Source organism: Salmo salar, chromosome 08 (genome assembly GCF_965601325.2).
Source record: "Salmo salar chromosome 08, fSalSal1, whole genome shotgun sequence".
In the NCBI taxonomy this organism is placed as follows: domain Eukaryota; kingdom Metazoa; phylum Chordata; class Actinopteri; order Salmoniformes; family Salmonidae; genus Salmo; species Salmo salar.
This window is the reverse complement of record NC_138298.1, coordinates 17,059,303-17,197,711: the sequence shown is the minus strand read 5'-3', so window position 1 is coordinate 17,197,711 and position 138,409 is coordinate 17,059,303. Positions and strand designations below refer to the sequence as shown.

Genomic DNA, 138,409 nt, shown 5'->3' with positions numbered 1-138,409 from the left:
AGGTCAGGGCTCTGTGCAGGCCAGTCAAGTTCTTCCACACTGAACTCAACAAACCATTTCTGTATGGACCTTGCTTTGTGCACGGGAGCATTGTCATGCTGAAACAAGAAAGGGCCTTCCTCAAACTGTTGCCACAAAGTTGGAAGCACAGAATCGTCTAGAATGTCATTGTATGCTGTAGCGTTAAGATTTCCCTTCACTGGAACTAAGGGGCCTAACCCGAACCATGAAAAACAGCACCAGACCATTATTCCTCCTCCACCAAACTTTACAGTTGGCACAATGCATTGGGCAGGTAACGTTCTCTTGGCATCCACCAAACCCAGATTTGTCCAATGGACTGCCAGATGATGAGGTGTGATTCATCACTCCAGAGAACACGTTTCCACTGCTCCAGCGTCCAATGGCTTTGAACTTTACACCACTCCAGCCGACGCTTGGCATAGCGCATGGTGATCTTAAGCTTGAGTGCGGCTGCTTGGCCACGGAAACCCATTTCATCGAGCTCCTGACGAACAGTTCTTGTGCTAACGTTGCTTCCAGAGGCAGTTTGTTACTCGGTAGTGAGTGTTGCAACCGAGGACAGACAATTTTTATGCGCTACTCACTTCAGCACTCGACAGTCCTGTTCTGTGAGTTTGTGGGGCCTACCACTTAGCGGCTGAGCAGTTGTTGCTCCTAGACGTTTCCACTTAACAATAACAGCACTTACAGTTGACCAGGGCAGCACTAGCAGGGCAGACATTTTTCGAACTGACTTGTTGGAGAGCTTGCATCCTATGACGGTGCCACGTTAAAAGTCACTGAGCTCTTCAGTAAGGACATTCTACTGCCAATGTTTCGCTATGGAGATTGCATGGCTGTGTGCTCAATTTTATACACCTGTCAGCAACCGGTGTGGCTGATATAGCCGAAGGGGTGTCGACGTACTTTTGTATATATAGTGTAACATGCAGACAATATTTAACATTGGGCTCACCTCAGTGATATTGTGTGGTCCTATGCTGCTCAGCTGGTTCCTCTGTGGATTCAGGAGTAGGAGTAGTCTGGTTGACCTCCATGACCATGGTCCCCTCAGGGTTCCTGGGGCTGGGGCCACTGGGCTGTCCTGCTCCTGGCTCAGAGTACCTACCGGTATTTCACCAGAGCCTGAAGACTAATTCCCATGGAAATACTGATGGTGATGCGTTAGACACTGGCGGTGATGATCTGTCTTGTTTTTACACTACAGAGATGGACCCTGGCAACATATCCTTGGGTTTAGAGAACCAGACTGATCTGTCTAGAGGGGACTGGAACCAGTACAGTAGTAGTGTATACTCTGAAGGGTGCCTAGATAAGAAAGGGGAGGTTATAGAAGTAGATGAAGTGAGTGTGAAAGTGGAGGGCGACGCTCCTCTTACATGGAATGCAGACGAGACTCAGTTAGGAGAAGGACACTCACAAGGCAGAGATTTCTTAGATTACAGGGAAAGCTTAGAGACTAATCCAAATGTCTCGAGCCTCTCCCCTTTACACACGCTCAGTGATCGTGCCCCAGTGTCCACGTCGAAGGGGCCTTCCGATTCACACGGCCGCGTCCTTTTCAATCAGGTATTGAACTCAAATGACAGGGCTAGAGCCCAGGCTCAGGGAAGGGGAGCAACATCAGGCAATAGTAAAGATAAACGGTTCCTCTGCATGTTCTGTAACAAAGGCTTCAGCTGCCTCCAGAAGGTGGAGATCCACCAGAGGGTCCACACAGGTGTGAAACCCTTCAGCTGTACCCAATGTGATATGCGCTTCGCTGAGGCTGGCAGCCTGAAGAGGCACCAGAGGGTCCACACAGGGGAGAAACCCTACAGCTGTACCCAGTGTCACATGCGCTTCACCCAGGCTGGCAGCCTGAAGAGGCACCTGAAGGTCCACATGGGAGAAAGGCTGTTCGCCTGAGGTTCTCAGAGAGGAGCTACCTCAGGATACCCTAGCAGAAAAACTATTCCACTTCATAGCTTATTACGTTTAGATCAAACCCTTCATTGTAGTGAGCAGAAAAGATCCACAGATGCATTTTGAATAACGAGAGTAAAAGATTTCATTGTTGAATATTCCTGGGTAGAATATTGTATCCAGACATTGTGTGATATACACTGAGTGTACAAAACATTAAGAACGCATTGCTAATATCGAGTTGCACCCTCCCTTTTGCCTTCAAAACAACCTCAATTAGTCGGACATGGACTCGAAAGCGTTCTACAGGGATGCTGGCCCATGTTGACTCCAATGCTTCCCACAGTAATCAAGTTGGCTGTATGTCCTTTAGGTGGTGGACCATTCTTGATACTCACAGATAACTGTTGAGTGTGAAAAACACAGCAGCGTAGCAGTTCTTGACACAAACCGGTGCGCCTGGCACCTACTACCATACCTCCTTCAAAGGCACTTACATCTTTTGTCTTTCCCATTTACCCTCTGAATGGCACACATACACAATCCATGTCTCAATTGTCTCCAGGCTTAAACATCCTTCTTTAACCTGTCTCCTCCCCTTCATATACAGTGATTGAAGTGGATTTAACAGCTGACATCAATAAGACAGCTTTCACCTGGTCAGTCTGTCATGGAATGAGCAGGTGTTCTAAATATTTTGTACACTCAGTGTATAAAGAACATAAGCCTAAAAAGTCTGTTACGTATTGTATGTGTACTGTGTAGGCTATATGATGTTCACAAATGCCTATTTCATTACATCCATTGAACTGCTTTCCCAATACATTTTTAATGAAGAAATGAATACAATTTATCAAGTTCATGCAGGTTTTTAGTTGAGACGTGTATATGTGGTTTTCATATGGTGTATTTAACACTTATGTTTAATGAACATAAAATGATATTTTTCTAAGACGATCATTGAGACTCTTTAGTATAAATCACTGATTTCTGATTTCACCCTATTCTGCATAAACAGAACTTTATAACCAATATACACTTGCTAAATATACCCACACACTAACAAACACTTACTGTAACACGTCAAAATAGTTTTGTCATGTTTGTCTGACTTTTAACTTATCGTAGCTGACTTATTTTTACCCACATCATCATCATTTATGTCCACCATGATGGGTTTAACAACAATTAAGTAATTCTGTAACTACAGTATAGGACTCAAATGTAGTGGGGATGGGTAAACACTCCAGGGCCATACTTGCAAAAATTTGAAAAAGGTTCAGATTTATTTTTTTGTCACTGATCTACAGTGGAATTATGTTTTTACAAATTAATTAAGAAAAGCTGAAATGTCTTGAATCGGTAAGTATTCAAACCCTTTGTTATGGCAAGTAACAGTTCAGGAGTACAAATTTGTTTAACTCACATAATAAGTTGCATGGACTCACTCTGTGTGCAATAATTGTGTTTTAACATGATTTTTTGCATGACTACCTCAGTTGAGCAGTGAGTTTCAAACACAGATTCAACCACAAAGACCAGGGAGGTTTTCCAATTCATCACAAAGAAGGGTACCTATTGGTAGATTAAATGAAAAAAAGCAGACATTGAATATCCCTTTCAAAATGGTGACGTTATTATATAATTACACTTTGGAAAGTGTATCAATACACTCAGTCACTACAAAGATACAGGCGTCCTTCCTAACTCAGTTTCCGGAGTGGAAGGAAACCGCTCAGGGATTTCACCATGAGGCCAATGGTGACTTTAAACCAGTTACAGAGTGTAATGGCTGTGATAGGAGCAAACTATGCATGGTCAACAACATTGCAGTTACTCCACAATACTTACCTAATTCACCAAGTGAAAAGGAGGAGTCCTGTACAGAATAAGGCACTAAAGTAATACTGCAAAAATTGTGGCAAAGCAATTCACTTTTTCTCCTGAATACAAAGTGTTATGTTTAGGGCAAATCCAACAGGAAACATCACTCTCCATATTTTCAAGCATAGTGGTGGCTGCATCATGTTATGGGTTTGCTTGTAATCGTTAAGGACTGAGGAGTTTTTCAGCATAAAAAAAGAAACAGAATAGAGCTAAGCACAGGTAAAATCCTAGAGGAAAACCTGGTTCAGTCTACTTTCCACCAGACACTGGGAGATTAATTTACCTTTCAGCTGCACAATAACTTAAAACACAAGACCAAATCTACACTGGAGTTGCTTTTTTTTCTCCATTTAACCTATATTTAACTAGAAAAGTCAGTTAAGAACAAATTCTTATTTACAATAATGGGACTCACAATCACTGCCGGATGTGATACAGCCTGCTTACCAAGAAGACAGTGAATGTTCTTGAGTGACCGAGTTACAGGTTTTCAAGCAGATTTAAGTTGAAACTATGGCGAGGCCTGAAAATGGTTGTCTAGCAATGATCAACAAACAATTTGACAGAGCTTAAAGAATAATGGGCAAGTGTTGCACAATCCAGGTGTGGAAAGCTCTAGAGACTTAACCAGAAAGACTGATCCACTTGTCATGAATGGACGCCAGGACCTACCAGAAGGAGCAACGGTTGGTATTGTAAATCAATATGATTGCAATGGTTTAGACCTCCAAATGTAATTCACTGTTCACTTCATGCCTGACTACCCATCCACATCGCTCAGGTAGGTTTAGTCTGACCTGTTCAAACTTCAACATAGTATCTGTTTGTGTGTGAGATATCACCTATTCTAACTGACTTTGGTAATAGAACAGTGACTATGTTTGTATGGGTTCACAGATACAATGTAGAAAAATAGTAAAAATAAAGAAAAACAATGGAATGAGTAGGTGTGTCCAAACTTCTGACTGGTACTGTATTTCATTACACTATAAGTCATCTTAATACATTCTCGTTCCGCTACTGGACGGAGAGCATAGATGGAGGAGAGGGTAGAGTCTCGTCAGAGATCGCATTTATTTTGTGAAGTTACAAAATATGACAATTTCATTCAGGACAGGAGAAACATTGTTTCAGTTTATAATAAAACATGTGGTTACTTACTTTTTCCTTCACTTGTTTCTATAACTTTCCAGCAAGTCAAGCTATATTACTAGCTAGCTAGCTAAAAGCTAGGCTATATTGTAGCTAGTGACCTTCAACCCTAATAATTATCACAACAAACTAAGGCAGGAGGCAACAGTCAATGTATAATTGGCTTAACAGCCAACGCGTATTATTTTTTTTTAAATACTACTAAAATAGTACTCACTTAAACCCATCTTCGAAAACCCCATATTTTCATCTGTGTTTTGGTAACTTCCGATTCTTCGACGGACTCTGGCCGGACTAAAGAAGACTGCACAGTTTGGAAAAATTCAAACGGACCCTTCACTTGCAGGGGGACGTTGCGATCCGCTCTGTGAATGACATCCAACGCAAGGTAATGGAGTGCTTGTGAATGAGGCATAATGCCTCGCTCACACAGGTTATTATTGTACTGTACATTTGACATAGTCTTCACAATCCACGAGACGCATCACATCAAAAAGAATCACACATTAGCAACTTCTTCGGTGGTTTACTACAAGTTGAAACAAATGTATGCGACATACTGCATGCAGTGTCATGCACAGCATCCTAGTCCAGCAGATGAGTTGCCACAAGAAAAGGGTAACCAGTGAAGAACAAACACCATTGTAAATACAACCTATATGTATGTTTATTTTTTTCCCCTTTTGTACTATTTTCACATCATTACAACACTGTATGTAGACATATGACATTTGAAATGTCTTTATTCTTTTGGAACTTCTGTGAGTAATGTTTACTGTTAATAAGTATTGTTTATTTCACTTTTGTTTATTATATACTTCACTTTCTTTGGCAATGTTAACATATGTTTCCCATGCCAATAAAGCCCTTATATTGACATTTAAATTGAATTGAGTTGCACCAGTGCGGATTGCCTCCCAATGAAATGAATAGACTTCTGCCTGAAAGCATACAGTTTGACGCAACCGGTGTGTACACGGCTTTACACCGTGTAGCACCCACCTGAGTGATGCTACTCAAGAGCAGCCACACAAAGGTCAGAATAGTTTATCACACTTCAGTTGCCACTTCTACGAGCCAACGCAGTCCCCTCTCCTCTTTTCCCCTCAAGCCAACTAACTGATTTGAATCATCAAAATGATCAGATTATGATTTTTTTTTTAATTAATAAAAAGAAAACAGGAAGTCAATTGAAACAATTCCATTACAAAAAACAACAACTAATTATTACAAATATAAAAAAATTGTACAGAAGGGATCAACCTCTGGCTGCTATTATGGCACCATGGCGACAAAAATCTCCCATGGCTGTAGCAAACATTGCCACTCAATAATTGACTTACTCAGCCACACAAGTCACACACTCAAAGTTGGCTGTATTTATACTGATGTAGTCACTGTGTATATCAATGCAACAACAACCAAAATATGCTAAAGTCACGTCCCTCTTAACTGTTTCTCAATAGAGCTCACAACACAAGCTCATCTGGGTTATTCTGATGAAACTGGCACTTGACAAAAAAGAAATTATATATATATATATATACAGTACCAGTCAAAAGTTTGGACACGCCTACTCATTCTAGGGTTTTCTTTATTTTTACTATTTTCTACATTGTATAATAACAGTGAAGACATCAAACCTATGAAATAACACATGGAATCATGTAATAACCAAAAAAAGTGTTAAACAAATCAAAATACATTTTATATTTGAGATTCTTCAAAGCAGCCACCCTTTGCCTTGATGACAGCTTTGCTGGGAAATGGCTCATTTATTGTGTTTGGTTTCATCATTTTAAGAACGAAAATTGAATATAAACAATTTTTCTCGTTTATGGTTTCAAAATTGTGCGTCGAGTAACAGACAACAAAATGTATCCCATTTTTGGTTTCGTTCATACCCAGAAGTACACGTTAGTTATTCACAGTGCATAGGGGGTTTGTTTACAGTCTGGGTTGATCTGCACTGTCGGCAGCACATAGAAAGGATTAGACCTTTGTGTGACAGGAAGTTAAAAATAGTAATGTTAGCTAAGATGCTGAATTTACCATGAAATTAGCATGCAAATATAATGAAATCAACAACTGAAATTGGCTTGCACTAGGTGGCTAGCTAGCTAATGTTAATGCTTGCAAGCTAGTAAGCTGGCTAACGTCTGGCTATAGTCATGTTAGCAAGAAGTAGCTAGTAGAAGTAAGTTAGTCCCTCAACCTGCTAAGATGAAGCTGCCCAGCCAGAGGATACTTGATGCAGAAAGGTGACATTTCTCCATTACATTCTGTAGCTAACTTAGTTAGTATGGCATCTGAGCAGATCATCATGAACTTCATCCATAGTTTGCCTCAATTGGTGTCCACATCAGGCTATTTACTTGTTACCTATTTGTTAGACTGTGTCCCTTTCACAGAATTTGAATGATCCCTCCACTGTCACATGCTCTCTCTGTTTGTTTACAGGATACATTTAAGGGAAGTTGCTTTGCAGTTGACACCAATCCCACGCTGCCAAACAACAACTACTTCATCCCCCTCATCCTAAACTTTTCTAACTCTTGTTCAAGTTCTCTTTGATTAAATCGGATTGATTAGATGTTTCATTTGCAAGTGTGTTTTTTTATTGAAAGTTGCGGGTTGGCTCTTCTATGGAGTTAAACGTTTCAAAGGCTAACTTGAGCATGAAGTCCATTTTCCAGTTAGTTTTGGCTCAGAGTAAAACACCTCAATCCCTGTCCTAATTTCAACAAATTCAACAAACCTTTACATGGAGTAATAGCTGATACATTGGTCTGTCAAAATCTACATTTCAAATGTTGTTAATATTAAGTCAAATATTTGCTTGTTTAGTCGCAAACTGAAATTAAGCGAACTTTTAGAATTTTAGCTACCAGGAAATGGTGAAGCATTTTCTGCATAGTCCATCTTTAAGACAACATTTATCAAAACCTGGCCCTGTAGCCACAAAGGGTCTCAAGAGTAGAAGTGCTCATCGAGAGGATCAGGTCCCCATCATAGACTTATTCATTATGATCTAAAAGGCTAAACTGACCCTAGATCATCACTCCTACTCTGAGATGCTTTGTGCATACGGGCCCTGACCTAATACACTACATGACCACTACATGCTCGTTGAACATCTCATTCCAAAATCATGGGCATTAATACGGAGTTGGTCCCCCCTTTGCTGCTATAACAGCCTCCACTCTTCTGGGAAGGCTTTCCACTAGATGTTGGAACATTGCTGCAGGGACTTGCTTCCATTCAGTCACAAGAGCGTTAGTGAGGTCGGGGACAAGCATTTCGCTACACCCACAATAACATCTGCTAAACACGTGTGTGACAAATACAATTTTGACTGATGTTGGACGATTAGGCCTGGCTCGCAGTCGGCATTCCAATTGATCCCAAAGGTGTTCGACAGGGTTGAGGTCAGGGCTCTGTGCAGGCCAGTCAAGTTCTTCCACACTGAACTCAACAAACCATTTCTGTATGGACCTTGCTTTGTGCACGGGAGCATTGTCATGCTGAAACAAGAAAGGGCCTTCCTCAAACTGTTGCCACAAAGTTGGAAGCACAGAATCGTCTAGAATGTCATTGTATGCTGTAGCGTTAAGATTTCCCTTCACTGGAACTAAGGGGCCTAACCCGAACCATGAAAAACAGCACCAGACCATTATTCCTCCTCCACCAAACTTTACAGTTGGCACAATGCATTGGGCAGGTAACGTTCTCTTGGCATCCACCAAACCCAGATTTGTCCAATGGACTGCCAGATGATGAGGTGTGATTCATCACTCCAGAGAACACGTTTCCACTGCTCCAGCGTCCAATGGCTTTGAACTTTACACCACTCCAGCCGACGCTTGGCATAGCGCATGGTGATCTTAAGCTTGAGTGCGGCTGCTTGGCCACGGAAACCCATTTCATCGAGCTCCTGACGAACAGTTCTTGTGCTAACGTTGCTTCCAGAGGCAGTTTGTTACTCGGTAGTGAGTGTTGCAACCGAGGACAGACAATTTTTATGCGCTACTCACTTCAGCACTCGACTGTCCTGTTCTGTGAGTTTGTGGGGCCTACCACTTAGCGGCTGAGCAGTTGTTGCTCCTAGACGTTTCCACTTAACAATAACAGCACTTACAGTTGACCAGGGCAGCACTAGCAGGGCAGACATTTTTCGAACTGACTTGTTGGAGAGCTTGCATCCTATGACGGTGCCACGTTAAAAGTCACTGAGCTCTTCAGTAAGGACATTCTACTGCCAATGTTTCGCTATGGAGATTGCATGGCTGTGTGCTCAATTTTATACACCTGTCAGCAACCGGTGTGGCTGATATAGCCGAAGGGGTGTCGACGTACTTTTGTATATATAGTGTAACATGCAGACAATATTTAACATTGGGCTCACCTCAGTGATATTGTGTGGTCCTATGCTGCTCAGCTGGTTCCTCTGTGGATTCAGGAGTAGGAGTAGTCTGGTTGACCTCCATGACCATGGTCCCCTCAGGGTTCCTGGGGCTGGGGCCACTGGGCTGTCCTGCTCCTGGCTCAGAGTACCTACCGGTATTTCACCAGAGCCTGAAGACTAATTCCCATGGAAATACTGATGGTGATGCGTTAGACACTGGCGGTGATGATCTGTCTTGTTTTTACACTACAGAGATGGACCCTGGCAACATATCCTTGGGTTTAGAGAACCAGACTGATCTGTCTAGAGGGGACTGGAACCAGTACAGTAGTAGTGTATACTCTGAAGGGTGCCTAGATAAGAAAGGGGAGGTTATAGAGGTAGATGAAGTGAGTGTGAAAGTGGAGGGCGACGCTCCTCTTACATGGAATGCAGACGAGACTCACTTAGGAGAAGGACACTCACAAGGCAGAGATTTCTTAGATTACAGGGAAAGCTTAGAGACTAATCCAAATGTCTCGAGCCTCTCCCCTTTACACACGCTCAGTGATCGTGCCCCAGTGTCCACGTCGAAGGGGCCTTCCGATTCACACGGCCGCGTCCTTTTCAATCAGGTATTGAACTCAAATGACAGGGCTAGAGCCCAGGCTCAGGGAAGGGGAGCAACATCAGGCAATAGTAAAGATAAACGGTTCCTCTGCATGTTCTGTAACAAAGGCTTCAGCTGCCTCCAGAAGGTGGAGATCCACCAGAGGGTCCACACAGGTGTGAAACCCTTCAGCTGTACCCAATGTGATATGCGCTTCGCTGAGGCTGGCAGCCTGAAGAGGCACCAGAGGGTCCACACAGGGGAGAAACCCTACAGCTGTACCCAGTGTCACATGCGCTTCACCCAGGCTGGCAGCCTGAAGAGGCACCTGAAGGTCCACATGGGAGAAAGGCTGTTCGCCTGAGGTTCTCAGAGAGGAGCTACCTCAGGATACCCTAGCAGAAAAACTATTCCACTTCATAGCTTATTACGTTTAGATCAAACCCTTCATTGTAGTGAGCAGAAAAGATCCACAGATGCATTTTGAATAACGAGAGTAAAAGATTTCATTGTTGAATATTCCTGGGTAGAATATTGTATCCAGACATTGTGTGATATACACTGAGTGTACAAAACATTAAGAACGCATTGCTAATATCGAGTTGCACCCTCCCTTTTGCCTTCAAAACAACCTCAATTAGTCGGACATGGACTCGAAAGCGTTCTACAGGGATGCTGGCCCATGTTGACTCCAATGCTTCCCACAGTAATCAAGTTGGCTGTATGTCCTTTAGGTGGTGGACCATTCTTGATACTCACAGATAACTGTTGAGTGTGAAAAACACAGCAGCGTAGCAGTTCTTGACACAAACCGGTGCGCCTGGCACCTACTACCATACCTCCTTCAAAGGCACTTACATCTTTTGTCTTTCCCATTTACCCTCTGAATGGCACACATACACAATCCATGTCTCAATTGTCTCCAGGCTTAAACATCCTTCTTTAACCTGTCTCCTCCCCTTCATATACAGTGATTGAAGTGGATTTAACAGCTGACATCAATAAGACAGCTTTCACCTGGTCAGTCTGTCATGGAATGAGCAGGTGTTCTAAATATTTTGTACACTCAGTGTATAAAGAACATAAGCCTAAAAAGTCTGTTACGTATTGTATGTGTACTGTGTAGGCTATATGATGTTCACAAATGCCTATTTCATTACATCCATTGAACTGCTTTCCCAATACATTTTTAATGAAGAAATGAATACAATTTATCAAGTTCATGCAGGTTTTTAGTTGAGACGTGTATATGTGGTTTTCATATGGTGTATTTAACACTTATGTTTAATGAACATAAAATGATATTTTTCTAAGACGATCATTGAGACTCTTTAGTATAAATCACTGATTTCTGATTTCACCCTATTCTGCATAAACAGAACTTTATAACCAATATACACTTGCTAAATATACCCACACACTAACAAACACTTACTGTAACACGTCAAAATAGTTTTGTCATGTTTGTCTGACTTTTGACTTATCGTAGCTGACTTATTTTTACCCACATCATCATCATTTATGTCCACCATGATGGGTTTAACAACAATTAAGTAATTCTGTAACTACAGTATAGGACTCAAATGTAGTGGGGATGGGTAAACACTCCAGGGCCATACTTGCAAAAATTTGAAAAAGGTTCAGATTTATTTTTTTGTCACTGATCTACAGTGGAATTATGTTTTTACAAATTAATTAAGAAAAGCTGAAATGTCTTGAATCGGTAAGTATTCAAACCCTTTGTTATGGCAAGTAACAGTTCAGGAGTACAAATTTGTTTAACTCACATAATAAGTTGCATGGACTCACTCTGTGTGCAATAATTGTGTTTTAACATGATTTTTTGCATGACTACCTCAGTTGAGCAGTGAGTTTCAAACACAGATTCAACCACAAAGACCAGGGAGGTTTTCCAATTCATCACAAAGAAGGGTACCTATTGGTAGATTAAATGAAAAAAAGCAGACATTGAATATCCCTTTCAAAATGGTGACGTTATTATATAATTACACTTTGGAAAGTGTATCAATACACTCAGTCACTACAAAGATACAGGCGTCCTTCCTAACTCAGTTTCCGGAGTGGAAGGAAACCGCTCAGGGATTTCACCATGAGGCCAATGGTGACTTTAAACCAGTTACAGAGTGTAATGGCTGTGATAGGAGCAAACTATGCATGGTCAACAACATTGCAGTTACTCCACAATACTTACCTAATTCACCAAGTGAAAAGGAGGAGTCCTGTACAGAATAAGGCACTAAAGTAATACTGCAAAAATTGTGGCAAAGCAATTCACTTTTTCTCCTGAATACAAAGGGTTATGTTTAGGGCAAATCCAACAGGAAACATCACTCTCCATATTTTCAAGCATAGTGGTGGCTGCATCATGTTATGGGTTTGCTTGTAATCGTTAAGGACTGAGGAGTTTTTCAGCATAAAAAAAGAAACAGAATAGAGCTAAGCACAGGTAAAATCCTAGAGGAAAACCTGGTTCAGTCTACTTTCCACCAGACACTGGGAGATTAATTTACCTTTCAGCTGCACAATAACTTAAAACACAAGACCAAATCTACACTGGAGTTGCTTTTTTTTCTCCATTTAACCTATATTTAACTAGAAAAGTCAGTTAAGAACAAATTCTTATTTACAATAATGGGACTCACAATCACTGCCGGATGTGATACAGCCTGCTTACCAAGAAGACAGTGAATGTTCTTGAGTGACCGAGTTACAGGTTTTCAAGCAGATTTAAGTTGAAACTATGGCGAGGCCTGAAAATGGTTGTCTAGCAATGATCAACAAACAATTTGACAGAGCTTAAAGAATAATGGGCAAGTGTTGCACAATCCAGGTGTGGAAAGCTCTAGAGACTTAACCAGAAAGACTGATCCACTTGTCATGAATGGACGCCAGGACCTACCAGAAGGAGCAACGGTTGGTATTGTAAATCAATATGATTGCAATGGTTTAGACCTCCAAATGTAATTCACTGTTCACTTCATGCCTGACTACCCATCCACATCGCTCAGGTAGGTTTAGTCTGACCTGTTCAAACTTCAACATAGTATCTGTTTGTGTGTGAGATATCACCTATTCTAACTGACTTTGGTAATAGAACAGTGACTATGTTTGTATGGGTTCACAGATACAATGTAGAAAAATAGTAAAAATAAAGAAAAACAATGGAATGAGTAGGTGTGTCCAAACTTCTGACTGGTACTGTATTTCATTACACTATAAGTCATCTTAATACATTCTCGTTCCGCTACTGGACGGAGAGCATAGATGGAGGAGAGGGTAGAGTCTCGTCAGAGATCGCATTTATTTTGTGAAGTTACAAAATATGACAATTTCATTCAGGACAGGAGAAACATTGTTTCAGTTTATAATAAAACATGTGGTTACTTACTTTTTCCTTCACTTGTTTCTATAACTTTCCAGCAAGTCAAGCTATATTACTAGCTAGCTAGCTAAAAGCTAGGCTATATTGTAGCTAGTGACCTTCAACCCTAATAATTATCACAACAAACTAAGGCAGGAGGCAACAGTCAATGTATAATTGGCTTAACAGCCAACGCGTATTATTTTTTTTCAAATACTACTAAAATAGTACTCACTTAAACCCATCTTCGAAAACCCCATATTTTCATCTGTGTTTTGGTAACTTCCGATTCTTCGACGGACTCTGGCCGGACTAAAGAAGACTGCACAGTTTGGAAAAATTCAAACGGACCCTTCACTTGCAGGGGGACGTTGCGATCCGCTCTGTGAATGACATCCAACGCAAGGTAATGGAGTGCTTGTGAATGAGGCATAATGCCTCGCTCACACAGGTTATTATTGTACTGTACATTTGACATAGTCTTCACAATCCACGAGACGCATCACATCAAAAAGAATCACACATTAGCAACTTCTTCGGTGGTTTACTACAAGTTGAAACAAATGTATGCGACATACTGCATGCAGTGTCATGCACAGCATCCTAGTCCAGCAGATGAGTTGCCACAAGAAAAGGGTAACCAGTGAAGAACAAACACCATTGTAAATACAACCTATATGTATGTTTATTTTTTTCCCCTTTTGTACTATTTTCACATCATTACAACACTGTATGTAGACATATGACATTTGAAATGTCTTTATTCTTTTGGAACTTCTGTGAGTAATGTTTACTGTTAATAAGTATTGTTTATTTCACTTTTGTTTATTATCTACTTCACTTTCTTTGGCAATGTTAACATATGTTTCCCATGCCAATAAAGCCCTTATATTGACATTTAAATTGAATTGAGTTGCACCAGTGCGGATTGCCTCCCAATGAAATGAATAGACTTCTGCCTGAAAGCATACAGTTTGACGCAACCGGTGTGTACACGGCTTTACACCGTGTAGCACCCACCTGAGTGTTGCTACTCAAGAGCAGCCACACAAAGGTCAGAATAGTTTATCACACTTCAGTTGCCACTTCTACGAGCCAACGCAGTCCCCTCTCCTCTTTTCCCCTCAAGCCAACTAACTGATTTGAATCATCAAAATGATCAGATTATGATTTTTTTTTAAATTAATAAAAAGAAAACAGGAAGTCAATTGAAACAATTCCATTACAAAAAACAACAACTAATTATTACAAATATAAAAAAATTGTACAGAAGGGATCAACCTCTGGCTGCTATTATGGCACCATGGCGACAAAAATCTCCCATGGCTGTAGCAAACATTGCCACTCAATAATTGACTTACTCAGCCACACAAGTCACACACTCAAAGTTGGCTGTATTTATACTGATGTAGTCACTGTGTATATCAATGCAACAACAACCAAAATATGCTAAAGTCACGTCCCTCTTAACTGTTTCTCAATAGAGCTCACAACACAAGCTCATCTGGGTTATTCTGATGAAACTGGCACTTGACAAAAAAGAAATTATATATATATATATATACAGTACCAGTCAAAAGTTTGGACACGCCTACTCATTCTAGGGTTTTCTTTATTTTTACTATTTTCTACATTGTATAATAACAGTGAAGACATCAAACCTATGAAATAACACATGGAATCATGTAATAACCAAAAAAAGTGTTAAACAAATCAAAATACATTTTATATTTGAGATTCTTCAAAGTAGCCACCCTTTGCCTTGATGACAGCTTTGCTGGGAAATGGCTCATTTATTGTGTTTGGTTTCATCATTTTAAGAACGAAAATTGAATATAAACAATTTTTCTCGTTTATGGTTTCAAAATTGTGCGTCGAGTAACAGACAACAAAATGTATCCCATTTTTTGTTTCGTTCATACCCAGAAGTACACGTTAGTTATTCACAGTGCATAGGGGGTTTGTTTACAGTCTGGGTTGATCTGCACTGTCGGCAGCACATAGAAAGGATTAGACCTTTGTGTGACAGGAAGTTAAAAATAGTAATGTTAGCTAAGATGCTGAATTTACCATGAAATTAGCATGCAAATATAATGAAATCAACAACTGAAATTGGCTTGCACTAGGTGGCTAGCTAGCTAATGTTAATGCTTGCAAGCTAGTAAGCTGGCTAACGTCTGGCTATAGTCATGTTAGCAAGAAGTAGCTAGTAGAAGTAAGTTAGTCCCTCAACCTGCTAAGATGAAGCTGCCCAGCCAGAGGATACTTGATGCAGAAAGGTGACATTTCTCCATTACATTCTGTAGCTAACTTAGTTAGTATGGCACAGTATGGCATCTGAGCAGATCATCATGAACTTCATCCATAGTTTGCCTCAATTGGTGTCCACATCAGGCTATTTACTTGTTACCTATTTGTTAGACTGTGTCCCTTTCACAGAATTTGAATGATCCCTCCACTGTCACATGCTCTCTCTGTTTGTTTACAGGATACATTAAGGGAAGTTGCTTTGCAGTTGACACCAATCCCACGCTGCCAAACAACAACTACTTCATCCCCCTCATCCTAAACTTTTCTAACTCTTGTTCAAGTTCTCTTTGATTAAATCGGATTGATTAGATGTTTCATTTGCAAGTGTGTTTTTTTATTGAAAGTTGCGGGTTGGCTCTTCTATGGAGTTAAACGTTTCAAAGGCTAACTTGAGCATGAAGTCCATTTTCCAGTTAGTTTTGGCTCAGAGTAAAACACCTCAATCCCTGTCCTAATTTCAACAAATTCAACAAACCTTTACATGGAGTAATAGCTGATACATTGGTCTGTCAAAATCTACATTTCAAATGTTGTTAATATTAAGTCAAATATTTGCTTGTTTAGTCGCAAACTGAAATTAAGCGAACTTTTAGAATTTTAGCTACCAGGAAATGGTGAAGCATTTTCTGCATAGTCCATCTTTAAGACAACATTTATCAAAACCTGGCCCTGTAGCCACAAAGGGTCTCAAGAGTAGAAGTGCTCATCGAGAGGATCAGGTCCCCATCATAGACTTATTCATTATGATCTAAAAGGCTAAACTGACCCTAGATCATCACTCCTACTCTGAGATGCTTTGTGGATACGGGCCCTGACCTAATACACTACATGACCACTACATGCTCGTTGAACATCTCATTCCAAAATCATGGGCATTAATACGGAGTTGGTCCCCCCTTTGCTGCTATAACAGCCTCCACTCTTCTGGGAAGGCTTTCCACTAGATGTTGGAACATTGCTGCAGGGACTTGCTTCCATTCAGTCACAAGAGCGTTAGTGAGGTCGGGGACAAGCATTTCGCTACACCCACAATAACATCTGCTAAACACGTGTATGTGACAAATACAATTTTGACTGATGTTGGACGATTAGGCCTGGCTCGCAGTCGGCATTCCAATTGATCCCAAAGGTGTTCGACAGGGTTGAGGTCAGGGCTCTGTGCAGGCCAGTCAAGTTCTTCCACACTGAACTCAACAAACCATTTCTGTATGGACCTTGCTTTGTGCACGGGAGCATTGTCATGCTGAAACAAGAAAGGGCCTTCCTCAAACTGTTGCCACAAAGTTGGAAGCACAGAATCGTCTAGAATGTCATTGTATGCTGTAGCGTTAAGATTTCCCTTCACTGGAACTAAGGGGCCTAACCCGAACCATGAAAAACAGCACCAGACCATTATTCCTCCTCCACCAAACTTTACAGTTGGCACAATGCATTGGGCAGGTAACGTTCTCTTGGCATCCACCAAACCCAGATTTGTCCAATGGACTGCCAGATGATGAGGTGTGATTCATCACTCCAGAGAACACGTTTCCACTGCTCCAGCGTCCAATGGCTTTGAACTTTACACCACTCCAGCCGACGCTTGGCATAGCGCATGGTGATCTTAAGCTTGAGTGCGGCTGCTTGGCCACGGAAACCCATTTCATCGAGCTCCTGACGAACAGTTCTTGTGCTAACGTTGCTTCCAGAGGCAGTTTGTTACTCGGTAGTGAGTGTTGCAACCGAGGACAGACAATTTTTATGCGCTACTCACTTCAGCACTCGACAGTCCTGTTCTGTGAGTTTGTGGGGCCTACCACTTAGTGGCTGAGCAGTTGTTGCTCCTAGACGTTTCCACTTAACAATAACAGCACTTACAGTTGACCAGGGCAGCACTAGCAGGGCAGACATTTTTCGAACTGACTTGTTGGAGAGCTTGCATCCTATGACGGTGCCACGTTAAAAGTCACTGAGCTCTTCAGTAAGGACATTCTACTGCCAATGTTTCGCTATGGAGATTGCATGGCTGTGTGCTCAATTTTATACACCTGTCAGCAACCGGTGTGGCTGATATAGCCGAAGGGGTGTCGACGTACTTTTGTATATATAGTGTAACATGCAGACAATATTTAACATTGGGCTCACCTCAGTGATATTGTGTGGTCCTATGCTGCTCAGCTGGTTCCTCTGTGGGTTCAGGAGTAGGAGTAGTCTGGTTGACCTCCATGACCATGGTCCCCTCAGGGTTCCCCAGACCCTCCTTACACCCCTACTCCTATTCCTGGAAGAGAGAGGTGATACAGATTACACTGACATACACTCCCTCAGGTATGTACACACATTAAACATGGAGTGTTTACCCATCCCCACTACATTTGAGTCCTATACTGTAGTTACAGAATGACTTCATTATTGTTAAACCCATCATGGTGGACACATATGATGTTGTGAGTGTGCTCCTAATCTCAGCTCGTTACCTGTATAAAAGACACCTGGGAGCCAGAAATCTTTATGATTGAGAGGGGGTCAAATACTTATTTAAAATACCTCATTAAAATGCAAATCAATTTATAACATTTTTGACGTGTTTTTTTCTGGATATTTTTGTTGTTATTCTGTCTCTCACTGTTCAAATAAACCTACCATTAAAACTATAGACTGATCATTTCTTTGTCAGTGGGCAAACGTACAAAATCAGCAGGGGATCAAAAACTTTTTTCCCCCACTGTATGTAGAATAGGGTGAGATCAGATGTGATGTATATTAAAGAGAGTCTCAAATAACAAGAACAAAGTCAAAATGTTTATTTATTAAACATACACATTTAAATTCACCGTATAAAAACCACACATACATCTGCATGAACTTGATAAACTGCATTACTATACTAATTAAAAGTGTCTTGGGCAAAAAAATGAAATTTTGAATCGAAGTAATAAAATAGGAATTTGTGAACATCATATAGCCTACACAGTACAAATACAATATGTAACAGACTCATTAGGCTTATATATGCATTATATATCACTATGTCTGGATGCAATATTCTACCCAGGAATATTTAACACTGAAATCTGTTACTCTCATTATTCCAAATGCATCTGTGGATCTTTTCTGTTGACAACATTCATCTTTGTCTTTATTGCAGGGTTTGATGTCAAAGTCAGAAGCTATCAAATGGAATGGTTACTTTCTATGTTATAGAGTGGAATGGTTTTTCTGCTGCTGTATCCTCAGGTAGTTACTCTCTGAATGGCCTCTCTCCCGTGTGGACCTTTAGGTGCATTTTCAGATGGTGCTGGTGGGAGAACCGCTTCTCACACTGTTGGCAGCTGTAGGGTTTCTCCCCTGTGTGGACCCTCTGATGCCTCTTTAGGTTGCCAGCATGGGCGAACCGCATGTGACACTGGGTACAGCTGTAGGGTTTTTCCCCTGTGTGGACCCTCTGGTGGATCTCCACCTTCTGAGGGCAGCTGAAGCCTTTGTTACAGAACATGCAGAGGAACCGCTTCTCTTTACCGCCCGTTTTTGCTCCCCCTCCCTGAGCCTTGGACCTTTGGTCGTTCGAGTTCAATACCTGATCGAATAGGCCTTGTGAATCGGAAGGTGCCATCGACATCGACACGGAGTGTAAAGAGGAGTTGGTTGTGACATTTAGATTTGTCTCTAAGTTTTCCCTGTAGTCTAAGAAGTCACTGCTGTTGCCCTGAGAGTGTCCTTCTCCTAAATGAGTCTCGACTTCATTCCATGTCAGAGGAGCATCGCCCTCCACTTTCACAGTCACATCATCTAAGGCCAGACCCTCTCCTTTCTTATCTAGGGATCCTTCAGAGTATACACTACTACTGTACCGGTTCCAGTCCCCTCTCATTAGATTAGTCTGTGTATCTAAGCCCACAGGCATGTCACCAGGTATCATCCCGGTCTCAGCAGTGTAAGAACAAGATGGATCATTGCCAGTCTGTAATGCGTTACTTGAGTCCTGATGGGACAGAACCGTCCTCGGGTTACCGTAAAGTAAATACTCTGAGCTGGGAGAAGAACGACAACCCAGTCCCCCCAGCCCCAGTATCTCTGGGTCAGATCCTGTGTGTAAAATCCTTTGTGTTACAGTTAAAGTGTCTGTCTCTGACTTGAGGACGGCGTTCTGCGTTCCAATGTCCTCTGTGATGCTGCGTCGGCGCCTCGGCGGCACTAGGAGGGTGGTGGGGTCCTCTGTGGCTACAGGGGGCACTCCAGCCGCTCCAGTCTGGATGTTTCTGCTGTGTCGTGGGTCCTCCTCTCCTTCAGACCTCTCCAGCTTGACCCCAGGACCTGCAGTCTCTGCATCTGCAGTCTCTGCATCTGCAGACTGACAAGGAGGAGGTTATTACTGGTACATGAGTAGGATTAGATAACAATGTCGTAGGGAAGTCTCACAAGCTCCCCTATGGCAGATAAATGAGGATGTACATGTAAGCAAGTGAATAGCCGAGCGAAGCCTTTCTGAAATAAACAGGATACATTTGATGTACTGTAATTTTTCTGTAATACTATTACAGTAACCTCTATCACGATAACGTGCTGGGCTGAGGTTTCACTCCCCTCAACAGTGATTGGTTGGTCATCTCTACATGTTTTGTGTCCCACTGGCTTCACAAAGCCCCTGTAGCCTCCAGTGAGATGTCCTTCACCTGAGAGAGTGATTGGGGGAAAAGAGATGGTTAGGTTAGCCACTGTAAATGATCAACACTATAACGTACACTATTGACCGTTTTGACACTGTCTAGAATTGACAAGGATGTAAGGTAACACCTTGCATAACTTCTTTATATACAATTTATAGACTGATTGACTATGTTCCATGCAGCATATTGTTTTCAATAAGTAAATAATAGGAAATTCCGTAAATCAATTATCTGGTTAGAACATTATATTTTGTCTTTGTGCAAAATAGCCAAGCAATTATTGCATACTATCCAACAAACTGACCAAGACCCAATTCTGGTTAACCATATGTGGTTAAGACATCTAAAATCACATCGTGGAAAAAGCGACAGGCCCTGCAGGCTCTTCGTTCTGAAAAATGTACCTCTTGCCATTCCTCTGTATCGGTCAAGGATCTTGACACTACTGGGACGACTGGCGAGGACGCGCTCTCGCGTTGTTCTATCTGTGCGCTCCCGTGCAACCTTCGGTTCCAATAGGTGTAGTTTCCTCCGCAATGCCCTGTTTTCTTTCTGGCTTTGAGTTATTTCCAAACGAAACACTGCATAGTCGTCGTCTACGAGTTTACAGATATCTGCCACGGCTGCATTCGCTAGCACCTCCATGATGGAGGCTATTTGAGTGTGAAAAACCACACAGTTAGCCATGTTGGCTAATGTTCACAGCTAGCTAACTGGCGTTACCTCTATAACATTTATCAACCAAGCCCTGTCTCCAACGCGAATTAAATACTACAGGGTGTAAGTATGTGCTTCTGTGCAGCTAATTAGTCATATTTTGAGTTCCAGTGTGTTAATAAACGTCCAAATAACACAAATAAAAATGCTAACGTGTAAATTGTACTTGGTCGCTGTTCACTTCCGGTTACACTGACGAGAAAGGGATCTTATTGGTTGGCGTCATAGCTCTAAGGGTTTTAAATGAAAAAGCTATGCGCGCTGTTCTTTGAATTACGGTAGTGAACCGAAATATTCAAGACCCACTCCTCACGATATTGGCCGTTCGATAGCCAATGGGCTCTCAGCATCCCTTTCACCGCCGCGTTCGAGGAGAAGCAGTCTGCTTTTCGCATTGCCGTGTCCATCCAGCTATTACGATTGACTGACAGATAACAAGCTAAATGCCACGCTATATGTGAACTAAGCAAGCTAGCTAACGAATTAGATATGGTTACGAGTAGAATTGCTTATTTTCAGATACAAAAAAATAGAGCTAAAGTAGAATAATTGTAGTTGGTTTGCTGCGTTGCACTTCATGGAATCAATAAAAAGCTGTCTACTTTGACAGACTGAGCAGTAGTCTACCACTGGAAGAAAGTGAAGACAACTAACGTCACTCAGTAAGGTAGCTAGTTACGATCAGTGGTGGGAAAAATACCCAATTGTCATACTTGAGTAAAAGTATAGATACCTTAATCAAGTAAAAGTGGAAGTCACCCAGTAAAATACTACTTGAGTATAAGTCTAAAAGTATTTGTTTCTAAATATACTTAACTATAAAAAGTGAAAGTATAAATAATTTCTAATTCCTTATATTAAGCAAAGCAGACTGCACCATTTTCTTGTTTTTAAAATGTACGAATAGCCAGGGGTACACTCCAACACTTGGACATCATTTACTAATGAAGCATTTGTATTTAGTGAGTCTGCCAGATCAGAGGCAGTAGTGATGACCACGTGTGCTCTTGATATGTGCGACAATTTTGCTGTCCTAAGCATTCACCATGTAACCAGTACTTTTGGGTGTCAGGGAAAATGTATGGAGTAAAAACGACATTACTTTCTTTAGGATTGTAGTTAAGTAAAAGTTGTCAAAAATATAAATATTAAAGAACAGATACCCCAAAAAACGACTTAAGTAGTACTTTAAATTAAAGTATTTTTACTTAAGTACTTTACACCACTGGTTACTATAATGTATCTATCTGGCTATGATCTGTTAATCTGATCCCTTCTAGAATGTCAACAAAATTGCAAGATGTCTGTACACTTTTAAGGTAATAATAGATAATTGACCTTATGGTAAATGCGAACTCTAAATTATTGTCATGTCTAGCATGGCATGTATTTAAAACGATTAAAGTTATTATATTAGTGCCACTTTCACATTTTTGTTTCCATCATTCTAAGATATGGCAATCAGCAGTAGAAACAACAACAATGCGGTTTCCCCACCCCTGTTACGGTGAAAAGAGAGAAATGGGCCTGGAGAAATGTAAACACTCACATTCATAGACAGAGCTATGGATGCAAGGACCGACCATCCACAGTTTTAACCATGTTTTAACCATGTTTTGAGGCAAACACTGTAAACAAACATTGGAGTTAAACTAGCTTGTATTTGGGGTTCTGATGGGGTGCGACAATTGAACTAAGCTCATGAGGCATTTACAATTTATATTATTCAAGAATCAATGGATACATATAATTCATTTATAAGTCCAAAAATGGATGTAGGAACTGCAGATTGCCCCTTTAAAGTCTGCACATTGGGCAAACTATCTATCAATGCCAATTGGAGACTAGCCCATTGGAAGAAGAGGTCAACCACCTCAGGTGTCAACTGCCGGTCTCTTCCACTTCAGAAAATGCAGTGCCTTGCCCACACCCAAGGCAGTGACAAGGGAGAGGGAGGCAAAATCCCCAGTCAAGATCCAGGTGGCAAACCGCTGGCAGACCATGTCAGAGAACAAAGAAAGTAGTTTTATATTTGTCTCTCACCTCCTTCCCTAAAAAAAAAAGTCATTATGCAATAAAATGTAGCCTAAGCTATGATATTGGATAGCCTATTCTTATCAAGTATCTATTTTCATAGTGTGAATGATGGAAAGTTATTTTTTTTTAAATCAAATGATTAATTGGCATCAGGAAGGTGCCTGTAATGGTGTCCTGCAATAACTGTATTTATGCTCTGAAACCACATTCTCCGTGTCTACATTAATAAGTCATGGATAGGACACCTCAGACAGGACCCACCAGACCTAGAGCCATTTTGGGTGGTGCTCACCCCAGGCTGGCAAACCTGGATAAGTTGTTCTTTGTCCTTGATGTGATGTTCCCCCAAGGTGACATTCTGGTGAAATCCACCCTACTGGTAATTTATAATGTCTGCATATCATCGGTCCACCATAATTCTATCTACAGTATAACTTCATAATATCCTACAAAATAAAATGTTAGCCAGGCTGGGACTCCTTGGGCCAGGCTGGGACTCCTTGGGGCAGTCAGTCCAACACCTTTGTCCAGGAGTTTCAAACTCAATTCCAGGAGAGACGCTCGTCTACTGGGTTATTACCTTTGAATTCATGTTCAATTAAGACCTGGAAAACCAGGTGAGAGTTCCAAACTAATAAACTGATACTTGCCCCTCCAGGAATTGAGTTTGACACCCCTGCCTTAGTCCTTACATCATGAAGTCTGAGCAGAACAATACATTTGGAATTCAGAATCAATTGGGCTTCCCCAAAAAAGATGGTGGCTGGGATAGGTTAATTTGGATTGCAGATTTTCTGGAGAAGAAAAACGGTTATACGGCCCATCTAAACTTTATCTTTACTTAACGACATGCCACTGGCTTTGAGTAAGGCCAGTGTGTCTATGTATGCGGATGACTCAACACTATACACGTCAACTACTACAGCGACTGAAATGACTGCAACACTTAACAAAGAGCTGCAGTTAGTTTCGGAATGGGTGGCAAGGAATAAGTTCGTCCTAAATATTTCCAAAACTAAAAGCATTCTATTTGGGACAAATCATTCACCAAACCCTAAACCTCAACTACATCTCGTAATGAATAATGTGGACATTGAGCAAGTTGTGGTGACTAAACTGCTTGGAGTAACCCTGGATTGTAAACTGTCATGGTCAAAACATATTGATACATCAGTAGCTAAGATGGGGAGAAGTCTTTCCATAATAACGCACAGCTCTGCCTTCTTAACAACACTATCAACAAGGCAGGTCCTACAGGCCCTAGTTTTGTCACACCTGGACTACTGTTCAGTCGTGTGGTCAGGCGGCAAAAAGAGGGACTTGGGAAAATTGCAGTTGGCTTAGAACAGGGCAGCACGGCTGGCCCTTAAAAGTACACGGAGAGCTAACATTAATGACATGCATGTCAATCTCTTATGGCTCAAAGTGGAAGAGAGATTGACTTCCTCATTACTTGTTTTTGTAAGAGGTGTTGACAAGCTGAAGGTACCGAGCTGTCTGTTTAAAATGCTCGCACAGAGCTCAGACACCCATGCATACCCCACAAGACATGCCACCAGAGGTCTCTTCACAGTCCAGAACAGACTATGGGAGGCGCACAGTACTACATAGAGCCATGACTATATAGAACTCTATTCCACATCAGGTAACTGATGCAAGCGGTAGAATCAGATTTAAAAAGCAGGTAAAAATCCACCTTATGGAACAGCGGGGACTGTGAAGTAACACAAACATAGGCACAGACACATGATAACATAACCACTATACACACACATACACATGGATTTTGCATTGTAGATATGTGGTAGTGGAGTATGGGCCTGAGGGCACACAGTGTGTTGTGAATTCTGTAATGAATGTATAGTAATGATTATATAACTGCCTTCATTTTGCCGGACCCCAGGATCCGATTTTAAGTCCCAATGAGGGGATTTGATTAAGCTGGCACAGGTGCCCAGGAGGGCGGAGATTTCACCAGGTGAAAAGTGATCGCATTCGTTTTGAAACCGCGCTGCCTCTTGGGCATGAACAGGGTGAAATGGCGAAGTCATCTCAAAACAAAGTGACGTATGCTAAGTACGTGGAGTAATGATTACAACACATGCAAAGTGTTCGAAACGCATATGTACTTTATCTGCCTTAAACCAGTTAGAAAATGATTTATTTATGGAAAATGTATGTTGTATGTTCCTGAACAATGCACCATGCTGCCTTGTTGGCAAAATGACCTGGTGGCGCAGATTACGGTTCTATTTGAGCAGGGCTCTCCTCTCTCACCGCTTTCGCCCGTTCACATCATGCGCCATATCCTGGTGCACGCTGGTTCAGCTTAATCAAACTCCCTCATTCATATGCAGAAAGAGTGTCAAACAAGGCATATCCAGATTGGCAGTACATTAAATACACTACAACATAGGTTCAGATGCTATTCGATGAGCTAACAAGGATAGTTAGTCTTAAGTAATTATGACATAAGGAGATCACCTTACTGTAAAACAAAAATGGTATCCTTTTTTTCTGTAAACCTTATCACATATTGTGGGGATATGCACAAAAAAACATTAGATTGGATTGTTAAGCACAAACTGAAGTCCTTCTAAGTATGTCCCACTGCGCTATACAGTACGTTGGATGCATCTTCATGTTCTTCTTTCTTTCTTGCTGCCAGGACCAACTAGCCTCCTGGCTCAGAACCACTCCTGCCTGACCCAGTCCACTCCTGCTTCTTGCCCCTCACTGTGCTGGGTAACACAGGGTCACAAACCATAACAGGCTGGTAAAGTAAGTGAAAAAAAGTTGTCAGTGAGTTTCAAGATAGTAGGTAGCCAGCTATGCAGCCTCAAAGACAAGAATAGACACACAAAAAGGGCATCCCCTTTCTTATCTTGGCGCCCTTCAGAGAATACCAGAGTATACATCATCTGCACATCTTTCACTCCAGTATTAATGCTAAATTGTAATTATTTTGCCTCTATGACCCATTTATTGCCTACCTCCCTACTCTTCTACATTTGCACACACTGTACATAGATTTTTATATTTTTCTTTTTTATTGACTGTACGTTTGTTTATGTGTAATTCTGTGTTGTTGTTTTTGTCGTACTGCTTTACTTTATCTTGGCCAGGTCGCAGTTGTAAATGACAACTTGTTCTCAACTGGCCTACCTGGTAAAATAAAGGTGAAATATATATATATATTTTTTTATACCGTACACTACTACTGTATCTCATCATCCCACAGGCCCGTCACCAGGTATCATCTCTGTAGCATATGAACAGGACCTGATCATTGCCAGTCTGTAACGCATCACCTGTGTCCCGATTGGACAGAACAGTCCTCGGGCTCAGGTTACCATAAAGTAAATACTTTAAATGGGGAAAGGAGGACAGCTCAGTCGCCCCAGCCCTGTTAAAGTCTCGGTGTCTGTTTCTGACTTGAGGACGGCGCTCAGCGTTCCACTGACCTCCGTGATGCTGAGTCGGGTCCTTGACCTCTCCAGATTGACAACAGTGATTAACAGTGATTGTGTCCCACTGGCTTCACAAAGCTCCTGTGGCCTCCAGTGAGATCTCCTTCACCTGAGAGAGTGATAGAAGGAAAAGAGGTGGTTAGTTTAGCTACTGTCAATGCTCAACGGTATACTATTGTGTCAATAGCTATTCCATACCATTCATGCTGTCTAGAATTAGCCAGGATGTAAGGTAACATTTCTCATAACTCCTATACTATTTATTGATCGATGTATTATGTTCCACGCATCACATTGTTTTTATTGACTAAATAAGAAGAAGTGCATTAATCACGAATCTGGTTAGAATATGATATTGTGCCTTTGTGCTAGCTAAGTAATCAGGGGAATTATTGCATACTATCCAAAAACTGACCAAGACCCAATTCTCACTAACGAATCTGAACACGTGCAAAGGTGAACAAGGCGACAGGCACCGAGCTATATATGCACGGCGACAGGCCCCGCAGCCTCTGCCTTCTGCTATTTGTACCTCTTGACATGCCTCTGTATCTGTTGAGGATCTTAAACACTATGCCCTCACGTTGTCCTCTCTGCGCGCTCCCGTGCCACCTTTAGTTTCCAGTAGCTGTAGTTTCCTTCACAATGCCCTGTTTTCTTTCTGGCTTTGAGTTATTTCCAAACGAAACACAGCATAGTCTACGAGTTTAAAGATGTCTGCCACTGCTGCATTCGCTAGCACCTCCATAATGGAGGCTATTTGAGTGTGAAAAACCATACAGCTAGCCACGTTAGCAGCTAGCTAGGGTTATCCAGATAACATCTATCAACCAAGTCCTGTCTCCAATGCAAATTAAAGACTACTGCAGTAAGTATGTGATGCCGTGCAGTTAAATGTGGCATATTTTGAGTTCCAGGACTTTAATGTCTAAATAACAACAATAAACACAAACGTGGAAATTGTTCTACAATAAAGAGAAATGATCTTATTGGTTGGCATCATAGCTGAAAGGGTGTGCTTCAATGAAAAAGGTATGCATGCTGCTCTTTGAATTATGGTACTGTTTATTACATTACACATCAAATCTCCCAATGTCAGTATCTTTCAAGCTGAGGGCAGACTTGTTTAGAAAGAACAGTGTGAATACAGCAAGAATACAGTAGAAAATATTAGAATGACTTTATTCCATCTATATCACCTCAGTAAGGTAAATATTTAACTGTCCTTGTTCTAGCCCAGGTTTACTGTCTCTCTAAAAACAGGTATTTACAAGCCTGTTTCAAATGACAAGTTAATGAAGGGTATGTGGTAAATTAGCCTCTTACCCAAAAACACAACTATATGTCAACTTAAGCATAGTTCACAGATATCCCCTGCGTACATCTCGAGCCACACTGCTACAATTTCTCCCGGTTGTGGACACTCCTATGTCTGATAAGGTTAGTCAGGAAGGAGAAGCTCTTGTAACATAGTTTGCACTTGAAGGGCTTGTCCTTGGTGTGAACGGCCTGGTGCTCCCTCAAATAGTCTGCCCTAGCAAAGCGCTTCCCACATGTGGGGCAGGCGTACGGCTTGTCGGCGTCCGTCCTAATACACGGCCTCCCACGTTGTGACCCAATGACACCAGACGAGGCAGAAGCAGGAGTCACCACCCTCAGGTGGTTAGTCTTTAAGCTCCCTCCTTGACCTCTAGCCATTGTTTGGGTGTTGTTAGGATTGTGTGCTGTGTTATAGGATAGGTACCTCTTGTGGTGAACGCCCATCCTGACCCTGTCTGTATTGGTGGGGTAACCATGAGGTAATTGAGGAAGGCTAGACCCAGGTCCAGGCCTTCTATGAACCCATTCACCAGGCATTAGACAAGATCCTGAAGGAGAAGACAGACTTCCTGTTAGACTCTCACCGGGGGTGTCTCCCACTACTCTCTGTGAAGGCTGAAGCCCAGGGTGACCTGCTCTGTTCATCATGGATACTGTGGTGTTTGTATCATAGGAACAGGAGGGCCTATCTCTATCAGCCTCAGGCCCTGCTTCATCCCTGCACTGAGACTGTGAAGAGAAGGGTCTGGGCTGCAGACTGGATCCCTGACTGGAGCCTCTGTCTATCTGATGACCAGTAGGACTGAGGTTGTTTAGTCCACCTGTCCACTGGTTGTGTTCTGTGTGGTGGTTGTGGTGGAGTCTCTGTCCCTCACGGTTCGGTTCTGTTTCTGACTCGGAAAGGAAAAGTGACGGCTCCTGATCCAGGGTCCTGATCCGGAGCCAAGGTTTGTGACCAGCCGCCTCAGAGGTCCAGTCTCGCCTGCCAGCAACACCGGATATCAGCAGGTCCTCATGGACTGCAGACTGTAAACACAAATTGTAACGGTTTATATAAGAAACTCTTTGCTGTACACACAAAACATTACATGATATTATAAATGTTAACCACAGTCAAGCCCATCTCTAACACTGTGATTCATGTACCTAACAATATGGAGCCATTGGCGTTTATTCTTTTTTTAAATCCAAATGTGTTGATTAAAAAATGAAGTATGTTTTGGTTCGACTGGGATAAGGGAAATTCAGCCCTTGCAATGATACAAAAAGTCAGCACAGAGTAAATGTTGTATTTTATTTCAACAAAATGGTCATACACTCACATAACGTGAAGAACAGTACTTTTATTGCACAAAATGATACGTGTCAAGCAGAATAACTTCCCACTATGGTAACACTATATTTTCTGTTAATCTGATACCCTCGCTTTGATAAAATGAATTTTAGAATACTTTGGAAAAGGTTCAACATTACATTACACGCAGCTTGACTACTTTGTCAGGTAAACATTAATTAACTTACTATCATTTCCTCATTATAAAACACCAGCATCAAAGGTTGTCACTTTTCATCAGTGAAGCAATTTTACAGACACCATCACACCACGTTTTCCTCAGTTCACCTCATCCAGTTCCCTACCACATACATAGATTTACATGTGTCGTGTCTTGGCTATCATTAATGTGATGACAATTGTTTTATCAAATCGATTAACTATGTTTAATTATTACGATGATCAAATTAATCCTGTAACAATTAACTCACAAGCAATCTTGGGGCACCACGGAAAAAGTTTATTTAACGAGTTACCGTTTTCCGAATGAACTATTAAAGATATACACTACCGTTCAAAAGTTTGGGGCCACTTAGAAAATTCCTTGTTTTTTAAAGAAAAGCACATTTTTTTATCCATTAAAATAAATCAAATTGATCAGAAATTACAGTGTAGACATTGTTAATGTTGTAAATGACTATTGTAGCTGGAAACGGCAGATTCTTTATGGAATATCTACATAGGCCCATTATCAGCAACCATCACGCCTGTGTTCCAATGGCCCATTGTGTTTGCTAATCCAAGTTTAGAATTTTAAAAGGCTAATTGATCATTAGAAAACACTTTTGCAATTATGTTAGCACAGCTGAAAACTGTTGTCCTGATTAAAGAAGCAACAAAACTGGCCTTCTTTATGCTAGTTGAGTACCTGGAGCATCAGCATTTGTGGGTTCGATTACAGGCTCAAAATGGCCAGAAACAAAGAACTTTCTTCTGAAACTCGTCAGTCTATTCATGTTCTGAGAAATGACGGCTATTCCATGCGAGAAATTGCCAAGAAACTGAAGATCTCGTACAACGCTGTGTACTAGTCCCTTCACAGAACAGCACAAACTGTCTCTAACCAGAATAGAAAGAGTGGGAGGCCCCGGTGCACAACTGAACAAGAGGACAAGTACATTAGTGAAAAGGGAGGGGCATGTAAGAAAGAGCGGGAGAAAAGACAAAGGACTTCACTATCGTATGTACAGCTGATAACTATGCTCATGGAAATGCTAATACTTTGCACATGAAAGGCCGCTGACTCTATTCCAACTAAACTACTGAAAGAGCTGCTTTCTGTGCCTGGCCCTCCTATGTTGAACATAATAAACACCTCCCTATCCACCGGATGTGTACCAAACTCACTAAAAGTGGCAGTAATAAAGCCTCTCTTCAAAAAGCCAAACCTTGACCGAGAAAATATTAAAAAACTATCGGCCATATCGAATCTTCCATATCTCTCTAAAAAAAAAAAAAAGCTGTTGCGCAGAAAATCACTGCCTTCCTGAAGACAAACAATGTATACGAAATGTCTGGTTTTAGACCCCATCATAGCACTGAGACTGCACTCGTGACGGTGGTAAATGACCTTTTAATGGCGTCAGACCAAGGCTCTGCATCTGTCCTCGTTCTCCTAGACCTTAGTGCTGCTTTTGATACCATCGATCACCACATTCTTTTGGAGAGATTGGAAACCCAAATTGGTCTACACGGACAAGCTCTGGCCTGGTTTAGAGCTTATCTGTCGGAAAGATATCAGTTTGTCTCTGTGGGTGGTTTGTCCTCTGACAAATCAACTGTAAATTTCGGTGTTCTTCAAGGTTACGTATTAGGACCACTATTGTTTTCACTATATATTTTACCTCTTGTTGATGTCATTCGGAAACATAATGTTAACTTTCACTGCTATGCGGACGATACACAGCTGTACATTTCGATGAAACATGGTGAAGGCCCAAAATTGTCCTCCCTGGAAGCCTGTGTTTCAGACATAAGGAAGTGGATGGGGGCAAATGTTTTACTTTTAAACTCGGACAAAACAGAGATGCTAGTTCTAGGTCCCAAGAAACAAAGAGATCTTCTGTTAGATCTGACAATTAATCTTGATGGTTGTACAGTTGTCTCAAATAAAACTGAAGGACCTCGGCGTTACCCTGGACCCTGATCTCTCTTTTGACGAACATATCAAGACTGTTTCAAGGACATCTTTTTTCCATCTACATAACATTGCAAAAATCTGAAACTTTCTGTCCAAAAATGATGCAGAAAAATGTATCCATGCTTTTGTCACTTCTAGATTAGAATACTGCAATGCTCTACTTTCTGGCTACCCGGAAGAAGCACTGAATAAACTTCAGTTAGTGCTAAACACAGCTGCTAGAATCTTGACTAGAATCAAAAAATGTGATCATATTACTCCAGTGCAAGCCTCTCTACACTGGCTTCCTGTTAAGGCTAGGGCTGATTTCAAGGTTTTACTGCTAACCTACAAAGCATTACATGGGCTTGCTCCAACCCATCTTTCCGATTTGGTCCTGCCGTACATACCTACACGTACACTACGGTCTCAAGATGCAGGCCTCCTTATTGTCCCTAGAATTTCTAAGCAAACAGCCGGAGGCAGGGCTTTCTCCTCTAGAGCTCAGGCTCGACCTTTAAGTTTTTATTGAATACTCATCTTTTCAGTAGGTCCTATGATTGAGTGTAATCTGGCCCAGGGGTGTGAAGGTGAACGGAAAGGCACTGGAGTGACGAACCGCCCTTGCTGTCTCTGCCTGGCCGGTTCCCCTCTCTCCACTGGGATTTTCTGCCTCTAACCCTATTACGGGGGCTGAGTCACTGGCTTACTGGTGCTCTTCCATGCTGTCCCTCGGAGGGGTGCGTCACTTCAGTGGGTTGAGTCACTGACGTGATCTTCCTGTCCGGGTTGGCACCCCCCTCGGGTTTGTGCCGTGGGAGAGATCTTTGTGGGTTATACTCGGCCTTGTCTCAGGGTAGTAAGTTGGTGGTTTGAAGATATCCCTCTAATGGTGTGGGGGCTGTGCTTTGGCAAAGTGGGTGGGGTTATATCCTGCCTGGTTGGCCCTGTCCGGGGGTATCATTGGACGGGGCCACAGTGTGTCCCGACCCCTCCTGTCTCAGCCTCCAGTATTTATGCTGCAATAGTTTATGCGTCGGGGGGCTAGGATCAGTCTGTTATATCTAGAGTATTTCTCCTGTCTTATCCGGTGTCCTGTGTGAATTTAAGTATGCCCCCTCTAACCCTCTCTCTCTTTCTCTCTTTTCTCTCTCTCTCTGAGGACCTAAGCCCTAGAACCATGCTTCAGGACTACCTGGCCTGATGACTCCTTGCTGTCCCCAGTCCACCTGCTGCTGCTCCAGTTTCAACTGTTCTGCTTGCGGCTATGGAACCCTGACCTGTTCACCGGACGTGCTACCTTGTCCCGGAACTGCTGTTTTCAACTCTCTCTCTCTCTACCGCACCTGCTGTCTCTAACTCTGGCTATGAAAAACCAACTGACATTTACTCTTGAGGTGCTGACCTGTTGCACCCTCTACAACCACTGTGATTATTATTATTTGACCCTGCTGGTCACCTATGAACGTTTGAACATCTTGGCCATGTACTGTTATAATCTCCACCCGGCACAGCCAGAAGAGGACTGGCCACCCCTCAGAGCCTGGTTCCTCTCTAGGTTTCTTCCTAGGTTCCTGCCTTTCTAGGGAGTTTTTCCTAGCCAGCATGCTTCTACAACTGCATTGCTTGCTGTTTGGGGTTTTAGGCTGAGTTTCTATATAGCACTTTGTGACATTGGCTGATGTAAAAAGGGCTTTATAAATACATTTGATTGATTGATTGATTGATTCGAAAAGAATTGCAATGTACATATTTACGATTGTATGCCTTTGTTGTCTCCCTTTTGAAATTGCTGGCCCATTTTCTGGAGAGTCAGTCGAAAAAGTCTCTGGTTGTGTAAGTCTCTGGTTGTCCACCAGAGGTCACCATGTCCTCTGTAGTCGTAGCTTGTTCCCTTTGTTCTTGAAGTGTCTGTTATAATAGATACGTCAGACGTTCCAATGGTCGTTCGATAGGGAAATGTTCTCCTCTCATTTTCGGTCGAGTTTCTTAGACTATTTCACATATACAGCTGCAGACTGTGAATGTGTAGTCTTTAGTTTTGTAAGGTGAATGCACCAATTTGTAAGTCGCTCTGGATAAGAGCGTCTGCTAAATGACATAAATGTAAATGTAATGTTGTAGATTTCTTAACCATTTGTAATGTATTAGGCTGGAACTGCGCGTAACTGGTCTATAGAGTGGTAGCCATTTCAACGTGGGGACTCCCGTCCTTATGTTTTCTTGACTAATGTACATTTTGTCACGAGTCCTATTTAAGCACTCAGGGAAAAAGGGGCATTCCCTCCTTTTGTCGTAATGTCTGTGCTCACGTGGGCGTGACCACTGACTTGGTTAAGACTTCATATGAAAAACAATTCTCTCATTTAGAAGGTGAACATCACATTACATCTTCTCACAAATAGTTTCATATTTAATCATATCAGTTCCCCAACATTTGGATATGAATATGATCACTGGGAAATATACACATTCCGAGATACAGTTATGCTGTTCTACTGTCCTTAGTTACATCACCAATGAGTAATGAATTCGACAAGATTGTTCTTTAAGTAGCCACGGACCATTCCAACAGTTTTGGATTACAGAAATATTGTTTCATTATTCAACCTTTTGATGTCACCGTTTTGGCGGGATGAATCCCCTTGTAACAAAGAGGTTTCTTTCCCCTTAATCCTGCCAAACCCAACTGCAGAGTTTCTACACTGTATTTACGACGGGTCATAAAACTGTTGGGGGAGAGGGGGGGTCTGGCCCTATGATCCTCACCCAACAGGGCAAGTCATGACACATGGTTATCAAAATGTCACACCTGAGTAAGCCTACACGAAGCACAGACCTTATCTTAAGTGTTTTTAAAATCCCCTATGGGAAAAATGAATGGTGGAAAAAAGATTGTAACCATTTTCCTGTTTGACCACAAGGTTCTATGGGTATTATGACAACTCCACTGTGGGGCTCTATATATCCAAAACCAACAGAATGAACTACAAACTAGCTAGTACAACATTACATTACATACAACATTCTCTCTAGTCACATACAGACAAATCCCCGTCCCCTCAGACCAAATCTACGCCTCGCCCAGGTCTCAGCCAGTCTGTTGTCACGAAGACTAATATTAGGGATGGGCACGTTATTAGAATATTTGAATATCAACAGACATTAATATTCGATTACATGGGAAAGTATTCATTTCTGAGAGAAAAAAAATCAACGTCTATTTTAACAATGAAAAGGCTTTGTCTAAAAATAAATACAATTATCTATGTGACGTTGCTACATAGCCTATAAGGATAGACCATTATATATTTAAAAAAAAATAATAATGTAATGAGTGCGCCCCATAAAAAGACCCACCGGTAGCCTACACACGTTACACAGGTGTAGCTTGTTGTTATTGTAATCAATCAAAGCGGCTCTACATTGAGAGGGAGATTTCTAATCGATGCAAAATGGAAAAAAAATTACAGAATGAAGTTGGCTAAATGAGGAGTAGGCTTCACTGATCATCCAACAGGTAGGCTGTTTCATATGAATAGAGTTGTAGACATGTACAGGGAGCATAGCAAAATAGCTTCAATTGGCCTTGCTACTTAGCTAACTTAGCTGACTGCTGTAGTTAGCTAGCTTTTTTTACAAACAATTTGATGGAGTCAAGATAGGCACTACCAGATGGTATGATAGATAACCTATGGCAGCAACAAGTTTGTCTAACCAGCCTTAGTCAGGTTTGGCTACTTTCTCTCTCTCTCCCTCCGTGCCAGACAAATGCCCATCCCTAACTAAGATCAGATGTTGTTTTGTGTTTGACTGTCTGTTTCTGGTTGTGGTTAACAGTTTTGTTCCCCAGCCCAGAGTTGAGGATGCTGTCCCATCCACTGACCTCCACTATGTTGCCTCTGGTCCTGGCCTGCTCTGTGATGTTGTCCCCCGGGTCCCTGGCTGCGCTGGCCTGGTTCTGGGAATCTAAGATGGCTGCCCAGTCTTCTCTGTTAGCCTCCAGCCAACCACCTGCAGGAAGAGGTTACAAAATAGACTTTACAAACATGGCAGAGAACTCTATTCATACATTATAATGTGTGTTTTTGTATGTAAAGATAAGTTGTATTGATTTCATTTTATAAATGAAGAAAAAATAAAAGCCAGGTGCATCACTATTCCCACTGAAGATCTATTACTGTATGTAGGCTATATGTACGGTGCATTTGGAAAGTATTCAGACCCCTTCACTTTTTCCACATTGTTACGTTACAGCCTTATTCTAAAATGTATTAAATAAATGTTTTCCCTCATTAATCTACACACAATACCCCATAATGACAAAGCAAAAACAGTTTTTTATAAATTCTTGAAAATGTATTAAAAATAAAAAAGAGAAATACCTTATTTACATAAGTATTCAGACCCTTGGCTATGAGACTCGAAATTGAGCTCAGGTGCATCCTGTTCCCATTGATCATCCTGAGATGTTTCTACAACTTGATTGGAGTCCACCTGTAGTAAATTCAGTTGATTGGACATGATTTGGAAAGGCACACACCTGTCTATATAAGGTCCCACAGTTGACAGTGCATGTCAGAGCAAAAATCAATCACTCCTGTTCTGAACATTTGAGATTTACTATGCAATCTGATACACGTCAAATCAGTTTTCTTGATCTTCTGATCTTGTGTGAAGATAATGTTTTATACACTGATCTTTACAGGAAACCTACTGATCGTAACAGTTTGTTGAGGGCTGATAGTTGTCACCCACTTCCCTTGAAAAATAGTTTGCCCTACAGCCAATTCTGTCGAATCAAAAGAATTTGTATTAAACAATCAGATTTCGACAGAAATATGGCTGAGACTCAGGATAAGTTCAAGGAGAGGGGGTACAACAATGATCAGATTAATATTGCCATTGAGAAAATTCAAAACAAAACGAGACATGACCTTTTTCAAGGTCAGTCTCGCAAAAAGACGCATTCTTGCGTTCTCACTACCCGCTATTCAAAGTGCTCTGAACAAATTAAAGGAATCGTTCACAAACATTGGCACATTCTGAAATATGATGATAGTCTCGTTAATGTGTTTTCTGATGTGTTTTCTGATCTTCCCCTGGTCGTATTCTCGCGGGGAAGAAATCTCAGAGACCAATTGGTACACTCTGATTTACCACCCCAAGATATTCCTGAACAACGTCTATTTGCGCCCATACTGGATGGAAATTACAAGTGTAATGGCTGTGCTCAATGCAATGGCACTTATAAATGTAGATCCTTCAAACACCCCCAAACAGGGAAATCTATCCCAATTAAAGGTGTTATTACGTGTTCCACTAAGGCAGTTATTTATCTTATAACTTGTCCTTGTGGTAAAAATTATGTGGGTAAAACAAAGCGTGAATTAAAAGTACGTATCTCAGAGCATCGTAGCACCATTAGGTGCAAAAACTTAACCTACCCAGTTGCGGCCCACTTTTTGGAAGCAAACCATCCGATTTCGTCTCTGCGTTATATTGGTATCGAACATGTCACCCTCCCGAGGAGAGGGGGTGACCTTGATAATTTATTGTTAAAACGAGAGGCTGCCTGGATCTTTAATTTAAAGACCCTTGCTCCCTTCGGTCTCAACATAGACTTTGATCTGAAGCCATTCTTGTGATAATTGTGATTTTGCCATTGTAATTGTTTGTTAGATACATTTTAGACTACAAATGCTATGATCGTATGCTATCCATTTGTTTGTCTTTTTGTATGTTCTTTGTATGCCATTTTTTTTAAATATTTGAGTTAACCAATGATATTAGGCCATACTTGGCCATGATTACAAACACCTGTGTGTCTCTTGACACTATATAAATGACTCATCTCGCAGTGTTTGATGATACCCTGATGAAGACAGCTTCGCTGTCGAAACGTTGGTTATTAAATTTTTGCATCTGAGCTCTAAGAGTGTGCGGCTTTCCTTTATTTTCTAGTGTTCTACTGCGCTAGCCAGCACCTCGCCTTTAAAGGTGTGCGTTTCTTTTTTCTAGAGCAAAAATCAAGCCATGAGGTCGAAGGAATTGTCCGTAGAGCTCCGAGACAGGATTGTGTCGAGGCACAGATCTGGGGAAGGGTACCAAAAAATGTATGCAGAATTGAAGGTCTCCAAGGACACAGTGGCCTTCATCATTCTTAAATGGAAGAAGTTTGGAACCACCAAGACTCTTCCTAGAGCTGGCTGCCCAGCCAAACTGAGCAATCAGGGAAGAAGGACCTTGGTCAGGGAGGTAACAAAGAACCCGATGGTCACTCTGACAGAGCTCTAGAGTTTTCAGTAGAGATGGGAGAACCTTCCAGAAGGACAACCATCTCTGCAGCACTCCTCCAAATCAGGCCTTTATGGTAGAGTGGCCAGACGGAAGCCACTCCTCAGTAAAAGGCACATGACAGCCCATTTGGAGTTTGACAAAATGCACCTAAAGGACTCTGACCATGAGAAACAAGATTGAACTATTTGGCCTGAATGCCAAGTGTCACGTCTGGAGGAAACTAGGCACCGCTCATTACCTGGCCAATACCATCCCTATGGTGAAGCATGGTGGTGGCAGCGTCATGCTGTGGGGATGTTTTTCAGTGGCATGGACTGGGAGACTAGTCAGGATCGAGGGAAAGATTAACGGAGAAAAGTACAGAGAGATCCTTGATGAAAACCTGCTCCAGAGCGCGCAGGACCTCAGACTGGGGCGAAGGTTCACCTTCAAACAGGACAACGACCCTAAGCACACAGTCAAGACAAAGCAAGAGTGGCTTCAGGAAAAGTCTCTCAATGTCCTTGAATGGCCCAGCCAGAGCCAGGACTTGAACCCAATCTAACATCTCTAGAGAGACCTGAAAATAGCTGTGCAGTGAGGCTCCCCATCCAACCTGACAGAGCTTGAGAGGATCTGCAGAGAATAATGGAAGAAACTACCCAAATACAGGTGTGCCAAGCTTTTAGTGTCATACCCAAGAAGACTGTAATCGCTGCCAAAGGTGCTTCAACAAAGTACAGAGTAAAGGTTCTGAATACTTACGTAAATGTGAGATATCATTTTTTCTTTTTTTTAAACATTTGCAAAAATGTCTAAACGTGTTTTGCTTTGTCATTATTGGGTATTGAGTATGGATTGATGAGGGAAAAAAATGTAATCAATTTTAATCTAAGGCTGTAACATAACAAAATGTGGAAAACGTGAAGGGGTCTGAGTACTTTCTGAATGCACTGTATGTCAACCTTACCTTGCTCCCCCATCTTTAGTCCACTCAGCAGATCAATGCTCTCTGGTTCATCTTCTATTGTCTCCTCTTTGACCAGCAGCAGATCAGGCTTCCCATCCTCCATGTCTACTGACTGTAAGAGATACAGAGTGAGAGGATGTTGGATCAAGAAATCTGATATGAACACCCTGCTATGGAGCATCTTCTAATTGGGCAATGGGGGATTTCTATGAGTACTACACAAAAATATTAATTGATTTGATAATATGCAAACGTGTTAGTTGATTTGATTATTTGACACTCTTTAATGGTTTGATAATTTAAAGGCATGGTCCCACACTTGAAGGTCAACCCCTTAGCTTAGAACCAACTTCTCTGTTTTTAAACGGCCTATGTGGCATCGATATGACAGTCATTCTAGTGTCAAAATTGCCTACAAAGGATAATTTTGGTCATAAAGTCAGTCTCGTCCAACACTGAGTTTTGTTAGTGAGTCACGACTTACTGGAGGGTTGGTTTGGATTTACTTGCCCACTTTTGCCAATGATGCCCAATTGCCCAGAGACAACACACCCCCCAGCTGTGGTCCAGCTGCCATGTGGATATTTGTTGTCAAGTCTGCATATGGGTCCAAAGCACAGCAAATAGGGGTGAAAATGGCCTTACATAGAGATGATGCAAACTTCCAATGCATTTCAACAATATGGCCAGGAATGGATTACAACCGACACGGTCAAATCTGCTGCATGTCAACGTCAAACCACTGGTGTTGGTGAGTAATTAGCTAAGTAGATAACTGGTACTAGGTAGTAGCTACTTTTGGTTATACAACATTATTTGATAATGCAAGCGAGCCAGGTTAGCTATGATACCACAGATAAAAGTGGAATGATACCGTAGCTAGCTAAAATCTACTAGGGACATCAAACGTTCAGACTGCTGCACAGACATTTTGGAGGCTCTAGTCTTGAGCAGCAAGTTAAATTGTATTTAGGAGCATTTTCAAAATTAAATACAATTTTATTTGCCACATGCACCGAATACAACAGGTGTAGATCATACCTTGAAATGCTTACATACAAGCCCTTAACCAACAATGCAGTTAAGAAAAATAACAGTTCATTAAATAACAATAACGAGGCTATATACAGGGGGTACCAAACTCTCTAAATGGTTAAATGAGTGAAAAATAGATGTCATTGTTACAATAGTTTCTGAGTGGGCAACATATACCATCATTTTAAATTGACATCTTTAATTATTTCTTTGCAATATTAAATTACTGTATATTGCGCTAATTTCCCTAATGTGGACAGTTTGTGTTACTACCTTACACAAGCTTGCATTTTCACCCCATATAATGTGGAATTACACGTCCTTTTTTACCTCAGATTGGTTATGTTAGTATAAAGGTTTAGTCATCAAGATGACATAAGATTGATTGCTCAAAACAGATCAATATGTTTGGTTTTGTACAATTGATTTTGTCACACGCACTGGGATGCACAGGACTTAGAATGCAGAGTTAATTAAATGACCGGGAAATGGCAGGAAAAATTCAGAGCGGTCTCTCTATAAAAGTCGCCAGTACATGGATTAGACAGTCAAACTATCACTTAACTAGCAGCCAACCTAGCTATGTTTCCATTAACTTATCCTGTGATATTTTGTCGACATTTACAAAGTTTACATAGAAAATAGATGCGACAATTGCCTGCGAGGGTGCGTTTACATGTAACTATCTTGTGTCAATTAAAATGGCTGGACGTAATGACGTCATCCTATAAAATAAAAAAAGTTTTGAATTCAAATGTAGTGGGTGAAGTGTTTCCATTACCCATTTAGGCAAATTGCGCATTAATAAATTGGCCAAAGCCTGTATGCCCTCCCACCTATCTCTTTCATGTCTCAGGTAGCCCACGAAAGCCAGCATGGATAGAATGCTAGAATTTACTAATATTTGCCATATTCTAATAATTATCATGTGCCAAAGTATCGCTGCGGTAAGTGCCATGGTGAAACTTGCATTGCAAATAATTGGACGGTTAAACTTGCATTCAGCAAACCAGAAAAGCAATTCGAAGCAATTCAGCAATTCTTGAAAGTCAGGACAAAGATCCTGCAAAGAAACATTATTTTTATAGTTGAAAATAGATTTAGCCGGCAGTAGGCATTTAGAATTAAATGTGGAGTGGCGCTTCATAGTAAGTCCTACATTTTGACATCACGTGCCCCCGCGTACCTTAAATTATTCGGCAATAATTTATTTTTTAAAAAACACAGTTTTCATTATCATTTGTCACAATAACGAAAAATCCACCCGTTGAACGGATAAAACGGTTGTCGATCTTTAGAAAATGTCTCCTATATCTGCCGTTTCCATTACGCATGTCGCAGTACATGCATCCTCATCTCCCCACTCTCCTGCAATTGATTTCAACATGATATCGACAGTGTTGCGTTTCTCTTTCCATTTTGGCGACATCCAAATCAAAATGCATCACTCAAAAATGTAGTTGACTGTCTTGTGCAGGTTGTTCTGTAACCAGTGGCAATTTTAGCATGTAAATCTTGGTGGGGCATAGCTGATTTGCTTAAACAAATGTGGTTTCTACTGACTATTGAGTTGTACAAACTATGGCATAAGGGGACGACGAGCAGAAAAAAGGCAATCCGTAATTTCGATTAAGACATTAATGAGCGAGCTAGGACGGACGTAGTCAATATAACAATATAACTATTTGTTCAGCACCTTTGAAATGTACAGCGACAGAATTCAGAAAATGGCCCTTTCTTACAGTATTCTCCATGTACACCAAGTCATAATTGTAGGATAAATAAATGGGGCATATAAGCAGACAATGAAAGCTCTTACAATATTCAATGATTACATTTCTCTAAAACAGGTTATAGGCTACATGTGCACCACCAAGTCAGAACAGTAGGTGAAATTAAGAGGGGAAAATAGACCAAATTATTTGCTAAAAATGTGTGGCTCAAAACAGAGCCCCACCTGCCCTGAATGATGGGTCGCCACTGGATGTAACAAATATCTCCAGTGTTTGTTGTTAGTTTCAACAGTGTGTACAACCTTATTTCCCCCCTAATCGATATCAGTGATTTATTGCCACTTGTCAAAACAACAGGGTTTTTGGTGTGTGCAGTTCATAAGATACTCGTTTAAAAAAAATGGTAGTTGGGGGTAACTGCCCACCCCCCTGTAATTCACATAAAGACCGCAAGATGTCACCAAACATTTTCCCTGGCTGTCACTGTTCTTACTGAGCAACTCCCGTACGAACTCAGGAGAGGCGAAGGTCAAGAGCCGTGCATCCTCCTAAACAAAACCCAATCAAGCCGCACTGCTTCTTGACACAATGCCCACTTAACCCGGAAGACAGCCATACCAATGTGTCGGAGGAAACACCGTACACCTGGCGACCATGTCAGCGTGCACTGCACCCGGCCCGCCACAGGAGTCGCTAGTGTGCGGTGGGACAAGGACATCCCTGCCCGCCAAAAACCTCCCCTAACCCAGACAACGCTGGGCCAATTGTGCACCGTCCCATGGGTCTCCCGATAGAGCCTAGACTTGAAATAACAGCCTTAAAATAAATAACCCACTTAATTTTTGAGTAAAGTAGTAATATGTTGGATGAGTGTTTTGGGGGCAACTCGCCCCTCCCCCCACCCTAGGGTCTAGTTACCCCTTTATGGTTATGGATTTGTTTCTACCTGTCATTTAGACAATGACTAGCCCAGTTAGCACTAGTTTATGCTAACCTGATAGCTTGCAACTTCACCAGCAGTAAATGCTAGCCAGTTAGCATAAGCTGCTAGGAGTACAAGCTAGTAACCTTACTACCAAATCGTCTGAGGTAAAATACATAAAAAAGATAACATAACTTAATTTTAGTTGTAAATGTTTCCACTAGTGACTGATATAGCTTTACAGTTAATGCAACATTATAGCCTTTTATGTCATAAGGCTAAGTTAGATAGCTATCTATATTTTTAAGAGAGAGCTTTTCAATTGGCATCTCTCCCCCTGTTTTCAGTCACAGGTGGGGACTGGATTAGGTGTGAGCAGTGCAGGAGGTGGGCTCATGAGTTGTGCTCTAATTTACTGGGGATACCTTTATTTGTGACCTACAGGTACAAATTAGAATCGTGCAATAGCAAAGCATAAGTTGCCACATCAATGTTACACTGAGTTAATTAGTTGTTATTAAATGTTATATTCCAATGTTATTTAATGTTATTATTTATATTCCATTCCAATATTATATCCCAATGATTTTGTTTTATGAATTAAAAACAACTATTGAAAACCTTTTGCTCCTGAATGTAATTTTAACATCTTGTATTATTCAAATCATATTTAGTGCAATTTGTACATAATGGATTGTATGGAAAAGGAACAACAAAGAAAGAATAAAGGAAATGTATATGTGCAGGTGAGTTAAAAAGAGGGACTTTACATCAAATCTTCTCATTGTGCGGATATTGGGGGGGGGGGGGGGGCAGTTACCCCGGTACTTTAAAAAAATGCCCCTTTTCTAAAAACAACATTTCATGAAACAAGTGTAAACTGTAGCCATGTATTTTCCTTTATAGTTTATTCACCTAAGCATGACTTTCATTGATTTATTTTGATATAAAAAAATATATTTTGATGATATGCCAGAAATCACCAAAACGGGTTTGCTCTGCCTAATCAATTTAACATGAAATGTGATGTAATGTAGCATGTCTGAGGAAGATGTGCATACATGTAGCTCACGTTAGCTGCCTTGCTAACAACAGATAACTGTAGCCCATTGGCATTTAGGGTCAATACAGGGAAGGCACTTGGATACTAGCTTGCTAGCTAATCATAGGATGTAGCCAGCTTGCTTTCAATAATGTTTAACTCAAACTGGCTAGCTAACGTTAGATAACTAGCCAACTCATTTCAACTCGGACAAAGATATGATAACTAACCCTGATTTGCAAGTTAGGTAGCTAGCTATCTAGCATTCAGGGGCTTCGTCTGCTAACCCAAAACAACATGCCTCTTATCATAAAAGTTTGTGTATTTTCTAGGGCAATAATACATGAAAGATGGTACTTGTCTACTATGGCTCTGGCAGCAAATAGCAAAATGTATAATCAAGCATAAAGCAACGTCCACAGCTGGTTGCATAATAACGATGTCAGCGTCACCGGTCTGAATCTATTCTGTAGTTACAGTCCCTCTATTAGCATTTAAATTACTTCCAAACTAGAGAAAGTCATTTTTCTCAGAACATCATTTTTCGTTTTGTATGGTGTATATGTTTATTGAGTGATATTTAATTTAATTCATAGGCTACATACAACACCTGTTCATCAGCATTGTGAGAACCCCCCCCAATAGGAGCTGTTACAGAAGGCTGAGGCAGTGGCCAGACACCAGTCCCGCTTCAGAGTAATGGAGGACACTTGAATCAGGTTGGTCACATTGGATCTGGTCCATGGTCAAAATACTATCTGTCCTGGAATTCACCCAACTACCACTGATAATGTAATCAGTGCCGTATGTCTATGTGTGTCTTGCATGGACAACTCCTGGGCCCGAGTGAGTAATGCCAACCAGTCTGTGCCATGCTGGCACTCTGATTGGCTATGTTCAACCGTGTATTTACTGTTGGCTTCCATGACTGTATGGTGACAGTCTTTCTTTCTCTCCCTCCCTCGGTGATATAGGAGCTGGATCGGATATAGGAGCCGAAGTCAGGCTCCTTCATGACCAGAATGTGTGAAGAGAGGGGCCTGGAGCTGATCATGCCCATCAGGCTTTGTCACTCATCAACTCTTCCTCGTTTTTCTATAGATGGGCAGAAGAGATGCTTTTGAAATGGAATCTGACTGAAAGACAGGTTGATACTGATGTCTGAATTGGGAGAGACCTTGCACTAAGCAATACAATTGGGGGGGGCTGTTTATTCTTCAAACATGTCATAGAACTCCTGTCTTATATGGGACACCATACAGGAAGGTGAAATATTTGCACGTTGTTATATTAGCAGAACACTGCTTCTAAAGTATTATGCGAAGTATCGATTATTCTACATGGAATTGTTAAACTTGAAAGATATCAAAACACTTTGTTTAGAATGTCTACACAAGTTCAGTAAATGCACCCTTCATATTACTCTGCAGGCTACTGACCGATGCAAAACTTCCTGGAGGGAGCTTGGAATTGGTCTTTAGCCTACAGAGTGGTATGAGAAGAGTGCCATCCTCCTGCATCTCACACCTGCCAGTAGTTATTGAACTCTGTCTGTTGGACCCATGGGTTGAGGCAAACTCTGTCATATCCAAGATGGAATGTCATGCACTCCACCCCTCCTGCCACCTGACTACACTTGTCCATAACCTGTAATACATTACATAGATGGAAGGGACTTCATCACCCATTGGAGACTTGAAGACAGAACCTCACCCAGAGAGCTGGGCATGTAAGCGTGTGGTTAGACAGCCACATCCTTAGATTTGGCCAGATAGACAAATAGAATGACATTCTAGTAATGGTTAGATAGCTGAAGTTGCACTCTACACACAACTTAGTTAGTTAGTTAGTTAGTTATTCTGCAATTACTGCATCCAAAATACCAGAAGGTTTTCAGTGTAAATGCATTTACAGTCCAAAATACCACAGTCGACTGCAGTTACTGCACTTTTACTGCAGTTTCAAAACTGCAATCTTTATTTGTAAGGGATTTGCTAGGTAAGTGTAGGCATATTGTCTTTATAAGTACACCAATATGATATTTACAGCATACAATGTTTTATCTTTGTAACATAAACACACATCGATTTCTGGGGCGGTGGTTCTAATCCTGAATGCTGATTGGTTAAAGCCGCATTCCAGCCAGTGTCTATTCCACAAGTTACCACCGGCTAAATCTATGACATTAAAATGACTATTTACTCTGTTCCATCTGACTGCGCAATCTCCTGTCTCATCAGCCCAGCCAGGCAATTTATAAACTTGATCTCCACTATAAAAAGGCATCTTGACATTATCTCACATTTCTTTTAGACTAACATTTAGTTTTCAACAGCGGAGATTTGTATAAACCTTGCTGTCTGTCTCTCCGACATTTGCAACATTGTTTCAATATTCAAATTCGATCTCCAGCTGTCCCATAGTAATGAACGTGTTGGGAGTCGGGACAAGACAGACAGACAGGCAGGCAGATTTTCTCAGCCAGTCTAAATCATGAATCAGCATCATCATGTCCACATGTAGCCTACAACTGTTGTCGGAATATTAGTAGCTCTGGGATTGTCCCCCGGAAAGATCTAACAGTGGATATAACTATAGATAAGATGACACAAAACTAGCCAGTTATAGAATATTGTGTTGTAGGACAGCTAAACTTGCAGTTGATACCATTTCCACAGTAACATGTATTTACATGAAGTGATGAAACGTTGAAACTAAGTTGCAAAATACTTTCGTAGCAAGGTGTTGTAGAACGAGTGTCTTATGAAACACATTCCGGACACTAGCTAGGTTCCATCCAATTGGTGACAGATTGGCGACAAATTCCCAAGTACTGAATAAAAAAAATACAAGTTAAATGGGTTTCCATTGCGTTTTCAGATACACTGATGGTTCTGTCACAAAATATGTTGCTTTATATAGAGAATGTGCCCACTCAGGTCTTGGCACGTGCGATCTAGCCAACAGCTCGCAGATGAAGTACGGGTATAGCCCACATGAGATTATTATGGACAAAAGCGCAAGAGTATTTTTACTTGTCAGATGGCAGCCAAGCATCGATCATCATGTCACCAGAATAAGACCCTCAATATTTATCGGAAAGGACCATCTATTTCATCACCATGCACTTTCACCACCCTGTGAGGTTCATCATAACTTATTTCATCTGTAGCCTAATAAACTGCATTGTTTCCTGAGTCGTAGTGGGAGGATCACACAATATATCATTGTGTGACTCCAAGTTTACTTCGATATGATGGTTATTATATCAATATTTGTGCATAAAGGCGTTTTCACCAAATGTTGTTTTGTCCACATTTGGAACGTTTATCGTCAAATGTGCTGTTTCCATCAGGCCTGTCCTGACATTTCTGATCCGACATGTACTTTACTCGTATAAAAAGGTTGGATGGAAACTTACTGGCTCTTGCTACCTTGCCATAACTAATTTGAGCCACTGACTGGTTCTGAATTCACTGTCAGCATTCAGTCAAAGCTATAACCACTTTTGGAGCTAACTAGTGCTCTCAAATCGTATGCTGATGTCGACAGCAGATGGGATTTGAATTCATAACATTGCTAACTTAGCTAGCTAACATTACATTTTGAGAAAACAAGTGGTGGTCAATGAGACTGAGCGCTAGCTAGCCAGCTAAGCTAGCAAACAATGTAACAAAAGTATAATGTTGGATTAAAAAAATACTCCAACAGGCTCTGCATTTCAGGAATCACAGTAACAAGTACTCCTGGTGTACTGTTAAAAGATTTAGCCATGCAAACATTATTTTTTTGCCACAGCCCTTCTTCGATGAGGTTTAATGGCGGTTGGCATTAAATAAATGTTGCATTACCACCACCTACTAGACTGGAGTATAACTCCCTCATTCATTGCTTAAAAAATATATATAAACTCAGCAAAAAAAAGAAACGTCCTCTCATTGTCAAGTGCATTTATTTTCCGCAAACTTAACATGTGTAAATATTTGTATGAACATAAGATTCAACAACTGAGACATAAACTGAACAAGTTCCACAGACATGTGACTAACATAAATGGAATAATGTGTCCCTGAATAAAGGGAGGGTCAAAATCAAATGTAACAGTCAGTATCTGGTATGGCCACCAGCTCCATTAAGTACTGCAGTGCATCTCCTCCTCATGGATTGCACCAGATTTGCCAGTTCTTGCTGTGAGATGTTACCCCACTCTTCCACCAAGGCACCTGCAAGTTCCCAGACATTTCTGGGGGGAATGGCCCTAGCTCTCACCCTCCGATCCAACAGGTCCCAGACGTGCTCAATGGGATTGAGATCCGGGCTCTTCGCTGGCCATGGCAGAACACTGACATTCCTGTCTTGTAGGAAATCACGCACAGAACGAGTAGTATGCCTGGTGGCATTATCATGCTGGAGGGTCATGTCAGGATGAGCCTGCAGGAAGGGTACCACATGAGGGAGGAGGATGTCTTCCCTGTAATGCAAAGCGTTGAGATTGCCTGCAATGACAACAAGCTCAGTCCGATGATGCTGTGACACACCGCCTCAGACCATGACAGACCCTCCACCTCCAAATCGATCCCGCTCCAGAGTACAGGCCTCGGTGTAACGCTCATTCCTTCGACAATAAATGCAAATCCGACCATCACCCCTGGTGAGACAAAACCGCGACTCGTCAGTGAAGAGCATTTTTTGCCAGTCCTGTCTGGTCCAGCAACGGTGGGTTTGTGCCCATACACAACGTTGTTGCAGGCGATGTCTGGTGAGGACCTGCCTTACAACAGGCCTACAAGCCCTCAGTCCAGCCTCTCTCAGCCTATTGCGGACAGTCTGAGCACTGATGGAGGGATTGTGCGTTCCTGGTGTAACTTGGGGCAGTTGTTGTTGCCATCCTGTACCGGTCCCGCACGTGTGATTTTCGGATGTACTGATTCTGTGCAGGTGTTGTTACACGTGGTCTGCCACTGCGAGGATGATCAGCTGTCCGTCCTGTCTCCCTGTAGCGCTGTCTTAGGCGTCACACAGTACGGACATTGCAATTGATTGCCCTGGCCACATCTGCAGTCCTCATGCCTCAATGCAGCATGCCTAAGGCACGTTCCCGCAGATGAGCAGGGACCCTGGGCATCTTTCTTTTGGTGCTTTTCAGAGTCAGTAGAAAGGCCTCTTTAGTGTCCTACGTTTTCATAACTGTGACCTTAATTGCCTACTGTCTGTAAGCTGTTAGTGTCTTAAAGACCATTCCACAGGTGCATGTTCATTAATTGTTTATGGTTCATTGAACAAGCATGGGAAACAGTGTTTAAAACCTGTTAAGGACATATTATTTTCTACTCTATTCTTGCTAAGATACTGTTCAACAACAACAAAAGTCTGCTCTCAGCTTGAAAGATACTGATCATAGTAGATATGGGGCTCAATTTTAACAAACCTAATGGTAAATCTTAGCGAGGCTGGGGTGGTAGCACTATAGGTTCAGAGGTGTGTCAAATATTTATTTTATTTCACAGTTGGAATTATGGGCACAGTAGCTGGCGTGAAAAGGCTGGGTTTTGATGAATAAACAAGATGTAGGTGTTGAGGCTTGACCCCAGTTGTCACTAGTTACATAAGCCACAACCACAACAAAATTGGCTATATTGTAAAAATTCATGAAAACAGAAATGTGCTTTTTGGTCTTAATTTAAAGGTGCAATATGCAGAAATCGCTTTGCCATTTCCTGGTTGTGAAAATTGTAATAGTTTGCCTAATTTCAGTTTACACTGCTTGTTTTGGCACATAGAGAATCATTGTACCATCTAAACTGCTGTGAAATATATTTTCAATAACCCAAAATATTGTATTTTCAGCTGGTGTATGAAACCAAAAGTAAGACACAAAAATGAAACTTAAGAATGGGAAGTATAGAAACAGCGCACATAGAACAGATCTACAGCTTCTTAGACTTGCTTTCGATGTGAATGACATATCTATAACTCACATTTCTATGTGCATTTGGTGGGGTAGCACAAAAAGTTACATATTGCAGCTTTAAGGTTAGGCAAAATGTTAGCAGTGTGGTTAAGATTAGAGTTAGGTTTAAAATCAGATTTTAAGAAGACAAATTGTAGAAATAGAGAGGGGTTTATGACTTTGGATCTGTGTTAAGTAGTGACGACCCTTCACTGGCCAATCAGAACGTACTCCATGGCTAAATATGTGGTTGCTTCAAGTTGTGTATTTATGGTCTTTTATGTATTGCATTCTCATCAACTCCAATTCTAACGTTAGTGTAACGCCCTGGCCATAGAGAGGGGTTTTTGTTCTTTATTTTGGTTAGGCCAGGGTGTTACATTGGGTGGGCGTTCTATGTGCATTTTTCTATGTTGGTTTGTTTCATTGATTTCGGCTGTGTGGCTTCCAATCAGGCACAGCTGTAGAGCGTTGTTGCTGATTGGGAGTCACACATAAGGAGCATGTTTTTCCTTTGGGGTTTGTGGGTAATTGTTTCTGTTAGTGTTTTGCACCTGACAGGACTGTTTGGCTGTCGGTTTTCTTGTTTTGTTTGTATAGTGTTCTTTCTTTATTAAATATTCAATGATGAACACTAACTCCGCTGCACCTTGGTCTTCTCTCTCTCACGACAGCCGTTACAGTTAGTCCGTTATAGCCTAGTTTGTTAAATAGCCTACAGAAACCAAAATAAATCAATGTAGGCCTATGCCATATTTGCTAAATATGTTTAACATGTTTGCATTCCACATTGTTCTGAGTAATTGCATGGTTTCGATATGGAAATATATTTAAGCAATAAGGCCCGAGGGGGTGTGGTATATGGCCTTATACAATAGCTAAGGGCTGTGTCCAGGCACTCCGTGTTGCGTCGTGCATAAGAACAGCCCTTAGCCATGGTATATTGGCCATATAAGTGTTTTGCCACACCCATAGTATATGGTCTGATATACCACGGCTGTCAGCCAATCAGCATTCAGGACTCGAACCACCCAGTTAATAATGTTAAACATAGCAATCACACTGAAAAGCATTAATTATGTCTGAGCCATGGACATGCCAAATGTTGTCAATAAGAAAGTTTAAATTCGCTAGGCTATTGATAAGACATAAAAAGACGGTGAATAATTAATACAATTATAATAAAATGAAACAACAACTTGTTTTAAGTAGGCTATCTCTAAATGGTTACAGACACTAGAATTGCTCACCAGAATAAGACCCTCAATATTTATTGGAAAGGAGCATCATGCTCATTCCCTTGCACATTCACCACTCTGTGAAGTTAATTTATTTAATATGTAGACTAACAAACAGTGGTGTAAAGTACTTAAGTAAAACATACTTTAAAGTACTACTTAAGTAGTTTTGGAGGGTATCTGTAGTTTACTATTGATATTTTTGACTACTTTACTTCACTACATTCCTTAAGAAAATAGTGTACTTTTTACTCCATACATTTTCCCTGACACCCAAAAGTACTCATTCCATTTTGAATGCTTAGCAGGACAGGGAAATGGTCCAATTCACGCACTTATCAAGAGAACATCCCTGGTCATGCACACTGCCTCTGATCTGGTGGACTCACTAAACACGCATGCTTCATTTGTAAATTATGTCTGATTGTTGGAGTGTGGCCCTTGCTATTTGTAAATTTAAAAACAAGAAAATGGTGCTGTCTGGTTTTCTTAATATAAGGAATTTGAAATCATTTGTACTTCTACTTTCAATACTTAAGTATATTTTAGCAATTACATTTTGATACTTCAGTGTATTTAAAACCAAATACTTGTATCATTGTACTCAAGTAGTATTTTACTGGGTGACTTTCACTTTTAATTGAATCATTTTCTATTAAGGTATCTATACTTTTACTCAAGTATGACATTTGGGCACTTTTTCCACCACTGCTAATACACAACATGCCTTCCCGAGTCGTAGTGACAACACAACAACACATCATCGCATGACTCCAAGTTTACTTCGATATGATAGTTATTATATCAATATTTGCGCATAAAGGTGTTTCCACCGCCATTTCTCACATCATTTATTTAACTGACACAAAAAGATCCCACCATGTTGAAGGAATAAATTGCGCGGCATACATAACATTGTATCAGCATTTTATGTTTCCATCAGCCCCGTAGTTTCTTTTTCATGCGTCAGGTAATTAATCTGCATGAAATGGTTGGATGGAAACGTGGTTACTGACTAATTTCTCAGAAGAGGGGGAAAAGAACATCAGCAAATTCAGTAATACATTACATAGGATGAAGAAACAATACTCCTTGCCGCAACTGGGGCGGCAGCGTAGCCTAGTGGTTAGAGCGTTGGACTAGTTTCCGAAAGTTTGCAAGATCGACTCCCCGAGCTGACAAGGTACGAATCTGTCATTCTGCCCCTAAACAAGACACTGTTCCTAGGCCGTCATTGAAAATAAGAATTTGTTCTTAACTGACTTGCCTTGTTAAATAAAAGTTAAATAAATAAAACTCCATACTACTTGTTAGACATAGAGAACTGATAATGTATACCTACCTGGTTTCAGAGAATTTTGTATTATTCTGTAAGTAAATCCGAGACACCCCATTTAGTATGATATGTTACGTTTGGTATGGTTACATACGACAGATGGTTACTTAAGGCAATGGGTGGGCATATAACCAGAACGTCTAGCAACCCAAAGGTTGTGAATTCGAATATTAACACAGACAACATTAGCATTTTAGCTAATTAGCAACTTTTCAACTACTTATTCTTTTTTAGCTACTTTGCAACTACTTAGCACGTTAGCTAACCCTTTCCCTAACCTTTTAAACTAACTCTTGCCGCGACCGGCTGGCGGGTGTCTCTGGTTGCGCCCGGCTGGCGGGCGACCCTTGCTGCGCCCGGCTGGCGGGCGACCCTTGCCGCGCCAGGCTGGCTGACGACCCTGGCTGCGCCCGGCTGGCTGACGACCCTGGCTGCGCCCGGCTGGCGGGCGACCCTGGCTGCGCCCGGCTAGCGGTAGGCGATGGCTGCGCCCGACTGGCGGGCCACTCTGGCAGATCCGTCACGGTGGGCCGCTCTGGCGGATCCGGCACGGCGGGCCGCTCTGGCGGATCCGGTGGCCCGCTCTGGCGGATCCGGTGGCCCGCTCTGGCGGATCCTGTGGCCCGCTCTGGCGGATCCGGTGGCCCGCCGGGCCGCTGTGGCGGATCCGGCACGGCGGGCCGCTCTGGCGGCTCCGGGCAGGCGGGCGGCTCTGGCGGCTCAGGGCAGGCGGGCGGCTCTGGCGGCTCCTGACTGGCGGGCGGCTCTGGCGGATCCTGACTGGCGGGCGGCTCTGGCGACTCCTGACTGGCGGGCGGCTCTGGCGACTCCTGACTGGCGGGCGGCTCAGGCGACTCCTGACTGGCGGGCGGCTCTGGCGGCTCCTGACTGGCGGGCGGCTCTGGCGGCACCAGACTCGCGAGGCTGGGCTGACGCACTAGATGCCTGATGCGTGGGGCTGGTACAGGATGTGCCAGTCTGGGCACACGCACCTTAGGGCTAGTGCGGGGAGCGGGAACAGGCCGAGTCAGATTGGGCTGACGCACCTCAGGGCTCGTGCGTGTAGCGGGAAACACTGGACCATAGAGGCGCACTGGCGGTCTTGAGCGCAGGACTGGCATCACTACTGGCTGGATGCCCACTTTCCCCTGGCACATGCGGGGCGCTGGTACTGCGCGTACTGGCCTGAAAATGCTCGGCCTCGCCACCGTACCCATCACCCCAAAGCACGGGACCTGTCCAGTTCGTCTCTGCCTAAAAAGGGTACGGGGAGCTGGCCTGGGGCTCCATCCTCGCCCCGCCAAACTGCCCTTGTGCCCCCCCCCAAAAAATGATTGCCTCTCGGGTTCCCTTATCAGTCGTGTTCCCCGGTCCTCGCCAGATATCCTCCGCTGCTTGGTCCTGGTATGGTGGGTAGTTCTGTCACGCTTGTCGTCGTAGAGAGAAAGGGACCAATGCGCAGCGGGTTTCGTGCTCAACATATTTATTTATAAAATAATGCGAACACCACGGAAGAAAACAATAAACAAACTAGTGACATGAAACAGTGAAAGCAGGCTCAACAAAAAGCAGCGCTCTCAAACAACTACCCACGAAAAACAAAGACAAACACACCCTACTATATAGGACTCCCAATCAAAGGCAACTCAACACACCTGCCTTCAATTGAGAGTCCAACCCCAATCAACTAGACCTAGAAACACAGACATAGACCAGTGACAAACCCCATAATACATACATCAACTACCCTCTGCCACGTCCTGACCAAACTACAATAACCAAATATACTCTATACTGGTCAGGACGTGACACTCATAAACGTAACCCTAACTCCTCGCCTAGCTAACATTAGTGGGCTACCTAACGTAATACAGCTAGCTAAAATTTGTAACAGAGTGTACTATACATTTAGCAAATTCATAACATATTGTACGTTTAGGAAATTTGTAACATGTACACTACTGGTCAAAAGTTTTAGAACACCTACTCATTCAAGGGTTTTTCTTTATTTTTACTATTTTCAACAGTGTAGAATAATAGTGAAGACATCAAAGCTATGAAATAGCACATATGGAATCATGTAGTAACCAAAAAAGTGTTAAACAAATCAAAACATATTTTATATTTGAGATTCTTCAAATAGCCACCCTTTGCCTTGATGACAGCTTTGCACACTCTTGGCATTCTCTCAACCAGCTTCACCTGGAATGCTTTTCCAACAGTCTTGAAGGAGTTCCCACATATGCTGAGCACTTGTTGACTGCTTTTTCTTCACTCTGCGGTCCGACTCATCCCAAACCATCTCAATTTGGTTGAGGTCGATGGATTGTGGAGGCCAGGTCATCTGATGCAGCACTCCATTATTCTCCTTCTTGGTCAAATAGCCCTTACACAGCCTGGAGGTGTGTTTTGGGTCATTGTCCTGTTGAAAAACAAATGATAGTCCCACCAAGCCCAAACCAGATGGGATGGCGTATCACTGCAGAATGCTGTGGTAGCCATGCTGATTAAGTGTGCCTTGAATTCTAAATAAATCACAGACAGTGTCACCAGCAAAGCACCCCCACACCATAACACCTCCTCCTCCGTGCTTTACGGTGGGAAATACAAATGCGGAGATCATCTGTTCACCCACACTGCATCTCACATAGACACGGCGGTTCTAACCGAAAATCTTCATTTTGGACTCCATACCAAAGGACAAATTTCCAACGGTCTAATGTCCATTGCTTGTGTTTCTTGGCCCAAGCAAGTCTTTTCTTATTATTGGTGTCCTTACGTAGTGGTTTCTTTGCAGCAATTTGACCATGAAGGCCTGATTCACAGTCTCCTCTAAACAGTTGATGATCAGATGTGTCGGTTACTTGAACTCTATGAAGCATTTATTTGGGCTGCAATTTCTGAGGCTGGTAACTCTAAAGAACTTATCCTCTGCAGCAGAGGTAACTCTGGGTCTTCCATTCCTGTGGCGGTCCTCATGAGAGCCAGTTTCATCATAGCGCTTGATGGTTTTTGCGACTGCACTTGAAGAAACTTTCAAAGTTCCTGAAATGTTCCATATTGACTGACCTTCATGTCTTAAAGTAATGATAGACTGTCTTTTCTCTTTGCTTATTTGAGCTGTTCTTGCCATAATATGGACTTGGTCTTTTACCAAATAGGGCTATCTTGTGTATATCCCCCTACCTTGTCACAACACAACTGATTGGCTCAAACGCAATTAAGAAGGAAAGAAATTCCACAAATTAATCTGTAGCCAACAGCCAATGGCATCGCACGGCGCGAAATACAAAACCAACTAAAATACCACAATTCAATTTTCTCAAACAATCAACTATTTTACACCATTTTAAAGACAAGACTCTCGTTAATCTAACCACATTGTCCGATTTCAAAAAGGCTTTACAGCGAAAGCAAAACATTAGATTATGTCAGGAGAGTACCCTGCCAAAAATAATCACACAGCCATTTTCAAAGCAAGCATATATGTCACAAAAACCAAAACCACAGCTAAATGCAGCACTAACCTTTGATGATCTTCATCAGATGACACTCCTAGGAGATTATGTTATACAATACATGCATGTTTTGTTCAAGCAAGTTCATATTTATATCAAAAAACAGCTTTTTACATTAGCATCTGATGTTCAGAACTAGCATACCCACCGCAAACTTCCGGGGAATTTACTAAATTACTCATGATTAACGTTCACAAAAAAAAGAACAATTATTTTAAGAATTATAGATACAGAATTCCTTTATGCAATCGCGGTGTCAGATTTTAAAATAGCTTTTTGGCGAAAGCACATTTTGCAATATTCTGAGTACATAGCCCGGCCATCATGGCTAGCAAATTTGACACCCACCAAGTTTGGCCCTCACCAAACTCAGATTTACTATAAGAAAAATTGGATTACCTTTGCTGTTCTTCGTCAGAATGCACTCCCAGGACTTCTACTTCAACAACAAATGTTGTTTTGGTTCCAAATAATCCATAGTTGTATTGAAATAGCTCCGTTTTGTTTGTGCGTTGAGGTCACTATCCGAAGGGTGACGCGCGAGCGCATTTCGTGACAAAAAAACTCAAAATATTCCATTACCGTACTTCGAAGCATGTCAAACGCTGTTTAAAATCAATTTTTATGCTATTTTTCTCGTAAAAAAGCGATAATATTCCAACCGGGCGACGTTGTATTCATTCAAAGGCTGAAAGAAAATAAATGGAGTCGTCTCGTGGACGCGCATCTCCAGTGTCACTGTTCCCTGCCTGACCACTCACAAAAACTCCTGCTGTTTTTCGCCCAGAGACTGCAGACACCCCATTACACTTTCTGGCGCCTTCTGAGAGCCAATGGAAGCCTTAGAAAATGTCACGTTACAGCACAGATGCTGTATTTTCGCTAGAGATGCCACAGAAGGAGAACAAATTGTCAGACAGGGCATTTCCTGTATGGAATCTTCTCAGGTTTTGGCCTGCCATATGAGTTCTGTTATACTCACAGACACCATTCAAACAGCTTTAGAAACTTTAGTGTTTTCTATCCAAATCTACTAATTATATGCATATTCTAGTTTCTGGGCAGGAGTAGTAACCAGATTAAATCGGGTACGTTTTTTATCCGGCCATGAAAATACTGCCCCCTATCCCAAACAGGTTTAAACCCCTTGTGAAGTTATTTGGATTTTTACGAATTATCTTTGAAAGACAGGGTCCTGAAAAAGGGCTGTTTCTTTTATTGCTGAGTTTATATAATACACTGCTCAAAAAAATAAACGGAACACTAAAATAACACATCCTAGATCTGAATGAATGAAATAATCTTATTAAATACTTTTTTCTTTACATAGTTGAATGTGCTGACAACAAAATCACACAAAAATAATCAATGGAAATCCAATTTATCAACCCATGGAGGTCTGGATTTGGAGTCACACTCAAAATTAAAGTGGAAAACCACACTACAGGCTGATCCAACTTTGATGTAATGTCCATAAAACAAGTCAAAATGAGGCTCAGTAGTGTGTGTGGCCTCCACGTGCCTGTATGACCTCCCAACAACGCCTGGGCATGCTCCAGATGAGGTGGCGGATGGTCTCCTGAGGGATCTCCTCCCAGACCTGGACTACAGCATCCGCCAACTCCTGGACAGTCTGTGGTGCAACGTGGCGTTGGTGGATGGAGCGAGACGTGATGTCCCAGATGTGCTCAATTGGATTCAGGTCTGGGGAACGGGCGGGCCAGTCCATAGCATCAATGCCTTCCTCTTGCAGGAACTGCTGACACACTCCAGCCACATGAGGTCTAGCATTGTCTTGCATTAGGAGGAACCCAGGGCCAACCGCACCAGCATATGGTCTCACAAGGGGTCTGAGGATCTCATCTCGGTACCTAATGGCAGTCAGGCTACCTCTGGCGAGCACATGGAGGGCTGTGCGGCCCCGCAAAGAAATGCCACCCCACACCATGACTGACCCACCGCCAAACCGGTCATGCTGGAGGATGTTGCAGGCAGCAGAACGTTCTCCACGGCGTCTCCAGACTGTCACATGTGCTCAGTGTGAACCTGCTTTCATCTGTGAAGAGCACAGGGCGCCAGTGGCGAATTTGCCAATCTTGGTGTTCTCTTGCAAAAGCCAAACGTCCTGCACGGTGTTGGGCTGTAAGCACAACCCCCACCTGTGGACGTCGGGCCCTCATACCACCCTCATGGAGTCTGTTTCTGACCGTTTGAGCAGACACATGCACATTTGTGGCCTGCTGGAGGTCATTTTGCATGGCTCTGGCAGTGTTCCTCCTGCTCCTCCTTGCACAAAGGCGGAGGTAGCGGTCCTGCTGCTGGGTTGTTGCCCTCCTACGGCCTCCTCCACGTCTCCTGATGTACTGGCCTGTCTCCTGGTAGCGCCTCCATGCTCTGGACACTACTTTGACAGACACAGCAAACCTTCTTGCCACAGCTCGCATTGATGTACCATCCTGGATGAGCTGCACTACCTGAGCCACTTGTGTGGGTTGTAGACTCTGTCTCATGCTACCACTAGAGTGAAAGCACCGCCAGCATTCAAAAGTGACCAAAACATCAGCCAGGAAGCATAGGAACTGAGAAGTGGTCTGTGGTTACCACCTGCAGAACCACTCCTTTATTGGGGGTGTCTTGCTAATTGCCTATAATTTCCACCTGTTGTCTATTCCATTTGCACAACAGCATGTGAAATTTATTGTCAATCAGTGTTGCTTCCTAAGTGGACAGTTTGATTTCACAGAAGTGTGTTTGACTTGGAGTTACATTGTGTTGTTTAAGTGTTCCCTTTATTTTTTTGAGAAGTATATATAAATCAACAAATAGCATACCATCTAACCCTACACTCACTAAAAACCACCACCCTACTCCACTATTTAAAATGATTTAGTGCTACCTCAGGCCAACAGCCTGAAACGATGGGACACCACCACTTAACACACCCTGTAACTCTTCTGATGTCAAGTCTCGCACACCCAAATATCTCTCTGAATCTGCCACCACCACCTCCATTTTCTGTGACTTACGTTCCATCCCTGCAGTACAGTTGATAACCATTGCTATAAATGCCAAAAATCCAATCTTACTGAAACATATATCACTTGTTGCCCTATCCCTCTGTACTGGTACAGATCTACTACTCACACCACTCTTCTAAGGATCCCTCCCCCTTGACCCATCTTCCTCTACTTTCTTCACTGCCTCAGCATACGACAACTTCTGCACTACTCTAACCCTGGAAACCTCAACCTGCCTCTCTCGCACCGGACATTTCTGATGCCCAGCCCGATGGGCACCTCTACAATTAACACATACCACTACTTTCCCCAATGCTACACATTCCTTTGTCTCATGCCCTTCTGCACACTTCTCACATCTAGGAACCTCCCTCCTATACACTGCTGCCACATGCCCAGAGCAGCAGTCCTGGAGGAGGTGGTTGTGAGTTGGTTGTGCACTTAAGCTTGACACCTGTAACAACGTAATGTATTTGGCACAAAAGCTTGTACGGGATAACTTATATATCCTAATATCCCTTTGTCGGGCAAAGACTCAACATCAAAACTCAAAAGGAGAGCCAGCGACTCTTCTGTTTCACCACTCACCCTCCCTGTTTGTGTCACACCAAATGACGAGCATTATAAACACCGGGAATCTTCCCCTTCAGTTGGTCAACTTTCACATTTACCCCTACCCCAGTAATCACTCCTTTCAATGGCACCCTTCCTTGAGAGCAAAACAATTCACCTCTCTTGTCCCCATTCGTTTAACGTGGAGCGCCTGCTGCCTCTGACCAGCAGAAAAACAAACAATTATCACAAGACCACTTTGCCATAGCCCTCACTGGCTTTCATGCAATTTAAGCGTGAGCTTGTCCGAGGACTTGACAACAGTTGAAATGCATTGTAGCATTGCGATTGGTTACCCAAAATTCTAGGGCGGGGCTAAGCGAAGGGTCAATTGGCTGACCGTCGGGGGAGAAAGGCCTCAACTTCAAAACTTTGTTCTCTTCATAGCAAAATGAACTTAGCTTACCTCGCTGTACTCAATACTGCCCTTGTTTGTTGTGATTTAATGGCAAAGAAACACCAACATCAAATCCAGTGACAGTCGGTGCCATTTAAGATGAGAGAGGATGATTTTTTTTATGAGCATGGCCTTACTTCTATTACAGCATATTGAATGACTATCATTCGTATTTTATTCATCTAGCTCAATGTAACAATGGACAGGTTTAGGATACTACATGATACTCAAATTTTCCATATACCCATCAGGAGGTTGCTACAAAAGGTCAAGAGAAAAATCTGAGTAATCCAGACAGTTGACACATTCAATACCGCTTTGCACAGTGTATAATTCCTACTCGCATCTATGCGCTCTTGTCCTTGCAACTTTTCCATTCGCTTGTGGACTTCAGTGCACAACACAACAGCTGTATGTGACCAGACGAAAACATTTTCTCCAAATCAAACCTTCATTCCATAACTGCTAACCGCTACACACAGCCTACATAGTTGTCACCTAACGTCATAGTCAACATAGCTAGCTACTAGAACTTATGCGTTAATCAACCAGCTACAAACGTTACAGTATACAGCAAGCAGTTTAGCAGTTACACCGGCGGGCCCCGGTGACAATAAATTAATAAAACCAAAAGCTTACCTTGACTCAGAAGAGTTCCAGTGATAGCCATAGCCAGCTAGCTAACATAGTATCCCTCGCTGTTTGAGCCGGGTGTTTGAGAAGGCTAAACTAGCTAGCTAGCTGCATTGGCCCGGCATCGTCTGGGTTAGGGGAGGGTTTGGCCGGCAGGGATGTCCTTGTCCCATCGTGCTCTAGCGACTACTGTGGCGGGCGGGGCGCATGCACGCTGACATGGTCACCAGGTGTACGGTGTTTCCTCTGACACATTGGTGTGGCTGGCTTCCGGGTTAATCGGGCATTATGTCAAGAAGCAGTGCTGCTTGGTTGGGTCGTGTTTTTGGAGGACGCCTCTCCCGAGTCAGTAAGGGAGTTGCAGCGATGAGACAAAACTGTAACTACCAATTGGATCCCATGAAATTGGGGAGAAAAAGGGTTAAAAGTCAAAAATAATTAAAAAATAATAATAATAATAACTGTTCAGAGGAGGACGGAAACTGGCTGACCACCGGCTACGCCATGGTGCTACCCAAGCGAGTGCTGTTGAGGCTACTGTAGACCTTCATTGCAAAACAGTGTGTTTTAATCAATTATTTGGTGATATGTGAATATATTTAGTATAGTTACCTATACTAAATTGTTTCAATGTTTGTATTTTTATGAAATTCACTGAGGAAGGTCCTCTCCCTTCCCCCTCTGAGGAGCCTCCACTGATCAAAACACACCCCGAAGTCAACTCTCGTTGGCTTCAGTCATGGCCTCTAGCATTGCACATTGATGAAAAACAAGGCCAAATCAGGAAGTGCAGTCGCCCTTTTTGACTAAATTAAAACAAGACCTTCCTCAGATCCACAAATAGCCTCAGAATAGGAGTACTGATTTAGGATCTTTCCATATAATCTTATTCATTATGATCTAAAAGGCAAAACTGATCCTAGATCAGCACTCCTAATCTGAGAGGCTTTTTGATATGGGACCTGAGCTAATTCGTTTTTTATTTCACCTTTATATAACCAGATAGGCCAGTTGAGAACAAGTTCTCATTTACAACTGCGACCTGACCAAGATAAAGCAAAGCAGTGCAACAAAAACAACAACACAGAGTTACACATAAACAAATGTACAGTCAATAACACAATAGAAAAAAAACGAAATAGAAAAATGTTTATACAGGGTGTGCAAATGTGGTAAGATTAGGTAGGTAAGGCAATAAATAGGCCATAGTGGCAAAATAATTACAATTTAGCAATAACACTGGAGTGATAGATGTGCAGATGATGATGTACAAGTAGAGATACTGGGGTGCAAAAAGAGCAAAAATAAATAACAATTTGGGGAATGAGGTAATTGGGTGGGCTATTTACAGATGGGCTGTGTACAGGTGCAGTGATTGGTAAGCTGCTCTGACAGCTGATGTTTAAAGTTAGTGAGGGAGAAATAAGTCTCCAGCTTCAGTGATTTTTGCAATTCGCTCCAGTCATTGGCAGCAGAGAAGTGGAAGGAAAGGCGGCCAAAGGAGGAATTGGCTTTGGGGATGACCAGTGAAATATACCTGCTGGAGCGTGTGCTACGGGTGTGTGTTGCTATGGTGACCAGTGAGCTGAGATAAGGCGGGGCTTTACCTAGAAAATACTTCTAGATGACCTGGAGCCAGTGGGTTTGGCGACGAATATTAAGCAAGGGCCAGCCAACGAGAGCATACAGGTCGCAGTGGTGGGTAGTATATGGGGCTGATTCAGAGAATCACCAGCAGTAAGAGCGACATCATTGATATATACAGAGAAAAGAGTCGGCCCGAGAACCCTGTGGCACCCCCATAATACCATTCAGACAGTAGTTCAGTGGGCTCACCTCAGTGAGACTGTGTGTGGTCCTGTGCTGCTCAGCTAGTTCCTCTGTGGGTTCAGGAGGAGGTGTAGTCTGGTTGTCCTCCATGACCATGTTCCCCTCAGTGTTCCCCAGACCCTCCTCACACCCCTCCTCCTTGACCAGCAGCACCTCTGGAGCCTCCTCCTCCTGGAAGAGACAGATGATACAGATGACTGAGTCCTACACTGTAGTTACAGGATTACTTAATTGTTGTTAAACCCATTAAAAATACGTACAAAAGTCATCATCAGTCAAACCTGGGGGGGGGGGGGGGGGGGGGGGTAGTTCCTGGACAAATATCAAATCCTTCCACTAATACAGGACTATTAAAGGCCCAGTGCACTACTTTTGTGAACAAATATTTTGTGTACAGTAGGTGTTTGTTAGTGTGGGGGTATATTTATTTATATTTAGTGTATATTGGTTATAAAGCGCTGTTGGGTGTTTGCAGAATAGGGTGAGATCTGATGTGAGGTGTATTAAAGAGAGTCACAATGAAAGTCTTAAAATGAAAAGTCAAATTTTGTGTTTATTAAATGTGAACAAGTTTTAAATACACCATATGAAAACCACACATACATGTCTCAACTAAAAATCTGAATAAACTTGATAAACTGCATACATTTTCTCATTAAAAGTGTCTCTACAGAAAAAAATCTGTAGTGGAATGAAAGTATGATGTTCACAAATGCCTATTTCATTATAGCCTACACCAGTGGTTCTCAACTGGTTTTGCCTGGGGACCAAAATTTTACAATGACAATTGAGTCTCGACCCAATATTATGGACTGTTGATGATTACATTCTGTAATGTTGTATTGCAGCTGCCTTCTTGGGCAGGCTTCACTTGCAAAATAGACTGTCTCAACGGGCTACTACTATGGTATTAAAGAAAGTAATTACACAGCCATATTAACTGAGAAAATATTTATTGTAAATTCAAGAGAATAAGCCATTTTAATTAGGAGACCAGTTCAGGAGTGTGGTGTAATACATTATCCGACTCAGAACATGACATCAAAACCAGTCCAATAATGTTAATGAACAGTAACACATACCAGTTTTTAAAATAGAAAAAACAGCAATCATTAGGAATTCTTAATCATCAATTACCATGTGAATAGTTTCACAACCTTAAAGTTTGTTTAAAGGTATACTTTTTAACCAGTTCAATAACATGTAATATGAATGTCAGAATGAATTAACAACAATAATTAACCTAGTGAACAATAACTCATTAACCTGTTTATTTATTGTGTGTGTGCGTGCGTGGGTGTGTGGGAAAGCTGGTTGACAGGGCAACTCGGAGGTCATGCTGGCTGTCCAGGCTGTGATTGGGAGTCCCAACGGGCGGCACACAATTGGCCCAGCGTCGTCCGGGGTAGGCCGTCATTGTAAATAAGAATTTGTTCTTAACTGACTTGCCTAGTTAAATAAAGGATAAATGTTTTTTTTTAAATGTTTAAAAAATTGCCAGTTTCTGCTTTTAGTTTTCAGCTTGGCCATAGCAGAGAAGCCACTTTCACACAGATAGGTAGTGCTGAACGGTAGCATGATTCTGATTGCATGACAGGCGAGAGCAGGATACTCTCCCATTAAGCTGCACCAGAACTGTGGCAGTGTCATTTCCGGGATGCCCATACTCAGTCCGCAGTCAAATGACAGTCCACCAGCTGGACCTCTTTGTTGCTTGGAAACGTGACACTTCCCATCTCCTCCCGAAAGGGGTACCGTAACTAGTCGTCTTATCTCTTGTTCTCTCTCTTGTTCTCTCCATTCCTTACAATCGAAATGTTTGTACAGAGATTACTTGTTTTCCTAAAGAGACGCAGCAATCTCGGCTTGAAGCTCATAAAAGCGACCCAACACTTTACCACTGGAAGCCAGCGGACCTCTGCATGATAAAGCACCTGCTGTTGCTCGCTCCCCATATCCCTACAGAAGGCCTGGAAACACCTTTTATTTTTGATATTGTTGACACACTTGATCACATCCTGAAGAGTGGCGTGGAGTTCAGGCACCAATGCCTCCCTGTGTAGGAAGCAGTGGTTCCACGTTGCACTCGGTACTCTCTCCAGGATTCGCTTTACCACTAGATATTTGTGTGACCACCCAGTTGAGAATCCCTTGCCTACACAGTACAAACACAATATGCAACAGACTTTTTAGTGTTCAATGTTTGGATGCAATATTTTACCCAGGAATATTCTACACTGAAATCTGTTACTCTCGTTATTCAAAATGCATTTGTGGATCTTTTCTGTTGACAACATTGAAAATGTATCGTTGTCTAATACAGGGTTTGATGTAAAAGTCAGAAGCTATCGAGTGGAATGGTTACTTTCTATGTTATAGTGGAGTGTTTTTTCTGCTGGTGTATCCTTAGTTAGTTACTCTCTGAATGGCCTCTCTCCCGTGTGGACCTTCAGGTGCATCTTCAGATGGTGCTGGTGGGAGAATCTCTTCTCACACTGGGGGCAGCTGTAGGGCTTCTCTCCTGTGTGGACCCTCTGGTGCCTCTTCAGGTCACCAGTCTGGGCGAAGCGCATCTGACACTGGTTACAGCTGAATGGTTTCACCCCTGTATGGACCCTTTGGTGCCTCTTTAGGCTGCTAGCCTGGGCGAAGTGCATGTGACACTGGGTACAGCTGAAGGATTTCACCCCTGTGTGGACTCTCTGGTGGACCTCCACCTTCTGGGGGCAGCTGAAGCCTTTGTTACAGAACATGCAGAATAACCATTTTTCTTTACTATCACCTGATGTTGCTCCCCCTCCTCGAGCCTTGGCCCTTTGGTCCTTTGAGTTCAATAACTGATCGAAAAGGACACGGCTGTGTGAATTGGAAGTCTCCATCGACATGGACAATGGGTCCCGATCCCTGAGCCTGTGTAAATGGGACTGGGTGGCAACATTTACATTTTTCTCTAAACTGTCCCTGTAAACTAAGAAATCTCTGCCCTGTGAGTGTCCTTCTCCTAAGTGAGTCTCGTCTATATTCCATATCAGAGGAGTGTCGTCCTCCACTTTCACAGTCACCTCATTTACGACCAAACCCTCCCCTTTCTTATCTAGGAACCCTTCAGAATATGCACTACTACTATACCGGATCCCGTCCACTCTAGACAGATCACTCTGTGTCTCCAAACCCAAGGGCATGTTGCCAGGCTCCATCTCTGTAGCGTAAGAACAAAACGGATCATTGCCAGACTCTAACACGTCACCTGAGTCCCGATGGGAATGAACCCTCCTAGGGCTCGGGTTACCGTAAAGTAAATACTCTGAGCTGGGAGCAGGAGGACAGCGCAGATGCTCCAGCTCTAGTCTCTCTGGGTCAGACCCTGTGTGTAAGAGCCTACGTGTTACAGTTAAAGTCTTTGTGTCTGTCTCTGACTTGAGGACGGCGTTCGGCGTTCCACTGACCTCCGTGATGCAGCGTTGGGTCCTGGGCTGCGGCGCTGTGGCGATGTCCTCCGTGGCTACAGGGGGCGCCACTCCCGCCGCTGCTCCAGTCTGGATGTCTCTGCAGTGTCGTGGGTCCTCCTCTCCTTCAGTCCTCTTCTGCTTGACCAGAGACGATCCTCCAGGACCTGCAGCCTCTGCATCTGCAGACTGGCACAAGAAGAGAGGAGGTTATTATCGGTACATGAGTTGAATTGGATAACAAAGTCTCACAGGCTCCCCTATGGAAGGTAAATGAGGATGTACATGTAAGCAAGTGAATAGCTGAGGGAAGCCTTTCTGAAATAAACGGGCCACATTTAATGTACTGTAATTTTTATGTTACACTATGACACTAACCTCTATCACGATAACATGCTGGTTTGAGGTTCCACTCCCCTCATCTATAGCTATGGGTTGGTCATCTCTCCACAAGTTGTGTTCTGCTGGCTTCACAAAGCTCCTGTGGCCTCCAGTGAGATGTCCTTCGCCTAAGAGAGAGTGATTGGGGGAAAGAGGGTGCTTAAGTTAAGTACCACTGTCAATGCTCAACGCTATATTGTACACTATTAACACCGTCTACAATTGTCAAGGATGTAAGCAGGGCTGGACTACCACATCTGGGGACCTGGGGCACCTACAGTGGGCTTTGACATTATCGACACCCTTGATAAAGATGAGCAAAATAAATCATTCAAATACTGAGCTACATTGTATGCAAAAAAAAAAAGGGAAATTATATTATTTTATACTAATACAATTGCTCAGAGAACAATATTTTGTTTTACACCCGTTTTTAAATCCTTTCAATAGCTTAATGGCACAGATACTTTTTCTAAAATACTTTATGAGTTGGAGAACACATTGGGAGGAATCTTACACCATTTCTACATACAGAATCCTCCCAGATCCTTGATATCCTTCATTTGCGCTATGGACTGCCAACTTCAATTCAAACCAAAGGTTTTCAATGGGTTTTAAATCTAGAGACTGAGATGGCCATTGCAAAATTTTGATTTTGTGGCCAACTAACCATTTATTTGTGGATTTTGATGTGTGCTGGATGATCCACTTCCCGCCAAGTTTCGGCTTCCTGGCAGAGGCAACCGGGTTTTGGACTAAAATCCTGGTACTGGGTCATGATGCCGTTGATATTAACAAGGGCCCCAGGACCAGTGGAAGCAAAATAGGCCCATAACATCAAAGATCCACCACCATATTTTACAGTAGGTATGGGATTGTTTTCTGCTAATTTCGACGCCAAATCCACCACTTAACCAGCATGGCTACCACAACATTCTGCAGCGATAAGCCATCCCATCTGGTCTGCGCTTAGTGGGATTATCATTTGTTTTTCAACAGGACAGTGACCCAACACACCTCCAGGCTGTGTAAGGGCTATTTGACCAAGAAGGAGAGTGATGGAGTGCTGCATCAGATTGACCTGGCTTCCACAATCACCCGACTTCTACCCAATTGAGATGGTTTGGGATGAGTTGGACCGCAGAGTGAAGGAAAAGCAACCAACAAGTGCTCAGAATATGTGGGAACTCCTTCAAGACTGTTGGAAAAGCATTCCAGGTGAAGCTGGTTGAGAGAATGCCAAGAGTGTGCAAAGCTGTCATCAAGGCAAAGGGTGGCTACTTTGAAGAATCAAAAATATATATTTGGATTTGTTTAACAGTTTTTTGGTTACTACATGTTTCCATGTGTTATTTCCTAGTTTTGATGTCTTCACTATTATTCTACAATGTAGAAAATAGTAAAAAATCAAGTAAAACCCTGGAATGAGTAGGTGTGTCCAAGCTTTTGACTGATACTGTATATCAAACAATTGGATCCAATGAACTGAGCAGGCGGGGCTGACATGCTTATAGCGTTGCTAGGACTTTCTAAATATGTGCATAAATTTATAAAATTGCGCTGTTATTATTTCTATTAATATGATATATTATTGTTATTTCTTTATTTTTTAATGACTGTTTTCCATGTTATTTGTTTAATTCTCTTAATTAAAAAGCACCCTCATAGATATGCAATAGACCTACGGGGCTTTGAATGTGTTAGTGAAGGGTGGCAGTATTGAATTGTTTTCATGGGACTGCCCATATATCCCTCTGGCCTACGCCAATTGGCGGCCAAGGATTTGCCTCAGGATGCAAAGATCCGTCATGAGTCAGGGAGATGGTCTGATGGTCTTGGGCCTAGATATGGGGGAGGATTTAGTGGGTGGAATATGAGGACAATTGGAGGTTTACAAAGTTGCATCTACAGTATGCTTAACAGTGCAAATATTATGGTACAGCTATATGGACACTTAATCATCATGGTGCTTTTTAATGGTAAGTTTACAAACATTGGTTGTGGTAAGTATAATTGAAACGAGGGTATCATTATGGTAAGTGGAGAAATAAGTATAGCCAGTTACAATTGTAATGGCTTAGCAGATCATAAAAAAAGTAGATACATTTATACCTGGCTAAAAGAAAAATAATATAATATCTATTGTTTACAGGAAACTCACTCGACAAATATAAGTATTTTTGTCATGGGCAAAGAATCTCAAAACGGGTGATTATAAAAAAACGTAATCCCATTGTTCACACTGTGCAAACAGATCCTCAAGGAAGATGGATTATTTTAAATATGGCATTGGACCAAAAACAGATCTGGCTAATTAATCTTTATGGGCCAAATAATGATGATCCACAGTTCATCGAAAATATATATAATAATCTATTGAGCTCACAAGCAACGAATGAATCTATTATAATACGGTTTTAAGTACCTCAATGGATCGTAAAGGAAATCACACTACAAACTATCCCCCTCAAGCACTTAAGGAGATCACAAATATCATGGCAAAATTTGAACTAGTGGACAAATGGAGGCTGAAAAACCCTGACCTAATGAGATATACACAGAGGTTTAATCAAACTAGCCGTCTGGATTACTTCCTGGTCTCATTCTTGCTGGCATCAAAAGTTTAAAAAAGTATAAATAGGAGACAGAATGCGATCGGACCACCATCTAATTGGCCTCCATACAACTCTTACAGAATTTCCACGTGGACGGGGACATTGGAACTGTAATCAAAGCCTATTGGATGACAATTTTTTCTTAATTAACTAAGACAAAATAATTCATAATTGACTTTTTTCTGCACAACAGACGATCCCCTTATTGTATGGGTCACTTTTAAATGTACTTTTAGAGGCCATTCAATACAATACAAATCAAAATCAGTTTAGCTCAAAAGAGATTAGACTAATAAAGGAAATAGTGGAAATAACAGCGCAGGTAATGGAAACTGTATTAGAGGTACAAAATAGTTTAGAGGAAAAACAAAAAGAATTGGAGGTACTTATTGATAATGGAATTTCTATGTTTAAGGTAATGTCTAAAGAATTCCACCCTGAAACGTAATTATTAGATTGTAACATGTATTATGAATAATTAGACTAACGTAATTATTAGATTGTAACATGTATTATGAATAATTAGACTAACGTAATTATTAGACAATGTAAAGTAAAATGAATTAGAGTGATAAACTTAAGTCCAATAAGGTTTGGTCGAGACAAGTAAGGGAGAGAAAGGTGTGTGTGACTAAGAAAACACAGAGGACAATTAAACTATACATGGTTGGAACTTTGAAAAACTTACGACAGGAAAGAGACACTGTCAAGGTCCCTCTAATCTCGGGAGGGAGGGAACGGTATGGAACTGCCAGCTTGGTAGTGATATACGAGGAATCTGGACTGTGGGGAGAGATACAGCCCACCTACTGTTTGTGTGTGTGTGATGTTAGGGGAAGTAGGTGGGGGTGGAAGTTATAAAATGACATGTCTTTGTATTTTTGACTTTAGAACGTTCTCTGAATAAACCTTACGGACCTTTTGCAGAAGCTGAGTCTTTGCCTAATTATTATTCAACCCAGGGTCTTACAAACTTCGGGGATTGGTCAAAGCTTAAATAATTGTTAGTTATAATCATTGGGATCGAAAATTCTCGTGACACTTATTCAACAACAATCAAGAGTAATGTATTATAAAAATAAAGCGAATTGGATGGAAAATTGTGAAAAATGCACAAATGTTTTATTGAATCTTCAACAGAAATTCTACAAAAAAGAATTTACAGAAACTCATTACAAATGATGGAGTCATCCATGATTCACCAAATTATATTTTGAAAGAGGAAGCAAAATATTTTAAGCATATGTTTTATTTTCAGTCTCCTCCATTTCCATTGAATGATGTTAACTGTAAGAATGTCTTTCCTAATAATAATGTAAAATTAACAAATTACAGAAAGACCTGTGTGAAGGCCAATGTACAAAAGAGGAACTGTTAAAGGCAATTTAATATTTTCAATCTGGAAAAACACCAGGGCTTGATGGTATACCAGTAGAGGTACATCAGAACTTTTTGATGTACTCAAAGATCCATTATTACCATGTTTTAATTAATCCTATAAAAATTGTAGACTTTCAGGTACTCAACAAGGTTTGATTTTATTACTACTAAAACAGGACCCAGGTGATAAGTACAAAGATCCAGTCCATTTAAAAAACTGGAGGCCTCTTACACTTCAATGTTGTGATGCAAAAATCCTGCCAAAATGCATTGCACATAGAATAAAAAATGTTTTACCAGATATTGTTCATCCTGATCAGACATGTTTTTTTACATGGACGATATATTGGAGATAAAATACGACAATTACTTGAAACAATTGAACATTATGAAACATCAAAGATATCAGGCCTGGTCTTCATAGCAGATTTTGAAAAGCGTTTGATAAAGCACGACTACAATTTATACATAAATGCCTCGATTACTTTATTTCGGTGAATCTCTTATACAATGGCTTACAGTTATGTACAGCAACCCCAGATGTAAAATAGTAAATAATGGCTACTTCTCAAAAAGTATTGAGAGGAGAGGAGTAAAACAAGACTGTCGTTTCCATATCTATATACTACAGTATCCCAGCAGCGCTTCCCTTCCCTATTTTTTCTACACATTTACTCATGCTCTTATGTTGATTCAATTTAAGTCCAGGTTACATTTAGTAACATGCAACATCAAGAGTAATGCAGTCATCTCCTGATAAATGAGTGAGTGAATGCATGTGTTTATGTACATAATGCATATACTTAAATGCATATACATAATGCATATACTTAAACGCAGATATGACGTGACCACAAACAGTAGTGTGAACCACCCTCCAAGATCCCACTTTTCATTACATTATCTACAGCTACTGCTATTGTCATGTTGGTTAATCTAATCTGCAAAGAACTTGTGCTTGCCATTTCATCCTGGGCACAGTGAGATACACAGATGCGCTACATACACTAGCACTGCAAACACTCCAAGAGTGAAGAGAGCAGCTGTGCCTGGATTTTGCCATCTCCTTCAAGTTCCCCTTTGGACACTGGCTGCCTGTCGAGGGCAAGTGATGGGCAGAACCACCCGTAGCACCCACCTCCTTTCTATCCCACATGCCAGAACAGAGCGATAGCAACAACAACAACAACAACATCACCCATAGCCTATTTCTGCGAACTCTGAAGATCTCCCTCTTCTCATATGATGTACTTTACTTCTCATTCATACTTTTGTTTTCTCAACTAAATGGTGTTTTATTGTTTATGTTTTGATGTTAGCCTATACCCATATATTTCAGTCTATAACTGCCACGTGGGTCTATTAAATTAAATAAACAAGTTCACGACACATCTGTTCTACAAAAATAGAAACCTTTTACAATCTTAATTACTGACAGGTTGGTTTTCACAAGTTGTTCATTTAATTAATCAATTAGGTTAATTCATTGTTGTAAATCCCTTTATGGTATTTGTGAGTTCAACATTATTCAACTGTTTGTTATGTCCTGTATTATATTCAACCACAAGTGCACTACTGTAGTACTGAGCTATGACATGTGGTGGAGGAAGGGAGACAGGAAAAAATAAATAATAATATGACTAATGAAAGCATACTTTCGTGTAAAACAAGACAAGGGAAGCTTAAAATAAAAACATGCCAGCCAGATGAGCCAGTGTATGAACTGAATTGCACATGAACGAAATGATAATAGCTGCATAGGAGCTCACTTTGTGATCTGAAAGCTAATGTGCAGTTTCCACGTTTTTTTGTTGTTGCTATTTTGAATCGTAGAAACTCGTTTTAGCAGCAAAATTGTCACGGGAAATCAGCTTTGTTTACATACCGGTTTTGGTTGTAATGATCTCCAAAATTTGACGCTTTAGTTCGTCACACCATTGATATAGCAACGGACGCTAACAATTAATTGAATCCTATTGTGGCGCAGAGATGGCCACATTTTGGTAAGTGGACAGTATTTGTCATGATAGGCCATCAATCTTAAAATATTTTTTGGGGGGGGTTGGGGGCCCCTCGGGCAGTTGCCAGTTCGGTAATCGGCCTTGGATGTAAGGTAACACTACTCATTACTTCTTGATATACTATTTATTTATTATGTTCCATGCATCACATTATTTTAATTGAGTGTGACAATAGGAAATTCAGTAAATCAAGAATCTGGTTAGAATTTTATATTGTGTCTTTGTGCACAAATTATTTGCTCTTAATTGACCTGCCTGGTAAAATAAAAATTGCACGATAACTAGCTACCTAACTAAGTATTCAGGGGAAGTATTGCATACTACTAACCAAAAACTGACCAAGACCATTATCTGGGTAACACATCTCAACACATGCGCATATTGTAACAGGGCTCCGCAGCCTTGGCCATCTGGTAAATGTACCTCTTGCCATTCCTCTGTATCGGTCGAGGACCTTGACACTATTCGGACTGGCGAGGACGCGCTCTCGCGTTGTCCTCTCTGCGCGCTCCCGTGCCACCTTCAGTTCCAGTAGCTGTAGTTTCCTCCGCAATGTCCTATTTTCTTTCTGGCTTTGAGTTATTTCCAAACGAAACACTGCATAGTCGTCGTCTACGAGTTTACATATATCTGCCACGGCTGAATTCGCTAACACCTCCATGATGGAGGCTATTTGAGTGTGAAAAACCATAACGTTACTGTTACAGTTAGCCATTGTTAGCAAACGTTAACCAGATAACATCTATCAACTAAGTTCTGTCTCCAACGCGAATTAAATACTACCTGGAGTAAGTATATGATGTTGTGCAGTTAAATGAGTCATATTTTGAGTTCCAGGGTAATAGTAAATGTCTAAATAACAACAATAAAAAACGCTAACGTGGAAACTGTTCTTAGTCACTGGTCACTTCCGTTTACAGTGAAGAGAAATTATCTTATTGGTTAGCGTCATAGCCCAAAGGGTGTGGTTAAATTGAAAAAGTATGCGCTCTATTATTTGAAATACGGTACTGCTTATTACATCACATCTCCTATGATCATTATCTTTCAAGCTGAGATCCCCATTGGCAGCAGCTACTCTTCCTGGGGTCTGGCAAAATTAAGGCAATTATACAATTAAAAAAACATTACAATACATTCATAACAGATTTCACAACACACTAAGTGTGTGCCCTCAGGCCCCTACTCCACTACCACATATCTACAGCACAAAATCCACGTGTACAATGCAATGTTATCATGTGTGTGTATGCATATGTCTGTGCCTATGTTTGTGTTACTTCTCAGTTCCCACTGTTCTATAAGGTGTTTAATTTTGTAATTTTTTTAATCTGATTCTACTGCTTGCATCAGTTATCTGATGTGGAACAGAGTTCCATGTAGTCATGGCTCTATATAGTACTGTGCGCCTCCCATAGTCTGTTCTGGACTTGGGGACTGTGAAGAGACCTCTGGTGGCATGTCTTGTGGTGTATGCATGTGTGTCTGAGCTGTGTGCTTGTCGTTTAAACAGACAGCTCAGTACATTCAACATGTCAATACCTCTCACAATTACAAGTAGTGATAAAGTCAATCTCTCCTCACTTTGAGCCAGGAGAGATTGACGTGCATATTATTAATGTTTGCTCTCTGTGTACATCCAATGGCTAGCCGTGCTGCCCTGTTCTGAGCCTATTGCATTTTTCCTAAGTCCCTCTTTGTGACACCTGACCACACGACTGAACAGTAGTCCAGGTGCGACAAAACTAGAGCCTGTAAGATAAATATTAAACTGTCCTTGTTTTAGCCTAGATTTACTGTCTCTCTAAAAACAGGTATTTACACAAGTACAGTACCAGTCAAGTTTGGACACACCTACTCATTCCAGGGTTTTTCTGAATTTTTTACAATTTTCTTCATTGTAGAATAATAGTGAAGACATCAAAACTATGAAATAACAAATATGGAATCAATATTTGTTAAACAAATAAAAATATATTTTATTTGAGATTCTTCAAAGTAGCCACCTTTTGCCTTGATGACAGCTTTGCACACTTTTGGCATTCTCTTAAGCAGCTTCACCTGGAATGCTTTTCCAACAGTCTTGAAGGAGTTCCCACATATGCTGAGCACTTGTTGCATTTGAAATTATTTAACTATACAAATGATATCTGAACAGTCGAACTACATATGTTTAAAATAAAACTTTTTTTTGTTTGTTTTACTTTGCTCATGGGTGCGCTGTGCTCTGCTTGTTTCGGCAGAAGGGTGGGGAGGGGCGAGAGGAGCAGGTGTGTGTGACAGTCAATATGCGGCACAGAGGGAGACCAAGAAAGTAACCAAACCAACTCGCGCTAGTTAGACAAACTTGCTGCTGCCTTACTTATTATACCATCTGGTAGTGCCTGTCTTAACTGCATTAAATCGTTGTAAAGAAGCTATTTAGCTACAGTAGCTAGCTAGCAAAAGTAGCAAGGCTAATTGAGGCTATTTAGCTTTGCTCTCAATACTTGGCAACAACAACCCCATTAATATGAAACAGCCTACCTGTTGGTTGATCGTTGTAGCCTACTCCTTCTCATTTAGACAATTAAATCCCGCAATTGCCTTTTGCGTTGATTAGAAATCTCCCACTTCACTTGCTACACATGGAGCCTCTGAATGTAGAGCCGCTTTGATTGACGACAATAAGAAAAAGCTACACCTGTGAAATGTGTGTAGGTTACCGGTGCCTCTTTTTTATGGGGCGCACTCATAACTTTAATAAAATTGTATTAACATTTTGTATGTAATGGTCTATCCTTGTAGGCTATGTAGAAATGTCACATAGATAATTGTATTTAATTAGAGACAAAAGCCTTTGTTAAAATAGGCCTATATGTTTCTCTCAAATGAATACTCTCCCAAGTAATTAAATACTAATGTCCATGGATATTTGAATAACAGTGCCCATCCCTAACTCAGTCCCTGCAATGATACAAAAATAACCATGTCATTCAGCACAGTCAATTTTGTATTTAACCTCAACAAAATGGTCATACTTGCATAAAGGTGAAGTACAGTACTTTTATTGCACAAAAGATGCATGTGACAATTAGAATAACTTTTCTCACTATGGTAACACTTGACCTTTTCTGTAAATCTGGTACCCTCACTTTGATAAAAATACATTGTAGAATACTTTAGAAAAGGTTCAACATTAGATTACACACAGCTTCACGACTTGAATTGAGGCACAATCATTTCCTCATTTATAAAACACCAGCATCATGGTTGTAAAGATGGGGGGAGGTCTGTCCATGATAGATATGCTTTGCTTTTTGACACCACACTCCACAAAGTAAGTCCTGCAGGCTCTAGATTATTACCTCTTGTCTTGATTATTGTCCAGTCATATGATCAAGTGCTGCATAGAAGGACCTAGTTAAGCTGCAGCTGGCCCAGAACAGAGCAGCATGTTTTGCTCTTTGTAATCAGAGGGCTAATATCAATAATATGCAAGCCAGTCTCTCTTGTCTAAGAGTTGAGGAAAGACGGACTGCATCGTTTCTTGTTTTTTATACAAAAACATGAATGTGTTGGAAATTCCTAATTGCTTGCATAGTCAACTTACACCAGACATGCCACCAGGGATCTTTTCACAGTCCCCAGGTTCAGAACATATTCAAGGAAAAGCACAGTATTGTACAGAGCCATGATTGCATGGAACTCGCTTCCATCTCATATAGTGCCAGTGAACAGCAAACCTGGTTAAAAAAAAAACAAAGCAACACAACACCTCTCCCCATGTGACCTACTTTTGGGGTGTATGTACTGACATCCACCAATCAGGCCTTTATGGTAGTGGCCAGATGGAAGCCACTCCTCTCCCCCATGTGACCTACTTTTTGTGTGTACAGTGCATTCGGAAAGTATTCAGACCCCTTGACTTTTTCCACATTTTGTTACATTACAACCTTATTCTAAAATTGATTAAATCTACACATAATACACCAGAATGACAAAACAAAAACAGGTTTTTAGACATTTTTGCTAATTTATATCACATTTACATAAGTATTCAGACCATTTACTCAGTACTTTGTTAAAGCACCTTTGGCAGTGATTACAGCCTCGAGTCTTCTTGGGGATGACGCTACAAGCTTGGCACACCTGTATTTGGGGAGTTTCTCCCATTCTTCTCTGCAGATCCTCTCAAGCGCTGTCATGTTGGATGGGGAGCATTGCTGTACATCTATTTTCAGGCCTCTCCAGAGATGTTTGATCAGGTTCAAGTCTGTGCTCTGCAGCACTTGACCATATGGATCACACCTGTAGGAGCAGGATGGAGCATCACTAGCCAAGTCTGTCTGTCCTCTCCCGCCACATACAGACAACTCCCGGTCCCCGCAGACCAAATCTAAGCCTTGCCATGGTTGCAGCCAGTCTATAGTCATGGACACTAAGTCTATATGTTTTTTTTGTGTTCCACTGTCTGTTTCTGGTTATGGTTAAGTGTTGTTCCCCAGCCTAGAGTTGAGGATGCTGGCCCATCCACTGGCACCCATTATGTAGCCTCTGGTCCCAGCCTGCTCAGTGACATTGTCCCCTGGGCCCTTAGCTGGGTCTGGGAATCCAAGATGGCCTCCCAGTCTCCTCTGTTATCCTCCAGCCAACCACCTGCAGGAAGAGGTTACAAAATAGACTTTATAAACATGGCAGAGAACTCAACATATGGAGTTTTTTTGCTCAAATATCTTATAAAGTTCATACATTGTGTTTTTGTATTTTAACATAAGTTGTATTTTTTCATTTTATGAATACAGAAAATGAAGAAATATTTATAGCCAGGCACATAACTATTCCCATTGAAGATCTATTACTGTATGTAGGCTAGATGTTTTTCTGCCTTACCTTGCTCCCCCATCTTTAGTCCACTCAGCATATCCTCTTTGACTAGTAGCAGATCAGGCTTCCCATCCTCCATGTCAGCACCTCTGGACGCTCCTCCTCCTCCTGGAAGAGACAGGTGATACAGATTACAGATATACAATCCCTCAGGTACGTACACACACAGATAATAAACACACACTTTCAAAATGGAGTGTTTACCCATCCCCACTACGTGAGTCCTATACTGTAGTTACAGAATGACGTCATCGTTGACATAAATATGATGTGGGTAAATATGAGTCAGCTATGATAAGTGAAAATTCTTCAGACAAACGCGACTAAACTATTTTGACGTGTGTGTAGGATGTGTAGGTATTTTAGTAAGTATGGTAAAGCGCTGGTGTGTATGCAGAATAGGGTGAGATCAGATGGGATGCATATTAAAGGGAGTCTAGAATAAAGTCTTATAATAAAAAATCCCATTGTGTTAATTAAACAAAGTTTTAAATACATCATATGAAAACCACACATGCATGTCAACAAAAAATCTGCATGAACTTGACGACCTGCATTCATTTTCTCATTAAAAGTTTCTTGGGTGAAAAATGCATTTGTGAACATCATATAGCCTACGCAGTACAAACACAATATGAAACAGACTTTTTAGGCTTATATATCACACAATGTCTGGATACAATATTCTACCTAGGAATATTCAACACTGAAATCTGCTACTCTCATTATTCCAAATGCATCTGTGGCTCTTTTCTGCTGACAACAATGGAAATTCATCTTTGTCTTTAATGCATGATTTGATCTAAACATCAGAAGCTATTGAGTGGAATGGTTACTTTCTATGTTATAGAGTGGGATGCATTTTCTGCTGGTGTATCCTGAGGTAGCTCCTCTCTGAGAACCTCTTCCTGCAGTGTGTACAGGCGAATGGCCTTTCTCCCATGTGGACCATCAGGTGCATTTTCAGTTGGTCCTGGTGGGTGAACCTCTTCTCACACTGGGGGCAGCTGTAGGGTTTTTCTCCTGTGTGAGCATTGAGCAGGTCTGTGTCTGTTTTCTCTCGCCGCATACAGACACCACCTCGTCTCCGCAGACTAAATCTACGCCTTGCACTAGTCTCAGCTAGTCTGTTGTCTTGGAGACTAAGTTCGGATGTTGTTTTGTGTTCCACTGTCTGTTTCTGGTTGTGGTTAACAGTGTTGTTCCCCAGCCCAGAGTTGAGGACACTGTCCCATCCACTGACCTCCACTATGTCGCTTCTGGTCCTGGCCTGCTCAGGGATGTTGACCCCTGGGCCCTTGGCTGCACCGGTCTGAGTCTGGGAATCCAAGCTGGCTTCCCAGTCTCCTCTGTTAGCCTCCAGCCAAGCACCTTCAGGAAAAGGTTAGAAAATAGACTTTACAAACATGGCAGAGAAAACACTATATATAGATTTTTTTTGGTCAATTACCTGGTCAAGTTCATACATTTTAGAATGTGTTTATGTAAACATAAGTTGAACTGATTTAATTTTATGAATGAAAATAAATAATAGCAAGTTGCATCAATATTCCCATTGAAGTATATCTATATATATGTATATCTATGTATATCTATAGTATATCTAAGTATATCTCTGTATATGTATGTACACTACATGACCAAAAGTTTATGGGCACCTGCTCGTCGAACATCTCATTCCAAAATCATGGGCATTAATATGGAGTTGGTCCCCCCATTTTGCTGCTATAACAGCCTTCACTCTTCTCGGAAGGCTTTCCACTAGATGTTGGAACATTGCTGCAGGGACTTGTTTTCATTCAGCCACAAGAGCATTAGTGAGGCTGCGCACCAATGTTGGGCGATTAGGCCTGGCTTGCAGTCGGCGTTCCAATTCACCCAAAAGTGTTCGATGGGGTTGAGGTCAGGGCTCTGTGCAGGCCAGTCAAGTTCTTCCACACCAATCGACAAACCATTTCTGTATGGACCTTGCTTTGTGCACGGGGGCATTGTCATGCTGAAACAGGGAAGGACCTTCCCCAAACTGTTGCCACAACGTTGGAAGCATAGAAACGTTTAGAATGTCATTGTATGCTGTAGCGTTAAGATTTCCCTTCTCTGGAACTAATAGGCCTAGCCCGAACAATGAAAAACAGCCTCAGACCATTATTCCTCATCCACCAAACTTTACAGTTGGCACTATGCATTGGGCCAGGTAAGTGTTCTCCTGGCATCCGCCAAACCCAGATTCGTCCGTCGGACTGCCAGATGGTGAAGCATGATTCATTCCTCCAGAGAATGTGTTTCCACTGCTCCATTGTCCAATGGCGGCGTGCTTTACACCACTCCAGCCAACGCTTGGCATTGCGCATGGTGATCTTAGGCTTGTGTGCGGCTTCTCGGAAAAGGAAACCCATTTTATGGAGCTCCCAACGAACAATTATTGTGCTGACGTTGCTCCCAAAGGCACAGCAAGCAGAGGAAACTGCAGTTCTGAAATACATCAAAAAGAGTGAAGCCTTCTGCCCGAAGCCCATACACGCCGCAGCGTACATGTTGGATCCCAAGTATGCTGGCAAGAGCATCCTGTCTGGTGCAGAGATCAACAAGGCCTATGGTGTCATCACTACCGTGTCTTGCCACCTTGGCCTGGATGAGGACAAGGTTCTTGGCAGTCTGGCGAAGTACACTTCCAAGCAAAGGCTTTGGGATGGAGATGCAATATGGCAGTCATGCCAGTCGTGGATCTGAGGCTCTTTCGCCTGTTGCGTCCATCATCCTCCAAATCCCACCAACAGCAGCCGCCTCAGAGTGCAACTGGTCCTTGTTTGGGAACACACACACCAAAGCACACAACAGGCTGATCAATACAAGGGTTGAAAAATGTGTGGCAATCTGGGCAAATTTGAGGCTTTTGAGCCTGACAACGAGCCATCCTCAACAAGGTTGGAAAGTGACAATGAAGATGAGGCCTCAGAGTCTGATCTTCAAGAGGTGGACATTGAAGAGGTCCAGGGAGAAGACATGGAAGCCTGAGAGGAAGACAACCAAAGCTTTAGTTTCTTGGGAGATGTGATGGATCATTGGGAATCATTCAATATTCCCTTTCTTTTGTTGTTCAGTGAAATCATCCCATGTGAAGAGTCAACTCATTTAACTAAAGTTAAATTCGTAACTAAATAGTTTTTTGTTTTATTTCAATCCAGGATGGTGGCCTTCTAGGCAGAGTTCCTCTGTCCAATGTCTGTTCTTTTTCCCATCTTAATCTTTTTTTATTGGCCAGTCTGAGATATGGCTTTTTCTTTACAACTCTGCCTCCCGGAGTCGCCTCTTCACTGTTGATGTTGAGACTGGTGTTTTGCGGGTACTATTTTAATGAAGCTGCCAGTTGAGGACTTGTGAGGCGTCTGTTTCTCAAACTAGAAACGCTAATGTAATTGTCCTCTTGCTCAGTTGTGCACAGGTGCCTCCCACTCCTTTCTATTCTGGTTAGAGACAGTTTGCGCTGTTCTGTGAAGGGAGTAGTACACAGCGTTGTACGAGATCTTCAGTTTCTTGGCAATTTCTCGCATGGAATAGCCTTCATTTCTCAGAACAAGAATAGACTGACGAGTTTCAGAAGAATGTTATTTGTTTCTGGCCATTTTGAGCCTGTAATCAAACCCACAAATGCTGATGCTCCAGATACTCAACTAGTCTAAAGGCTAGTTTTATTGCTTCATTAATAAGAACAACAGTTTTCAGCGGTGCTAACATAATTGCAAAAGGGTTTTCTAATGATCAATTAGCCGTTTAAAATGATAAACTTGGATTAGCTAACACAACGTGCCATTGGACCATTGTAGCCATTTCCAACTACAATGGTCATTCACAACATTAACAATGTCTACACTGTATTTCTGATCAATTTGATGTTATTTTAAATGGACAAAAAGTGCTTTTCTTTCAAAAACAAGGATATTTCTAAGTGACCCCAAACTTTTCAACGGTAGTGTATATCCAATGCAAAAAACATCTACATTTAAATGGTATTAATATTAATTTGCATATATTTCTGTTAATTCCCATATATTCCCGTTAATTCCCACGGACAGTTTCCACCTCTGAATATTCCCCAAAATGTGCAACCCTCGTTTGGACCATGAAAGGTCCTTAGTGATGTGGACACCAAGTAACTTGAAGCTTTCGACCTTCTCCACTACAGCCCTGTCAATATGAATGGGGGCGTGCTCGGCTCTCCTTTTTCTGTAGTCCACGAACAGCTCCTTTGTTTTGCTCACGTTGAGGGAGAAGTTGTTGTCCTGGCACCACAATGCCAGGCCTCTGACCTCTGACCCTATAGGCCAGTGGTACTCATTGCGCAGCCTGCAGGCCGCATTTTGCCAGCGAGCCCTTAATTTGCAGCTTGCGGTGATTTTCCGATTTTCCATTGTGGGAATAAGATTTATAAGTTAAGGTTTTATAAGTGAGTTTTATACAGCAAGTTTCTGATTAATCCTTTTGATAATATGAGTATGCTTAACATTCAGGCCTGTGCTTAAGCTGTTGCTGCAATATGAAGTTGAGCAAAGCATAATGTGACTATAGTCCTACCTGGTTCTTTGCACACACATGTGGTTACAGCTTGCAGAACATTTCCTTGCATATGTCGACAGTCTAATACCATCTACGTCCAAGCTTAACCACAACCTTACAGTTAAATAACTGAAGTGTGAAAACAGGAACTGAGCCTGCAGTTGCAGTCTCTAGGGTGTAAGCACGAAGATAATCTGCACAGCAACAACTACGCCTGACAACTGCAACGCGCCTAGGGGCTGGGACCAGCCTGTGCGCCAGCGATAGGCTGAGTAAGTTTAAACCGCGCTCAGCCTCTACTCGGATAGGCCTGCCTAAGAGCGGGAACTATTTCTGTCAGAGTATTAATTAAAGAAGAACTTTAGGTTAACTAGATGTTCCGCTAGCGGAACGCCTCACCAATATCCAATGGTAGAGCGTGGCGCGAATGACAAACACCTCAAAAATGCAAAAACTTCAATTTTTCAAACATATGACTATTTTACACCATTTTAAAGACAAGACTCTCCTTTATCTAACCACATTGTCCGATTTCAAAAAGGCTTTACAACGAAAGCAAAACATTAGATTATGTCAGGAGAGTACCCAGCCAGAAATAATCACACATCCATTTTTCAAGCTAGCATATAATGTCACAAAAACCAAGACCACAGCTAAATGCAACACTAACCTTTGATGATCTTCATCAGATGACACTCCTAGGACATTATGTTATACAATACATGCATGTTTTGTTCAATCAAGTTCATATTTATATAAAAAACCAGCTTTTTACATTAGCATGTTTTGTTCAGAACTAGCATACCCACCGAAAACTTCCGGTGAATTTACTAAATTACTCACGATAAACGTTCACAAAAAACATAACAATTATTTTAAGAATTATAGATACAGAACTCCTTTATGCAATCGCGGTGTCCGATTTTAAAATAGCTTTTCGGTGAAAGCACATTTTGCAATATTCTGAGTAGATAGCCCAGCCATCATGGCTAGCTATTTTGACACCCACCAAGTTTGGCACTCACCAAACTCTGATTTACTATAAGAAAAATTGGATTACCTTTGCTGTTCTTCGTCAGAATGCACTCCCAGGACTTCAACACCCAATGTTGTTTTGGTTCCAAATAATCCATAGTTATATCCAAATAGCTGCGTTTTGTTCTTGCGTTCAAGACACTATCTGAAGGGTGACGCGCCGGCGCATATCGTGACAAAAAAATTCTAAATATTCCATTACCGTACTTCGAAGCATGTCAAACGCTGTTTAAAATCAATTTTTATGCGATTTTTCTCGTAAAATAGCGATAATATTCCAACCGGGAGACGTTGTATCCGTTCAAACACTGAAAGAAGTAAAATGGAGTCGTCACATGCACGCGCGCACCAGTGTCATTGTTCTCAGAACGACCACTTTCCAGAACCCCTACTGTTTTTCGCCCAGGGACTGCAGAGTTATCATTCCACGTTCTGGCACCTTCTGAGAGCCTATGGGAGCCTTAGAAAATGTCACGTTACAGCAGAGATCCTGTATTTTCGATAAAGAGGCTATAGAAGGACAAGAAATGGTCAGACAGGGCACTTCCCATATAGAATCTTCTCAGGTTTTGGCCTGCCATATGATTTCTGTTATACTCACAGACACCATTCAAACAGTTTTAGAAACTTTAGGGTGTTTTCTACCAAAATCAAATAATTATATGCATATTCTAGTTTCTGGGCAGGAGTAATAACCAGATTAAATCGGGTACGTTTTTTATCCGGCCGTGAAAATACTGCCCCCTATCCTAAACAGGTTAAAAAACTTGCTGTGTGTAAAATATTGTCTGCTATAGCTAGAAAAATAAATAAATATGACTGGATGACAACATAATGATGTTTGTTTCCAAAATTAGGGCTGTTTTCCTAAAGAAGTTAAATACTAACGAGTATCGCGATACTGGTAGCGCCCGGGTATGTAAGCAAGTGAATAGCTGAGGGGAGCCTTTCTGAAATAAAACTGGCCACATGTTATGTACTGTAATCTAACCTCTATCATGATAATGTTCTGGGTTGAGGTTCCACTCCCCTCATCAACAGTGATTGGTTGGTCATCTCTACATGTATTGTGTCCCGCTGGCTTCACAAAGCTCCTGTAGCCTCCAGTGAGATGCCCTTCACCTGAGAGTGATTAGGGGAAAAGAGGTTGTTAGGTTAGCTACTGTCAATGCTCAACGCTATATTATACACTATTGACAGTTTTGAAACTGTCTTGAATTGGCAAGGATGTAAGGTAACACTAAACAAAACGTCTTAATATACCATTTATAGATCGATTGATTATGTTCCAGGCATCCGATTGTTTTCAATGAGTAAATCATAGGAAATGCAGTAAATCAAGAATCTGGTTAGAATATGATTGTGTCTTTTTGCAATTTAGTTAATTAAGTAATGGCATTTTATCCAAAAACGGACTAAGACCCAATCCTGGTTAACACATCTAAAGTCACATGTGCAGATGTGAACGGTGCGACAGGTCTTCTGCAAAATGTACCTCTTGCCATTCTTCTGCATCGGTCGAGGGACTTGTCACTACTGGGGAAACTGGCGAGGACGCGCTCTCGTGCCACCTTCAGTTCTAGTAGCTGTAGTTTCCTCCGTATTACCCTGTTTTCTTTCTGGCTTTGAGTTATTTCCAAACGAAACACTGCATAGTCGTCGTCTACGAGTTTACAGACCTCTGCTACAGCTGCATTCGCTAGCTCGTCCATAATGGAGGCTATTTGAGTGTGAAAAACCTTACAGTTAGCCATTGTTAGCTAAAAATAGCAGCTAGCCAACGTGTATTTTACCTAGATAAATGCTCTATCAACCAAGTCCCGTCTCCAACGCGACTTAAAGACTACCTGGGGGTAATTATGTGATAATGTGCAGTTTAGAGTCATATTTTGAGTTTAAATGTGTTAATAACCGTCTAAATAGCAACAAAAACGTGGAAGTTTTCCATGGTCACTGTTCACTTCCGTTTACACTTATTCTTCACTGGTTCTTAAATGGCGGTTGGCAACCAACTTTAGTGATTAACCGTACCCAATTAATCCGTCCTTCTCCCTAAGGAAGTGAACAGTGACCAAATATAAATATAATATCACCTTAAGGTTTTCCTAACAATTCAATTAAACTAAAATACCATTATTCCTAATAACAAATTGTCCCTTTCCCTCCAATACCGATGGCACTGAAATATAATTTGTTCCACTGTCTCAATCTCCTGGCAGTGATCATACTTCCCAGTTGGATGTTTCCCTACTAATTTCAAAGTGCTGTTGAACCTCATGAGTCCCAGTCTCAGCCTTGTGATTATGTTTCCCTCGCTTTCTCTCTCGAACCGAGGAACTCCATGCCCTCACCTTTTCCTGGATCTTATACAGGTGTCTTCCCTTTCCGTCCCTATTCCACAACTCTTTCCATTTAGTTTTTTACCACTGCTCTTATTAATCCCTTGACCTCTGCTATACTGAAGAGAAAGAATGTTATTGGTTGGCGTCTTCACTTTTGTCAGGTTCAATTTCTGAGAGTTCACCATCTGTCGACAGCTCGGGGTTTTCAGGAGAGGAACATGTAATTACTCTGAAGACCAAACATTTTATTTGTTGGTGTCATAGCTCAAGGGTGTGGTTAAATGAAAAAGGTATGCGCACTGTTTTTTGAAATAGGGTACTGCTTATTACATTACACATCAGATCTCCTATGATCAGTATCTTTCAAGCTGAGAGCAGAAATGTTTAGAATGAACAATGTGTTAGCAAGAATAAAGTAGACAAGAATATAATTACTTTATTCCATCTACATCACCTCAGTGGTAAATATTCAACTGTCCTTGTTCTAGCCTAGATTTACTGTCTCTCTAAGATCAGGTATATACACAAGCCTATTTCAAATGACAAGTTAACAAAGTGTTAATCGGGGGTATATGGTTAATTACCCTCCTAAACAGAAGTCAAAAGGATGTACACACTGACCTAGCCATGATAATCATCAGCTAGTCCGACACTACTAACTGTTCCAGCTGGCGGATAGCTGTTGTTACGTAGCTAGTGTAAAGCATAAACGGATCCTTTTCTACCAACCATTACTTGGCGATACTTCCTCAATTTCCAACTTGGAAGACAACCATTGACTTCTAAACCTCCATGTCTAGTTGCATGTTGGTCATTGTTATTAAATAAATGTTTTTGCTCCATTAATTAATCCAATAGTGTGTGTATGCCACCATCTTGTCTATTAGAAATCTTCTCATTGATCAAGACAGGTGTGTATCATTCAACGTGACGCTTGATTTCTGAATCGCGCTCATGACATGCGGCACTTTGAGGTGGACACCCACCCGTCTCAATCAATGAGAGAAGATTTGAAATAGATATGATGGCGGCGTAAACATTTTTGGATTACTTCATGGAGAAATAAATGGATTTCATTTCAAAACATAGTTCTCTAAATTCCAATTAACCACCTTTAACTAGACCTGGAAGTTTAAAAGACATGGTTTGTCTTCCAAGTCGGGAATTAAGGAAGTATCGCCAAGTAAAGGTTTGTCGCCAGTTCCCCTGCTATACTTTACACTGGATACATGTCTTCTCAGCAGACCTGACTTGCTATAAAGGTGTTATAAAAAAGAGGGTCTATTTTATAATTAGGCTGTAGGCAAAACTACATTCAGAGGGGAAATATAGTGTTACGGCTATGCCAGCACACCAAACAAGTCTATATCATGTGAGAATGTGAGCATATCCAGATGCTCAACTGAGGGACGTAGTTGGACACTTCAAAGAATGTTATCGCAGGTGCAGCGAAATGCAAGCCACACTACTACAATTTTCCCCTTTCGTGGACACCCCTGTGTCTGACAAGGTTACTCAGGAAGGAGAAGCTCTTGTAACACAGCTTACAGCTTACTTTGACTAAACCGTTCCAAAAATTCATTTTCATGTTGGCCTGATTGTGTTTTGGATCATTGTCTCACAGACGAATGGCCTGACATTATCCTTATTCTGTAGAATTCTGTGATACAGAGCAGAATTCATGGTTCCTTCTATTAAGGCAAGTCGTCCAGGTCCTGAGGCAGCAAAGCATCCCCAAACCATCACACTAGAATGCTTGACCTTTGGTTTAAGGTTCTTACTGTGGGATGCAGTGTTTGGTTTTCACCAGGCATAATGGGGCCCATTTAGTCCAAAAAAAGTTATACTTTTGAATCATCTGTCCAGAGAACATTCTTCCAAGAGTCTTAATGATCATCCAGGTGCTTTTGGGCAAACTTGAATCAACTTTTTTACCCCACTGGTATGCTGGCCCATATTAACTCCAAAGCTTCCCACAGTTGTGTCAAGTTGGCTGGATGTCCTTTGGGTGGTGGACCATTCTTGATACACACGGAAAACTGTTGAGCATGAAAACCCCGCAGCGTTGTAGTTATTGACACAAACTGGTGCGCCTGGCACCCACTATATCAATTGTCTCAAGGCTTAAAAATTCGTAGGTTTTGTACACTCAATATATATATATATATATATATATATATACATACACTGCTCATAAAAATAAAGGGAACACTTAAACAACACAATGTAACTCCAAGTCAATCACACTTCTGTGAAATCAAACTGTCCACTTAGGAAGCAACACTGATTGACAATACATTTCACATGCTGTTGTGCAAATGGAATAGACAACAGGTGGAAATTATAGGCAATTAGCAAGACACCCCCAATAAAGAAGTGGTTCTGCAGGTGGTAACCACAGACCACTTCTCAGTTCCTATGCTTCCTGGCTGATGTTTTGGTCACTTTTGAATGCTGGCGGTGCTTTCACTCTAGTGGTAGCATGAGACGGAGTCTACAACCCACACAAGTGGCTCAGGTAGTGCAGCTCATCCAGGATGGCACATCAATGCGAGCTGTGGCACGTAGGTTTGCTGTGTCTGTCAGCGTAGTGTCCAGAGCATGGAGGCGCTACCAGGAGACAGGCCAGTACATCAGGAGACGTGGAGGAGGCCGTAGGAGGGCAACAACCCAGCAGCAGGACCGCTACCTCCGCCTTTGTGCGATGAGGAGCAGGAGGAACACTGCCAGAGCCCTGCAAAATGACCTCCAGCAGGCCACAAATGTGCATGTGTCTGCTCAAACGGTCAGAAACAGACTCCATGAGGGTGGTATGAGGGCCCGACGTCCACAGGTGGGGGTTGTGCTTACAGCCCAACACCGTGCAGGACGTTTGGCATTTGCCAGAGAACACCAAAATCGGCAAATTTGCCACTGGCGCCCTGTGTTCTTCACAGATGAAAGCAGGTTCACACTGAGCACGTGACAGAGTCTGGAGATGCCGTGGAGAACGTACTGCTGCCTGCAACATCCTCCAGCATGACCGGTTTGGCGGTGGGTCAGTCATGGTGTGGGGTGGCATTTCTTTGGGGGGCCGCACAGCCCTCCATGTGCTCGCCAGAGGTAGCCTGACTGCCATTAGGCACCGAGATGAGATCCTCAGACCCCTTGTGAGACCATATGCTGGTGCGGTTGGCCCTGGGTTCCTCCTAATGCAAGACAATGCTAGACCTCATGTGGCTGGAGTGTGTCAGCAGTTCCTGCAAGAGGAAGGCATTGATGCTATGGACTGGCCCGCCCGTTCCCCAGACCTGAATCCAATTGAGCACATCTGGGACATCATGTCTCGCTCCATCCACCAACGCCACGTTGCATCACAGACTGTCCAGGAGTTGGCAGATGCTTTAGTCCAGGTCTGGGAGGAGATCCCTCAGGAGACCATCCGCCACCTCATCAGGAGCATGCCCAGGCGTTGTAGGGAGGTCATACAGGCACGTGGAGGCCACACACACTACTGAGCTTCATTTTGACTTGTTTTAAGGACATTACATCAAAGTTGGATCAGCCTGTAGTCTGGTTTTCCACTTTAATTTTGAGTGTGACTCCAAATCCAGACCTCCATGGGTTGATAAATTGGATTTCCATTAATTATTTTTGTGTGATTTTGTTGTCAGCACATTCAACTATGTAAAGAAAAAAGTATTTAATAAGATTATTTCATTCATTCAGATCTAGGATGTGTCATTTTAGTGTTCCCTTTATTTTTTTGAGCAGTGTATAATGGTGTGTGTACAGTGCATTCGGAAAGTATTCAGACCCCTTCCATTTTCCACATTTTGTTACGTTACAGCCTTACTCTAAAATTGACTAAATACAATTTTTACCTCAATCTACACACAATACATAATGACAAAGTGAACAGGTTTTTAGAAATGTTTGTCAATTTATTACAAATAAAAAACATACCTAATTTACATAAGTATTCAGACTCTTTGCTATAAGACTCAAAATTGAGCTTAGTTGCATACTGTTTCCATTGATCATCCTTGAGATGTTTCTACAACTTGGAGTCCACCTGTGGTAAATTCAATTGAGAGGACATGATTTGGAAAGGCACACACGTCTATACAGTTGAAGTCAGAAGTTTACATACACCTTAGCCAAATACATTTAAAAACTCAGTTTTTCACAATTCCTGACATTTAATCCAAGTAAAGATTCCCTGTCTAAGTCATTTAGGATCAGCACTTTATTTTAAGAATGTGAAATGTCAGAATAATAGTCAAGAGAATGATTTATTTCAGCTTTTATTTCTTTCATCACATTCCCAGTGGGTCAGAAGTTTACATACACTCACTTAGTATTTGGTAGCATTGCCTTTAAATTGTTTAACTTGAGTCAAATGTTTTGGGTAGCCTTCCACAAGCTTCCCACAATAAGTTGGGTGAATTTTGGCCCATTCATCCTGACAGAGATGGTGTAATTGAGTCAGGTTTGTAGGCCTCCTTGCTCACACATGCTTTTTCAGTTCTGCCCACAAATTTTCTATAGGATTGAGGTCAGGGCTTTGTGATGGCCACTCCAATACCTTGACTTTGTTGTCCTTAAGCCATTTTCCACAACTTTGGAAGTATGCTTGGGGTCATTGTCCATTTGGAAGACCCATTTGCGACCAAGCTTTAACTTCCTGACTGATGTCTTGAGATGTTGCTTCAATATATCCACATAATTTTCCTGCCTCATGATGCTATCTATTTTGTGAAGTGCACCAGTCTCTCCTGCAGCAAAGCACCCCCCCACAACATGATGCTGCAACCCCCGTGCTTCACGGTTGAGATGGTGTTCTTCGGCTTGCATGCCTCCCCCTTTTTCCTCCAAACATAACGATGGTCATTATGGCCAAACAGTTCTATTTTTGTTTCATCAGACCAGAGGACATTTCTATCAAAAGTATGATCTTTGTCCCCATGTGCAGTTGCAAACCGTAGTCTGTCTTTTTTATGGTGGTTTTGGAGCAGTGGCTTCTTCCTTGCTGAGCGGCCTTTCAGGTTATGTCGATATAGTACTCGTTTTACTATGGATATAGATACTTTTGTACCCGTTTCCACCAGCATCTCCACAAGGTCCTTGCCGTTGTTCTGGGATTGATTTGCACTTTTCGCACCGAAGTACATTTATCTCTAGGAGACGGAACCTGTCTCCTTCCTGAGCGGTATGACAGCTGAGTGGTCCCATGGTGTTTATACTTGCGTACTATTGTTTGTACAGATGAACGTGGTACCTTCAGCCATTTGGAAATTGCTCCCAAGGATAAACCAGACTTGTGGAGGTCTACAATTGTTTTCTGTGGTCTTGGCTGATTTCTTTAGATTTTCCGATCATGTCAAGCAAAGAGGCACTGAGTTTGAAGGTAGGCCTTGAAATACATCCACAGGTACACCTCCAATAGGCTAATTGACATAATCTGAGTCAATCAGAAGCTTCTAAAGCCATGATATCATTTTCTGGAATTTTCCAAGCTGTTTAAAGGCACAGTCAACTTAGTGTATGTAAACTTCTGACCCACTGGAATTGTGATACAGTGAATTATAAGTGAAATAATATGTCTGTAAACGATTGTTGGAAAAATTACTTGTGTCATGCACAAAGTAGATGTCCTAACCGACTTGCCAAAACTATAGTTTGTTAACAAGAAATTTGTGGAATGGTTGAAAAACAAGTTTTAATGACTCCAACCTAAGTGTATGTAAACTTCCGACTTCAACTGTATAAAGGTCCAACATTTGACAATGCATGTCAGAGCAAAAACCAAGCCATGAGGTCGAAGGAATTGTCCGTAAAGCCCCAAGGCAGTTATGTGTCGAGGCACAGATCTGGGGAAGGGTACCAAAACATTTTTTGCAGCATTGAAGATCCCCAAGAACACAGTGACCTCCATCATTCTTAAATAGAAGAAGTTTGGAATCACCAAGACTCTTTCTAGAGCTGGCCGCCCGGCCAAACTGAGCAATCGGAGGAGAAGGCCTTGGTCAGGGAGGTAACCAAGAACCCGATGGTCACTCTGACAGAGTTCCAGAATTCCTCTGTAGAGATGGGAGAACCTTCCACAACCATCTCTGCAGCACTCCACCAATCAGGCCTTTATGGTAAAGTGGCCAGACGGAAGCCACTCCTTAGTAAAAGGAAAATTACAGCTAGGGATGTTGCGGTGACAGTATTACCGCCACACTGGTCACAAGTCATGAAGGCCATCAAATTATACCGTGACTGTTGTTAGGCTTCTCCATGTTCTGATGCTGCTGCTGGTTAGTAGCCTACCAAACTTGCTAATTGCCTGGTACTCAGCACTCTATGTTCCCTCTAACATCAATGCAAATGTAATCAATCAATCACATTTATTTATGAAGCACTTTTTACATCAGCGGATGTCACAAAGTGCTAATCAGAAACCCAGCCTAAAACCCCAAACAGCAAGCAATGCAGATGTAGAAGCACGGTGGCTTGGAAAAACTCCCTAGAAAGGCAGAAAACTAGGAAGAAACCTAGAGAGGAACCAGGCTCTGAGGGGTGGCCAGTCCTCTTCTGGCTGTGCCGGGTGGAGATTATGGCCATTAAGGCCAGATTGTTCTTCAAGATGTTCAAATGTTCAAGATGACCAGCAGAGTCAAATAATAATCACAGTGGTTGTAGAGGGTGCAACAACAACAGGTCAGTACCTCAGGAGTAGATGTCAGTTGCGTTTTCATATCGGCACATTCAGAGGTTGAGACAGCAGGTACTGTAAAGAGAGGGAGAGAGTCGAAAATAGCAGGTCCGGGACAAGGTAGCACGTCCGGTGAACAGGTCAGGGTTCCCTAGCCGCAGGCAGAACAGTTGAAACTGGAGCAGCAGCACGACCAGGTGGACTGGGGACAGCCAGGAGTCATCAGGCCAAGTATTCCTGAGGCATGATCCTAGGGCTCAAGTCCTTCGGGAGGGGAGGGAAAGAGGGAGAGAATTAGAGGGAGCATACTTAAATTCATACAGGACACAAGATTAGACGGGAGAATTACGCCAGATATAACAGACTGACCCTAGTCCCCCGGCACAAAGACTATTGCAGAATAGATACTGGAGACTTGAGACAGAGGTGGGTCGCAGGACACTGTGGCCCGGTCCGACGATACCCCTGGACAGGGCCAATCAGGCAGGACATAACCCCACCCACTTTTCCAAAGTACAGCCCCCACACCACTAGAGGGATATCAACAGACCACCAACTTACTATCCTGAGACTTGGCTGAGTATAACCTACGAAGATCTCCCACTGCACGAGCCTGAGGGTGCGCAATCAAACACTTCATGAGAGCCCATGAGTTCATGTTGTGCAACATTTCTATAGGTTATGCAATTGCGAGAGAAAATAGAGTGATGGCCTCTACTAAAAAGAGGAGGATCCCATCAGCTTTCTACAGGCTAGGCCTAATATATTTAGTACTCAACTTTCCTAATATTAAGCACATTGCTTATATTTACAACAGGAGTATACCCTACCTGGGAAAAGCATCCTCCATTCGCTATTTAAGTGCATAGATGACATGTATTTTTTCCCACTGCCCCTGTTTCGATACAGGTGAACGATAATGTCCATTCTAAATCAAAACAAATTTCAAACATATTATTTAGTATATGTAAAGACAAGATTTAATCAAGAATAGTCTAATGGCTGACAATATTAGCCTATCACTAGTGAATTATATATTATCACTTGTGAATGATGCCCAGCATAAGAAACAATGCCTTTTCAAATCATATTCACACCTCATGTAGCCTAGCCCATAGGCCTACAGTATATGTTTTATTTTTTTATTTAACCAGGTAGGCAAGTTGAGAATAAGTTCTCATTTACAACTGTGACCTGGCCAAGATAAAGCAAAGCAGTGCGACAAAAACAACAACACCGAGTTACACATGGGATAAACAAACGTACAGTCAATAACACAATAGAAAAATCTATGTACAGTGTGTGCAAATGAGGTAAGATTAGTGAGGTAAGGCAATAAATAGGCCATAGTGGCGAAATAATTACAATTTAGCATTAACAATGGAGTGATAGATGTGCAGATGATGATGTGCAAGTAGAGATACTGGGGTGCAAAAGAGCAACAAAAAATAAATAATATGGGGAAGAGGTAGTTGGGTGGGCTATTTACAGATGGACTGTGTACAGGTGCAGTGATCAGTAAGCTGCTCTGACAGCTGATGCTTAAAGTTAGTGAGAGAGATATAAGTCTCCAGCTTCAGTGATTTTTGCAATTCGTTCCAGTCATTGGCAGCAGAGAAGCGGAAGGAAAGGCAGCCAAAGGTGGTGTTGGCTTTGGGGGTGACCAGTGAAATATACCTGCTGGAGCATGTGCTACGGGTGACCAGTGAGCGGGGCTTTACCTAGAAAATACTTATAGATGACCTGGAGCCAGTGGGTTTGGCGATGAATATGTAGCAAGGGCCAGCCAACGAGAGCATACAGGTCGCAGGTCGAGCATACAGGTCGCCCAGCCTTTCACAGGAGTCGCTAGAGCGCGATGGGACAAGGACATCCCTGCCGGCCAAACGCTCCCCTAACCCAGACAACGCTGGGCCAATTGTGCGCCACCCCATGGGTCTCCCGGTCGCGACAGAGCCCAGACTCGAACCAGGATCTCTAGTGGCACATCTAGCACTGTGATGCAGTGCCTTAGACCACTGCGCCACTCGGGAAGCCCTAGGCCTATATGTTTTGATAAGGTTTGTATTACAACTGAAGCGGCCAAATAACTTCTTAAAATTAAGTGCATTAATTCACTTTACAAGGGGTGTAGAGCCTAACTGGCATACATACATAAGCAGCGTGTGAGTTTCAAGTTTGGGAAAGATAATTTTCACCATAAAAATGCACCTTTATAATAAAAGCATTACATACATAACTGCATTACGGTCACTTTTGATAATGGTGTTTTCCGCTAATGGAACATTCGCACTTATAGCCTACTACCATGTGCACATTGCTGCACTTTTAATGTGAAGAAATGACCTAATAGTTTATCAACATTTTAAGCTAAACATTCTGATCTGTTGCGTAAGCCACATTGTGTAAAAAAAAAAAAAATGTTTGTTGATAGTGGTTGTATTATTTTGTAATCTATCGCATTCCACAACTGTCCCAGACTGTTAGGAATATTTATTTCCCACACAGAGTAAAATAGGTCGACTTATGTACTATGGGGGATAGTAGATTGACATAGGCTAGTGCTTTTGCTGTTTGTTAGGCCTATTCATCTCGCTGGCGAAAAGTAAATGTGGGCAGTTCTTCCAATATATTCAATATGCACCTCGCAGTTGCATCCCTGATGTGTCTATCTTCACTTGTAGCCTGTGAGAAAGATCAGATCACATGATGGTGAACCATGAGAGTGGTGATTCGGCGCACACAGCACTCAGGGAGAAGGGCATAATGGCCAAAGGCCGCAAAAGGCATGGAATTTTTTAGGGTGCATTACGGCCACACAAAGGGGAAGCCGCCCTTAAAATTCTATGCATTATCAAGTGCTTGTCAAATTGTGAATGAGTGACTGATGAAGTGTGTACAGTCTGTGCAAAAAACAAAGCAGAGCTCATGCCTTTCAAGTGACTTTTTTCAAATCATCATTAGAGTCGCATCATAAAGCCTTACAATGTATTACAAATCAAAACATATAGCCCAACATTTGCAAGACAACTAAAGTTACATTAATAACATTAATAACTCTAAATGAAGCATATAGGACTACCTATTTCTTTGTTAACCGCTCAACACAGAATAACTGCATGTGCGCACTCCCTCAAATCGTTTGGAGAAAATATCCTTTCTATTTTATTCAGCTTTGTTCAATTGTATTCTTCATACTATAAAATAATACCACGGTATTCTAAGCAAATCTTGTCTGCTAAATGAAATAGTGTAGCCTACAGCCAATTGGCATAGCCAGATCAGGACCTAACATAAGGACAACTCAGAGTATGCTCTTCTGTTCTTGTGAAATAGACTACATTTTCTTCATATCATGCTTCTTTAGACCCGTCTAAAATAAATAATAGATTTATTGTGAAGGTGTAGGTTTTATTACATGGATTTCTTATGCTTTTTAAAATGTAGATGTTGCTAAGGTCTGCATCAGTGGCTTGTAGGCTATGTGTGGAAGCCAGGAGATGCTAAACGTGTCTATGTTAATTAACAGTCAATTACCGTGAGACAGACAGTTATTTGCTTGACAATCACCGGCTGACGAAAATTGGTGACCGCCACAGCCTTAATGACAGCCCGCTTGGAGTTTGCCAAAAGGCACCTGAAGGACTCTCAGACCACGAGAAATAAGATTATCTGGTCTGATGAAACCAAGACTTAACTATTTGGCCTGAATGCCAAGTGTCATGTCTGGAGGAAACCTGCCGCCATCTCTACAGTGAAGCATGGTGGTGGCAGCATTTCAGTTAAGAAATGTTTTATAAAATGTGCTAAAATAAAAAAAAAAAATGTTTTTGCATTGTGTGTAGATTGATGAGGGAAAAGACAATTGAATCCATTTTAGAATAAGATTATAACGTAACATGTGGAAAAAGTCAAGGGGTCTGAATACTTTCTGAATGCACTGTATGACTACTAATCAGGATACAGTATGTTAGTGTTTTATTTTTCATAAATGTTTTACAAATGTTAGAATTCTTCTTACACTGACATTAAAGAGTATTTTGTGTAGATTGTTAACATAAAAAGTACAATTAAATCCATTTTAATACCACTTTGTAACATAACAAAATGTGGAAAAAGTAAAGGGGTGTGAATACTATCTGAAGGCACTGTACAAGTCTAGATGAAAATCTGAAATCTACTACTCTTGTTATTCCAAATGCATTTGTGGATCTTTTCTGCTGACAACAAAAAATGCATATTTGTCTTTAATGCATGGTCTGATGTAAACATCAGAAGCTATCGAGTGGAATAGTTACTTTCTATGTTATAGATGGGAATGGTTTTTCTGCTGGTGAATCCTGAGGTAGCTCCTGTCTGAGAACCTCTTCCCACAATGAGTGCAGGCGAACGGCCTCTCTCCCGTATGGACCTTCAAATGCCTCTTCAGATGGTGCTGGTGGGAGAACCTCTTCTCACAGTGGGGGCAGGTGTAGGGTTTCTCCCCTGTATGGACCCTCTGGTGCCTCTTCAGGGTGAAGGAGTGGGAGAAACTAGCTCGGCACAGGTGACAACCGAATGGTTTCTCCCCTGTGTGCATCCTCTGGTGGATCTCCAGCTGTTTGCGAAAATTGAAGGCTTTCCCACAGAATGAACATGGGAAGCGCTTCTCTTTGCCACCGGATCTGATGATAGTGTCACCACTAGTGTCATTTGTCAATGGGCATGTGTAGCCATTTAGTGTTGAGGCACTGGCATTGTCTGAGGTCTGGTTTAACATTAGGAGAGTGTGAGGAGGATGAAGGCCAGGGAGGGTCTGTGTTGTTGCAGGGTCCATGTTCCAGTTGATAGATCCTATAGAAGGCAGGCTGAAGGCTGCATCTGTTAGGGAGTTAACCTGAGGCGTCATCAGTCTCTCTGAATCACAACTATAGGAGCAGGATGGAGCATCACTAGCCGAGTCTGTGTCTGTTCTCTCCCGCTGCATACGGACACGCCCCCGTCCTTGCAGACCAAATCTACGCCTCTCACTGGTCTCAGACAGTCTGTCGTCAAAGAGACTAAATTCAGCTGTTGCTTTGTGTTCAAATGTCTGTTTCTGGTTAACAGTGTTGTTCCCAAGTCCAGAGTTGGAGACGCTGTCCCATCCACTGACCTCCACCATGTCGCCTCTGGTTCTGCCCTGCTCAGTGATGTTGTCCCCTGGGCCCTTGGCTGCACCCATCTGGGTCTGGGAATTCAAGATGGCTGCCCAGTCCCCTCTGTTAGCCTCCAGCCAACCACCTGCAGGAAGAGGTTAGAAAATAGACTTTACAAACTTGGCAGAGAACTCTACATATGGAGTTTGGGTCACTTTGAACTGTCCTTGTTTTTGAAAGAAAAGCTCATTTTTTTGTCCATTAAAATAACATAAAATGTATCAGAAATACAGTGTAGACATTGTTAATGTTGTAAATGACTATTGTAGCTGGAAACGGCTGATTTTTAAAGGAATATCTACATAGGTGTATAGAGGCCCATTATCAGCAACCATCACTCCTGTGTCCCAATGGCATGTTGTGTTAGCTAATCCAAGTTTATCATTTTAAAAGGCTAATTGATCATTAGAAAACCCTTTTGCAATTATGTTAGCATAGCTGAAAACTATTGTGCTGATTAAAGAAAAAGCCATATCTCAGACTGGCCAATAAAAAGAGAGGATTAAGATGGGGAAAAGAACACAGACACTGGACAGAGATATGGCTTTTTCTTTCCAACTCTGCCTAGAAGGCCAGTATCCCGGAGTCGCCTCTATACTGTTGACGTTGAGACTGATGTTTTGCGGGTATTATTTAATGAAGCTGCCAGTTGAGAACTTGTGAGGCGTTGGTTTCTCAAACTAGGCACACTAATGTACTTGTCCTCTTGCTCAGTTGTGTACCGGGGCCTCCCACTCCTCTTTCTATTCTGGTTAGAGCCAGTTTGCACTGTTCTGTGAAGGGAGTAGTACACAGTGTTGTACGAGATCTTTCTTGACAATTTCTCGCATGTAATAGCCTTCATTTCTCAGAACAAGAATAGACGGATGAGTTTCAGAAGAAAGTTCTTTGTTTCTGGCCATTTTGAGCCTGTAATTAAACTCACAAATGCTGATGCTCCAGATACTCAACTAGTCTAAAGAAGGCTAGCTTTATTGCTTCTTTAAATCAGGACAACAGTTTTCAGCTGTGCCAACATAATTGCCAAAGTGTTTTCTAATGATCAACTAGCCTTTTAAAATGATAAACTTGGATTAGCTAACACAACGTGCCATTGGAACACAGGAGTGATGGTTGCTGATAATGGGCCTCTGTATGCCTATGTACAGTTGAAGTTGGAAGTTTACATACACCTTAGCCAAATACATTTAAACTCAGTTTCACAATTCCTGACATTTAATCCAAGTAACAATTCCCTGTTTTAGGTCAGTTAGGATCCCCACTTTATTTTAAGAATGTGAAATGTCAGAATAATAGTAGAGAGAATGATTTCAGCTTTTATTTCTTTCATCACATTCCCAGTGGGTCCGAAGTTTACATACACTCAATTAGTATTTGGTAGCATTGCCTTTAAATTGTTTAACCTGGGTCAAATGTTTCGGGTAGCCTTCCACAAGCTTCCCACAATAAGTTGGGTGAATTTTGGCCCATTCCTCCTTACAGAGCTGGTGTAACTGAGTCAGCATTGTAGGCCTCGTTGCTCGCACACACCTTTTTAGTTCTGCCAACAAATTTTCTATAGGATTGAGGTCAGGGCTTTGTGATGGCCACTCCAATACCTTGACTTTGTTGTCCTTAAGCCATTTTGCCACAACTTTGGAAGTATGCTTGGGGTCATTGTCCATTTGGAAGATCCATTTGCAACCAAGCTTTAACTTCCTGACTGATGTCTTGAGATGTTGCTTCAATATATCCTCATGATACCATCTATTTTGTTACGTGCACCAGTCCCTCCTGCAGCAAAGCACCCCCACAACATGATGCTGCCAACCCCATGCTTCACGGTTGGGATGTTCTTCTGCTTGCAAGCCTCCCCCTTTTTCCTCCAAACATAATGATGGTCATTATATCCAAACAGTTCTATTTTTGTTTCATCAGGCCAGAGGACATTTCTCCAAAAAGTATGATCTTTGTTCCCATGTGCAGTTGCAAACCATAGTCTGGCTTTTTTATGGCGGTTTTGGAGCAGTGGCTTCTTCCTTGCTAAGCAGCCTTTCAGGTTATGTCGATATAGGACTCGTTTTACTGTGGATATAGATACTTTTGTACCCGTTTCCTCCAGCATCTTCACAAGGTCCTTTGCTGTTGTTCTGGGATTGATTTGCACTTTTAGCAAAATCTCTAGGAGACAGAACCCGTCTCCTTCCTGAGCGAAATGACGGCTGCGTGGTCCCTTGCGTACTATTGTTTGTACAGATGAACGTGGTAACTTCAGGCATTTGGAAATTGGCCTTGAAGGCCTTGAAATACATCCACAGGTACACTTCCAATTGACTCAAATTATGTAAATTAGCCTATCAAAAGCTTCTAAAGCCATGACATCATTTTCTGGAATTTTCCAAGCTGTTTAAAGGCACAGTCAACTTAGTGTATGAAAATGTCTGACCCACTGGAATTGTGATACAGTGAATTATAAGTGAAATTATCTGTCTGTAAACAGTTGGATAAATTACTTGTGTCATGCACAAAGGAGATGTCCTAACCGACTTGCCAAAACTATAGTTTGTTAACAAGACATTTGTAGAGTGGTTGAAAAACGAGTTTTAATGACTCCAATCTAAGTGTATGTTAACTTCCCTTCAACTGTAGATATTCCATAAAAAAATCTGCCGTTTCCAGCAACAATAGTCATTTACAACATTAACAATGTCTCCACTGTATTTCTGATCAATTTTATGTTATTCTAATGGAGAATTTTTTTTGCTTTTCTTTCAAAAACAAGGACATTTCTAAGTGACCCCAAACTTTTGAAAGGTAGTGTGTATATTTATTTTTTAAATTTCACTTTCACTTGTCTAGCTAGCGTACGCCCGGCTCAAACAGAGATAGCTAACATAGCACATCTAACACTGGAGCTCTTCCAAGTCAAGGTAAGCTTTTGGTTTTATCAATTTATTTCCGCCGGTGTAAATGCTAAACCGCTTGCTGTAAACTAACGTTTGTTGCTGATATATTAATGCTAGTAGCTAGATATGTTTACTATGACGTTAGGTGACAACGATGTAGGCTGTGTGTAGCGGTTAGCAGTTATGGAATGAAGGTTTGGCTTGGATTTTATTTTTTTGCCTGTGTTGTACACTGAAGTCCAGGAGGAGAGCGCATAGATGCGAGAAGGAATTATACAATGAGCAAATGATCATGCTTTTTGTATACGGCTGCTATGAAAGTGAACTGTGTTTGCGGTGATCAGGAGTGTATTCATTCCGCTGATTCTGTTGAAAAACATTTCTTAAACGGAAGCGAACGGAACGAAACAGGGATAAACATACCTACATTTTTCCAATAGAAACTCTCATTTGCAACTGTTGGACTAATGACTATGCCCTAGATCAGCTAGATGCAGGCAAGAGTGTACAAAGCGGTATTGAATGTGTCAACTGTCTGGATTACTCTCATTTTTCTCTTGACCTTTTGAACCAACCTCATGATGAGCATAGGGAAAATTTGAGAATCATGCAGTATCCTAAACCTGTCGATGTTACATTGGGCTGGATGAATAAAATACGAATGACAGTCATCCAATATGCTGTAATAGAAAAGGCCATGCTCATTAAAAAAAAAAATCATCCTCCCTCATCTTAAATGGCACCGACCGCCACTGGTGTGAATACCTACTGAAGGCACTGTATCTACCTCAAACACTCCAATATCAGTGCACATTGTACATTTGGTACTGGCACTGACACTGTATATAGCTTCCTCTCTTATTTCTCCTTTTTAATATATTTTTTATTAGTTATACTATTTGATATTGAATACTGTACTTCTGGGTTGGGCTTGCAAGTTAAGAATTTCACTGTACTTGTACATGCGACAAATAAAACTTGAAACTTCTGAAGGTAAACATAACTTGTTTTGATTTGATTTTTTTAATGAAGAAAAAACAACAGCCAGGAGCATCACTATTCCCATTGATGACCACTTACTGTATGTAGGCTATATGTATTACTATTCCCATTGAAGATCTATTACTGTATGTAGGCTATATGTATTACTATTCCCATTGAAGATCTATTACTGTATGTAGGCTATATGTATTACTATTCCCATTGAAGACCACTTACTCTATGTAGGCTATATGTATTACTATTCCCATTGAAGATCTATTACTGTATGTAGGCTATATGTATTACTATTCCCATTGAAGATCTACTTACTCTATGTAGGCTATATGTATTACTATTCCCATTGAAGACCACTTACTGTATGTAGGCTATATGTATTACTATTCCCATTGAAGATCTATTACTGTATGTAGGCTATATGTATTACTATTCCCATTGAAGATCTATTACTGTATGTAGGCTATATGTATTACTATTCCCATTGAAGACCACTTACTCTATGTAGGCTATATGTATTACTATTCCCATTGAAGATCTATTACTGTATGTAGGCTATATGTATTTCTCCCTTACCTTGCTCCCCCATCTTTAGTCCACTCAGCAGATCAATGCTCTCTGGTCCGTCTTCTATTGTCTCCTCTTTGACTAGCAGCAGATCAGGCTTCCCATCCTCCATGTCTACTGACTGTAAGAGATACAGAGTGAGAGAATGTTGTATCAAGAAATCTGATATGAGCACCCTGCTATGGAGCATCTTCTCATTGGCCAATGAGGGATTGCTATGTAACATGTAAATGTAATGCTATTACACTCTTTAATGGTTTGAGAATTGAAAAGAATGGTCCCACACTTAAAACAGAATTAATCAAGATCTGGGCCCGCATCCACAGAGTCTCAGAATAGAATTGCTGATCGAGGATCTATGTAGGCTTATTCAGTATGATCGAAAAGGCTCATCTGATCCTAGATCAGCACTCCTTTTCTGAGGCTTTGAGGATATGGGCCCTGAACTAATACCATACAGACAGTAGTTCAGTGGGCTCACCTCAGTGAGACTGTGTGTGGTCCTGTGCTGCTCAGCTGGTTCCTCTGTGGGTTCAGGAGGAGGTGTAGTCTGGTTGTCCTCCATGACCATGGTCCCCTCAGGGTTCCCCAGACCCTCCTCCTTTACCAGCAGCACTTCTGGACTCTCCTCCTCCTGGAAGAGAGGTGATACAGATTACACAGACATACACTCCCTCAGGTACATACACACAGTTACAACATGGAGTGTTTACCCATCCCCACTACGTTTGAGTCCTATACTGTAGTTACAGAATGACTTCATTGTTGTGAAACCCATCATGGTGGACATACATATGATGTTGTGGGTAAATATGGAATTAGCTATGATAAGTCAAAAGTCAGACAAACCGGACTAACCTATTTTGACATACAGTAGGTGTTTGTGTGGGTATGTGTAGATATATTGGTTATAAAGCACTGTTGGATGTATGCAGAATAGGGTGAGATCAGATGTGATGTATACCAAAGAGAATCAATGAAAGTCTTAGAATGAAAAGTCCCATTTTGTGTTTATTAAACAAACAAGTTTTAAATACATATTGCAAGATTGTTATAATATTGTTATTGCATCAAATGGTTGTTTTATGCAACAGAATAGGGGGTTCTTAGAACACTTTCATCTGTGTGTGTTCTACTGAGGATGGGCCTCTGGGAGATTTAACACTGACAGAAGATTTACAATGTTTTTGGGTGATACTGCATTCCAGAGCATGAGTTAATGTTTCTGTACTGGGGTACCAGGGGGAGATGGCTCCAGTATGGAGCTGGGGTCCAGACTCTGGTTTCTACACAATGAGACTCTGTCTTTACAGCAGATACTGTTTGCTGTGAATTATTAGTATCTTTCATACGAATCCTAACCTTGTGACCCATTCTATACATCTGTGATTTGTCATGAACATCCAGGAGGATGGACTTCGCTATAAAATGCTGTGGCTTAGTCCTGCTGGTTGGTCTCTCAACGAATCACATACGGGGGGCTCGTTGACAAGCTCCATTACTGCAGTAATTAAATAACAAAGTTTACTTGTTTTGAAGAAATGTAAAAGTCTCTCCTTTTGATGACAATAATTCCACGACATACACCATATGAAAATCACACACACCTCAACAAAAAATCTGCATGAACTTGATAAACTGCATTAATTTTCTCATTATAAGTGTCTTGGCAAAGAAATAAAGTAATTGAATGAAATAGGCATGTGAACACATAGCCTACGCAGTACAAACACAATATGTAACAGACATTTTAGGATTATATACACTGAACAAAAATATGAATGCAACATGCAGCAGTTCATATACAGTGGCAAGAAAAAGTATGTGAACCGTTTGGAATTACCTGGATTTCCGCATAAATTGGTCATAAAATTTAATCTGATCTGAGCAAAAACCAAGCCATGAGGTCGTAGGAATTGTCCGTAGAGCTCTGAGACATGTCCCCAAGAACACAGTGGCCTCCGTCATTCTTAAATGGAGGAAGTTTGGAACCTCTTCCTAGAGCTGGCCGCCCGGCGAAACTGGCCAGGGAGGTGACCAAGAAATCGATGGTCACTCTGACAGAGCTCCAGAGTTCCTCTGTGGAGATGGGAGAATGTTCCAGAAGGACAACCATCTCTGCAGCACTCCACCAATCAGGCTTTTATAGTAGAGTGGCCAGACTGAAGCCAATCCTCAGTAAAAGGCACGACAGCCCACTTTGAGTTTGCCAAAAGGCACCTAAAAACTCTCAGACCATGAGAAACAAGATTCTCTGGTCTGACAAAACCAAGATTGAACTCTTTGAATGCCAAGCATCACGTCTGGAGGAAACCTGGCACCATCCCTACGGTGAAGCATGGTGGTGGCAGCATATGTTTTTCAGCGGCAGGGACTGGGAGACTAGTCAGGATCGAGGGACAGTGAACGGAGCAAAGTACATAAAGATTCTTGATGAAAACCTGCTCCAGAGCGCTCAGGACCTCAGACTGGGGTGAAGGTTCACCTTCCAACGGGTCAACGACCCTAAGCACACAGCCAAGAGTGGCTTCGGGACAAGTCTCTGAATGTCCTTGAGTGGCCCAGCCAGAGCCCGGACTTGAACCCGATCGAACATCTCTGGAGAGACCTGAAAATAGCTGTGCAGCGACACTCCCCATCCAACCTGACAGAGCTTAAGAGGATCTGCAGAGAAGAATGGGAGAATCTCCCCAAATACAGGTAAGCCAAGCTTGTAGCGTCATACCCAAGAAGACTCAAGGGTGTAATCGCGGCCAAAGATGCTTCAACAATGTACTGAGTAAAGGGTCTGAATACTTATCAGTGGGGGGAAAAAGTATTTGATCCCCTGCTGATTTTGTATGTTTGCCCACTGATAAAGAAAGGGTCAGTCTATAATTTTAATGGTAGGTTTATTTGAACAGTGAGAGACAATAACAAAAATATCCTGAAAAACATGTCAAAAATGTTATAAATTGATTTGCATTTTAATGAAGGAAATAAGTATTTGACCCCCTCCCAATCAGAAAGATTTCTGGCTCCCAGGTGTCTTTTATACAGGTAACGAGCTGAGATTAGGAGCACACTCTTAAAGGGAGTACTCCTAACTGCAGCTTGTTACCTGTAAAAAAGACATGTCCACAGAAGCAATCAATCAATCAGATTCCAAACTCTCCACCATGGCCAAGACCAAAGAGCTCGCCAAGGATGTCAGGGACAAGATTGTAGACCTACACAAGGCTGGAATGGGCTACAAGACCATCGCCAAGCAGCTTGGTGAGAAGGTGACAACATTTGGTGCGATTATTTGCAAATGGAAGAAACACAAAAGAACTGTCAATATCCCTCGGCCTGGGGCTCCATGCAAGATCTCACCTCATGGGGTTGCAATGATCATGAGAATGGTGAGGAATCAGCCCAGAACTACACGGGAGGATCTTGTCAATGATCTCAAGGCAACTGCGACCATTGTCACCAAGAAAACAATTGGTAACACACTACGCCGCGAAGGACTGAAATCCTGCAGCGCCCGCAAGGTCCCCCTGCTCAAGAATACATATACATGCCGTCTGAAGTTTGCCAATGAACATCTGAATGATTCAGAGGACAACTGGGTGAAAGTGTTGTGGTCAGATGAGACCAAAATGGAGCTCTTTGGCATCAACTCAACTCGCCGTGTTTGGAGGAGGAGGAATGCTGCCTATGACCCCAAGAACACCATCTCCACCGTCAAACATGGAGGTGGAAACATTATGCTTTGGGGGTGTTTTTCTGCTAAGGGGACAGAAAAACTTCACATCATTTGACAGCGCCATGTACTGTCAAATCTTGGGTGAGAACCTCCTTCCCTCAGCCAGGGCTTTGAAAATGGGTCGTGGATGGGTATTCCAGCATGACAATGACCCAAAACACACGGCCAAGGCAACAAAGGAGTGGCTCAAGAAGAAGCACATTCAGGTTCTGGAGTGGCCTAGCCAGTCTCCAGACCTTAATCCCATAGAAAATCTGTGGAGGGAGCTGAAGGTTCGAGTTGCCAAACGTCAGCCTCGAAACCTTAATGACTTGGAGAAGATCTGCAAAGAGGAGTGGGACAAAATCCCTCCTGAGATGTGTGCAAACCTGGTGGCCAACTACAAGAAACGTCTGACCTCTGTGATTGCCAACAAGGGTTTTGCCACCAAGTACTAAGTCATGTTTTGCAGAAGGGTGAAATACTTATTTCCTCATTAAAATGGAAATCATTTTATAACATTTTTGACATGCGTTTTTTTTTTTTTTTTTTTTGTTATTCTGTCTCTCACTGTTCATATAAACCTACCATTAAAATTATAGACTGATAATTTCTTTGTAAGTGGGCAAACGTACAAAATCAGCAGGGGATCAAATACTTTTTTCCCCCCCACTGTATGTAAATGTCATACTTCAGTTATTTTTTATAAATTTGCAAAAATAAAAAATACAACTATTTTTGATTTGTCATTATGGGGTATTGTGTGTAGGTTGATGATGAAATATATACATAGAATAAGGATGTAAAGTAACAAAATACTTCCTGAATGCATTGTTTCACACATCTGGATGGAATATTTACACAGGAATATTCAACACTGAAATCTGTTACTCTCGTTACTTCAAATGCATCTGCTGACAACAATGAAAATGAATCTTTGTCTTAATGCAGGTTTAGATCTAAGTGTCAGAAGCTATTGAGTGGAATGGTTTCTTTGTTATAAAATGGAATGTTTTTTCTGCTGGTGTATCCTGAGGCATCTCCTCTCTGAGAACCTCTTCCCGCAGTGCTGACAGGCAAATGGCCTTTCTCCCGTGTGGACCTTCAGGTGCATCTTTAGGTTGCCAGCCTGGGCGAAGCGCATGTGACACTGGGTACAGCTGAATGGTTTCTCCCCTGTGTGGACCCTCTGGTGCCTCTTCAGGTCACCCGTCCTGGCGAAGTGCATGTGACACTGGACACAGCTGAAGGGTTTCTCCCCTGTGTGGACCCTCTGGTGCCTCTTCAGGTTGCCAGCCTCAGCAAAGTGCATATGACACTGGGTACAGCTGAAGGGTTTCACCCCTATGTGGACCCTCTGGTGGATCTCTACCTTCTGGGGGCAATTGAAGCCTTCGTTACAGAACCGTTTCTCTTTACTATTGCCTGATGTTGCTCCCCCTCCCCGAGCCTTGGCCCTTTGATCCCTTGAGTTCAATACCTGATCGAAAAAGTCCCGGCTCTGTGAATCGGAAGGCCCCATCGACGTGGACACTGGGTCGAGATCCCTGAGCGTGTGTAAAGGGGAATGGGACGCAACATTTGGATTAGTCTCCAAGCTTTCCCTGTAGTCTAAGAAATCTCTGCCTTGTGAGTGTCCTACTCCTAAGTGAGTCTCATCTACATTCCATGTCAGAGGAGCCTCGCCCTTCACTTTCACAGCCCTCTTATCTATGACTTTAACCTCCCCTTCAGAGTATACGCTACTACTGTACCGGTTCCAGTCCCCTCTAGACAGATCAGTCTGTGTCTCTAAACCCAAGGGCATGTTTCCAGGGTCCATCTCTGTTGTGTAAGAACAAGACGGATCATTGCCAGTCTCTAACACGTCACCTGAGTCCCCATGGGAATGAACCGTCCTCAGGCTCGGGTTACCGTATAGTAAATACTCTGAGCCAGGAGCAGGAGGACAGCCCAGTGGTTCCAGCTCCAGTCTCTCTGGGTCTGACATTTGGTCAGGTCCTGTGTGTAAGAACCTTTGTGTTACAGTTAAAGTCTCTGTGTCTTTCTCTGACTTCAGGACGACATTCGGCGTTCCACTGACCTCCGTGATACTGCATTGCGCCCTAGGATGGGGCACGGAGCCGAAGTCCTCCGTGGCTACAGGGGGCGCCACTCCAACCGCTCCAATCTGGATGTCTCTGCTGTGTCGTGGGTCCTCCTCTCCTTCAGTCCTCTCCTGTTTGACCAGAGACGATCCTCCAGGACCTGCAGCCTCTGCATCTGCAGACTGAGACAAGAAGAGAGGTTATTATTGGTACATGAGTAGAATTGGATAACAATACCATAGGGAAGTCTCACAAGCTCCTCTATGGCAGATAAATGAGGATGTACATGTAAGCAAGTGTATTGCTGAGGGGAGCCTTTCTGAAATAAACGGGACACATTTGATGTACTGTCGTGTTACACTATTACACAAACCTCTATCACGATAACATGCTGGTTTGAGGTTCCACTCCCCTCATCTATAGCTATGGGTTGGTCATCTCTCCATGTTTTGTGTCCTGCAGGCTTCACAAAGCTCCTGTGGCCTCCAGTGAGATGTCCTTCACCTAAGAGAGTTATTGGGGGAAAGCGGGTGGTTAAGTTAGGTACTGTCAATGCTCAACACTATATTGTACACTAATGACACTGTCTACAATTGGCAGAGCTGTAAGCAGGGCTGGACTACCAAATCTGGGGCCTCGGGGCATCTACAGTGGGGTACGAAATTATTGACACCCTTAATAATAAAAATGAACAAAAATGACTGTATAAAATAAATCCTTAAAATACCGAACTTTATTGTATGCTCCAAAAAAAATTGGAATTATAATAATACAATTGCTCAGAGAAATAGATTTTGTTTAACAAGTAATAAATACAATTCTCAAAAAGGGTAGGGGTCCAAATTATTGACACTACTGTTTTCAATACCTCACCTTATGAGGATAATGGCAGCGAGCCTTTTCCTAATGTTTTTTTGAGTTGGAGAACACATTGGGAAGGATGTAAAGCCTTGTTCACACTGAAGGCCTTGTTCACACTTAAAGCCTTGACGCTCAAATCAGTCATTTCCTGACATGGCTACGCTAGTTGTCATAGCAACGGCGGGTGTGTGCACAGTTGTGTAGGCTGATTGGTGGTGGCGCACATGCTTCCTATCACTCAGAAGTTATGTAGCAAGCTAAGGTGACAACAATGCCTGCGATGAACACTTAAAGATCCAACTTTCAAAATGAGTCCTTTTTGGCTAGTCACAGCAGCTGGGAAGCCATTTAGCTTTCTAGCATATTCACTCATTTGTTTGTAAACGATGAACAAGCTAGTTAGCTACCACATTATCTTGTCAACAGAGTAGCTAGCAAGCAACAAGATATGCCAAATAAGTCTTAAAAACCACTTGAGGGCAAATAAATCAGATTTGACTGTTCAGACACAAGTCGCATGGCCAGGAATCAGATTGGTATGGCTTGAAATATCTGATTCAATGTGTTTTTTGGCTGTCAGAATGCAGGAAAAAGATCAGATTCAAATCAGATACGCAAGAAAAAAATTGCATCACTTCAAACTGCCAATGTGAACAAGGCTATAGACCATTCCTCCATACAGAATCCTTCCAGATTCTTGATATCCTTCGTCTGCGCTTATTGACTACTTCCACTGGCCCCAGGACCAGTGGAAGCAAAATAGAGCAATAACATCAAAGATCCACCACCATATATTACAGTAGGTATGGGGTTATTTTCTGCTCATGCATCCTCATTTCAACGCCAAACCCACCACTGGTATGCGTGGCCAAAGCAAAGAGCTCTATTTTAATGTCATCCAAAAAAGGAAAACACCTGGAGTTTGCTAAACAGCATTGTCACTTGGATTGGAAGCGGTGCTTTAGTCAGATGACATGACCATCAGTTGTGGTGAAAATAATATACATTCCCCCCCCCCAAAAAAGTAATACAATATAGTTCAGTATTTGAATAATTTATTTTACACAGTCATTTTTGCTCATCTTTATCAAAAGGTGTCAATAATGTCGGACCCCACTGTACCTCCAGGGCAAATGTGCAGTTTTATAGCTAATCTCATGCTATTTTACACATTTAGCAAATTTCAAGCTCATTTCCTGCAATTCTACACATTTTGCCATGAGGCAGAGAGAACAATTTACCGTTATATAGCTAATCTCATGATATTGTACACATTTTGCCATGAGGCTGAGAGAAACTTTGAGTTTTTAACCGAATTCCCTGCAATTCTACACATTTTCTAGTTTATGATCTGTTCATATGCTATCTGGGGGGGCCTGACCTCCAGGTGACCCACAACCAACTCACAACCACCTCCTCCAGGACTTCTGCTCTGGGCATGTGGCAGCAGTGTATAGGAGGGAGGTTCCTAGATGTGAGAAGTGTGCTGAAGGGCATGAGACAAAGGAATGTGTAGCATTTGGGAAAGTAGTGGTATGTGTTAATTGTAGGGGTGCCCATGGGACTGGGGATCAGAAATGTCCCGTGCGAGAGACTCAGGTTGAGGTTTCCAGGGTCAGAGTAGTGCAGAAGTTGTCATATGCTGAGGCAGTGAAGAAAGTAGAGGAAGATGGGTCAAGGGGGAGGGATCCTGGGAGGAGTGTTGTGAGTAGTAGATTTGTGCCAATACAGAGGGATAGGCAAACACGTGATATATGTTTCAGTAGGACTGGATTTTTAGCATTTATAGAAATGGTTATCAACTGTACTGCAGGGATGGAACGTAGGTCACAGAAAACTGCAGAGGTATTTGGATGTGCGAGACTTGACATCAGAAGAGTTACAGGGTGTGTTAAGTGGTGGTGTCCCATCCTTTCAGGTTGTTGGCCTGAGGTAGCACTAAATCATTTTAAATAGTGGAGTAGGGTGTTGATCTTTTTTTTCTTTTTCTTTTGTGTAGTGTTAGATGGTAGGGTATTTATTTATTCATTTATTCAAGCAAAAGTATAAGGGTGTTGTACTTCAGTCTAGTAGGTGGCGGTAATGCAACATTTATTGGATGCCAACTGCCGTTAAACCTCATCGGAGAAGGACTGCTGCTCATTGGAGAAGAAATCCCTTTAGTTTGCAGGGTACAGCCTAACTCACAACGTTCAAGTTTCCCCTCACAAGACCAAAAATTTGCTGAGTGCCCCAGAAAATGAGGCAACATTGGTCGTGAGGTGTTGCTTTATTCATTTTTTAAAAACCAGGTTTGCTGTTCACTTGCGCTATATGAGATGGGAGTTCCATGCAATCCTGGCGCTGTATAATACTGTACATTTCCTTGAATTTGTTCTGGACCTGGGGACTGAAAATACCCCTGGTGACATGTCTGGTGGGTTAAGTGTGTGTGTCAGTGTTGTGTGTAAGTTGACTATGAAAACAATTAGGAATTTTCAACACATTGTTTCCTATAAAAACGAGAAGCGATGTAGTCGGTCTCTCCTCAACTTTTAGCCAAGAAAGACTGGCAGACATAGTATTGAAATTAGCCCTCTGACTACAGTGAAGAGCAAAACGTGCTGGTCTGTTCTTGGCCAGCTGCATGTTAAAATTTGCTCAATGCCCCAAAAATGTTAAGGGAACCTTGCCCACAACTGGTGCTTTCATATGCTATCTGGGGGAGCCCGACCTCCCCCAGCAAAATATTGGGGCCCCCAAAATATTGGTGGGGGGCCCTGGGAGGTTAAGACACATGCGCTGCGTGCCGTTTGGTAATACGGCCCTGGATGTAATGTAACACTTATAATAAAGTCTTGACATTTATTGATTTTGTTCCATCCATCACATTATTTTAATTGAGCATGACAATAGTAAATATAGAAAATCAAAAATCTGTTTTGAATAGTCTTTGTGCAATAAGTATTTCTTATTAACCTGCCTGGTAAAATAAAGGTAAGATAGGGGAAAACAATGCATGATAGGAGAAGTACCGCATACTATCCAAAAACTGACCAAGACCAAACTCTGGGTATGACATCTGAATACATGCGCAGAGGGGAACGGGACAACAGGCCCCGCAGCCTCGGCCTTCTGCAAAGTGTAGCCTACCTCTTGTCATTCCTCTGTATCGGTCGGGGATCTTGACGCTACTGGGACGAATGGCGAGGACGCGCTCTCGCGTTGTCCTCTCTGCGCGCTCCCGTGTCACCTTCAGTTCAATTAGCTGTAGTTTCCTCCGCAATGCCCTGTTTTCTTTCTGGCTTTGAGTTATTTCCAAACGAAACACTGCATAGTCGTCGTCTACGAGTTTACAGATCTCTGCAACGGCTGCATTCGCTAGCACCTCCATGATGGAGGCTATTTGAGTGTGAAAAATCATAACGTTTGAGTTACAGGTAGCCATTGTTAGCTAACGTTAGCAGCTAACTATCATTAACTATATCAACCAAGTACTGTTTTCAACGCGAATTAAACACTACCAGGGATACATAAGTAATGCTGTCCAGTTAAATTAATCATATTTTGAGTTCCAGGGTGTTAATAAATGTCTAAATAACAAAAAACCGCTAACGTGGAAATTGTTCTTGATCACTGTTCACTTCCGTTTACTACTTCTTCGTGTGGTTTTCCGGCCGGGTTAGACGCCTTGTTGCGTATTGCTGCCTTTCACTGTTCGGAAAGTGCATTACACATTTGTTCACAAAAAAAGAAGGGAAATATCATCTGATATTTTCGTTAAAATACTGAAGTCACCATTTTTTTTGTGAAATTTAGCAATATACCACGTTACTTCTTACTAATACATTGATTGTATTAGAAACACTACAAAGCATGGTCATCCGTTTTTAGTTTTTTGTATGTAATTATGGCCCAAAAATATTTTGACTGATAAAAAAAAATCTGAGTGGCTGGTAGATTTTTTTCCTGTACCTGCCAGTGGCTGGTGGACCAAAAAGTTCATTTTAGGCCTTGATGTTAGCTGATTAAGATTGTCATTGAACAAAACGTATAAGATCTAAGCCAGTGGCTGTATCCAAATACCCATACTACATCCTAAATAGAAAGGCCGTTTGAGTATGTGATTTGTGTTTTGTTTTATAGTATGTGACATTTTGAAAATGTTGTACGCTTTAAATGCCTGGATGTCATACTCATTTCGGCTTCTCATGTAGTATGAATGAATTGTAAACTTTTTGGACATTTCACACCCACAATGCATTCAAACCAGAAAAAAGGAGGACATTGAGATATCATAGTACTCTGGAAGTAAAACAAAAAACAAATTTAAGTTGGCAAAGAAGACGAGCAAAGAGTCTCTGTGTTAAAATGTAATGTGTGTTTTGTTGTCCTTAAAATTATCATGACCATTGAATTGAACATCTTTGAAAACAGATTTATAAATAGGGATGATATTTGGATTTAGAACTGTGTATCCAGAGATTTTTGAGGATGCACTTTCTGGTTTATATCTGCGAAGCCATATCAAAGTAGTACGCTATGGCTCTGGCATAACGCAGACTTTTTATTAAACATTGTCATAAATAGTATGAGACAATTTGTTTTATACCTTTATTTAACTAGGCAAGTCCGTTAAGAACAAATTCTTATTTACAATGATGGCCTAACCCGGACGACGCTGGGCCAATTGTGCGCCGCCCTTTGGGACTCCCAATCACGGCCGGTTGTGATACAGCCTGGAATCGAACCAGGGTCTGTAGTGACGCCTCTAGCACTGAGAGGAGTACATACCATGCAGTTTAAGTATATAGTATACTGGTATGGGTACGCAGACACAACCTGTGTTTACCACAGACATTATTTCCAGAATTTATCCAAAAACCTTATAAAAACTCAATTAATTTCCCTATAGGCTTTGCACAACAAACCATGGTGGGTGTTAGTGCCTATGAAAAGACGCCATTAAAATTGCTCTCAATATAGCATTATCCCCCAACATACTCCACCACCCCTTCACACTACTTTGGCCCTAACAGGTCCTACACCAACACCGTCGGCCTGGGAGGCTGGAACCCCTTCTCTCAAAACCCCCGAAGATCCTTCTACATTCAAATCTGACACCCAAAAACCTCTCTGCTGCTACTACCAATTCAATCTTCTGGGATTTCCATTCCATCTGTACAGTACAATTTAAAGGGATACTTCAGGATACTACTTCCCCAGGCAGATGAACTAGTGGATACCATTTTTATGTCTTTGTGTCCAGCATGAAGGAAATTAGAGCTAGTTTCGCAAGCCAATGCTAACTAGCTTTATCACAATGTATCCGTTAGCATGTTCTTCACGAATTGTACTCCCACTGGGCCCAAGTCATATCTGGCATTTTCCTGGTCATTCGGCTGAGGCTTGGAAGCCTTCACCTCACCTGTCAGCGCAGGTTCTTACAATTCACTTTTCTCAGGTTCAATTTCTGAGTTCACCATCTGTCGACTGCTCAGGGTTTTCAGGAGAGGAACATCAAATCAAACTTTATTTGTCACATGCGCCAAATACAACAAGTTACCGTGAAATGCTTACTTACAAACCCTTAACCAACAGTGCAGTTCAAGAAGAGTTAAGATTATATTTACAAGGGCCTTCCGGGTGGGGCAGTGGTCTAGCTGTGCCATCAGAGATTCTGGGTTCGAGCCCAGGCTCTGTCGCAGCCGGCCGCGACCGCGAGGCCCTTGGGGCGACGCACAATTGGCCCAGCGTCGTCCGGGTTAGGGAGGGTTTGGCCGGCAGGGATATCCTTGTCTCATCGCGCACTAGCGACTCCTGTGGCGGGCCGGGCGCAGTGCACGCTGACCAGGTCGCCAGGTGTACGGTGTTTCCTACGACACATTGGTGCGACTGGCTTCCAGGTTGGATGTGCGTTGTGTCAAGAAGCGGTGCGGCTAGCTTGGGTTGTGTTTCGGAGGATGCATGGCTCTCGACCTTCGCCTCTCCCAAGTCCGTATGGGAGTTGCAGCGATGAGACAAGACTGTAACTACTACCAATTGGATACCACGAAATATGGGAGAAAAAAGGGGTAAAAAAATGTCAATAAAAACATTTACCAAACAAACTAAAGTAAAAAATAATAAGTAACACAATAACATAACAATAACGAGGCTATATACAAGGGGTAGCGGTACAGAGTCAGTGTGCAGGGGTACAGGTTAGAGGTAATTTGTACATGTAGGTAGGGGGGAAGTGACTATGCATAGATAATAAACACCGAGTCACAACAAAACAAATGGGGGGGGGGGGGGTGTCAATTAGAGGTCGACCAATTAATCGGAATGGCCGATTAATTAGGGCTGATTTCAAGTTTTCATAACAATCGGTAATCGGTATTTTTGGCCATCGATTTGCCGATTGTTTTATATTTAAAAAAAAATAAAAAAATAATTAACAATATTTTTTAACTAGGCAAGTCAGTTAAGAACACATTCTTATTTTCAATGACGGCCTAGGAACGGTGGGTTAACTGCCTTGTTCAGGGGCAGAACGACAGATTTTTACCTTGTCAGCTTGGGGATTCAATCTTGCAACCTTACGGTTAACTAGTCCAACGCTCTAACCACCTGCTTTACATTGCACTCCACGAGGAGCCTGTCTGTTACGCGAATGCAGTAAGAAGCCAAGGTAAGTTGCTAGCTAGCATTAAACTTATCTTATAAAAAACAAATCAATCAATCAATCATAATCACTAGTTAAACTAGTAATATCATCAACCATGTGTAGTTATCTAGCCTGTCCTGCGTTGCATATAATCAATGTGGTGCGCATTCGCGAAAAAGGACTGTCGTCGCTCCAACGTGTACCTAACCATAAACATCAATGTCTTTCTTAAAATCAATACACAAGTATATACACTGCTCAAAAAAATAAAGGGAACACTTAAACAACACAATGTAACTCCAAGTCAATCACACTTCTGTGAAATCAAACTGTCCACTTAGGAAGCAATAGATTGACAATAGATTTCACATGCTTTTGTGCAAATGGAATAGACAACAGGTGGAAATTATAGGCAATTAGCAAGACACCCCCAATAAAGGAGTGGTTCTGCAGGTGGTGACCACAGACCACTTCTCAGTTCCTATGCTTCCTGGCTCAGGTAGTGCAGCTCATCCAGGATGGCACATCAATGCGAGCTGTGGCAAGAAGGTTTGCTGTGTCTGTCAGCGTATTGTCCAGAGCATGGAACCCAGCAGCAGGACCGCTACCTCCGCCTTTGTGCAAGGAGGAGCAGGAGGAGCACTGCCAGAGCCCTGCAAAATGACCTCCAGCAGGCCACAAATGTGCATGTGTCTGCTCAAACGGTCAGAAACAGACTCCATGAGGGTGGTATGAGGGCCCGACGTCCACAGGTGGGGGCTGTGCTTACAGCCCAACACCGTGCAGGAGGTTTGGCATTTGTCAGAGAACACCAAGATTGGCAAATTCGCCACTGGCGCCCTGTGTTCTTCACAGATGAAAGCAGGTTCACACTGAGCACGTGACAGACGTGACAGAGTCTGGAGACGCCGTGGAGAACGTTCTGCTGCCTGCAACATCCTCCAGCATGACCGGTTTGGCGGTGGGTCAGTCATGGTGTGGGGTGGCATTTCTTTGGGGGGCCGCACAGCCCTCCATGTGCTCGCCAGAGGTAGCCTGACTGCCATTAGGTACCGAGATGAGATCCTCAGACCCCTTGTGAGACCATATGCTGGTGCGGTTGGCCCTGGGTTCCTCCTAATGCAAGACAATGCTAGACCTCATGTGGCTGGAGTGTGTCAGCAGTTCCTGCAAGAGGAAGGCATTGATGCTATGGACTGGCCCGCCCGTTCCCCAGACCTGAATCCAATTGAGCACATCTGGGACATCATGTCTCGCTCCATCCACCAACGCCACGTTGCACCACAAACTGTCCAGGAGTTGGCGGATGCTTTAGTCCAGGTCTGGGAGGAGATCCCTCAGGAGACCATCCGCCACCTCATCAGGAGCATGCCCAGGCCTTGTAGGGAGGTCATACAGGCACGTGGAGGCCACACACACTACTGAGACTCATTTTGACTTGTTTTTAGGACATTACATCAAAGTTGGATCAGCCTGTAGTGTGGTTTTCCACTTTAATTTTGAGTGTGACTCCAAATCCAGACCACCATGGGTTGATAAATTGGATTTCTATTGATTATTTTTGTGTGATTTTGTTGTCAGCACATTCAACTATGTAAAGAAAAAAGTATTTAATAAGATTATTTCATTCATTCAGATCTAGGATGTGTTATTTTAGTGTTCCCTTTATTTTTTTGAGCAGTGTATTTTTAAACCTGCATATTTAGTTAATATTGCCTGCTAACATTAATTTTTTTTAACTAGGGAAAATGTGTCACCTCTGCAACAGAGTCAGGGTATATGCAGCAGTTTGGGCCGCCTGGCTCGTTGCGAACTGTGTGAATACTATTTCTTCCTAACAAAGACAGCCAACTTCGCCAAACGGGGGATGATTTAACAAAAGCGCATTTGTGAAAAAAGCACAATTGTTGCACGACTGTACCTAACCATAAACATCAATGCCTTTCTTAAAATCAATACACAGAAGTATATATTTTTAAACCTGCATATTTAGCTAAAAGAAATCCAGGTTAGCAGGCAATATTAACCAGGTGAAATTGTCACTTCTCTTGCGTTCATTGCACGCAGAGTCAGGGTATATGCAACAGTTTGGGCCGCCTGGCTCGTTGCGAACTAATTTGCCAGATTTTTACATAATTATGACATAACATTGAAGGTTGTGCAATGTAACAGGTATATTTAGACTTAGGGATGCCACCCGTTAGATAAAATACGGAACGGTTCCGTATTTCACTGAAAAAATAAACGTTTTGTTTTCGAGATGATAGTTTCCGGATTCGACCATATTAATGACCTAAGGCTTGTATTTTTGTGTGTTTATTATATTATAATTAAGTCTATGATTTGATATTTGATAGATCAGTCTGACTGAGCGGTGGTAGGCACCAGCAGGCTCGTAAGCATTCATTCAAACATTCATTTTGCCAGCAGCCCTTCGCAATTCTTCAAGCATTGCACTGTTTATGACTTCAAGCCTATCAACTCCCAAGATTAGGCTGGTGTAACCGATGTGAAATGGCTAGCTAGTTAGCCGGGTGCACGCTAATAGCATTTTAAACGTCACTCGCTCTGAGACTTGGAGTAGTTGTTCCCCTTGCTCTACATGGGTAACGCTGCTTCGAGGGTGTCTATTGTCGATGTGTTCCTGGTTTGAGCCCAGGTAGGAGCGAGGAGAGGGACGGAAGCTATACTGTTACACTGGCAATACTAAAGTGCCTATAAGAACATCCAATAGTCAAAGGTATATGAAATACAAATCGTATAGAGAGAAATAGTCCTATAATTCCTATAATAACTACAACCTAAAACTTCTTACCTGGGAATATTAAAGACTCATGTTAAAAGGAACCACCAGCTTTCATATGTTCTCATGTTCTGAGCAAGGAACTTAAACGTTAGCTTTTTTAGATGGCACATATTGCATTTTTACTTTCTTCTCCAACACTTTGTTTTTTCATTATTTAAACCAAATTGAACATGTTTCATTATTTAGAGGCTAAATTGATAGTATTTATGTATTATATTAAGTTAAAATAAGTGTTTATTCAGTATTGTTGTAATTGTCATTATTACAGAAAACAAACAAACCCCCCAAAAAACGTCCGAATAATCGGTATCGGCTTTTTTTGGTCCCCAAATAATCGGTATCGAAAAATCATAATCGGTCGACCTCTAGTGTCAATGTAATAATCCGGTGGCTGTTTGATTAATTTTTCAGCAGTCTTATGGCTTGGGGATAGAAGCTGTTGAGCCTTTTGGTCCTAGGCTTGGCGCTCCGGTACCTCTTGCCGTGCGGTAGCAAAGAAAACAGTCTATGACTTGGGTGACTGGAGTCTCTGACCATTTTATGAGCTTTCCTCTGAAACCGCCTATTATATAGGTCCTGGATTGCAGGAAGCTTGGTCCCAGTGATGTACTGGGCCGTACGCACTACCACTACCCCTCACTGGGCAGTTCGCGGCTGGGTTTCCCTTTGTAGTCCGTAATAGTTTTCAAGCCCTGCCACATCCGACGAGCGTCAGTGCCGGTGTAGTACGATTCAATCTTAATCCTGTATCGACGCTTTGCTTGTTTGATGGTTCGATTTCTTATAGGGGTCCGGATTAGTGTCCCGCTCCTTGAAAGCGGCAGCTCTAGCCTTTAGCTCGATGCGGATGTTGCCTGTAATCCATGGCTTCTGGTTGGGATATGTACGTACGGTCACTGTGGGGACATCGTCGTCGATGCATATTGGTATACTCCTCAATGCCATTGGATGAATCTCGGAACATATTCTAATCTGTGCCTTGCGAAACAGTCCTGTAGCGTAGCATCTGCGCCATCTGACCACTTCCGGATTGAGCGAGTAACTGGTACTTCCTGCTTTAGTTTTTGCTTGTAAGCAGGAATCAGGAGGATATAATTATGGTCGGATTTGCCAAATGGAGGGCGGGGGAGAGCTTTCTATGCATCTCTGTGTGTGGAGTAAAGGTGGTCTAGAGTTTTTTTCCTCTGGTTGCCCAAAAAATGTGGTAAAACTGATTTAAGTTTGCCTGCATTAAAATCCCCGGCCACTAGGAGAGCCGCTTCTGGGTGAGCATTTTCTTGTTTGCTTATGGCCCTATAGAGCTGGTTGAGTGTGCTCTTAGTGCCGGCGTCGGTCTGTGGTGGTAAATAGATGGCTACGAATAATATGGATGAGAATTCTCTTGGTAGATAGTGTGGTCTACAGCTTATCATAAGGTACTCTACCTCAGGTGAACAATACCTCGAGACTTCTTTAATATTAGAATATCTCGCACCAGCTGTTATTGACAAAAATACGTAATTACACTGAAGACAAATCATTTTATATGTTGGCGTCATAGCTCAAGGGTGTGGTTAAATGAAAAAGGTATGCGCACTGTAATTTGAAATACGGTACCGTTTATTACATCAAATGTCCTATGATCAGTATCTTTCAAGCTGAGAGCACACTTCTTTAGAAAGAACAGTGTTAGCAAGAACAGAGTAGAAAATAATATTGCTTTATTCCATCTACATCACCTCAGTAAGGTAAATGTCCTTGTTCTAGCCTAGATTTACTGTCCATCTAAAAACTGGTATTTACCCAAGTCCATTTCAAATGATAAGTTAACAAAGGGTTAATGAGGGGCATGTGGTTAATTACCCTCTTACCCCAAGACACTTCACATGATAACTAAAATATGTCAGATAAAGAATGGTTCCCACATATCCCCTGTGTACATCTCAAGCCACACTGCTATGATTTCTCCCCATGGTGGACACTCCTGTGTCAGATAAGGTTACTTCCGAAGGACAACCTCTTGTAAAGGCATCAGCATTCTTCAGTTCATGCCTAACTGAACAAGTGTGCTCGCATACTCCCTTAAGACCTTCGCTTGAAAAATGAGAAAAAAAAGGCAATAGTACTGTTAGTCCATTTTGAGACGCCGTAGCCAGTACACACTTCCTCAAAATAGTCAGTTAATCTAAAATAGATTTCTTGAGTTGTCATTAAATTGGATGCCTTTGCCGAGGAGATCTTAGTTGCACAAATTTCACAGCTAACTAAGATGTTTGGTGCTGTATATGTCAATGAAAAATTGTGCATGACAACTAGTCGTCTCTTGTTGAATGACAACAAAGACTTTAATGAAGAATCTCTACTGTTGACCAGTCACCGACGAAGGGGCGTAGACATCAGCTCCGAATTTCGGCTTGCCTCATAACATATGCACAAACTCTTCCAAACTGTTTTGGCTGGGAAGCATGCGGACGCCTTATCACAGCTGACAATTGAAGGGTCTCTCCTTGGTGTGAACATTCTGGTGGTCCTTCACATACTTCGCCTAAGCGAAGCGCTTACCACATACGGGGCAGGCGTACGGCTTGTCGGCGTCTGTCCTAATGCTCGGCCTCCCATGTTGTGACCCAATAACACCAGAGGTGGTTCAGGTGGTTAGTCTTTGAGCTCCCTCCTTGACTGGGTGTTGTTTGGATTGTGTGCTGTGTAATAGGCTATGTACCTCTTCTGGTGAACGTGCAATCTGACCATGTCTGTATTGGTGGGGTAACCATGAGGTAACTAAGGAAGGCCAGACATAGGTCCAGCTTCAGGCTTTCTATGAACCCAGTCACCAGGCATTAAACAAGACCCTGACAGAGAAGACAGACTTGCTGATAGACTCCCACCACTCTCTGCAAAGGCTGAAGCCCAGGGTGGGTCCACGGTCTCTCTGATGACCACCAGGACTGAGGTTGTTCAGTCTACCTGTCCACTGGTTGTGGTCTGTGTGCTGGTGGAGTCTCTGTCCCTCGTGGTTCGGTCCTGGCTCTGACTTAGGAAGGAAGAGGGACGGTTTCTGATCCAGGGTCCTGATCCGGGGTCAGGTTTTGTAACCAGCCGCTTCCGCTTCAGAGGTCAAGTCTCTCCCGCCAGCAACACCGGATATCAGCAGGTCCTCATGGACTGCAGACTGTAAAGACAAATTGAACAGAAAAGCATGAAAGTTTATATAAGAAACTCTTTGCTGTACACAGAAACATGACATCAAATGTTAACCACAGTCAAACACATCTCTAACACTGATTCAAGTACCTAACAATATGGAGTCATTGGAGTTTCTAAAAAAGAATGGCAATGTGTTGACTCAAATTAAGTATGTTTTGGTTCGACTGAGATAAGGAAAACCTTAATTTCAACAAAATAGTCATACGCTCACAACATGAAGTACCGTACTTTTATTGCACAAAATGATACGTGACTAGTAGAATAACTTTTCTCACTATGGTAACACTTGACCTTTTCTGTAAATCTGGTACCCTCACGTTTCATCAAATTCACATTTATAACACTGTCATTACATTACACACTACTTAATGTCAAGTAAACATAAGCACTCAATTCCTCATTATAAAACATGACCATCAAACAGGACAAGGTAGTCACTCTTCATCGGTGAAGCATTTTTACAGACACCATCACACCAACCATCACCATATCATCTACTCTGCCTCATCATACTCATTCTTTCCTCAGTTCACCTCATCCAGTTCCCTACTACATCCTAAACAAACAGAATTAACTACAAACTAACTAGTACTACATTACATGTCACTATACTCTATACATGGGCCGTGTGCATTTTCTGCTGGTGTATCCTGAGGTAACTCCTCTCCGAGAACCTCTTCCCGCAGTGGGTACAGGCGAACGGGCTCTTTTGTGTGGATCTTCAGGTGCATCTTCAGCTGGTGCTGGTGGGAGAACATATTCTCACACGTGGCAGCCAAAAGATTTTTCCCCCTGTGTGCATCCTCTGGTGGATCTTCACCTGTTTGGGGAAACTGAAGGCTTTCTCACAGAATGAACACGGGAAGAACTTCTCTTTGCCACCAGATCTACTGATAGTGTTACTACTACTGTCACTTGTCAATGGGCTTGTGTAGCCATTTAGTGTTGAGGCACTGGCATTGTCTGAGGTCTGGTTTAACATTAGGAGAGTGTGAGGAGGACGAAGGCCAGGGAGTGTCTGTGTTGTCACAGGGTCCATGTTCCAGTTGATAGATCCTATAGAAGGCAGGCTGAAGGCAGCATCTGTTAGTGGGTCAACCTCAGGCGCCATCAGTCTCTCTGAATCAGAAGTATAGGGGCAGGGCCAGAGAATTGCTAGCCGAGGACAAGTACATTAGAGTGTCTAGTTTGAGAAACAGACGCCTCACAAGTCCTCAACTGGCAGCTTCATTAAAATAGTACCCGCAAAACACCAGTCTCAACATCAACAGTGAAGAGGCGACTCCGGGAGGCAGAGTTGTAAAGAAAAATCCATATCTCAGACTGGCCAATAAAAAAAGATTAAGATGGGCAAAAGAACAGACATTGGACAGAGCCCGTTTGCGCTGTTCTGTGAAGGGAGTAGTACACAGCGTTGTACGAGATCTTTAGTTTCTTGCCAATTTCTCACATGGAATAGCCTTCATTTCTCAGAACAAGAATAGACTGACGAATTTCAGAAGAAAGTGCTTGGTTTCTGGCCATTTTGAGCCTGTAATCGAACCCACAAATGCTGATGCTCCAGATACTCAACTAGTCTAAAGAAGGCCAGTTTTATTGCTTCTTTAATCAGCAAAACAGTTTTCAGCTGTGCTAACAATTGCAAAAGTGTTTTCTAATGATCAAGTAGCCTTTTAAAATGATAAACTTGGATTAGCTAACACAACATGCCATTGGAACACAGGACTGATGGTTGCTGATAATTGGCCTCTGTACACCTATGTAGATATTCCATTAAATCAGTTTCCAGCTACAATAGTCATTTACAACATTAACAATGTCTACACTGTATTTCTGATCAATTTGATGTTATTAATGGACAAAAAAAGTGCTTTTCTTTCAAAAACATTTCTAAGTGAACACCAACTTTTGAATTGTAGTGTATATTTAGTAAGTGTTTATTGGTTATAAAGCGCGGTCCGGTGTTTGTCTTAGAATGAAAAGTCCCATTTTGTGTTTATTAAAGATGAACAGGTTTTAAATACACCATATGAAAACCACATACAGTATACACATGCCTCAAAGTTGATAAACTGCATAAATGAAATAATTTTCTCATTAAAAGTGTCTTGGGAAAAAAATTAAGTAGTTGAATGGAAGTAATTAAATAGTTATATAACCTACGCAGTACAAACACAATATGTAACAGACATTTTAGGCTTATATATCACACAATGTCTGGATGCAATATTCTACACTGAAATCTGTTACTCTCGTTATTCCAAATTCATCTGTGGATCTTTTCTGCTGATAACAATTATAATGATTCTTTGTCTCTAATCTAAACATCAGAAGCTATCGAGTGGAATGGTTACTTTCTATGTTATAGAGTGGAATGGTTTTTCTGCTGGTGTATCCTGAGGTAGCTCCTCTCTGAGAACTTCTTCCCGCAGTGAGTACAGGCGAACGGCCTCTCTCCAGTGTGGACTCTCTGGTGCCTCTTCAGGTCACCAGTCTGAGCAAAGCACATATGACACTGGGCACAGCTGAAAGGTTTCTCCCCTGTGTGGACCCTCTGGTGCCTCTTCAGGTTACCAGCATGGGTGAAGCACATGTGACACTGGGTACAGCTGAAGGGTTTCTCCCCTGTGTGGACCCTCTGGTGGATCTCCACCTTCTGGGAGCAGCTGAAGCCTTTGTTACAGAACATGCAGAGGAAGCGCTTCTCTTTTCCGCCCGTTGTTGCTCCCCCTCTCCATGCCTTGGCCCTTTGGTCGTTTGAGTTCAATACCTGATTGAAAAGAACACGGCCGTGCAAATTGGAAGGTTCCATCGACATGGACACTGTGTGTAACGGGGAGTGGGTTGTGACATTTAGATTTGTCTCTAAACTTTCCCTGTAGGCTAAGAAGTCACTAGTGTTGCCCTGCGAGTGTCCTTCTCCTAAGTGAGTCTCGTCTGCATTCCAGTTAGCCAGTTTCTCTTTCCCGACCGTTGTTGCTCCCCCACCACGAGCCTGGGCTACAGCCCTATCGTTTAAATGTAATACCTGATCAAAAATCACGTGGCCGTGTGAATCGGAAGGTGCGGACACTGGGTCGCGATCCCTGAACGTGTGTAAAGGGGAGTGGGTGGCGACATTTAGATTTCCCCTGTAATCTAAGAAATCTCTGCCCTGTGAGTGTCCGTCTCCTAGGTGAGTATTTGCATTCCATGTGGGAGGAGCGTCGCCCTCTACTTTCACAGTCACCTCATCTATCACTATAACCTCTCCTTTCTTATCTAGGCACCCTTCAGAGTATACACTACTACTACTGTACCGGTTCCAGTCCTCTCTAGACAGATCAGTCTGTGTCTCTAAACCCATGGGCATGTTGCCAGGGTCCATCTCTGTAGCGTAAGAACAAGACAGATCATCAACGCCAGTGTCTAACGCATCACCATCTCCACGGGAATTAACTGTCCCCTGCCTCTGGTGAAATACCATTAAATGCTCTGAGCGTGAAGCAGGAAGACAGCCCAGTCTCTCGGGGTCTGATCGGTGGTTAGATCCTGTGTGTAATAGCCTTTGTGTTACAATTAAAGTCTCTGTGCCTGTCTCCGTCTCTGCCTTGAGGACGGCGTTCGGCGTTCCACTGACCTCCGTGATACTGCATCGGGTCTTGGCCTGGGGCGCAGCAGTGGTGGTGAGGTCCTCGGTGGCTACAGGTAGCGCCACTCCATGCGCTGCTCCAGTCTGGATGTCTCTGCTGTGCAGTGGGTCCTCATCTCCTTCAGATCTCTCCAGCTTGACCCCAGAACCTGCAGCCTCTGTATCGGCAGACTGACACAAGAAGAGGGGAGGTTGTTACCAGTAAATGAGTAGAATTGGATAATAATGTCGTAGGGAAGTGTCACAAGCTTCCCTATGGCAGATAAATAAGGATGTACACGTAAGCAAGCAAATATCTGAGGGGAGTTTTTCTGAAATAAACTGGCCACATTTGATGTACTGTAATTATATTACACTAACCTCTATCACGATAACGTTCTTGGTTGAGGTTCCACTCCCCTCATCAACAGTGATTGGATGGTCATCTCTCCATGTATTGTGTCCCGCTGGCTTCACAAAGCTCCTGTGGCCTCCAGTAAGATGTCCTTCACCTGAGAGAGTGATTGGGAGGAAAAGAGGTGGTTAGGTTAGCTACTGTCAATGCTTAATACTTATACTACACACTATTGACCATTTTGAGTGTGTAGAATTGGCAAGAATGTAAGGTAACACTTTGCATAACTTCTTGATATAACATTTATAGATCGATTTATTATGTTTCATGCATAATATCGTTTTTTTAATGCAGTAAATGTTTTCTGATTATATGATATGATAGTGTGTCTTTCTGCAAGTTAACTAAAGGAGAATTATTGCATACTAACAAAAACTGACCAAGACACAACTCCGGTTAACTTAGCCTGGAAACTATGTCGAATTTCATTGAATTCTACTAAAGGCACAAATGAGCGTTTGGATCAGGAAAGTTTATTCTCACAACCTTTACAAGCCAGTATGTTGAATACAGTTATATTTTAAGTTACTTTACCACTTTGGTTGATAAATGTGCTGGTAGTGCATTCATATTTTTAAAAGTTGACAATCATAATTTGGATATATTGTCTAACATTCCTACCTGCAAAAGGACCAACTGCACGGACATCAGGCAAAATAAGTACAATTATTTTATTCAGCATTCTGGCTTGTAGAGGTCCTGAGAGAGAACTTTCCTGATCCAAACGCTCATTTGGCGTGGTCTCCAATGTCATGAAATTCAACATCAGGTCTCTGGACAATGTTTAACCATACGTGGTTAACACATCTAAAGTCAAACATGTGCAGTTGTGAACTGGGCGACAGGCCCCTCAACCTCGGCAAACTGTACCTCTTGCCATTCCTCTGTATCGGTCAAGGATTTTGACACTACTGGGACGACTGGCGAGGACGCGCTCCCGTACCATCTTCAGTTCCAGTAGCTGTACTTTCCTTCGCAATGCACTGTTTTCTTTCTGGCTTTGAGTTATTTCCAAACGAAACACTGCATAGTCATCGTCTACCAGTTTACAGACCTCTGCCACTGCTGCATTCGCTAGCACCTCCATAATGGAGGCTATTTTAGTGTGAAAAACCATACAGTTATCCATTGTTAGCTAACATTAGCAGCTAGATCGTTAGCGTTACCTAGATAACAGATCTGATCAACCAAGTCCCGTCTACAACGCGAATTAAAGACTACCAGGGATAAGTTTATGAAACTCTGCAGTTAAATTACTCATATTCTGAGTTCCATGGTGTAATACATGTCTAAATAACAATATAAACGCCAACGTGGAAATTTGTCTTGGTCACTGTACACTTCCGTTTACACTTCTTCAGTGGTTTTTAAATGGCGGTTGGCAACCAACTTTAGTGATGCATTACCGCCATCGACTGGAGTGTGGAACAGAGACAGGGTAGTTATAAAGTTGAACCATACCAATTAAACTGTTCATCATGGCTACCATTTGCAAATGATTTGCTTTATTATTTTACTGGACTGATGGTACCGGCATCTGATGGTCATGGTGCTTTCAAGAGAACTGGGAACTAGAGATCAAATCATGACTTCAGTGATCTTCATGTCTAAAAGTCAGAGCTCTAGAAAGATGCCCGAGTTTGGATGACTGTTCAAAATGATTTTTCCCAATCAGAGCTAGTTTTTTTCAGCGTTCCTAGTTGTATAAAATGCACTGAAGTCAGAGGGATTTCCAAGTTCCTAGTTGTTTTGAACAAGGCATTAGTCTCAGCGAAGGGAGAGAGCAGCAGAGGGTCCGCCTCTTGCGGTTCCAGCTCTCTCCTGTTCCGGCTCTCTTTCTGTTCCTCCTGTGAGACTGACCATAGAGAGGGGACACTGTCTTCCACTTATTGCCGAAACTTGAGTCGTGCCCATATGTATATTGTTCCTAAGACCAGAGAAAGTGAAATATTCCTTGATATTAAAATAAACACGACTAGCTGATGCTAATAATAATGCTATCGATAAACTTTGCTACTCATTCATTGCAGCGCTAGTGTAAGTAGGGAGAAGCACGTTTTATGTTTCTGAATAAAATCTTAGACATGAACACACTCATAAAAACAGCAGCTCTTTGCTCTATTCTTTGACAGTCTCTCTCTGGTAATGGTTTTTAAATTTTTGAATTCTCTAGTATCAAACTTTGCCTGGCCGGGTCATGATTGGAGCTATTCGATTGGTAATTTGAGCTATTAGATTGGTCATCGCAGTAGGCACACTAGATTTAGCCACATACAGTTGAAGTCAGAAGTTTACATACACCTTTGCCAAATACATTTAAACTCAGTTTTTCACAAATCCTGACATTTAATCCTAGTCAAAATTCCCTGTCTTAGGTCAGTTAGGATCACCACTTTATTTTAAGAATGTGAAATGTCAGAATAATAGTAGAGATAATTATTTATTTCAGCTTATTTCTTTCATCACATTCCCAGTGGGTCAGAAGTTTACATACACTCAATTAGTATTTGGTAGCATTGCCTTTGAATTGTTTAACTTGGGTTTCGGGTAGCCTTCCACAAGCTTTCCACAATAAATTTTGGCCCATTCCTCCTGACAGAGCTGGTGTAACTGAGTCAGGTTTGTAAGGCCTCCTTGCTCGCACACACTTGTTCAGTTCTGCCCACACATTTTCTATAGGATTGAGGTCAGGGCTTTGTGATGACCACTCCAATACCTTGACTTTGTTGTCCTTAAGCCATTTTGCCACAACTTTGGAAGTATGCTTGGGGTCATTGTCCATTTTGAAGACCCATTTGTGACCAAGCTTTAACTGCCTGACTGATGTCTTCAGATGTTGCTTCACATAATTTTCCTGCCTCATGATGCCATCTATTTTGTGAAGTGCACCAGTCCCTCCTGCAGCAAAGCACCCCCACAACATGGTGCTGCCACCCCCGTGCTTCTTCGGCTTGCAAGCCTCCCCTTTTTCCTCCAAACATAACGATGGTCATTATGGCCAAACAGTTCTATTTTTGTTTCAACAGACCAGAGGACATTTCTCCAAAAAGTACGATATTTTTCCCCATGTGCAGTTGCAAACCGTAGTCTGGCTTTTTTATGGCAGTTTTGGAGCAGTGACTTCTTCCTTGCTGAGCGGCCTTTCAGGTTATGTCGATATAGGACTCGTTTTACTGTGGATATAGATACTTTTGTACCTGTTTCCTCCAGCATCTTCACAAGGTCTTTTGCTGTTGTTCTGGGATTGATTTGCACTTTTCGCACCAAAGTACGTTCATCTCTAGGAGACAGAACATGTCTCCTTCCTGAGCGGTATGACGGCTGCGTGGTCCCATGGTTTTATACTTGCGTGCTATTGTTTGTACAGATGAACGCGGTACCTTCAGGCATTTGGAAATTGCTCCCAAGGATGAACCAGACTTGTGGAGGTCTACAATTTTTTTTTCTGAGGTCTTGGCTGATTTCTTTTGATTTTCCCATGATGTCATGCAAAGAGGCACTGAGTTTGAAGGTAGGCCTTGAAATACATCCACAGGTACACCTCCAATTGACTCAAATGATGTCAATTAGCCTATCAGAAGCTTCTAAACTTCACATGAATCTTCTGCACATCTACATCTATCACTCCAGTGTTAATTGCTAAATTGTAATTACTTCTCCACTATGGCCTATTTATTGCCTTACCTCCCTAATCTTACCTCATTTGCACACACTGTATATTGATTTTTTTCTATTGTGTTATTGACTGTACGTTTGTTTATTTCATGTGTAACTCTGCGTTGTTGTTTGTGTCGCACTTCTTTGCTTTATCTTGGCCAGGTCGCAGTTGTAAATGAGAACTTGTTCTCAACTGGCCTACCTGGTTCAATAAAGGTGAAATATATATATATATTTTAAAGGCACTGTATTTTCTGATAACCGATGGCAGCCTAACAATTTGGCATGTAGTTAGCTAGCTAAGCAAACAACATGCGTAATTTAGCGTTACATGGGCAAGTCCTCATCCTGGTAAGGTTGTCAGTCGGACTACTGTCATTGATACGCCTCTGAAAAAGGGGAGAAATAATCACGAGAGTGATACGGTATCGTTTCCTCAATGAGCTTTAGCGCAATGAGGAAAAAGACGCGCTTTCCCCGCGAACTTGGGTGGAAACCAGAGCAATCGATCTCAGACTCATAGATTAAGAGCATTTAGTAGATCACAGATTAACATTTTTCCCCTTCAATTAGGCACCACAAAATAAAGTAAGCAATATAACGTTTACACATTCCTTTTACAATTCTTACCCTATGTACGCTTGACGGATTTTAACTTAACACAATTATATGAATGTTATCAATCTCTATCAACTAATACTGAATGCCTGATCTTTTTAACCTTAGATGTTTTAAGATCCTCACATACTATGAACTTACTAATACTTTTTCATGTATAACAGGCTATGAGTATTTCCTTTAACCTGTCACACTCTCCCCGACAAAATAAATGTTGTCCCAACATTACCACATTGTCTTCTTAAACAGTCTGTATGCACTGGACCTAGAAGATCCTCTTCTGTAAGGTAGTACTTGAGCAGAGGTCACGGGTCACAGTTCAAATATAACTAACAAGTTATATTCACAGTCCATATCTGTTGACCAGCTGTATAAACAGTCCATAATCAGTCTTTTCTCATACTATTGATCAACAGTCCATCAATTTTAATGATCTATATGCATAGTCTGCAAATTGTCTCTTGTGACAGTCTGTGAAATCAGTCAGTAGTCCATGGTCAAACATGTCAACTCTGTAGCCTCATGTTTGCTGAAGCCCATACATGCGAGGTGGCTGAAAGTAACATTGCTGTAGTGATGGCAGCCATGGAACCATTCCTGGTGCAGAGTAGACATGGAACAACTGTGGCTGTGGCTGGATACTGTAGCAGGAAGGGATACCAAGCTGATCATAGGTGATACGTCTTGGAGGGTGTCTCTCTCTTCGTGGCAGCTGGTAGGCTGGTTCCTCAGGTTCAGCAGCAGCAGTTAATGAAGGAAAGGCACTTGGTGGACGATCATCAGGCAAATTTTCAGCAGGCAAGTTCATCTCCTCAGCAGGCAGGTCTTTAACTGTTGTTGTCTCCTCCAGCCGCTTTTCAACAAGAGGCTGTGCTGGTAGCGTATCAGGGACCGGCACTGCAACTGTCTGTTTCACTGGTGGGGGCCTGTGTTCCCACTCTCTCGCTGGTTCAGCATTCCTCTCCTCAGGTATTGTAGGAGATGTGGGAACCTGTAGCGGCTCATGATGAAGGTCATATTCATCCCCGCTGTCTTCATCAGAATCTAGAGGCTGTGATGCAGGCTGATGTCTCCTTGTTTTCTGACTTTTGTCATCTTTGGTCATTTCTGGTTGTGTCTCAAAAGGTAAGTGGTCACAAGACATGAGCAGGTTTCTGTGCAGGACCCTGGAGCGTCCCCTACCCTTTTCTGGTCTCAATTCATAAAATCGGCAGGTCTGAACCCATTTGTCTCACTACTGTGTGAATTGTATCTTCCCAATAGTTACGGAGTTTGCCTGGTCCTCCTCTTGGTGTCAGGTTTTTAATCAGAACTCGCTCGCCAGGCTGTAGCAATGAACTCCTAACTTTAGTGTCATAGTACTTCTTACTTCTTTCAGCGGCTGTCTAAGCATTTTCATTTGCAATGGAGTATGCTTCTTCCATCCCTCGTTTCCAGTTCTCCACGTAGTCTCGCTGGTTACTGGAACCTGCCTCTGTGCACAATCCAAAGAGCATATCAACTGGAAGCCTGGGTGATCTCCCAAACAGAAGATAAAATGGTGAATAGCCAGTCACTTCGCAACGGGTGCAGTTATAGGCATAAACCAGTTTGTTCAGAGACTCCTTCCAATTTGACTTTTGTGTCTCAGTTAGTGTCTTTAACATTTGCAACACTGTTCTGTTCATGCGTTCCACTTGACTGTTCCCCATCAGGTGGTAGGGTGTTGTTCTGGACCCCGCCATGCCACTGAGTTTCTTTAACTGATGGAACAACTGATTTTCAAATTCACCCCCTTGGTCATGGTGGATGCGGGACGGGAACCCAAACTTCAGGGCAAGATGAGATTTGCAGCAGTTTTACCTGACTTTGATATGGTGGCGTAGGATTGAGTGAAACGTGTAAAATGATCAACAATCACGAGGATGTACTCATATCCCCCTTTGCATCTGTCGAGATGAAGGAAGTCTATACATACCAGTTCAAATGGCTGGTTTGTCACAATGTTTGTCAGAGGAGCTCTTGTTTCATGGGCTGGTTTTTTGTGCTTGACACAGCTACAAGTTTTAGTCACATAGTGCTCGATGTCAGATTGCATATACAGTGCCTTGCAAAAGTATTCGGCCCCCTTGAACTTTTCGACCTTTTGCCACATTTCAGGCTTCAAACATAAAGATATAAAACTGTAATTTTTTTGTGAAGAATCAACAACAAGTGGGACACAATCATGAAGTGGAACGAAATTTATTGGATATTTCAAACTTTTTTAACAAAATTATTCAGCCCCCCTAAGTTAATACTTTGTAGCGCCACCTTTTGCTGCGATTACAGCTGTAAGTCGCTTGGGGTATGTCTCTATCAGTTTTGCACATCGAGAGACTGAACTTTTTGCCCATTCCTCCTTGCAAAACAGCTCGAGCTCAGTGAGGTTGGATGGAGAGCGTTTGTGAACAGCAGTTTTCAGTTCTTTCCACAGATTCTCGATTGGATTCAGGTCTGGACTTTGACTTGGCCATTCTAACACCTGGATATGTTTATTTGTGAACCATTCCATTGTAGATTTTGCTTTATGTTTTGGATCATTGTCTTGTTGGAAGACAAATCTCCGTCCCAGTCTCAGGTCTTTTGCAGACTCCATCAGGTTTTCTTCCAGAATGGTCCTGTATTTGGCTCCATCCATCTTCCCATCAATTTTAACCATCTTCCCTGCCCCTGCTGAAGAAAAGCAGGCCCAAACCATGATGCTGCCACCACCATGTTTGACAGTGGGGATGTTGTGTTCAGGGTGATGAGCTGTGTTGCTTTTACGCCAAACATAACGTTTTGCATTGTTGCCAAAAAGTTCGATTTTGGTTTCATCTGACCAGAGCACCTTCTTCCACATGTTTGGTGTGTCTCCCAGGTGGGTAGTGGCAAACTTTAAACGACACTTTTTATGGATATCTTTAAGAAATGGCTTTCTTCTTGCCACTCTTCCATAAAGGCCAGATTTGTGCAATATACGACTGATTGTTGTCCTATGGACAGAGTCTCCCACCTCAGCTGTAGATCTCTGCAGTTCATCCAGAGTGATCATGGGCCTCTTGGCTGCATCTCTGATCAGTCTTCTCCTTGTATGAGCTGAAAGTTTAGAGGGACGGCCGGGTCTTCGTAGATTTGCAGTGGTCTGATACTCCTTCCATTTCAATATTATCACTTGCACAGTGCTCCTTGGGATGTTTAAAGCTTGGGAAATCTTTTTGTATCCAAATCCGGCTTTAAACTTCTCCACAACAGTATCTCGGACCTGCCTGGTGTGTTCCTTGTTCTTCATGATGCTCTCTGCGCTTTAAACGGACCTCTGAGACTATCACAGAGCAGGTGCATTTATACGGAGACTTGATTACACACAGGTGGATTCTATTTATCATCATTAGTCATTTAGGTCAACATTGGATCATTCAGAGATCCTCACTGAACTTCTGGAGAGAGTTTGCTGCACTGAAAGTAAAGGGGCTGAATAATTTTGCACGGGCAATTTTTCAGTTTTTTATTTGTTAAAAAAGTTTGAAATATCCAATAAATTTCGTTCCACTTCATAATTGTGTCCCACTTGTTGTTGATTCTTCACAAAAAAATACAGTTTTATATCTTTATGTTTGAAGCCTGAAATGTGGCAAAAGGTCGAAAAGTTCAAGGGGGCCGAATACTTTCGCAAGGCACTGTATGGCCAGAAGAAGCGGTCATGTACTAGTGATACAGTGCGGTCAGTACCTTGGTGTCCCATGTTATTGTGCAACTCTTCCATCACTTTACCTTTGTACTGCTCTGGTAGAACTAACTGCTTGCAGGCTGTAGTGATTCTGTACAGAATGCCATCACTGTCTATTGTCAATTTGTCCCATTCTCTGAATAGGCATTTTGTCTTTGGACTGGATTCCTTTTGCTCTTTAACTGGCGGTTTGGAACCAGACAGTTTGAAATTGAGCACAGGACGGATGACCGGATCAGATTCTTGTGCTTCTCTTTACCCATCTTTTGGGATCGAGCTGATTGTTGCAGTGGTTGTCTCACCTTCAGCTGATACTGACATAGATGCAGCTGAAAGTGACCAAGGTACAACAGCCTCTTTCTGTACCTCAACTGCTTGTATCGTGGCGGCAATGGTGTCTGTTGGAAGCTCCTCAGAACATTCTTCCATCAGTGACTCTACATCCAGTGGCATCCTTGACAAAGCATCTGCATCACTGTTCTCTCTGCCTGGCCTGTACTTTATTGTAAAGTGGAAATCAGCCAATTCTGCAACCCACCTGGAAGTGGTTGCGTTCAGTTTTGCAGTAGACAGAATGTAGCTGAGCGGGTTGTTATCGCTGTATACAGTGAAGGTCAGAGCATAGTACAAATAATCATGGAACTTATCAGTGATTGCCCATTTTAGAGCTAGAAATTCTAGCTTGCCTGAGTGTTAGTGATAGTTCTTCTCAGCTGCTGTTAAGGTTCGAGAGCCATAAGCAATGACCCTAAGCTTCCCATCTTGCTTTTGATAAAGAACTGCTCCCAAGCCTTGGTGTGACGCATCAGTGTGTACAACAAATGGCTGAGTGAAATCAGGGAAACCTAAGACTGGTGGGTGAAGCAAACACACAATCAGCAGCTCAAGTGCCTGTTGATGCTGGTCAGTCCACAGGATTGGCTTGTTTGAGGGCACCACATGACTTCCTTTCTTTGTTTTTGTTTTCCGTGGGTGGTCAGGTAATTTCTCTGAATCTGCTTTCAGGAGGTCATACAGGCAGCTGGCCCTCCTAGAAAAGTCTTTGATGTACTGTCTGTAGTAAGTGAGTAAACCAAGCATTTTTCTGAGCTGGCCCACAGTCTCTGGTCTGATTTCTTTCAATGCTCTTACTGCTTCAAAATCGGCTGGGTCAACTCGGCTGCCCTCTGCAGACACTATTCTGCCCAAATAACGGACCTGGGGTTTAAAGAGATCACACTTACTTGGTTTGAGTTTAATGCCATACTCTCTGAGACGCTGCAAAACTTTTCGCACATCATTCACATGGCTGTCGAAAGTTTTACTGAAAACTAGCGTGTCGTCCAGATAAGGAATGCAGATGTTATCCGGGAGCCCTTCCAAACACTCCTCCATACACCGCTGAAAAGCTGCAGGAGCGTTCATGAGGCCGAATGGCATACGTATCCACTCATAGAGTCCCCACGGGGTCACAAATGCTGTCAGTGGTCTGCTTTCTTCAGAGATGAACCCCTGGTGATACGCTTTTCCCTGATCTAAGAGGGAGAACCAGGAATTACCACCTAAACTGTCCATGATGTCTTGGACCCGAGGGATGGGCTGGCGGTCGGGATGTGTCTTTCTGTTCAGGTCTCTGTAATCTATACACAACCGGAGGGTCCCGTCCTTCTTCCGAACGCACACTACAGGTGAAGAATATGAAGAGATTGACTTCCTAACCCAGCCCTGGGCTATGAGGTCATAAAGGTAACCCTTCATCTCCTGATACAGTGGCCTGGGCACTGACATGTATGTGCGCTTGACTGGTTCAGAGTCCTTTAGAGAAATAGTCATTTTCAATCGTTCAATACAGCCAATGTCATTGTCTGATCTGGAGAAGGAGTGACACTCTTCTCTAAGCATTTGCCTAACAACCACTCTCTGCTCTTCGGTTAGGTGATTTAAACCTACTGGTGGATCCCACTGTTCAGTAGCAGTACATGGGGTTCGAACGCTGGTGTGATTCACTGTGGCTGGGGTGACAGTGTTTTCAAAGACTTGGGCAGGTAACAGAGTCATAATGGTTTGTACTGTACCGATTATTGTGCGTCCTAGCATGTCGTGGTCAGTGGGGTTAGAGACATCAAGCATGATAACTGGAAAAACACCTTTCCTGACTCTGACTAGTGTGTCAAAGAACTCAAGGTCGTCTGGCCACTGCGGGTTCAGGTCTGGCTGGAAAAGCATTGTCATGTCCTCTTTGAAAGGCTGGGAAGCTACACGGCACTCAATCTGAATGCTACTGTGTTTTGGTACGGCAACCTTCTCTTTCTTGTTTTTCACTGCGTATTCATCTGTCTGTTCTGCGCTAACAGCCTGTATAAAAGCTCTCACCTTGTTTCTTTTGAGGCTTGGGAAAACTGTTTTTACTGTACTGTATTGTTTAGTCTTTTTGGTCATTGTCAGGATGTGCTCGATAACATTGAAACCTATGATGGGATGAGATAGGTGACAGCCTTTCAATTCTAGCACTGGGATGATCAGTTCCTTTGTTTGGTCAGTTTCAGAGGCTAGCCGAAAAGTTGTTTCAATCCATCCCAGGTACGGCATTTCAGTCCCATTTGCTGCAGTCAACCTTAGATCATCAGGTGAGTCCAGGATTTCTGAAACATCTCTCAGCCTTGCGTTTGGGAGAGATTCCTCTTTCATCAATGACCGATACCTGAGAGCCTGTGTCCCATAGAGCTTGGAGGTGGTGGCGATTCAGGTGACACTCAATAAGGCACTGTCTGCCGACTAGCGAGGTGACCTACGGGGGTGGCAACCTTGAGCTAGGGATGGTAAAGAGTGGGCATTTTCCTCTGTGCTGGAAAACCTTTCACTGGTAGAGTCAATTTTCAGGTGAGTGCATTTTTCCTTATGTTTAGTCCAATGTTGGTTTTGACATACTTTGGAACAGTACAGTGTCTCTTTACATGATGAACATTGTTTCAGGTCCTCAAATTAATCTTCTCTGGCACAATTTGCACATTTCTGGGACTTTTTGGTAGCTACGGTTAACACTCGTCCCTCAGCGGTAACCCTTCCCCGTTTAAAGGGGCCTCTCTTGATGGTCTGACTCCCCGGATTTTACATACAGCTTGAACATGTTCTCCACTCCCACATCGGAAGCAGTGTGTGCAGCGTGCTTCTGTTCTGGCCTGCTGGCAGACAAAACACCTCCTTGGAGCTTGAGCAGAGCGGTTGGTATACAGGTTAGGTGCATATTGATGCTGTGCAGGGTCAGGTGCTTGGGGCTGACTGTAGTTGCTGTAATACTGCTGCTGGGAAACAGGTGGCTGGGGGTCCCTATCTGGCCTCCTAACTGGAGGTGGGGCATAGGCACAAGGCGGTGACTGAAACATAGGCTGCTGTAATGTCTCCTTAATCTGAGCAATCTCTGCACTGAGACCTTTTAGAGAAGCTACACCTGTCTTAAGTTCAGCTAACTCTGTTAACAGTTCTGCGGGTATCTTAGCTTTGGCTTCCTTCACAGGACACTTTGCAGATGGCGTATCTTCTAACTGGACTACACTTACAGTTGTAGCAGGCTGTGGGGCATTTAACCGCTTTTTGTTTCATCTTTCTATCTCATTAGCACAAGCAATATTAAGCTTCTCTAGCAAAACCTCATCTGATGTTTCGCTATCTAGCAGGAGAGGCTGCATGTCTATCCTGATACTGTCACTCTGGAGACCTGTAAGGACTGTGTGTAAACACATGCGCTGGACTAGAGCAGGGTCATACTTAAGCCCTGATTCTGACTCCTGGGATGCAAACAGTACTTTCTGCCTCAAATCTAAGACGCGCATCAGGAAGCTTTGAGGGGTCTCCTTGCTATGCTGTGCTTCTGAAGCTATCTGTTTGTAAAGCTCTGTTGCACTCTTCTCTTGGAAGTGGGAACGCAGGATACATCTAAGTGTGGGAAGAGTTAGCTGGGGTTTACCTTCCAAGTACCTGCATAGCTGTGAGCCTGGAGAAATAGCCCTGACTACTGCGTCTACTATTTCTACCTCAGGATAGCCTCTGTTAAATCCATTCTCGATCTGATGGGCAAGGCTGGAAAAAATCTGTTTATCTTTCTGGCCCGGTTCACCTATCTGACCAGAAATGTTAAACTCTTTGCGCCAGTATGAGCTGGGCTGTGCACTGGGTGAGAGCGACACGCTCACCTGAAGATTGGCATGGGGTTGGGGCTGACGCAGAGAATCACTGGCTTTGGCTGCAGTAATCTGCTCAGTTCCCAGTTCCTCTATTCTGTGATGTGTTCCGGCTGTTTCAATATCATGGTCAGTTTGCCCTGTTTTGTTATCTATGCCACTGATCATCTCTGTCATTTTGTCTTTAAGTAGCAACAATTCCGACATGCCGCCATCTTCTAACTCTGCAACTTCCTCTCTTTCAAGGAACATCATAATGTGAGTCATCAATGATATGCGGGTTTTGTCTTGAACATCTCTTCTCTGTTCGCCTGAGATGTCAAGGAAATCACATATCTCTAGTAACTTGTCTTTAGTCAGGGTGTGCAATTCTCCTACTACCTCTTCCTGTAGTTCTTCCAAGGCGGTTGTCATGTTGACAGAACAGGAGGAACTTTTACTGTGCAGGAGTTGACTCTGAATTAGATGGTCCTAACTGTCTCTGATGGTCAATCAATGGCCTCAGTTGACACGTACTTAACCCCCAACTTCCAGCTCCCCTCGAACAGCAACACTTTCCTCACTGCAGCCTGCCTGAGTTGTTATGTGGGGATTTAGCTGGCTCGGAATTCAGCGACCAGGATGTGGAAACTGGACATCTGAGCAGCAATCTCAGCGGAGCCTCCAAAAATGTTACGCCCCTGAAAAAGGGGAGAAATAATCACGAGAGTGATACGGTATTGTTTCCTCCATGAGCTTTAGTGCAATGAGGAAAAAGACCGCGCTTTCCCCGCGAACTTGGGTGGAGACCAGAGCAATCGATCTCAGGCTCATAGATTAAGAGCATTTAGTAGATCACAGATTAACACTTTTCCCCTTCAATTAGGCACCACAAAATAAAGTAAGCAATATAACGTTTACACATTCCTTTTACAATTCTTACCCTTTGTACGCTTGACGGATTTTAACTTTTTAACACAATTATATGAATGTTATCAATCTCTATCAACTAATACTGAATGCCTGATCTTTTTAACCTTAGATGTTTTAAGATCCTCACATACTATGAACTTACTAATACTTTTTAATGTATAACAGGCTATGAGTATTTCCTTTAACCTGTCACATCATCACCATTATAGATGGCACGCAAATCAAACAATATTTGGATATAGCCATCTAGTTTATCCTCGGAAACTTAGCTTGTTAACCAGCCATATTGACGTGATCTGTTATTTGCTAGCTAGCTAGCCAATTTGACGTGGTTCATCAATCAATATAGCCTATCATGTCTGTCAGCAGCAATTGTGATTATCCACTCTGAAAAACTTGCAAAGTAAACATTATCTGCTAACATTGCAACAGCAAATGCGCCCTTCTGCTGCTTGACAGGCAGAGCCCACAAAGGATGGGAAATTAACCTAAACCACTCATAATTGTCAGATATAGTTCACTTTTATATCACGCAATTATCCAATTAATAGTGGCCACTACTGAGAGATATCGTGGGCTACCCTCAAATATCTGAAATGACATGATCAATTGATGTTTACTGATAATTAAAAGCATGCAGTTACTGGCTGAAGAACTTTGATGTAGCTAAATGTGCACCATTGTTTTGCATGGAAATGTGTAGTTCTGACTAGGTGATGATATTACAACCAAATAGTTAACATTTATTTAACAATCCCTTGAAAACGGCACACAGTTGTCAATGGTTTTAGAGGAGCTGGGGTCTCTTTTCCCCCCAAGCAGGCAAATCGAACACTCTGCATCTTATTGTGACATTTTATTGATAACGACCTATTGGCCAGTGAGAGGCTTTGAAGCCACCGGTAAGCCATATTGGCACTCCCCAGAAGGAGCATGTCCTCCATAGGAATGAATGGAATTCTGCAGTATTTCAATGAAAATGTTTCAAGGACAAAATGACATGTATTAAAATGTTTCAAGGACAAAATTACATGTATTAAATACATTTCCTTCTGGGGAGTGCCAATATGGCTTACCGGTAGCTTCAAAGCCTCTCACTGGCCAATGGGTCGTTATCAATAAAATGCTGCTCTATGCAGAAATCGCTCCCCCATTTCCTGGTTGTTCAAATTCAATTATAAACTGGGTGGTTCGAGCCCTGAATACTGATTGGCTGACAGCCATGTTATTTCAGACCCTATACCACGGGTATGACAAAACATGTATTTTTACTGCTCT

At 42.2% G+C, this 138,409-nt stretch overlaps 5 protein-coding genes and 2 long non-coding RNA genes across 9 annotated transcripts in view; all 7 read right to left on the bottom strand.

The window, feature by feature from the left end:
• Positions 1 to 18,422: 18,422 nt before the first annotated feature.
• On the bottom strand, positions 18,423 to 21,438 carry LOC106610107 (uncharacterized). Its single transcript, XM_014209277.3, has 3 exons — positions 20,705 to 21,438; positions 20,179 to 20,306; positions 18,423 to 19,984 (listed from the first exon to the last, which is right to left on the bottom strand). Exons 1-3 carry the CDS (start codon positions 20,985 to 20,987, stop codon positions 18,875 to 18,877), a joined length of 1,521 nt encoding a protein of 506 aa, XP_014064752.1. The 5' UTR covers positions 20,988 to 21,438; the 3' UTR covers positions 18,423 to 18,874.
• Positions 21,439 to 25,165: 3,727 nt separating this feature from the next.
• On the bottom strand, positions 25,166 to 26,695 carry LOC145881524 (uncharacterized). Its single transcript, XR_014393072.1, has 2 exons — positions 26,519 to 26,695; positions 25,166 to 25,827 (listed from the first exon to the last, which is right to left on the bottom strand). It is a non-coding gene; the product is annotated as an uncharacterized LOC145881524 (long non-coding RNA).
• Positions 26,696 to 27,519: 824 nt separating this feature from the next.
• On the bottom strand, positions 27,520 to 72,559 carry LOC106610083 (uncharacterized). The gene is made up of 7 exons (XM_014209238.3): positions 72,075 to 72,559; positions 65,633 to 65,763; positions 65,255 to 65,443; positions 61,815 to 61,979; positions 38,546 to 38,657; positions 35,183 to 35,310; positions 27,520 to 28,870 (listed from the first exon to the last, which is right to left on the bottom strand). Exons 1-7 carry the CDS (start codon positions 72,364 to 72,366, stop codon positions 27,923 to 27,925), a joined length of 1,965 nt encoding a protein of 654 aa, XP_014064713.2. The 5' UTR covers positions 72,367 to 72,559; the 3' UTR covers positions 27,520 to 27,922.
• A 2,614-nt stretch (positions 72,560 to 75,173) lies between these two features.
• On the bottom strand, positions 75,174 to 84,688 carry LOC145881523 (uncharacterized). Its single transcript, XR_014393071.1, has 5 exons — positions 83,602 to 84,688; positions 83,098 to 83,228; positions 77,761 to 77,888; positions 76,524 to 76,625; positions 75,174 to 76,289 (listed from the first exon to the last, which is right to left on the bottom strand). It is a non-coding gene; the product is annotated as an uncharacterized LOC145881523 (long non-coding RNA).
• Positions 84,689 to 95,085: 10,397 nt separating this feature from the next.
• On the bottom strand, positions 95,086 to 111,058 carry LOC145850310 (uncharacterized). The gene is made up of 6 exons (XM_082978397.1): positions 110,545 to 111,058; positions 106,925 to 107,055; positions 106,548 to 106,733; positions 101,237 to 101,389; positions 100,765 to 100,876; positions 95,086 to 96,392 (listed from the first exon to the last, which is right to left on the bottom strand). Exons 1-6 carry the CDS (start codon positions 110,837 to 110,839, stop codon positions 95,437 to 95,439), a joined length of 1,833 nt encoding a protein of 610 aa, XP_082834523.1. The 5' UTR covers positions 110,840 to 111,058; the 3' UTR covers positions 95,086 to 95,436.
• Positions 111,059 to 118,424: 7,366 nt separating this feature from the next.
• LOC106610144 (uncharacterized) lies at positions 118,425 to 125,433 on the bottom strand. 3 transcript variants are annotated; one of them, XM_014209321.3, is made up of 4 exons: positions 124,928 to 125,432; positions 124,024 to 124,154; positions 123,652 to 123,834; positions 118,425 to 119,997 (listed from the first exon to the last, which is right to left on the bottom strand). In XM_014209321.3, exons 1-4 carry the CDS (start codon positions 125,184 to 125,186, stop codon positions 119,908 to 119,910), a joined length of 663 nt encoding a protein of 220 aa, XP_014064796.1. In that variant the 5' UTR covers positions 125,187 to 125,432; the 3' UTR covers positions 118,425 to 119,907. The 3 variants fall into 3 exon arrangements, with proteins under 3 accessions (XP_014064796.1, XP_082834525.1, XP_082834524.1); XM_082978399.1 differs by lacking the exon at positions 118,425 to 119,997 and having other exon boundaries at positions 120,248 to 123,834; positions 124,679 to 125,433; XM_082978398.1 differs by lacking the exon at positions 118,425 to 119,997 and having other exon boundaries at positions 120,248 to 123,834; positions 124,928 to 125,433.
• A 12,415-nt stretch (positions 125,434 to 137,848) lies between these two features.
• LOC123744266 (uncharacterized) overlaps positions 137,849 to 138,409 on the bottom strand; it is a 3,654-nt gene continuing 3,093 nt past the window's right edge. The window contains exon 3 of the mRNA XM_045723186.2: positions 137,849 to 138,409. This exon is cut by the window's right edge and continues 1,851 nt beyond it. The gene's annotated coding sequence lies outside the window, so the exon portion shown is untranslated.

What these genes read in the sequence shown, in the direction of transcription:
- LOC106610107 (XM_014209277.3), bottom strand. Translation starts at nt 20,987, where the DNA reads ATGGCTAACTGTGTGGTTTTTCACACTCAAATAGCCTCCATCATGGAG. An exon ending in ATACAGAGGAATGGCAAGAG is followed by an intron (nt 20,307 to 20,704) that starts GTACATTTTTCA and finishes TCACTCTCTCAG; the next exon opens with GTGAAGGACATCTCACTGGA. An exon ending in AGCACGTTATCGTGATAGAG is followed by an intron (nt 19,985 to 20,178) that starts GTTACTGTAATA and finishes CCTCCTTGTCAG; the next exon opens with TCTGCAGATGCAGAGACTGC.
- LOC106610083 (XM_014209238.3), bottom strand. Translation starts at nt 72,366, where the DNA reads ATGGCTAACTGTAACAGTAACGTTATGGTTTTTCACACTCAAATAGCC. An exon ending in AGCATGTTATCGTGATAGAG is followed by an intron (nt 65,444 to 65,632) that starts GTTAGTGTCATA and finishes TTCTTGTGCCAG; the next exon opens with TCTGCAGATGCAGAGGCTGC. An exon ending in CCAGAGGCAACATAGTGGAG is followed by an intron (nt 28,871 to 35,182) that starts GTCAGTGGATGG and finishes TTGTGTTTACAG; the next exon opens with TCTGCAGTCCATGAGGACCT.
- LOC145850310 (XM_082978397.1), bottom strand. Translation starts at nt 110,839, where the DNA reads ATGGCTACCTGTAACTCAAACGTTATGATTTTTCACACTCAAATAGCC. An exon ending in AGCATGTTATCGTGATAGAG is followed by an intron (nt 106,734 to 106,924) that starts GTTTGTGTAATA and finishes TTCTTGTCTCAG; the next exon opens with TCTGCAGATGCAGAGGCTGC. An exon ending in ACTAAAGATGGGGGAGCAAG is followed by an intron (nt 96,393 to 100,764) that starts GTAAGGGAGAAA and finishes CTCTTCCTGCAG; the next exon opens with GTGGTTGGCTGGAGGCTAAC.
- LOC106610144 (XM_082978398.1), bottom strand. Translation starts at nt 125,186, where the DNA reads ATGGATAACTGTATGGTTTTTCACACTAAAATAGCCTCCATTATGGAG. An exon ending in ATACAGAGGAATGGCAAGAG is followed by an intron (nt 124,155 to 124,927) that starts GTACAGTTTGCC and finishes TCACTCTCTCAG; the next exon opens with GTGAAGGACATCTTACTGGA. An exon ending in AGAACGTTATCGTGATAGAG is followed by an intron (nt 123,835 to 124,023) that starts GTTAGTGTAATA and finishes TTCTTGTGTCAG; the next exon opens with TCTGCCGATACAGAGGCTGC.